Source organism: Acartia tonsa, chromosome 6 (genome assembly GCF_053477335.1).
Source record: "Acartia tonsa isolate MP-2025a chromosome 6, ASM5347733v1, whole genome shotgun sequence".
Taxonomy (NCBI): domain Eukaryota; kingdom Metazoa; phylum Arthropoda; class Copepoda; order Calanoida; family Acartiidae; genus Acartia; species Acartia tonsa.
The window spans coordinates 2,747,127-2,891,305 of NC_137265.1; the positions used below are offsets into that span (position 1 = coordinate 2,747,127).

The following is a 144,179-nucleotide window of genomic DNA, read 5'->3' on the forward strand; positions in this document are numbered from 1 at the left end:
TGAGAGGATAGATTATTAGGGATATAATCATTCTTATATGATTAATTTTCCCAAGTTTTAAGATTTTTTGGATAGGCCTAATAACCTATCCTCTCAGTCCAAAGATAAAGCCTATACTCACTGTTTACGCAAATGTGTCAAAACTCCCCCCCCCCCCCCTGATGAATGACTTTCTTTTCTTGTATTTTTATGTTTTACAATTAATTTTCAAATCAAATATGATGTTTAAGTCAAGGTGCTATTAATTACACTTCTATTCTAATGATCCAGAAGAATTTACAATAGTTATTCATCAAATTGTATTATAGACGGGTCCCTAACGAACTGCCCAATAAATGACTGGAGAAATAGCAATCTAAATTGACAATTTTGTCCCCTGTCATAATATCCACATATATTCTACATCCATTACCTAGTATTATTGATTGTCTGAATAGTGACGAGGTTGATGAGTTTGTGAAAAATATTATCTCCAAGGAAAGCATGTTTTATCCTCATAATCAAGTAACAGGATCTTTTTCTGTGTGTATGTCTATCTGTAATGAAGTTTCTCGCTAACCGCTGAACCGATAAGGTTCTCCTTTATAATTTACCTTCTTATAGGGTCTAAAAACTGATACCATTCTAACAAGGGAAATCGCTTCCAGAATAAAAAGCTCCCCCCCTCGAGAAAAAAAGCCCCCCCCCCCCCCCCCGTAAAAATATAGATTTAAAATGGGCTGGGTCAATTCAATATTTACATGTATCTGTTTAAAAAAAACTATGGTTTTCTGCAGCGTTTCGGAGCCGGAGCCGTATTTTTCGTTAAAAACGGCTCCGGCTCCAGATTAGCTAAAAATTATTTTTTAAACTAATTTAAAGTAATATTATAATTTGGCAACGGTCTATTTCTGTATAATAAACTGAAAAACTATTGTTACTTAACAAATATACACACATCCTTCTACTTTTATATAGCTTTAATCAAATAAAAGCAAAATATTTTATATTATTTATTTTATTTTATCAAATTCAATAATATATTAATTTTAAGGTAGGAGCCGAAGCCGTATTTCTAGATACGGCTCTGCGGAGCCGGAGCTGCATCAAATCATACGGCTTCGACACGCTGGTTTTCTGTCTTTTCTAAAGTAAAATATTTCGAGTTAGTTTTCTTGATCTTTTTTTTATTTTACTCAAGAACTTGAACCTTTTTAATAACATGTTTTTACCGCTATCCATTCTACAGTGTAGTACAGCTGACCAAACTCCGTCAAAGAAAATTAAATCCTCCAACGACTTCCCTGAAAAATCTTCCGAATCTGGTGGTGTAGTAACTGAACAGACTTCCACCTCTTCTAAAACTTGTACAAATAATAAGAGGAAGAAGTCAAATAGGTAAGTTTTTATTTTCTCGTATTCATTCGAATCCGGTGGATAGGAACCGGTTCATATCCATACGAAAAAAACTATGTCTAGCATCGTATTATATCCAGCTTTCTACCAATATAAAAATTTACAATCATAAGATTAAAACCAGTTTTTTTTAGCCCGCGCCTTCGGTACCTCGGGGCTAAAAAAAACTGGTTTTAATCTTAAAATTGTACATTCTATATCCGCGAAAAGCTGTTTATAATACGATGCGAGAAATAACTATTACTTCATTTCAATTTTTTTCGTGAGATATGTGACCCTTAGAAAAAAAACCCTTGACAATGTTTGTCTTGAATTTATTAAATGATATAATGGTTGAGGCGAAGCTTCTGGTTGATCTGTTTTTTTTTCAGTTCTCCCCATCCCAAGATACTGAAAGTGGTTGATTGTGGGGTAAGATCTGATGGTACTGTTTGCAGATGCTACAGGTAAAAAAAAATTTTACCATTTTCATGAAGCTTTTGAATTCCTGTATGAAATTAATAGGATTTCCATTTGTATTTCTGTAGCTGAAGATTTTCATCTAGATAAAAAATTAATATTTCCTTTTAAAACTAAAACAGGGGTATATATTCAACATGGGATCCCCGGCTCAGGGGGGGGGGGGGGTAAATAAAAAATAAGTGGTTGGAGGGGAAAAAATGCAAAAATTAAGAAAACTGAAAAAAATTATTTTCTATTCCCCCCCCCTTGGTGAAAAAAAACTAAAAAAAATGTGTGGTGGGAGGGATAAAATAAATAAAATATAGAGTTCTTTAAATATTTTTCCATTTTCCCCCCTACTTGGTTTTAAAAAACTAGGGGGGGGGGTAAAAAATTTTGTAGCCGGGGAAAAAAATAAATCTTGTACAAAATATACACCCCTGAACTAAAATTGAAAATAAGGTAGTGTCGACTGATCCTTCTTCCCTTACCTCCTCTAGAGGCCTTTTAAGGGGCGTAACTAGTAGGATAAGTCATTAAACTATGATTACGAGATGTCCACATTAATTATTAACCTCTAGAGATGTATCAAGTGGTGTATCAAGACCAGGAAGTTCGGAAGCAACAACACCTTCATCAACTAGATCTTTGCCAACCACAGGGACAAGAATTTTGATTTCTTTAATCCTGCTTATTACATACACATCTTTCATAGTTTGCTTGGGCAAATAAATTCCATTTGAGATAGCTGAAGTTTGGATATTTTGTGTCACGCCAGACGCAAAACTTGTTTTGTGATGCAACTAAAAAAGGTGGGTATGAAGTTGGTTGTGGGGAAATTTTCACTTAGAATTGTTTGTTGGAATCACTGATATTTTGTTTTAGTAATTTGATCTGCTCTGTCTACTTTTCATGCAAAGTTTTTCAAATATAATAATCTTATTCTTGTTACTTACTAGCATCACCCAGCTCGTCAAGACCTATGTCAGCAGGGAACTCTGCTGCAAGCTCTATACTCAGAGCTGCTTTATTGACCACAAGAAATAGGTAAATGTATTTATATGAAAATTAGTTTTAGTTTTTATTGAGTTATATGTATCCTGTATAGTTATGAGGTACTTAACCAAGCTTCGTGAGATAAAAATTAAATGATATTTTGGTATTTATGATATCTCATACTTGATTAATTCTTAATTAAAAGTAAAGGGTGTGTTATGTCCTGTCTGTAGCTGAACTAATATGATTCTCCTTTATAGTGAAGCTTCTTATAAGTCCAGAAAAGGATTAGATTTATTAGATGAAATTGCCCCTACAAAAAAATTGTCCGTATTAAAACCAAAGGGGTAGTTTCACGAAATGCATTTGAACTGAACTTATTGAACCGCATATTTTTTGCTAGTTAATGGGTTAAACTATACATATGTATATGGCATATATTTGAAAGAAATTTAATTTTCTACCACGTAGTCTTGATATTCTAAATACTATGTGGTAGAAAATTGTAATTTTTTCAAATAAATGCTATATTAATGTAGTTTAACCAATTAACCAGGAAAAAATATGCGGTTCACTAAATCAAGTTCAAATGCCTTTCGTGAAACTACCCCTTTTGAGTGAAGGGTTGTTATTGTCACCCCTCCCTCCCTTCTCTCAAGTGCACCTGAAGGCACTTAGAAGCGTAGGCGCTCAGGGAGTAAGGGAGGGGACAATGGGCAATTAATTCAATATAAGAGTTATCAAAGAAAGGGCATGAAATCCAGTTTAATCCAATAAATTTGTAGGAAATTATAAAGGGATTGTTAATTGAATAATAGATTTCAATAGCGTCATGTAAAGTGAAATCACAACTTGTTTTTGATGAAATATATTGGGGTTTTTTGGTGTGATTTTTATATTGAAAGATTATTGGACCCGGCCAGCTGCTAGCAAGAATATGACTGCCCCTTTTTATTCTGTTTATTTCCCTTGCCCCCACCTCCCTTCTCCCCCCCCCCGTGTGCTACATTCCAAACTAACACACCGAGTGTTTATTTCCCTTCCCCCCACTTCCCTTATCCTCGTCTGCAATATTCAAAACATATATAACGATTAGCGGCATTCTATGCGCAAGTCTCAAAACTCAGTCAGAAACTGCTAAATTCTTGCACATTCCCTATAAGCCAGTCCCCAAAGTGTGAGACTCCTAAAAATTGAATATTCGATCCATTGTCCCCTCCCTTACTCCCTGGTAGGCGCTAGTATTTTCTATAAAAGCTTTTGAAATTTACTTTATTCCAGGCCTAATTTACGTCGGATAGAAGCTGATCTGGATCTGGCTTTCTTGTCATCCGATACCATCGATGTTGAGTTCTCTTCAGGTGCGAGTTTATTTTATGCGTTTTAGATGTTTTTCAAAAAATAAAACAAGGATGGCAACATATATAAGTAGCGGTGACTACTCAAGTCCAAACACAAAGAAACATTGGCTATACACACTCTGGGTGTGTATCCACAAGTACATATATAATCAAAGAATTACTTAATTTAGATGATGATAGTGATATTGAAGAGAATAGTGATCCTGAATCTATGTATGATACAACTATTGAAGGTATTTATGATAGTGATATTGAAGAGAAAAGTGATCCTGAATCTATGTATGATACTACTATTGAAGGTATTTATGATAGTGATATTGAAGAGAATAGTGATCCTGAATCTATGTATGATACTACTATTGAAGGTATTTATGATAGTAATATTGAAGAGAATAGTAATCCTGAATCTATGTATGATACTACTATTGAAGGTATTTATGATAGTGATATTGAAGAGAATAGTAATCCTGAATCTATGTATGATACAACTATTGAAGGTATTTAAGATTGTGATATTGAAGAGAATAGTGATCCTGAATCTATGTATGATACAACTATTGAAGGTATTTATGATAGTGATATTGAAGAGAATAGTGATCCTGAATCTATGTATGATACTACTATTGAAGGTACTTATGATGGTAATATTGAAGAGAATAGTGATCCTGAATCTATGTATGATACTACTATTGAAGGTATTTATGATAGTGATATTGAAGAGAATAGTAATCCTGAATCTATGTATGATACAACTATTGAAGGTATTTAAGATTGTGATATTGAAGAGAATAGTGATCCTGAATCTATGTATGATACAACTATTGAAGGTATTTATGATAGTGATATTGAAGAGAATAGTGATCCTGAATCTATGTATGATACTACTATTGAAGGTATTTATGATTGTGATATTGAAGAGAATAGTGATCCTGAATCTATGTATGATACAACTATTGAAGGTATTTATGATAGGAATATTGAAGAGAATAGTGATCCTGAATCTATGTATGATACAACTATTGAAGGTATTTATGATAGGAATATTGAAGAGAATAGTGATCCTGAATCTATGTATGATACTACTATTGAAGGTATTGAAAACAATTTCATTAGTTTGTCAGTATCTCCGTTGGTTGCAAACTTAACTCTGATTCAAACGGGTAATAATAATGAAAAAGAGGGCCATTTTTTTGCTTATTTTTAATAAAGTTGTGTGTACGCGTTAAGTCAAATGCGCTTTAAAAGAACAGTTTGACTTAATAAACGCTAACACACATCATTACAGAAAATAAGCTAAAAAATCCTCTTTGTTATAAGAAGTGTTATGGCACCTTAACATATAGTGCAGTTATGAATTTAGGTATATACTTCATTAGCTATGTGAATTGCCCTCTTGGCATACAGCCATCATAAATGTCAAGATTTTCATTTTAGTCAAAATTATACTGATTTAATAGATTTAAAACCATCAATGGGCTATGAAACCAAAAAAAATTCCGAAAACTAATCCGGAGTAATTAGACCTTTAGTTGCTGAATTAAATAAATGGATAATAGGAGAAAAAAAAATAACTGCCTTGTGCACTAAAATGTTTAGAAGGTATATTTCTATCTTGAAATTAACATGGTCGGAGTTTTTGTTCATTTCGTTCTTATTGGTCCAAGGTTGAGTTAGCATCTATATATACTATATTTATTTAGATATTGATAGTGATCTGGCCCTGAATAGTTCCCCTGACAGCAGGCTTCACAGATGCCTAAGTTCTTGTCCCATTGGTTGCAGAGGTGGGTCAAATTTTTAATGGGGACTAGTTGCTTCGACCCTATATTCTAAGAAAGATCTGGGATGTCAGGAAAATAGTCTATAAACATGTATAAGACCACTATTTTCAGAGACCTTAAGCTTCAGATAAAAAGAAACCTCACTATTTTATATTATAAGATGTGAATTTTTTTAAAATTGCGCTGAAATTAGATAAAACTTTTGCATATGTTTGACCATAAACTTTTAAGCATTGGGGGGGGGGGGGGGGGCGGGGGCGTAATGACAGCTAAACTTTAACAGTGAGCAAAATGGTCTAAATGTTGCGCTAGATTCTTGAAACTTGGTACATAAGCCTAGTCCCATAGGTACTTCATCTAAAGGGCAAAAAATCAACAACAAAAATTTTTAGGTTTGGTTAGGCAAGACAATCCCTGCGGAAATGGGGGTTTTTAGGCTCTTTTGGTCTATTTCGATGTAGAAACTTACCTTAAACTGTTTTTTTCTTAGGTTTTTTTTCTTCAATACAACTTGTCTATTCACAAGGACATTATTTAAGATGATTCAGCAAGTCGGTGACCGACCTCAACGGGCTATGGGAGGTGCCCACAGGGGTTAAGTGCATTTTTTTCTAAAGTTTGTGTTATATATCAAAATATAGGTTTTTTGAGTTTCGGTCCCAAACTTTCTGAATCATCTTAAATAGTGTCCTTATGAATAGACGTAGTTTATTCAAGGAAAAAACTTAAGAAAAAAAACAATAAAAGTAAGTTTCTACATTAAAATAGTCCAAAATAGATTTTAAATGGCCTAAAAATCCCATTTCCGCAGGGTTTTCTTACCTAAGCTAAAAATAAAAAAAATAAACTGCGAACCAAAAAAATAGGCAAATCTGAATTTGCAGAATAGCAGCTTTAATATTCATTTAGGATTATTTTACTGTAAATATAAAATGTAGATGCATCTTTTCCACTTTTCTTCTGTTTTAAAGATTGATTCTGATAAAGGGGGAGGTCATTTTCTAGTAAATTCCGTAAAGGTGTGTAAAGGTGTGTGTGTTATAAGGCCTAAAAATAGTAGTAGAACGATAAGGTGCTCCCTATTGTTCTATTCAATAGGGAATACAAATATATAGAGCACCTTATCGTTCTACTACTATTTTTAGGCCTTATAACACACACACCTTTACGGAATTTACTAGAAAATGACCTCCCCCTTAACAATTTTTTAAGGTATTTATGCATTAATTGTTATGAAATGTGGTATAAGGTAGAAATTAAAGATTTTTTAAAATAAGAAATATTAGAAAAAAGAAATTCGACCCCTATCACTTTAGAGGACAGTTGCTGACCTCCAGTCTTATGGATGAAGCCAAATATATATTAAAAATAATAATTACTCACAAAAGTATACAAAAATGCTTTTTAATGTGTTAAAAAAATCCATTTTAAAATCTTGGTTTTGAGGATGATGGCCTTTAAGATGCTCCTATGGGTAGTGATGGTAAGCCAAATGTTATCAAAGTGCATGACCATGATGACAACTTATATATTGAACTATGGTCCAATTTTTGTATTCATAGCAGCCTCCAGCCAAGCAGTATTAACAAAGAAAAAAATTGCAATTTTAATTACTCCAATGCATAAGGTAAATACTGTCATTTAAGAAGATGTTTATATTTCTTGTCGGCTGGCTCCAGTGGAGATTGCTATGACTACAAAAAATGGTACATAGGTTGATAGACAAGTTGTTGTAATGGGCCTGTACTTAGATAACATTTGGTTCACCATCATCACCAATAGGAGCATCTGAAAGGACATCATCCTCAAAATCAGGATTTTAAAATGTTTTTTTTTAACACATTAATAAGCATTTTTGTATACTTTTCAGGGTAATTTTTATCTTTAACATGTATTAGGCTACATCCATTCAACTGGAGGTCAGCAGCTGACCTCTAAAGTGATAGGGGAATAAGGGATGAATTTCTTTTTTTCTAATATTTCTTTTTTAGAAAAATCATTATTTTCTACCTTATACTACATTTCATAATAGTTAATGCATAAAATTGTGAATTTATCAGAATCAATCTTTGAGATCTTGTGCTTCATTGGTGCTGATTAATAAAAAATCAACGGTGGAAACTTGTAACAAAAAGATGCATCTACATATTATATTTACAGTAAATTCGTCCCAAATGAATAATGAAGCTGCCATTTTGAAAATTCGGATTTGCCTATTTTTTTGGTTCGCAGTTTATGTACTAAGTTTCAAGAATCTACCTCATTATTTAGACCATTTTGCACACTGTTTTAGTTAAGATGTCATTACACCCCCCCCCCCAAACCACAGTTAGTTAATATTATTTTAAATTTATTTCGCTTGTTGGCTATACCTTATTCCTGGAAAAACGGATTTAATATAAAACCCACTTAGTTAAATGTTGTTTTCACCCTTACATCCAGGTTGGCGTAAAAAAGCCTAAAAAACAGGTTTTTAAAAAAATTGTAATTAAGGAACATTCCGTATTTTTCCACTATTTTAAAAAAAATATAAATGAGTAAAAAATTGGTTGGGAAATATACAACCCTAAAATAATAATAATTTCTTTATAGGCAACCTTCGTCCCAGTGAAATTACTATTTTTGAAAGTAAATGTACAAAGAGACTTCTCAAACCAGGTAAGAAAAGTTATCTATAATACAAAGTAGCTTGTTGTCTGTCCGTCTGTCTGTCCCTTAAGATCTCGGTAACCACTGAACCGATCGGATTCTACTCTTCAGGGTATATACCTACTGGTCCTGTGGTGGTTTTAGGCTATTTTCTTGGGTGGTGGGACACCCCCACCCCCCAAAAAAAGATTTTCATATTTTTTTTCTAATTTAAATGTTTTTTATGTTTTTATATATTTTTATATTTTCAATTATTTTTTCTTTGTAAATTTCTTTTCTTATTTAAACTTTGTTTTATCAAATTCAAAAAGATTGTGAAACCTTTCTTCTCCTGCAGATGCGAAGCCCCAAAAAGGCTAATGGCAAAGAAATTTTTAAAAACATTAAAAAAAAATTCGAAGTTTTTAAATAATATAAATAAATAATAAAAGATATAAAATACAGAAAATATCTATAAAAAAATGTAAACAAAATTTTTAAAGTTCCCCCTTAAACCTTCAGGAGAAAAGCCCATAGAGGCTAGAGGCGAAGCCGCTAGATTATCATATTGTATTTAAAGACCACTTTTAACTGATGTTAAAATGAAAATTATTTGCATAACACCAATTTTGTTATTAACAAAACCAGGTATTTTAGTATTTTCTTCTTAATACTTGTGGAAAATTGTCTAGATGCTCTATATTAAGTTTTAGAAATGGTTTAAATCCAGAGGACATTTATCGGTCTCGAAGCCATACTGGAATAGTTATTTCTCGCATCGTATTATAAACGGCTTTCCGCGGATATAGAATGTACAATTATAAGATTAAAACTAGTTTTTTTTAGCCCCGAGGTGCCGTAGGCACCGGCTAAAAAACTGGTTTTAATCTTATGATTGTACATTTCTGATTTCTATATTCATAGAAAACTGGATATAATACGATGCTAGACATAGTTTTTTTCGTATGGATGAGAACCGGTTCCTATCCACCGGTCTCGAAGCCATACTGGAAAATAATATTCTAAAGCACCGGGAAAAAAATAAAAAGTGAAAATAACAAGGCTATTATAAGTATTATAAAAATAAAATGATAATAAGGGGTATTTTTCGTTTGTTTGTTTATCATTTTTCAAAACAAACCTTTGTACAGTAAAAAATAATAGAAGGTTGACAAGGATTAGATGTGATTTAATCGAAATATATTCCTACAAATTGAGCTGTGTGTTTTTCCTTGGATAGTCTCTTTTCATCATCGCTGCCGTGTATTATTCCGTTTATTATTTTAGATTAGTTAGCATTGGTATTGGGTACTGGGTAAATTGTTAGACTGATTAGTATTTATTTTAAGTTATTAATGATTTGAGTTTTATTTTTTAGGTGTCAAAGTCAACATGGAAAATCCAATAAATATAGATTTCAAACCATCGAATTTCAAGTAAGTTTTCAACATAAAAAGATTTATTTTATCGCATTTGGACGGATGGACTGACAGACAACGTGAATTATAGAGTAGACTTGTTAGTACTATACTACTTGAAAAATGTTAACATCCTTTAAACTAGTTATTTTTGTGTAGGAAAATTGGAGGTCGTGGAATTGGAATGCGTAGAACAAACGGCCGTCACCACCACCAGGCAGGACTATCCTTCTTGTTGAAAAGCTGCATTTAAATTTTATGAATTATCACGCGGCCAAACGTCCTATACGGACAACCTATTCATGTTTTACACGACCAATTCCAGGAAGGGAGGAGAATTTTATTTGAAATGGAAATTTAATACAGAAAATCTCAATTGTATTTTACAAAATAGCAGTCCAAACTGTGGTCAAACTTCATAGACTATTCAAATCTACATAAAACTAAGGGTAACTTTGTTTATCAACCATCTTATTGTTTTATGTCCCAGAAAATTTTTTAAACAACGCTTAACTTAAAGGTTTCGGCAATATTAATTTGCTAAATATATGAGAAAGCCAACTTATTATTTTACTGTAAAATATTTAACTGTTCTTTTTATTCATAAAGCCCTAGTTATAGAAATGAGAAAGATAGAGGATTAAATGTTCTCAGGCTAACTGCCCGAATTCAAGTAACCAAAACAGTGGTATAGCTGCCCCAACAAGCATGCCTCAACGCATAGCTTTGCTCCTGGATACGCCACCAGTAAGTTGAAGTTGTAATGCTATTCAATGATTCTTAATGTCCGTCAGTCACTATTTTTGTCTTGGCTGCTATTTAATATGAACTTCTGAAATTTCGGTGGTGATTAAAATTCTACGTGAACGTCACTTGTGGTTGTTTCTTCTTCCTTAAATAAAGTGACTACTTTTGAAATGCAAGCACGTCCACACCTATTAAGTTTTCCGCCTTATTTCATTTTACAATTTAGACTTATTTGCTAATGTCCGTTTGTCCGACTGAATGGTTTATTGAGCTAAGCTTTTGTTAAATGCTGTTATTTTTTTTAGGTTTCACATCAAGAAGCTTTGAAACACACATGGAATCCCCAGGATAGAAGCTTTAACGTCAGGTTTTATATATTTTTCTTTAGGAAAACTAAAGGTACATTATATCTGTTTCAAAAACCCTTTTAGTAAAGTAACAGGAACTGTGTGTCTGTGCCGCTAGTTTTATTATTTCACGCAACTACATAAGCATAGCCATGTATTTCATTCTGCGAGTAAGGTCACTGGAAAAAGTTTTGAAACGATGAAGTCTCTTTGACCAAAAATATTTTTTTGTTTAGAATGAGTGAGCAATGCCCATTTACGATAAGACGTCAACCCGTGGCCCAGTCGACTGATAGTGCCAGAACTATTCTGGGTAAGTATACATTTCAAGTATTACTTACAAACCGATTTATATACGGTGGATAAGAACCGGTTCTCAGCCATACTGAAAAATCTTGTAAGGCATCGTATTATATCCAGTTTTCTACGAATATAAAATGCACAATCATAATACCTAGTAAAACCAGTTTTGTTAGCCCGTCAAATGTATTTATATGAAATGGTCATAAATATAAACAGTTTGACTTCGAAAGCGCATTTGACTAAACAATAACACATTAACTACGGAAAATACGCGAAAAAATTACCCCCTTTCTCGAACACCGTTTGATATTGAACTGCTAGTGTTTTCTTTCGTGGCATAGAATTCTTTTGGTGTAGGCTAAGTTTTGATATTTTTCAGGCTACAGTTCTGGACTTCACATATTTGAGGTGACCTGGCCTGTCAAACAGAGAGGAACACATTCCATGGTTGGCGTGGCTACTGATAGACAAATACTTCATAGTGTAGGTTAGTATTATTCCATGGTTGGTGTAGCTACTCATAGATAAATACTTCATAGTGTAGGTTAGTATTATTCCATGGTTGTGTAGCTACTGATAGACAAATACTTCATAGTGTAGGTTAGTATTATTCCATGGTTGTGTAGCTACTGATAGACAAATACTTCATAGTGTAGGTTAGTATTATTCCATGGTTGTGTAGCTACAGATAGACAAATACTTCATAGTGTAGGTTAGTATTATTCCATGGTTGTGTAGCTACTGAGAGATAAATACTTCATAGTGTAGGTTAGTATTATTCCATGGTTGTGTAGCTACTGATAGACAAATACTTCATAGTGTAGGTTAGTATTATTCCATGGTTGTGTAGCTACTCATATACAGATACTTCATAGTGTAGGTTAATATTATTCCATGGTTGTGTAGCTACAGATAGACAAATACTTCATAGTGTAGGTTAGTATTATTCCATGGTTGGTGTAGCTACAGATAGACAAATACTTCATAGTGTAGGTTAGTATTATTCCATGGTTGGTGTAGCTACTCATAGACAAATACTTCATAGTGTAGGTAAGTATTATTCCATGGTTGTGTAGCTACTGAGAGATAAATACTTCATAGTGTAGGTTAGTATTATTCCATGGTTGTTTTGCTACTCATAGACAAATACTTCATAGTGTAGGTTAGTATTATTCCATGGTTGTGTAGCTACTCATAGACAGATACTTTATAGTGTAGGTTAGTATTATTCCATGGTTGTGTAGCTACTCATAGACAAATACTTCATAGTGTAGGTTAGTATTATTCCATGGTTTGCGTAGCTACTGATAGACAAATACTTCATAGTGTAGGGTAGTATTATTCCATGGTTGTGTAGCTACTCATAGACAAATACTTCATAGTGTAGGTTAATATTATTCCATGGTTGTGTAGCTACTCATAGATAAATACTTCATAGTGTAGGGTAATATTATTCCATGGTTGTGTAGCTACTCATAGACAAATACTTCATAGTGTAGGGTAATATTATTCCATGGTTGTGTAGCTACTCATAGACAAATACTTCATAGTGTAGGTTAGTATTATTCCATGGTTGTGTAGCTACTCATAGACATATACTTCATAGTGTAGGTCAGTATTATTCCATGGTTGGTGTAGCTCTGATAGACAAATACTTCATAGTGTAGGTTAGTATTATTCCATGGTTGTGTTGCTACTCATAGACAGATACTTTATAGTGTAGGCTAGTATTATTCCATGGTTGTGTTGCTACTCATATACAGATACTTCATAGTGTAGGTTAGTATTATTCCATGGTTGTGTAGCTACTGATAGACAGATACTTCATAGTGTAGGTTAGTATTATTCCATGGTTGTGTAGCTACTGATAGACAAATACTTCATAGTGTAGGTTAGTATTATTCCATGGTTGTATAGCTACTGAGAGATAAATACTACATAGTGTAGGTTAGTATTATTCCATGGTTGTGTAGCTACAGATAGACAAATACTTCATAGTGTAGGTTAGTATTATTCCATGGTTGTGTAGCTACTGATAGACAAATACTTCATAGTGTAGGTTAGTATTATTCCATGGTTGTGTAGCTACAGATAGACAAATACTTCCTAGTGTAGGTTAGTATTATTCCATGGTTGTGTAGCTACTGAGAGATAAATACTTCATAGTGTAGGTTAGTATTATTCCATGGTTGTGTAGCTACTGATAGACAAATACTTCATAGTGTAGGTTAGTATTATTCCATGGTTGTGTAGCTACTCATATACAGATACTTCATAGTGTAGGTTAATATTATTCCATGGTTGTGTAGCTACAGATAGACAAATACTTCATAGTGTAGGTTAGTATTATTCCATGGTTGGTGTAGCTACTCATAGACAAATACTTCATAGTGTAGGTTAATATTATTCCATGGTGGTGTAGCTACTAATAGACAAATACTTCATAGTGTAGGTTAGTATTATTCCATGGTTGTGTAGCTACTAATAGACAAATAATTCATTGTGTAGGTTAGTATTATTCCATGGTTGTGTAGCTACTCATAGATAAATACATCATAGTGTAGGTTAATATTATTCCATGGTTGTGTAGCTACTCTTAGAAAAATACTTCATAGTGTAGGTTAATATTATTCCATGGTTGTGTAGCTACTCATAGATAAATACTTCATAGTGTAGGTTAGTATTATTCCATGGTTGTGTAGCTACTGATACAGATACTTCATAGTGTAGGTTAGTATTATTCCATGGTTGTGTAGCTACTGATAGACAAATACTTCATAGTGTAGGTTAGTATTATTCCATGGTTGTGTAGCTACAGATAGACAAATACTTCATAGTGTAGGTTAGTATTATTCCATGGTTGTGTAGCTACTGAGAGATAAATACTTCATAGTGTAGGTTAGTATTATTCCATGGTTGTGTAGCTACTGATAGACAAATACTTCATAGTGTAGGTTAGTATTATTCCATGGTTGTGTAGCTACTCATATACAGATACTTCATAGTGTAGGTTAATATTATTCCATGGTTGTGTAGCTACTCATAGACAAATACTTCATAGTGTAGGTTAGTATTATTCCATGGTTGTGTAGCTACTGAGAGATAAATACTTCATAGTGTAGGTTAGTATTATTCCATGGTTGGTGTAGCTACTCAGACAAATACTTCATAGTGTAGGTTAGTATTATTCCATGGTTGTGTAGCTACTGATAGACAGATACTTCATAGTGTAGGTTAGTATTATTCCATGGTTGTGTAGCTACTGAGAGATAAATACTTCATAGTGTAGGTTAGTATTATTCCATGGTTGGTGTAGCTACTCATAGACAAATACTTCATAGTGTAGGTTATTATTATTCCATGGTTGTGTAGCTACTCATAGACAAATACTTCATAGTGTAGGTTAGTATTATTCCATGGTTGTGTAGCTACTGAGAGACAAATACTTCATAGTGTAGGTTAGTATTATTCCATGGTCGTGTAGCTACTGATAGACAAATACTTCATAGTGTAGGTTAGTATTATTCCATGATTGTGTAGCTACTAATAGATAAATACTTCATAGTGTAGGTTAGTATTATTCCATGGTTGTGTAGCTACTCATAGACAAATACTTCATAGTGTAGGTTAGTATTATTCCATGGTTGTGTAGCTACTCATAGACAAATACTTCATAGTGTAGGTTAGTATTATTCCATGGTTGTGTTGCTACTCATAGACAAATACTTCATAGTGTAGGTTAGTATTATTCCATGGTTGTGTAGCTACTGAGAGATAAATACTTCATAGTGTAGGTTAGTATTATTCCATGGTTGTGTAGCTACTCATAGACATATACTTCATAGTGTAGGTTAGTATTATTCCATGGTTATGTAGCTACTGAGAGATAAATACTTCATAGTGTAGGTTAGTATTATTCCATGGTTGTGAAGCTACTGATAGACAAATACTTCATAGTGTAGGTTAGTATTATTCCATGGTTGTGTAGCTACTCATAGACAAATACTTCATAGTGTAGGTTAGTATTATTTCATGGTTGTGTTGCTACTCATAGACAAATACTTCATAGTGTAGGTTAGTATTATTCCATAGTTGTGTTGCTACTCATAGACAAATACTTCATAGTGTAGGTTAGTATTATTCCATGGTTGTGTAGCTACTCATAGACAGATACTTCATAGTGTAGGTTAGTATTATTACATGGTTGTGTAGCTACTCATAGACAAATACTTCATAGTGTAGGTTAGTATTATTCCATGGTTGGTGTAGCTACTCATAGACAAATACTTCATAGTGTAGGTTAGTATTATTCCATGGTTGTGTTGCTACTCATAGACAAATACTTCCTTTTAGTTTTGAATTATTCTACTAACGTTTCTTATTTAGGTTACAGCAGTTTGATAGGACTGTCAGACCAATCTTGGGGTTGGGATTTAATCAGGAAAATATTGCATGCAATAATTTTGATTAATAGGGTTGTTGTACTAAGCGTTCCAAAAAGAATACTTGCACTTTTTTAAAAATCTAAGGGGAGGTGCAGAGTGATTTTCAGTCAACCAAACCACAAATTAAGGACAGAGTCATAACTTAAGGGAGTTGTATATTTTTCTACAATCCCCCCCCCGCCCCCCCCGATTCGTTTGTAATAACCAACCCTGCATAAATTGCAATTTATTATTTGAAATTTACCTAATGCAATATTAAAATAGAATGAAAGCTTTCCACAACAGTGCTCAATTGGAGGGAAGAGATTATCCTGCTTTCAAGCCTAAAGGTATCATTTAATAACTTCTTATATTTTCATCTTAGAATTTTTTTTATTAAAAGCTTTGATTAAGTTAAAAGAACGTAAAACAAACTTTTAAATATTTTCCAATTTTCAAGCATGCAATTATGTTGGTAGAAAAAATTATTTTATTAAAACTGATTGTAGCAAATCTACAAAATTAAAGCTTTGTTTATTTTGATTAGGTACGGATTAACAAAGTTTTTCCTTTCCATGCTTGTATCTAGTGACTTTGTACAGTTTAGTATTCAGATATAAAATTATTTTAGATTTCAATGTGAAGAAAAGTTTTCAGCTTGTGTTGGATTGTGACGCTGGCACCCTGGGATTTATCCAGAATGGCGTCTGGTTGGGCGTGGCTCATTCTAATCTCAAGGTAACTTGTCTCAATCAAGGGAGGCGTTAGCTATTTGATTTTTTGCTTGAAATTAATATTGGCAAAATAAAACTTTAACATCAACCTGCTTCTATGAAGCAATAATTGGGTTTTTAGATATTTTGTTTTTTCTCTTTGCAATGGATGCTCTATTACGCAAATATAGGATTTTTTTTGTTTTTCCCTAAACTCTGAAGAAATAAATTGAATGACTACTTGTTTAAAGTATTACCGAATGTCGCCTTTTTTGATGGGCAGGCACCTATGTGAACAGAATCGATATTACTAGGATGTTGCACAAGATTTTCATCTTTTCTCTATCCACCCCCTTTACCCCATCCCCTCCTACTGAATGAACGAAGTCACCAATATATCCATGTATTCTATAACCATTATGGGCACAACAGCTATAGAGAAGACATAATGTTTTAATTTTAGAACAAGACGCTGTACCCGACAGTGAGCAGTGTGTGGGGACATTGTGAAGTGAAGCTGCGCTACCATGGAGGTATTGATGCTGGTGTTGTGCCCAGGCTCATGGATATCACCAAAGTCACCATTAAGGAATCTTCATTATCAATAAATGTTTATTGTGTTCAAAATTAAATTAAACAACATTTATAATTCGAAGTTTTTATAAGGCAAATTAAGTAAATATTTTATTTTTTAATTTCTGTTGCGCAAATACAATTTGAATAAAAAATGCCTGACTATTTTTAATTTGACGTCTTTGGTCGCAAAAGAATCTATTTACAAAGACTGAGGACGATAGTATTAGTTTAACATAATCAAAATTAACGGATTTTTGGATAGTATAAATGTAGAAATGCCATAAAATAGATTAAGTCTAGATACTGTAGTAGCCCTCGCCGCTGGCAGCTACTAGGGTCCGAACACGACAGCCGTGGAGAACTGTAGATCAATCATTACAATTAAACAATCAGAATAATTTGCCACAATTAACATGAATTTATCATTCGGAGGGACTTTACATGGCTTCGCCCCTTTATACAGGGATTTTCTGGGACAGGCCTAACTAGGAGCGAAGCGACTCTACAGCCAGGGAAAGTAGGGAGGGGATACCACAATACCATATATCGCATTATTCATTTCTTACGTTTAATTTAGTAACTTTGACTTAAAATGATGTTGCTATAATTGATCGGATCGAAAATTCTTTTAATTTGGACGTCTTATTAAGTCTGATTGGTTATCTTGAGTCAGAGATGTCCTAGCTTTTTTATTGGGTGGGGGGGGGGGGGTTAATCAACCCTTTACCCTCCCACCTTGGGCGTCCATGACTTGAGTAATAAGATATATTGACTTTGCTTTAATTGATAATGAACAACTTAAACTTCAGACCGCATTGACAACTGCCGCTAAATCATCTAGCGGCTCTACCACCACCGGCGGTTCTGTTGGCGGCTTACCCAACCATGAACTCATCAATTCAAATATACATAAACTACCTATTAGTGGACTTATGAAGACCTTTCTCATTGGATCTTCACCAAACGTTAAGTGCTAATTATTTTTTGTTTTGTTTTGTTTTTTCATTCTGTTTTATTTTTTGGCGTAAAAAAGTATTTTTATTACCTAATATTTCAGCCGTTCTAATTGAAATCATGAACTTTTTGTATTTAAATGTACATTATTTTTTTTCAAGTCTTCCTTTGTTACTTTTTTAAAGAAAGAAAATTCAAATATATTTTTAATGCAAATTTAGTTTTTGTGCATTATATAGTCGTGTTATATCCAGTTTGTAATTTTACCATTAGAGTTGTAAATAGAAATAAATCTAGTTCTGTTAACATTTTGTTAGTGCCTATACAATTAGCATTCAGGATCAGGTTGTACGTCCGTCAATTGAGAAGATCAGACATTTGTCGGACAATGGTGTAGTTGTGGAGTAACTACGCTAATGTTGGATTTATTACTTGGATCTTGTACCGGATTATCATGTATTCCATTGAAGTGAAACTTTAGGGGGGCTATAACGATGGTCTCCCCGTATATCCCATCTTCCACCTTTTTACTAATGGTCACACTGCTGAATTAATAATAGGAGGAATTGCAACCTTAATTGACGACAATGTTACCCCGGTCATAATATCAACGTAAATTCCTCATCTATTCAACTTGTATGCATATTGGTTTTAACTTAAATTCTTGAAGTTGCGTTTTTTAAATTGTGCATTGTGTTGAAACCACCTTACATCAATTTCATCCACAAGTTGGCTTTCCTTTTATTAGTAGCTAGTGAAGCTGTTCTAAAATTTACTGCTGTCCAAAATGCTAAGGGTGAAATGTTATTTATGAACAATGGTATTTCTCTAATCCAGGTGATGATTCATGTTTGATGGGGTTGAGAGGTATTCTCCCCCCCCCCCCCGGCCCCCCCTCGCCTCCATTGGATCTCCCAGGAATAAATCAATGCCATGTTATATACGGGCTAATTGACATATTTGTGGGCATTTTATGTACTTGGGTTGGTTTTTTAAGTTAGATGAGTGTTCAAACGTTTCAACCACTAGTTGTATTCTATAGAAGGGGTAATTTTGTGTATCATCATTAGGTATTTATGTGCCATTGTCTTATCTCCTTAGATCCCTGCATATTACATACGGGGCGAATAAAGAGAAAGTCTAAATAAAACTTTTGTCGAAGACGACATTTAAAACTTTGCCATTACAATAAAAATTGATCAAATAACGTAATTAACAAACAAGGGAATATATTCACCGGTATTATTATTTATTCTTTTATAGGAATTATTAGTATATCTTATTTTGTGTTTCTTAGACTAATATAGTTTTTTTAGTGTCAGTATGGTTTGGCGAAAGATTATTATAAGCGAAGTTTTTCTACATTTATGGCCTTTCCGTCCTTCCGTAACGGGGCCTATTATTTCCCAATCCTAGGGCAATCATTAACAATTGCATAAACTATCAAAAGCTACTGTAAAAACACGACGAAACCCGCTAATTCGTTTTCTTTCCATGATCCGATTATTGTTATGATATTCTTATTTTTAGAGAAGCTATTATAAGTGAGGGTATGTTAAGTGGAAATGTAACAAAATATGAAATATTGTGTCCTGCTTCGCTACATATTAATCTAATTATCTTTATTACCGCTTCGAAGCTGACAAATATCCGCTGGTTTAGAACCGGTTCTCAGCCATACTGAAAAAAATTATGTATAGCATCGTATTAAAGCCAATTTTCCACGAATATCAAAATCAATACCAGTTTTATTATATTTCCTTTAAATATCCGCGGAAAGCTGTCTATAATACGATGCGATAAATCAATGACTGTTCTTGTTTTTTCAGAGAAGCTTTAAAAATGGGGCCAAAGAAGAAGAAGGGGGAGGGAGAAGGTGGAAAGGGGAAGAGCAGTAAGCTCACAAAGATGAACGAGATGGACAGGCAATGGTCAAAACATAAATATCATTCTTATTCTATTATATAAAGTAGTAAGGTTTTTTTTTCTGAAGTTTAATATTTTGATGACGTTGAGTTCTCCATTTTAAGAAAGCTTTACATAGGCTCCAGAGTGGTTTTAGGCTATTTTTCAATCTTCAAATACAGAGCACCTAGATGCTTGTGGCGCAGCCACTAGATGAGTATAAAAAGTAGAGTTTTTGTCTGAAACTTAAGATAACTACTGAATCGATGAAGTTATTCATTTAAGGTAAGCTTGACATAGGTCCTGGGAAGGGTTAAGACTATTTCATTTTAAAATAACACTTCGAATATAGAGCCCCTAGATGCTAAGGGCACGGTCACTATTATTATCATACAGTATGTTATACCTTAATTTCCGATTTAAACATGTTCAAAAATTTAGGATTTTGTAATTTTGATTGGTTGGTTCCAAACTTAAATTTAAAATTTTAATCTACGGGAAGGGGATGAAACCAATTAAATCGTCTTATCCCTTAAGATCCCTGATGTTATCATAAAATAAAGGATTTTAAAATTTATGTTTTATTGTCACCCAGAGTGAAGTACCTAGAGAGACGGCTGGCCGAGGAAGAGGAGGGTAGGAGGCGCAAAGAGGACATGGTCTCTGGATATTTAAGGTAAAGAGAAGGGTAGAAGGTACAAAGAGGACATGGTCTCTGGATATTTAAGGTAAAGAGGAGGGGAGGAGGCGCAAAGAGGACATGGTCTCTGGATATTTAAGGTAAAGAGGAGGGAAGGAGGCACAAAGAGGACATATTCTCTGAATATTTAAGGTAAAGAGGAGGGGAGGAGGCGCAAAGAGGACTTGGTCTCTGGATATTTAAGGTAAAGAGGAGGGTAGAAGGTGCAAAGAGGACATGGTCTCTGGATATTTAAGGTAAAAAAGAGGAGGGGAGGAGGCGCAAAGAGGACATGGTCTCTGGATATTTAAGGTAAAGAGGAGGGTAGGAGGCGCAAAGAGGACATGGTCTCTGGATATTTAAGGTAAAGAGGAGGGTAGGAGGTGCAAAGAGGACATGGTCTCTGGATATTTAAGGTAAAGAGGAGGGTAGGAGGTGCAAAGAGGACATGGTCTCTGGATATTTAAGGTGAAGAGGAGGGTAGGAGGTGCAAAGAGGACATGGTCTCTGGATATTTAAGGTAAAGAGGAGGGAAGGAGGCGCAAAGAGGACATGGTCTCTGGATATTTAAGGTAAAGAGAAGGGTAGGAGGCGCAAAGAGGACATGGTCTCTGGATATTTAAGGTAAAGAGGAGGGAAGGAGGCGCAAAGAGGACATGGTCTCTGGATATTTAAGGTAAAGAGGAGGGAAGGAGGCGCAAAGAGGACATGGTCTCTGGATATTTAAGGTAAAGAGGAGGGTAGGAGGTGCAAAGAGGACATGGTCTCTGGATATTTAAGGTAAAGAGAAGGGTAGGAGGCGCAAAGAGGACATGGTCTCTGGATATTTAAGGTAAAGAGGAGGGAAGGAGGCGCAAAGAGGACATGGTCTCTGGATATTTAAGGTAAAGAGGAGGGAAGGAGGCGCAAAGAGGACATGGTCTCTGGATATTTAAGGTAAAGAGGAGGGAAGGAGGCGCAAAGAGGACATGGTCTCTGGATATTTAAGGTAAAGAGGAGGGAAGGAGGCGCAAAGAGGACATGGTCTCTGGATATTTAAGGTAAAGAGGAGGGTAGGAGGTGCAAAGAGGACATGGTCTCTGGATATTTAAGGTAAAGAGGAGGGTAGGAGGTGCAAAGAGGACATGGTCTCTGGATATTTAAGGTAAAGAGGAGGGAAGGAGGCGCAAAGAGGACATGGTCTCTGGATATTTAAGGTAAAGAGGAGGGAAGGAGGCGCAAAGAGGACATGGTCTCTGGATATTTAAGGTAAAGAGGAGGGAAGGAGGCGCAAAGAGGACATGGTCTCTGGATATTTAAGGTAAAGAGGAGGGCAGGAGGTGCAAAGAGGACATGGTCTCTGGATATTTAAGGTAAAGAGGAGGGCAGGAGGCGCAAAGAGGACATGGTCTCTGGATATTTAAGGTAAAGAGGAGGGAAGGAGGCGCAAAGAGGACATGGTCTCTGGATATTTAAGGTAAAGAGGAGGTAAGGAGGCGCAAAGAGGACATGGTCTCTGGATATTTAAGGTAAAGAGGAGGGAAGGAGGCGCAAAGAGGACATGGTCTCTGGATATTTAAGGTAAAGAGGAGGGTAGGAGGTGCAAAGAGGACATGGTCTCTGGATATTTAAGGTAAAGAGAAGGGTAGGAGGCGCAAAGAGGACATGGTCTCTGGATATTTAAGGTAAAGAGGAGGGAAGGAGGCGCAAAGAGGACATGGTCTCTGGATATTTAAGGTAAAGAGGAGGGAAGGAGGCGCAAAGAGGACATGGTCTCTGGATATTTAAGGTAAAGAGGAGGGAAGGAGGCGCAAAGAGGACATGGTCTCTGGATATTTAAGGTAAAGAGGAGGGAAGGAGGCGCAAAGAGGACATGGTCTCTGGATATTTAAGGTAAAGAGGAGGGTAGGAGGTGCAAAGAGGACATGGTCTCTGGATATTTAAGGTAAAGAGGAGGGTAGGAGGTGCAAAGAGGACATGGTCTCTGGATATTTAAGGTAAAGAGGAGGGAAGGAGGCGCAAAGAGGACATGGTCTCTGGATATTTAAGGTAAAGAGGAGGGAAGGAGGCGCAAAGAGGACATGGTCTCTGGATATTTAAGGTAAAGAGGAGGGAAGGAGGCGCAAAGAGGACATGGTCTCTGGATATTTAAGGTAAAGAGGAGGGCAGGAGGTGCAAAGAGGAAATGGTCTCTGGATATTTAAGGTAAAGAGGAGGGCAGGAGGCGCAAAGAGGACATGGTCTCTGGATATTTAAGGTAAAGAGGAGGGAAGGAGGCGCAAAGAGGACATGGTCTCTGGATATTTAAGGTAAAGAGGAGGGTAGGAGGTGCAAAGAGGACATGGTCTCTGGATATTTAAGGTAAAGAGGAGGGTAGGAGGTGCAAAGAGGACATGGTCTCTGGATATTTAAGGTAAAGAGGAGGGAAGGAGGCGCAAAGAGGACATGGTCTCTGGATATTTAAGGTAAAGAGGAGGGAAGGAGGCGCAAAGAGGACATGGTCTCTGGATATTTAAGGTAAAGAGGAGGGAAGGAGGCGCAAAGAGGACATGGTCTCTGGATATTTAAGGTAAAGAGGAGGGCAGGAGGTGCAAAGAGGACATGGTCTCTGGATATTTAAGGTAAAGAGGAGGGCAGGAGGCGCAAAGAGGACATGGTCTCTGGATATTTAAGGTAAAGAGGAGGGAAGGAGGCGCAAAGAGGACATGGCCAACAAAACTGCAACTAATCTTATTATTTTCTATCTGCAAAAATATGTCTATAATACAATAATATAAATAACTATTTCATTACTGCTTCAAATCTTATTCATTTCCGCTGGATCAAAACTGGCTCTGAACAATACTGAAAAATCATGTATCGTATGGTATTACAGACATTTCACAATGAATAATGAAATAAAGATCATAAAATTACTACTGAAATTTATGAAACTTTCATATACAGCAAGAGCAAATAAAAGAATATATTTTTTTCAAATACATTTTCTATCTTATCATTGCTGCGGTTATCGTTTTGGTAATTGTCAGGGTTGGGGGGGGGGGGGGAGGGGAGGGTACATTGGGCTGTTATTACTCTAGTCCCAAGCATTATAATAACGTTTTTTTATTCGTTGGCTCAACAATTTTGGGGACTTTTATCGAATTTTGATTGCTTGGAACATGAAGTTGATTATTCAAAAGTTTCAACCATTGATTTAAATCTACTGAAGGGGAAATTTTGTGTATCATCATAGGGGATGTACATTAATTTATTGGCCATTGTCTTATCCCTTTAAATCTCTCGAAAATTGTACTTGTTTAATTTAGGCTAAAGTTGGAGAATGAAGAAAGATCTGTTTTTATCAACAGTGCTAAGATTACTGAACAATGGAGAAGCATTTTAAGGTAGGAATATTAATCCCTATGATAAAGTAACAGGATGTCTGTCTGTTTGTACCTAAAGATCTCGCTAACTGCAGAACCTATAATATAGTTCTCCTTTTAAGGGTAGCTTCTCGTTGGTGCTGGGACAATTTATAATATTTTAGGGATGAGTTGATTATCCCAGGAGAAATCACACTAGAACAAAAATCCCCTCCCCCCAAAAATTTTTTTTTATAAAACTAAAATTGAAAGTGAAGTGGGGAGTCCCCCACTCAAGTGCCTCTTGGGGCGTAGCCGTAAATTCATATTTATGGTATTTTCCCTCAAAGTGCCTTGTTAAGCACATTCACAAGCCTCCCCCCCTCCCCCATTGAAAATAATCAGGGTGAAGGGCGGTTTTTCAGTTGTTTGTGTATTAGTTACTCAAAGTTAGGTTATATTTGGTACTGGGTAGCCACCAAAGGAAAGGGCACCGCAGTGATAGGCCCTTCAGGGTTAGGACACCATCAAGGTTTAATTTATTCTAAAACTGGAGATGGTGGGAGGGGGTTCCTTGCCCCACATACACCTGGAGAAGGAGCGATTGTGTTCAATAAAAATATGTTATCTACCATTGACAAAGAATTTATAAAAAAAAAAGATATTAAAATCTGTTTCAAAATTACTAAATATCGACTGATAATATCTGAATTTATTTCACAATTAGAACTTGCAGACAAAGGGTTTGTTGTGTGTAAATATAGTCCTGATTTTGTTATGAATAGGACGACTAATTTATCTTAGAAATTTATCAAATGCTTTGTTTACATTAAGATACTATTGCTCTTTTAAATGTTCTATTATTAAATTTTTATGTATCAACCTCAGCAAATTTTTATAAATAAAAGAGTACAAAAATATTTTTAACACATAAGTATACTTTTCTAAATAATATACTGATATGTTATAGAAAAGTACAATCATGTTCAAAACAAACGCAGCAATTGAATGTTGCAACGTTTTTTGAAATAAGATAACTTTATGGTATATACAGTAAGAATTAATACAGAAAGGCATGGCGAAATTAATATTAGACGTTAATAGTAAGTTACTTTGTCTAAAATATCACTACTTATAGGATATGTTTTAAGTTTAGAAAAAAAGCAGAGGTTTTATATAAAACTAAATTTAATCGACCGCATGGACATCACGCCCTAATTATATATATGTTTCTGCTACTTAAATTACACTTACTTCATTATTAGTGTTATATTAAGTTTCTTTTATATACAGAATAGTTATTTCTTTCATCGTATTATAAACCGCTTTCCGCGGATATAGAATGTACAATTATAAGATTAAAACTAGTTTTTTTAGCCCCGAGGTGCCGAAGGCACGGGCTAAAAAAACTGGTTTTAATCTTATGATTGTACATTTCTATATTCGTAGAAAGCTGGATATAATACGATACTAGACATAGTTTTTTCGTATGAATGAGAACCGGTTCCTATCCACCGGATTCGAATGAATACGAGAAATATTATTATATAATCTAGATAAGAAGGGATAGGGTTTTTTTAAAAAAAAAATAATAAAATAGGATGAAAACATGAAGCTTTACAAAGTGTCTAAAAAATCAGCCATGTGACGTCAAAAAAATGAGAGCAGAAGTGGGAAAAAATCCTAAAAAATATATAAATAATATCTCATCTTTATGACGTCCCATGGCTGATTTTTTAGACACTTTGTATAGCTTCTGATCACTAGAGGACAAGCGGACAAAGTAAATTGAAGAACAGATATTGAGTGGTCTTTAATCAAAGTTAAAAGTATATAAAATCACGAAACCTTTCATATGTGTTTTACTGTGTACTTATGTATATTTTGTTTTGACCGACAGTCAAACGTACCAAATTATCAATAACTAGCCCCTAGCCTCTAGGGGCTTTGCCCCAAGAGGTGATAAAAAATTTTTTTTGGCGAAATACGTAAAAAGACCAAGGAAATCTTCTAAAAATAGCCTAAAACCACCACAGGACCAGTAGGGATATTCCCTGAAGAGTAGAATCCGGTCGGTTCAGTGGTTACCGAGATCTTAAGGGACGGACGGACGGACGGACAGACAGACAGACGGACAGACAGACAGACAGACAGACAGACAGACATCATTCTACTTTGTATTATTGATAGACTTATAAACTTTTTTTTTGACCTAGGTCCCTTAGGTAATATATTTAGATTTGACCTTAAAATAGCGCTAAATGTAAATTTTAAAGCCAAATTTATGAATATGTTAAAAATTCGAAAAAAAATGCTATATTAAACTTTTTAATTAATGATTTTCAGTGTTTTCTAAAAAAAACAATACACTAAATTAAAGACATTGAAAAAATCAAGTTGAAATTTGTTTTATTCCATGACCTATAGACAAAATAAACTTTACAGCTTTTTCTTCAATTTACAGAAAAAGTTATTTTTAGAGGATCTTTGAGTCTTGAAAATACCTTCATGTGTTGAAAAGTTTTTAACATAATATTTATTCAATTTTACCATGAAAAAAAACATACAATGATAAAATGTTGATTATCAATTGTTACAGTTCTTTAACCAGAAAAAAAACTTAATTTTGCTTTATAGAACCCTCAAATAGTTTAAGTTTTTTTTGTTCATTTGCCCCACAGTGCATTGTATTTTATAAAACTATCCATAGCAAATACCATTTATGCGTGTCCGTCCATACAAACAGATTATTTAGTGTTTTACCAGTAAAGAAATTCTATATCTTAACATAATGAATACCAAGGAATTAAAAATCCAAAGCTCTTAAAATTTAAACAACATATAATTATGTTGTAGGATTTTTATTTACATTTTGACTAGTGTTAGTAATTCAAGCACTTCTAAAAATAATAGAATTTTTATTCGGGTCAGAACGGTCTGAAATTTGATGAATTTGTATTGCATTTAATGCTAGGGTCAACAAAAGTTAATGCGTTTTGTACCTAATGGTTGGTTTCTAGGAATCCATATTTAAATTGGTGATTTTATAATGTTTACCTACAATCACGAAGAACTTTTGCTAGAAGACGAGTACAACGGACGTACTGACCGATCCTAATTAAAGAAATGCTTCCCTTTTAATAATGAAACATAAAATAATATCTTTCATGTTTATTTTCTAAAAAAATGTTCAAAAATTAGTGTAGAATATAAGGAGCATAAGCATAGGCAGCTGTGGGGGGATGAACTGCGGCAGCTCCCAGGTAGGGATAAACTCCGGCGGCAGCTTTGGCGGCATAGTGCTGGGCAGTGGCAAGGGCGACGTTGGGGTCATAAGGGGCCACGGCGCCGTTGGGGTAGGTCACCAGCTGAGCTTCACGTTTCCTTAAAAGTAAAATAATTTTAATTAAGGGGGGGGGGGGGGTAGATTTAAAAAAAAAAAATATTAAAAACAATCATTACCAGAATTAATAGACATAATTCCCGAATGTTTGAAATATTTCTAGTTCAAGTATGCAGGGTGGGAGGTGACTTTAGGCTGTTTATAACTCCAAAGTTTTATAGCATCGTTTTCTAATTCGTTGGCTTTACAACTTTGGGGACTTTTATTGATTTTGATTGGTATGTGCATTAAATTGAGTGTCCTAGTACGTTTCAACTACAAATTGTAATAAAAAAGAAGGGACATTTTTCTATCGTCATTGGAAATAAACATCAATTTATCGGCCATTGTCTGATACCTTTAAATCCATGACAAGTATGATGTTTCATTTTCTATATCCTTAATAATATTTTGAATAAATACCAATTTTGTTATATAATCAACCTCTCAATTTTAAAAATATTCATAATAATGAAGAACAATAATAGTTATTTCTCGCAACGTATTATAAACGGCTTTCCGCGGATATAGAAAGTACAATTATAAGATTAAAACTAGTTTTTTTAGCCCCGAGGGTCGAGTGCCGAAGGCACCGGCTAAAAAACTGGTTTTAATCTTTTGATTGTACATTTTTATATTCGTAGAAAGCTGGATATAATACGATGCTAGACATAGTTTTTTCGTATGGATGAGAACCGGTTCCTATCCACCGGATTCGAATGAATACGAGAATAGATATTCCTGTAATCGCTTCGTAACCAATAATATCCGGTGGATTAGAGTTGGTTCTCAGCCATACAGCAAAATAATGTATAGCATTGTATTATATCCAGTTTTTTAGCCCGTGCTCAGGGACGTCCATTGTAAATTTTATATCCGCGGAAAGCTGTGTATGTATAATACGATACGATAAATAACTATCATATTTTGTATATTTATACCAAACTGCCGTAGCATTCTTTTATAGTATATACTTATATCTAGATTCTAGTATTTTAGTTTGTTTGCGACCATAAAAAAACAAGGATGACAACATCCATAAATAGCGAAACACCAAAAAAATCATAGATTAACATGCGACACAATGTAAGTTTACCAGTTTAAAAATATATATTCATAAAACTAATCTATATATATATATCTTTAGATATAAATTTTCTCTTGGGACAAAGCCCCTAGAGGCTAGGGGCAAAGCTGCTAGCACCCAAGAAATATACACATAAGCACTTTTTTATTTGTATGTAGTAACTATTCATTAACAAAAGGCACAAAATAGCATACAAATTATGACAATTTCGAACATTTGACAAAAGTTTCCCCCCATTACCTTTGATATAACAATCGGTTTTATTTTTAAACATAAAGTACAAAATAATATTTAAACATATTTTTTGTTATTTTATTCTAAATATTTGTTAAAATATTCATAAATTTTAATCAGCTGAACTTCTCTAAAACTAGAATATGTCCGTTCGTACGTCAAAATGAGTTTACAAAAGACCCTATTATGGGTTCAGTAACATTTGCTTTGAATTGTAGCGATGTATTATATTTGATAATTCATTTTGTGAAAAGAATTTCATAAGAATTTAAATATTATGATTGCGCTCTGCTCTACTGAAGATATTTATTCTTGTTATATTTGATTCTGTTTTAAAATATACAGTCTTATATAACAATCATTTTTTACATTGAATTTTATTTCTCCTTGTATTATACGTTCTTTTGGGGTTTAGGCTATTTTCTGCACCTTCATCCCTTTCAGTACCCTTAGTTGCTAGGGTAGTAGTAAAAAGCATTGAAAAGAAAATCATATACAACAATTAAATGGAATATTTATTTCTCGTATTCATTTAAATCCGGAGGATTGGAACCGGTTCTCATCCATACGAAAAAACTATGTCTAGCATCGTATTATATCCAGCTTTCTACGAATATAAAAATGTACAATCATAAAATTAAACCAGTTTTTTTAAAGCCCGTGCCTGCAGCACCTCGGGGCTCAAAAACTGGTTTTAATCTTATAATTGTACATTCTATATCCGCGGAAAGCTGTTTATAATACGATGCGAGAAATAACTATTATCAGTCAGTCACCCCTTTACATAAACTATGGATAAAAGATATAAGTGGAGATTATGACAGTAGACAAATTTTCGTCAATTGAGCTTGTTATTTATTGGTCAATTCATTTATCCAGTACGAGGGAGGGTATGGGAAAGATCGCTATTTTAGCCTGCTAAAAAGGTTCACTTTATTAGAGAACATGAAAATCTGGTGTAAGATCCAGGTAATAAATTTATAAATATAACTTACATTCTCCCTTGCGACCAACTGACTGACCTTTGCTTTTGTTTTAGCATAGCTAGGGTTAGAATAATCAAAGGAAGGGAAGTACAATGACAGTTAAATAATTCTCCCCCCCCCCACCTTCCTAGATCATCCTTATAATAAAGTAACTCCCCCCCCCCCACCTTCCTAGATCATCCTTATAATAAAGTAACAGGATGTTTGTGTGTTTGTACCGAAGGATCTCGCGCTAACCGCTGAACCGATATGGTATATTTTCTTTTCCCTTTCCCCTTGCAGTAGTGCACTTAGCTGCTAGGGGAGGAGCAGTAAACTTACTTTCTGCCGTAGACCAGGGCAGGGGCGTGGTGGGCATAGACAGTGGCGTGGACGGCGGGAATAACGGGAACGGCCACGCCGGTAGCGTGCACAGCGTAGGGGTTCACCAGCTTGCCAGCTTCCTTCAAGGCTTCCAAGTGCTCAGCAGTTGCCTAAATAAATTTTCCAGTATGGCTTTGAAACCGATTAATATCCGTTGGATTATATCCGGTCCTATCCCATACAGAAAAATCATGTATCGTATCGTATTATATCCAGTTTTCTACGAATATTTAAATGTACAATCATAATATCAAAACAAGTTTTGCCATTTCGGGGCTATCAAAACTAGTTTTAATCTTATAATTTTACATTTTAATATCCGCTGAAAGCTGTTTATAACACATGCGATAAATAACTATTATAATTCTTAACTAAAATGTGGACATGAATTATAGAGAAAATGTTCAGCTGATATAAAAAAGAAAATGTGCCAAAAAAAATCACGAAACCTCTATGAGAAATAAGTATATTATGTCTTTTGATTCATGACCGATTACCGACCGACTAAGTAAATTATATAATTATACTAGATGCTCATTGGTATAGAGAATCTCCACTCAAAAAATCTATCGTCTATCTTGAATGGAAGCAGAGGAAAACATGCATATTTTTCTATAGCATTCAGGACTGTCGGACGGACAGACAAAGTGAATTATACAGTTGCTTTGCTACTAAAAAAAGGCCATGAGCTTGCATTAAATAAGTCAACTTATAGCCTTTAGCCTAATGGGTTGCTTCAAAAAAAAAAATTTTAATTTTTCCATCCGTGGAAAGTTGTATGATTTCCTACCTACAAAAAAACATACGAGAATTAAATGTTTATTTTTTAAAAATTTTTATTTGTATTCATTTTTATATACATAAAGTATATTTAGAACTAACTAAATTAAAAGTTAAATAACATACTACTTATAACTTATGTAACAAGTTACGTAATTTTTAATCAAGTTAAAATATGTTTTTCTATTTTGATGCATCAGTGTGTCCAAAATAGGATAAAACACTTTTTATATACTAAATTATGAATCTTTGTAACCAGTTTTGTTAGTCCCATACATACTTTCATATTTGGGATTTGATTAAGAGATACCTCGCTTACAATATTGTTGTCCTAGGAATCATTATTACAAAAATCAGGTACATAGGATAATTATATCATACAAAAAATTAGAACCTACCCTAATTAAAGAAAAGCTTCACCTTTAAAAATTATTACCTTAGCGTTGTTTGGATCAAATGGGGCAACGGCTCCATTTGGGTAGGCAACAAACTGGGGAGCGGCTTGGGCCATGGCGGCTAAAGTAGCGGCTAACAGAACCTACAATCATAAAAAAAAAACAATTAAATGATTGGGAGCGGCTAAAGTTCCCGCAAAAAGAATATAAAAAAATCCCCTTCTTTTTATATTGCGCACCTGACATAGCAGCAATTGGAACCAATTTAACGTCTTTAGTCGACTGCGGTGTTGAGCAAAGACTCGAACCAATCGCCTATTCGAAAATTTGTGTTCCGTTTAAAGTAATTTTTATTGCTATATTCTCTTACTAGCGGCTACGCCCCTAGAGGCACCTAGCAGCAAAATAGTTATAACCCTTACCGGGACCTATGATATGCTATAATGATAAGGAAAACCCGATTGGTTCAGCGGTTAGCGAGATCCTTTGGCAATAACAGACAGACATCCTGTTACTTTTTATAAGGATTAATACGGCTAGAAATTAGAAGCTAGTATAATCTTTTATATAAAGACAGACAGACAAACCATTAAAGTAGAAAATTACTTTCTGTCAAGAGTATCCAATTGAATGAATTACAAATAGCAATTTATATCTTATTCATAATTATTTTGAATGAAAATGACAGGGCACGGTAGTTGCGTGTCAGTCGCGACTAATCCTCAAATTAAACCGCATTTGTGTGCTTTTAAAATAGCTTTTAAATAGATTGTCATATTCAGGTCAGGTTTAGACTTCCAGCTGATTTTTGAAATTGTGATTTTTCTTAGGCTTACGGGAGGCTGCCGATCCCTTCAAAATGATGATGAAGTCAGCTCATATAATTTAATCACAAAAAAAACTTTTTAAAAAGTTTCTTAGTTTTTATAGAGAATTTGAAATAAATATGAATAGATTAGAAAATTATTCAAATGAGTTGAAAACATTCTTTTAAATCATATTTTCAGATTTTTTTTTATTATAAAAAGAATCTAAATTATCAAAGTCTTTAAAAATAACTTTAATTGTAAACAAGGATGACAATATTAAAATGAAGCAAAGCAAATATGGCTTTTAGGAAATCCTAAAAGTTATTTCATATTACTGTGAATAAGCGATTTTCGCAGCTTAAAAGACCTGATTGACGGACGGTCAATGTTAACAGTCTGAAGCATATTTTATGCAGCAGCCAATAAAAATCCAAAGTTAAAAGTGTAGCTGCGCTTTTAATATAAAAAGTTGTAAAATTACATGCCTGAAACTGCATGGTGCTAATGCCTATCAGATACTGATTGGTATTTCAAAGAAAGACCTTCAAATTCAATTATGCTCTTCCCAGGGATAAAGGGATAGTACATTGATGATTGACTTAATCTAAAAACTTTCCCTTGCTAACAATAAGTAAAAGCTACCAAATACAAAATTCTTGAGGTTTTTTAATTATCATATAATGTTATATCTCTGTAGCCCTGGCTTTCTTCTTCATGCCGGATTTTGTTTTCACTTTGCCAACATGGCCACATTTTTTTACGTTTCAGCACAGCATGTTTTTTTCTTCTTCAAATTTTGCACTAGAATTTATCTGCATCTAGTAGCGCAAATTCTCTAAAACTAGAAAGTTTGTTTGTTGATTTATCTTAACAACAAATATAAAAACATTTATACACATTCAATTCACATATTTATAGTGAAGTTAATGGACACAACCCAATCTGTCCCGATTTTGTATCACTTTGAAAAGTGCGATTCCAGTTACGTCATATACGTTTTGGGAAAGAAAAAGGGAGGGGGGAAGAAAATCTCTTCAAAAGAGATGGGAGAAAAGGGAAGAGATTTTCTTCCCCCCTTCCCTTTTTATATGACGTCACAGGAATCGCACTTTTCAAAAGTGATACAAAATCGGGACAGATTGGGTTGTGTCAAGTTAATGCATAATTTAAAATATAAAAAATAATTTATGCAAAAGAATTGTTTTACATGTTGTTTCAAGAGTTTATTTACTTAATTTAAAACAATACTATTTTAATCGGCAAGTCATATTCTTGTTTTGTTATAAAATTAGTGCATACCCCCCTAGATTATTTAGCCTCTTTATGAAAGGGGTTGGAAGGATATAAAAGGAGCCTTAAACCATACCAAGATTTAAGTCTATTAAATAAATAGCCTTAAACCATAGAGGGTCCTAAACTTTACTACTTTATATGATAGTATTATCAGCTTACTGTTACTGCACTATTTCTATCTTTAAGAAATATGTATAATGGTTTTTCTCCGATGACATATCAGAAACTATATATCAAATAAAAATTTGTACTGGCTAAGGAATTTGTATTTTGACATTATCATCAGATAGAAAGAATTTGTATTATAATGTTCTCAAGAAATTTCATATTTACATTTTTAAATATTTGTAAACCGAAGTAAATAAAACTAGGACATTAAAATTTATAATAACTTTAACTTTTATTTAACTTTTTTAGAAAACTTTATGTATCTTCACTTACTGTACTTTTACATTGAATAATTTGTTTTGTTTTAGTGATTTGTAAATGTTAGTGTGCTAAGCCACATGTCTCTATACCTTATTTCAATATTTGTCCACTAGCAACTACGCCCCTAGAAGAATCTAGGTAGGAGGGGAAAAGTCGAACCCTTTTTAATTTGAGTTTTAAAAAGAAAAAAGGGACGGTCATTTTTTATTGGGAGGGTGGAGATACCCTCCCCCAGAATAGTTAAAACCTTCCCTGTACCTATAATAAGCTTCATTGTAAAGGAGAACCATTATCAAGATCCTTTGCTACAGACAGAAAAACTCTTTTGCCCTTTTGTTTGACAACTTTCAAAGGGCCAGAAATTAGTTGAATTTAAAGTTCCAAAAACCTAATTTTTTTTCAAGTCATTCACTTCTTTTTTCTTCTTCAGGCTATTGAGTAGGCTAACATAACATAGCGTAATCAATGCTCATCAGACAACCAACCCTGTGATTGCACTACCTTTGTCAGAAAAGTCCTAACTGTGCATAGTTATGAGTTGCGCTGTTTCGGACCAAGGCATTCCCCCTGCTCTAACTATTTATGTCGCACATCTGACATAGCAGCATTAGGAACCACTAGGTACGTCTTTAGTTATGAGGTGTTTTCATACTGAGATTTATACCTATCTCCTTCCCGGTGACTAACGGATGCACAATGTTTTGAGTCACAGTTGCAGGTTTATTATTAGGATACCATTGCCAAGTAGTTAAAAATTCAGGCGTTTTAACTCCAGGAATGGAAGAGGTGTTTTTTTAAAGCAGCTGATATTATATAGGATTATTATATAAGTGAAATAATATAGATAAGGCATTAAAGATAATTGTAGATTGGACTAATTGGACTAAAGGACTTGCAACATGTTAATTATGTTTGTTTTCAATATTTGATTCATCCTCTTCCTTTTTTGAGGTTGTAAGTTGAATGCATTTGTCTCAAAAGATCTCGTAAACAGCAGAACCAATCGATCCGTAATTTTCAGGAAAAGCTACTAGTTTTTAATTAAAAGAGAAGTATTGTACAGTAAATATGCAGACATAGTCTATAAATCACAAATTATATCATGTTTATTTCATACAGCTTATAAAGTTTATATTTCATATTTAAAGTTACCCTCAAGAAGGATTTAGTCTCTTTTTGCAACAAGTAAAGGGACATACACTAATTGCATAGCAGCTTGACATTAGCAAAAATCTACATTTTCAATTTTAATTTTGCAGTAATTTAAGAAACCAACGCTTAAAATTGAATATGGCACTTTTATGTTTAGAAATATATTATGAGGTGTTTTTTCATGTCCACAAAAACTAATTAAATTGTCACACGCTATTACAACTAAAAATATAATCAGCAAAACGTCAATCAATATATTGAGAACACAACGAACAAAAAGTCTATAAATTCTTGATAATAATCTTAGTAATGGTATATTTGCGAAATCATTATTTACACTTTATATATTACTAGAGGCTACGCCCCTATAGGCCTCTAGTGGCACTTTAAATGTTTTTTTAAATGATACGTTAACCATCTATGTTGCGTTCAAGTCTCTACATAAAAAAATTAGATTTTTTTTGTGATTTCTATTGGGAGGGTGGTGGTACCCCTCTCCCCCCCATAAATGGTTATAAACCTTCCCGGGACCTATGATAAGCTACCCTTTAAAGGAAAACCCGATCGGTTCAGCAGTTAGTGAGATCCTTCGATACAAACAAACAGACAGACATCGTTCTACTTTGTATTATAGATATACTAGCGGCTTCGCCCCTAGCCTCTAGGGGCTTTGCCCCTAGAGGTTTGATGAAACAAATTTTTCGTATTTAAGATTCAAAAGAAAAAGAAAAAAAATTTGGGGGGGGGGGGGTTTTAGGGGGGGGGTTAGTAGACCCAACTGTTTTAATTTTAGTTTTAATAAGAATTTTTTTTTTTTTTACGGGGGGGGATTTTTCCCACCCCCCAAAAAAATAGTTATAAACCTTCCCGGGACCTATGAGAAGCTACCCTGTAAAGGAAAACCCGATCGGTTCAGCGGTTAGTGAGATCCTTCGAAACAAACAAACAGACAGGCATCGTTCTACTTTATATACTAGGGGCTTTGCCCAAAAGAGGTGATAAAAAAAAATTGGGCGAAATACGTAAAAGGACCAAGGAAATCCCCTACAAAAAAAGGAACCAAGGAAATCCCCTACAAAAAAAAAAAAAAAAGGGCGGGGGATTTTTTGTTTTTTGGGGGGTTGGGGGTGTCCCACCCCTTAAGAAAAGAGCTTAAAACCACCACAGGACCAGTAGGTATATTCCCTGAAGAGTAGAATCCGATCGGTTCAGTGGTTACCGAGATCTTAAGGGACGGACGGACGGACGGACAGACAGACAGACGGAAAGACATCGTTCTACTTTGTATTATAGATTTTTATTATATTTAATAGTTTGGGAAAGTCCAAACTTAGGCATTAATTTATATAAATCTTTTATCCCCAATTTGTGACTAGCTATTCACTATGCCGAATGTTACACATTTATTTTGGGTGAAGATTAATCTATAGTCCACAAACCTATCCCTGTATCAATAACTTTTAAAGAGTCAAGTAGATTCTCCATGTTGCTTTGTTGTAAATAATCACAAGAAACTTCAGTCCCAACTGCAATGATCTCTACTGTGATATTGGCAGTTAAAATATCTCCGGAACCGCCCATATTCAAGACTGACCACACCCCTTTAAGTTTCAAAGTTGCCGTAATGCTTTGGATGGACGTTTTTAAAAGCGAAGCTTTTCTATAATTAGGGTTGGTCAGTCCGTCCGTCCGTTAGTCCGTAACGGATAGCTTTTTTCGTTAATTTAGGCATAATAGAATTGTCCTACCGATTTCAAACTTTGCATGATGATTCCTGTAGTAGTTAGGTAGGATTTAGAAAGCGGAGCATCTCTATAATCGTTACCAGAATGTCCGAATGTCCATATTGATTTTTAAAAATTTTTTAACAACAATTTTTATGTGATAAAATCATCCGATTGATTACTGATTCCTATTACAATGAGGTACAATATTTTGAGCGAAGCATGTCTATAATCAAGTCCTAAAAATCTCAGTATGTCCTTAAACAGAATTCTGTATAAGAAGTTTTGCAACAAATTTACGTATAATTGTATGAAGACTTGTATATTCATATTTTGTATATTCAGTTCTGACACTCTACAAGGGTTAATGTTTGTCTGTCATACTGTTTTAGAGATTTGCTTTTATGGATGTTGTCATCCTTGTTTAGTTGCGCATCTACAATATAATTCGTGTTATTTTTATGTTCATTAGAAAATAAGCCATTTAGCGAGTGTAAAATATAATCATTTTTCGATCACCAAAAAATTCCCCCTGCGGTGTTTTAACATTGCTACCCAGATCATAATATAACCTAACCTAAAGTATTAAGAAAATAAACTACTCATAAATAAGGGGGAAATTCTTTGCTCTATAAGGCAATTTTAATTTCGTCTTTTCTAAACTGTGGTTTGCTTACCATATATAGTACTGCTATAAATGCTTGTCCTTGTTTTTAGTTTAGTAATGTTTGAAAAAACTTTATTCATTCATTGCTGTTAAATAATTTTTAAAAAGAATTTTACAATAAATTTCTGCACGTTATTTGATCATGGAGGGTTAGCTGTTTTATACTTTTAGACATACTAGCGGCTACGCCTTAGAGGCCTCTAGGGACACGTAAAATTGTTTCTTTTCAATCTATTCTAAAATCAGCCATTTACCAAAAATATTTTTTTCGCCGATAGATGGTGTTAGTTATGTTTTTAGCTAATTGCAAAAATGTCCGCATGGCGGCGTTTTTTTATTTTTTTTTTATTTTTGTCGATTTCTCTGGGGAGGGTGGTGGTACCCTCCCCCAAAATAGTTATAAAACTTCCCAGGACCTATGAGAATCTACCCTGTAAAGGAGAACCCGATCGGTTCAGCGGTTAGTGAGATCCTTCGGTACAAACACACAGACAAACACACAGACATCCTGTTACTTTAGTATAAGGATATATAACGTAATTACGAAGCCTCTGAAGTAATTCTGCGGTATTTCCTCAAAAAAGTCAGCTTGCCTTTGATGTTTAAATTTTTTATTATTTCAAATATAAATTTTAAGCTTATTAGATAATACCTCTATCCATATAGCAAATAATAGTTCTTTGTTAAGAAGCCAAAAATATTATTACATTACAATACCATCGAGTAAATTTCAAGAGTAGAATTGATTTTAAAAAGTTTTACTAAAAAACAAGTATGTACAAATTACTTAGTCTGTCAGTCTGTTTTTCATGCTGCAAAAGAAGTTAATATTATGACATTTAAAGGTTTCGTCATTTTTAAAAGCGAAGCTTTTCTATAATTAGGGTCGGTCCGTCCGTCCGTAACGGATAGCTTTTTTTCGTTAGTTTAGGCATGTTAAAATTGTCCTATCGATTTCAAATTTTGCCTGGTGATTCCTTTAGTAGTTAGGTACGATTTAGAAAGCGAAGCAACTCTATAATCGATACCAGAATGTCCATTTTAAACATGTTGATTCTTTTACTTTTTTAACAACAAACTTTTATGCCATCTAATTATCCGTTTGATCTGATTTTTGGTATTTTGATTCCTGGGACATCAAAGTATAATGTTATAATCGACGAAGCAACTCTATAATCAAGTCCTAAAAATGTAAGTATGTCTATAAACATTATCCTGTATTAAGCAGTTTTTCAATAAATTTACTAACAATTTTGCTTCGACTTTTGTACATGTATATTCTGATTATTCAGTTCTGACACTATACAAGTGTTAATGTCCGTTTGTCCTACCGATTCAGTGCTTCGCTTTTATGGATGTTGTAATCCTTGTTTAGATTAATAGTATTGCATTATTGAATGACCGGCGGTTGGACGGATATAAAAACATACTAAGACATAAAATGGCTGCGCTTTTAAATTTTTATGTTTTCATACAGTATGCAAATCTGCATTAAAGAACTAATTTGCAATAATGCAAAAAAAAAAATTTGATAAAAATCAGTTACGTAGCATTTTAACTTTAAATTAAGGGAAAAGACAACGGATGATAAATAAATGTACTTTCCTAATTATAAGTAACAAAATTACCCCATCCCTAGATTAGAATAATTAGTTGAAAAGTTATGACACTGCTAATTTAAACCGCCCAATCAATGTTTTATAAAGATATCTTGGAGTGAATCTTCCTTGGACAAATAAGAATATTTACGGTATTAGAGGACCATATCGGTGTATCTACTACAAGGATCACCATGCAAAATTTGAAGTCGATAGGATAATTATAAATTAACTAAAAAAGCTATCCGTCACGGACGAAGGGACGGACCGACCATATTTATATGCTTCGCTTTTAACAAGGATGACAACAACAGCTAGTACGGTAAAGACAAAAAAATGCAGAAAATATTTTTTTTAAATCTAAGTAAAGTTGTATGCAAATTTGTTACAAAATTGCATAAATATATATATCTACATTTTTAGGACTTGATTAATAATTATACAGAGGCTTCGTTTTATAAAATTGTATTGCCCTAGGAATCATTATTCCAAAGATCAGATGAATAGGATAATTATAGAGTTGTCACGCTTTCTAAATTTTACCGCACTGTTACAGGAATCATCATGCAAAGTTTAAACCGATAGGACAATTTTAACTCTTTTTTCACGGATAGAACTGATTTAATTTTGACTTTAATTTCATGCACTTTGCATTTGTTTTATTATTCTTATTACAGAGAAAGAAAAGTTTTGATTCATTTTGTTAAAATTATATTTTCTCAAATGATTACATTAGTAGATACTTAAATCAGGGGCGTCCAAGCTTTTTTTTTGGGGGGGGGGTAAAAATTTTTGAAGGGGGGGGTAATTCGTTTTTGGGGGGGGTAAAATGGCGCGCAAAGCGCGCCGCAAATTTTTTTTACCCCCCCCAAAATTTTTACCCCAGGGGTAAAATTTGCTTGGGGGGGGTAATTACCCCCCCTGAAATCTGTTGGCAGGGGTAAATTTAGTTTACCCCCCCCAAAATTTACCCCCGGGGTAAAATTTTTTGGGGGGGTAATTTAAATTTTATAAAATATACAGTATTAAAAATGCGCGCGAAGCGCGCAAAATTTTTTTTTATTGGAAATTTTTTATTTTGGGGGGGGTATTTACCCCCCCAAAATTGTTTGGGGGGGTAAATACCCCCTCCTAAATGGTTGGGGGTGCCTACGGCACCCCCAGGGTAGGGGTAAATTTTAAATGGGGGGGTAAAATGAAAAAAATTTTGGGGGTGCCTACGGCACCCCCAAAATCGTTTGGGGGGGGGGTAATCGCCCCATTACCCCCCCCCTTGGACGTCTATGACTTAAATCTCTAGGTATTATTGTTTTCACGGAAAAGTTTTATCCTATTATATAAAGTAGTGAGAGTTTTTTGTCTGTCCCGAAGGATCTCGCTAACCGCTGAACCAATATTGGTCTCCTTTACAGTGAAGCTTCTTATAGGTCCTGGGAAGGTTTTAAACTATTTTTGGGGAGAGTGTCTTCACCCCCCTTCCCCACAAAAAAAATATTTTTTTAACATTTTTGGAACTCAAATTTGAAATGAGATAAGGTCGACTTTCACCCCTCCTACCCCTAGAGGCTTCTAGGGGGCGTATCCGCTAGTATTTCAATAAAATGCCAAGAAAAACAATTGTTGTTGAACCTTTAACCTTTCTTTTTAAAGGTGATGTAACAAGTAATTTGTAAAAGTATTTTGTTTTTCAACTTTGATGTTTTATCCTCCTTCATTGGAAAACTTTTATAATATAAAGCGGTTTCTAGGTTTCTAAGAGAATTTATTATAATAGATATATTATACATGGATTTATTGACAGGGGAAAATTTGTTGCCAATTTAGGTTGCTAATCAGGAACTCATTATTTGGTCAGTTCGTTCATCCAGCAGGAGGTGCTGGATGGGGCATCTTAATTTTAGCCAACTTTGAGTATCACTTTATTAGAGTACATAAAAATATGGTTCTTTTAGTCAAAGTAATTTTATATCGATTTTTAAAAGCGAAGCTTTTCTATATTTAGGGTCGGTCCGTCCGTCCGTAACGGTTAGCTTTTTTCGTTAATTTAGGCATGTTAGAATTGTCAAACTTTGCACGGTGATTCCTGTAGTAGGTAGGTACGATTTAGAAATCGTAGCAACTCTATAATCATTACCAAAATGTCCGAAACATGTTGATTTTTTATACTTTTTTTATCAACAAATTTTTATGTGATCTAATTTTCCGAGTGATCTGATTTTTTTGGCTACTGATTCCTTGGAAAAAAAAGTATAATGATATAAGCGAAGCAACTCTATAATTAAGACCTTAAAATGTAAGTATGTCCATCAACATTATTCTGTATCAAGCAATACATTTATATTCTGATTATTCAGTTCTGACACTATACAACTGTTAATTGTCCGTTTGTCCTACCGTTTCTGTGCTTCGCTTTTATGGATGTTGTCATCCTTGTTGCAATATCATCTAGGGACTCTGTATACGAGATGGGAAGTGATTAGCCTAAAACGATCCTAAGACGAAAATAAATAGCCTGAAACCGCCATGGGACCCTGTAAAATCTTAAAAGTGTCACAGTGGGATCTTTTGAAAAAAATCGGGACATCCAAAAAATTCAAAATCGACTTTTATCTATCCTAGGAATTAATAATGGCTGTAAGTAGACAGCTAGAAAAGAAATTTTTAAAAAATATTAATTTTTGGCGGATTTATGCCATTTTTAAAAAAGGTAGTGAAAATCTTCTCGTCAGTTTTCATGATTTTCCAAATTTTTTCACCCACTTTTTTCAAAGCAATAAAAAATACATTTATGTTCATCTTATAAAAATATTTTTTGGTTGAGGTACTTTTCAGATACCTGTACAAATGTCTAATTAAAGAAAAAATTAAAAAAAAAATAGTTTTTTGAGGGTGTAAATTGACATTTTGTGAGAAAATTTCACCAAAAATATAAAGATTTTTAACCCAAAAAAATCAGTTTTCTCCATTTTAACCAAAAACGGCCAGGAGGGGGCAGTTTTTACAATAATAATATTAATATGCAACATGTATTGTGTATAAAACAGTTTTCACTATGTGCGCCCTCCCGGCCGTTTTTGAGTAATTGAGCATTTTACATTGCATAATTTGAACAATTTCGTTCTTTTTAATTTCAAATTTTCCTTCGTTAGAGGGGGAAGGAGTCATTTTAGAGCCCAAAGTCATCTCTGCAATATTTTCAAACTTTTTCAGGCGGATCTTTCTTGACTTATGCATCATTTGTCTCTGGCGAACCGTTTCGCCGTTATTTGCCGCCGTTGGCGGGATTTTTAACGATTTTTGCCGTTCTCGCGGTTTTAATGGACATTTAAGGGATAAAGGAGTCGTTAAATAAAGATGACATATAAATACTTTTATTTTAGCAATTAAATTTACTAAATTTCATGTAATTCTAACTGGTTTTGGTCCAGCAGAAATTCAAATTTGGGGATTAATTATAATATTGCAAAAACATTATATATGCGTCAGAGAGAGAGAGAAATATACGTTTGAGACAGAATATAATATAAGTAATTATGTTTATATTCTTATACAAACTTTAAATGAAGATAGCTAGACTTAGAATAAAGGTATTAACACAAAATCAAAAGTTTTTTGAAAATTATGTTATTGTTGTTTAATTATATCTGTAAAAAAAACATTTAAAAACATGCCTTATAAGTGTCCTATTTTACTTATACTGGACCTACCTAAAAATGCCGGGACTCGAACTGGGTGCACCTGACGCTATATTCATGTTCACGAACATTGTTTGCATTGAAGAAATATTTACATAGACGTTTATTTTGTTAAAATATTTAAATCGTAACTAAAGTTATGAAGGTTTATAGATTTTAAAAAAAAAGGTTGCTTCGCTCCTCCAAAACCACCAGACGTACTTACCAAATGCACATTAGAAGTTAACAGAGGCAAAATTTAAGTCATTTCCTGGCTAAAGCAAAAAAAATTACATCATTTCTTCAAATACAAGCTTATTTATTGAAGTTTACTTTTGTCTACTCTTAATGTCCCGTTTTTTGGCAAAAGATCCCACTGTGTGTTAAAATCAATAGATCTAGTAGTGTATGAGATCTTAAGGGACTAACCACATATATACAGAAGGTTTATTTTTTTCAAAATCTTTTGATATGTATATCAATTTATTGTTCATTGTTTTATCCCTTGATATCCCTATAAACAAGGATGACAACTTCCATAAAAGCGAACAAACGGACATAAACACTTGTATAGTGTCAGAACTGAATAATCATAATATAAATAAATAAGAGTCAAAGCAAAATTGTGATTAAATTTGTTGTTGAAAAACTTCTTGATACAGGATAATGTTTACAGACATTCTTACATTTTTAGGACTTGATTATAGAGTTGCATTGCTTATAATATTTTACTTTTTTGTCCCAGGAATCAAAATCGGATAATTAGATCATTTAAAAATTTTTGTTTAAAAAGTACGGACATTCTGATAATGATTATAGAGTTGCTATGCTTTCTAAATCGTATCTAATTACCACAGAAATCACCATGCAAAGTTTGAAATCGATAGGACAATTCTAACATGCCTAATTAACGTGTCGGACGTACGGAACGACCCTAATTATAGAAAAGCTTCGCTTTAAAAAAACTTTAGGTTAACCTTAACTGTGCTTCATAAGCATTATAAGTCTAAAGAAATGTCTAATGGAAAACTTTTGTTCTATTTTTCTAAACTAATGTCTCGTGTTTTTTTTAGTAGCGAAGCTACTCTATAATTCGAAATGTCCGTCCGTCTGTCCGTCTGAGACAAAGTGGAGGAAACGTGATTTTCTCGACTCCTATAAAAGATAGAAAGCTGAAATTTTTAGTGAAGATTCTTATAACATATGCACATCTAATCTATACATTGTTTTGTCCATCTGTCTGTTATTTGGGGTGCTAGATCGGTTCCTAGATTTTCATGTTATTGTGATTTTCTCAACTTCTTTGCAAGATTGAGGGTTGAAATTTTCAGGGATAAATTTAATTTACATTCTACATGTTTTCACCAAGTTTTATTAAGATTTGTTTATTTATTGGATTGCTAGATAGATTCCTCGATTTTTAGGTTTTCGTTATTTTCTCTATTCCTTTTCAGGATTGACGGCTGAAATTATCAGGGATTGAATATGCTCATATTCTACATATTTCCATCATTTGTCTAATAATTACGGTGCTAGATCGATTCCTAGATTTTTAAGTTTTCGTGGTTTTAAGGGTTTCGTGATTTCCCTATTTTATCAAGTTTAATGTTATTGTATGACATTGCTTTAAAGTAAATTTTTCCCGATATCCATTTATAATTTTTTATCTTCGCTACTTATGAATGTTGTCATCCTTGTTATTGCCTAAGATTTGTCTAATAGTTGACTTTGCCTGTATTACTCCGACATTGTGTCTTACATTAATGAAGATAAGATGACATTTTGTATGTGAGTAAGAGAGGAGAAATTGTACTGTATATTACACTGGTTTTATAACCACGTCACCTAAATGTGACTTTGGGTACTTTTATCGAATTTTGATTTGTTGGTTCTAAACAAGCAATGTCCAATCTTTTCAACCAATAATTTGATCAACAGAAGGTCTATTTTATTATCATCATTGGGGATGTATATCATTTTATCGTCCATTGTATTTTCCCTTTATTTTGTACTCTGTATCAAAAACCCAGAAAGTTTTGAATTAGACAATATGTATGGAAGTAATGTATTATATTGTTCACTTGGCGGTTTCGCTCTAAGTGCCTGGTATAGCATACCCCCCCCCCCCCGCCCCCTTCCAGTTTAAAAAAGTGGGAGGCAGTTTTCATTTTTTTCTTCTTCAAAACTATAGGACAGGTTAGGTTACATTGTATTGTGTACTGGGTAGTCCCGCGTTTTTAAAATAAGAAGAGGTTTCAGCGCTCGACAGGAATTCTGAGGAAAAGCATCTTATACTTTTCTTATATTTAGGCGAGCAAAGACGCTTGATTTAAGAAGAGATGTTTCTACATTAAAGGTAAACATTTTTAGTTATTTTCTTTTTTAAAACCATTCCTACGACTGCATATTCTAAGAGTGCAAGGAAATGATTTGCGCCTGTTTGTAGACGATCTACCTATAAGATCATATAGTCATTGATACCCGTCTAATATAGCAGCAATAAGAAACATTGCATTTTTATGATTATTCCTTCAGCATAGTTGAAAACACAAACCATCTTTTTTATATCAAGTTATCTCCAAAAATTTATGAACTGTCTTTAATAGCTGCTCACTGCCAAACGGCTGCATGCATATGTTGTGTTCGTACATCGTTATAAGAAGCACAAAAAGGCATATAAATAAGCTGAAATATCCAAAATAAGATTATGCTCAGGGAAAGCTTAGCAGGATCTTTAAATCATTTTAGTGGTGAGCCAGATCGGAGTGAGCCGAATTTCAGCCAATCACAGCGCGGCATTGCATAAAATGCTGTGCTCTCATTGGTGGAAAGTTGGCTCACCCCGATCTGGCTCACCACTAAAATGATTTAAAGATCCAGCTCTGGACTCAAGAATATACGCGAGGACTTTTTTGAACATTTATGTTTGGTGCGGGATAACTTTATATCATTAAAGTAATGATTATTCCAGATCAATTGTAGGCCTTCTGTTTTTAGTTTTTTGGATGCTAGCAACCTTTAAAGTTTATAGTTTTTGAAGATCTTTAATCACAAGAACATTTAATCGTGAACTGTACCTTATCCAAATCCTTTTTTTCCCAGGAAGCATTTGAACGTGCACTTGAGAAGAAAACAACCTACATACAAAGTTTACTGGTGGAGCTGGAACAGGTAAAAGATGTACTTATTATTTGAACGTGCACTTGAGAAGAAAACCACCTACATACAAAGTTTACTGGTGGAGCTGGAACAGGTAAAACACGGCATTTTTCAGCCTAACTCAGTCATAAGAGACTAGCGTCTAACCCCCTAGAGGCCTCTGGAGGGAGCTTGTGCTAGACTAAAAAGCGAAATTTAAAAAAATTAAGGGGGGGGGGGGTACATTGTCTATAGTTGTAATTTCTTTTTTTTTTTGGGGGGGGGGGGGTAGGTGCCGATACCCTTTCAAAAATAGTTATAAACCTTCCTTGAACCCATGTTCAATTGTAAAGGAGAACCATATCGGTTCAGCTGATCATTTGGCGAGATCATTTGGACTTTTAATTCTGTGCTCCTTATAAACATAATTGTCCTTGTTTATTTTAGGCCGAAGAACAGTATGCTATGGCATTTAGGTAAACTTTTTATAACTCTTCAATATGAAAGGTAGGACGTCCTTCTGTGTGTTTGTTTGTATAAAGTTTTCATTATCATGGAAGCTTCTTATTTGTTGTGCGATTATATTGGGGAATTTAAAAAAAGGACAGGCCAACTTCTTCCAAAGGAAAATTAACTCCTAGAAACAGCATGTTTTTTTTTTAATTACAAGAGAGCCACACACCGATGACCTGTATAAAAGCTTTCCTAATTAAAATTTTGTTTGTATTGCCTAGATCTGAGATAGAAGCCATGAATAAGCTGATGAAAGTACAAGAAGACAGGCTTGTCTCACAACTCAATGTGTTCAGCATGTACAGAGACTCATTGGTCAACAGAGCCAAGGGGGATAGAGGTATATACATAATGATGTTGATTCATTCATAGCTCATTTATAGAACTATAGTAACATATCTCTAGCATAAGCTGATGAAAGTGTAAGAAGACAGGCTTGTCTCACAACTCAATGTGTTCAGCATGTACAGAGACTCATTGGTCAACAGAGCCAAGGGGGATAGAGGTATGTATATACTTATGTTTTTTCATATATAGCTCACGTATAAAACTAAAGTAATGTGGTATTCGGCAACCGTGAGCCATGTCTATGGCACCCCTGAGCTGGGGTTCGGTGGAGGGTCAATGGCCCTCCCCCGAGTCCTGGGGAAGGGGTCTAGTGACCCCCTCCCTACGCTTAGAATTAATGATTTGAATCTGTCATGTTTATTATGGTTAACTGTATTCTTAATTCTCCCCCACCCTTTCCAGGGATGGGGGAATCATTATTGCCCAAACTGACCATTGTATATGTATTATTTATGCTTTCATGTTATGATTATTTATTCCTATCCATGTAATTATTGTTTGTTGTATATAGCTTTAGTATTGCTTAACCCTTCAATAAAGTGACAACTGAAAATAGATGTTGATCATTATCTAGTGAAAGCTAGAGAAGCGTAGCTTCTCTATAGTAAGGTGTCCACTAAGGTATATAAGTTTTCCGGAATTTTAATGTTAGGGGGAGATTTGAAATCTGCATCAAATTTTAAGGATTTTTTATAAAATTCGTTTTTTGAATAATTCTTTATCTAAAAGCGTAAATGCATTTTAAGTTAATTAATTTTGACCAATAGGATAGATGGATTTTAAACTACCTGCGCTCTAATTGGTTAAATGATGTACGCCATCCAATCAGAGCGCAGATTTTTTAAATCCAACAATCACAGATGCCAAAATTAATTAACCTAAATTGCATTTCCGCTTTTAGATAAAGAATTATAGAAAAAACGAATTTTATAAAAAATCCTCAAAATTTGATGCAGATTTCAAATCTCCCCCTAACTTTAAAATTCCGGAAAACTTATATATCTTAGTGTCCACGTCTGTCACACTGCCGTAATCTAATTGAACTCCGGTGTCTGCCCTTTATCCTCGGCGGATACCACAGTAACTTGTCTGTAGCATAAGCTGATGAACGTATAAGAAGACAGGCTTGTCTCACAACTCAATGTGTTCAGCATGTACAGAGACTCATTGGTCAACAGAGCCAAGGATGATAGAGGTATTTACATAGTTATGTTGATTCATTCAAAGCTCACATATATAACTATAGTAACTTATCTGTAGCATAAGCTGATGAAAGTGTGAGAAGACAGGCTTGTCTCACAACTCAATGTGTTCAGCACGTACAGAGACTCATTGGTCAACAGAGCCAAGGGGGATAGAGGTATGTTTATTAGGGCGGGTTCATATCGGAATTAGACAAAGCGGGGATATGCAACAGATAAAATTAACCTTAAAAACATTTCTGACCGAAAAAGAATTTTAAAAAATTAAGTTTTAGAACACGACCACTTAAAAATATAATTCGTTACTTATTAGTATGCAAAGACGACATTCAAAAAAATTTTTTGAATCAGAACTATGCCTTCATGGTGCTCCCTGGAAAGGCCTTGAGGAGCTGAATCAGGAACTTTTGTCCGTTTCAAAATATCTCGTTCCTAGCCTTAGAAATCAATAAAAAACCACAATTTCTTAAGGTTTATTGAGAATTGTCCAATTTGTAGAGGTTTTTTAGATTTTCTCAGGCTAGTAACGAGATTTTTTGAAACGGACAAAAGTTCCTGACTCAGCTCCTCAAGGCCTTTCCAGGGAGCACCATGAAGCCATAGTTCTGATTCAATAAATATTTGACTCCCATTTACAAATAGCTTTACAATTGAATGTCTGGTCGTCAGCGGTTTTAAGACTTAGGATAAATTTTTAATCATCCAGAGGTGTATTATATCTATATAAATTGAGTGCAGATCCCCGCTTTGGCCTCAGAAAAAAAATGTCCAAAATCGACCCACCCTAATGTATATACTTATGTTTTTTCACATATAGCACATGTACAAAACTAGAGTAACTTATCTGTAGCAAAACCTGAATCAAGGGCAAGCGTTTCTAGCTCAATGTGTACAGCATGTACAAAGACTCATTGGTCAACAGAGCCAAGAGGGATAGAGGTATGCACATACTTATGTTGTTTCATTTATAGCTCATTTATAGAACATTGAGTAGCTTATCTGTAGCATAACCTGATGAAAGGGCAAGCATTTCTAGCTCAATGTGTACAGCATGTACAAAGACTCATTGGTCAACAGAGCCAAGGGGGATAGAGGTATGTATATACTTATGTTTTTTCATATATAGCTCACATATAAAACTAGAGTAACTTATCTGTAGCATAACCTGATGAAAGGGAAAGAGTTTTAGCTCAATGTGTTCAGAATGTACAGAGACTCATTGGTCAACAGAGCCAAGGGGGATAGAGGTATTTACATATTTATGTTTTTTCATATATAGCTCACGTATAAAACTAAAATAACTTATCTGTAGAATAACCTGATGAAAGGGCAAGAGTTTCTGGCTCAATGTACAGCATGTACAGAAACTCTTTGGTCAACAGAGCCAAGGGGGATAGAGGTTTATACATATTTATGTTTTTTCATATATAGCTCACGTATAAAACTAAAGTAACATATCTGTAGCATAACCTGATGAAAGGGCAAGAGTTTCTAGCTTAACCCATTAGTGCCGAGCGCCACTTTTATGGGCCGATCGAGCTGTAAGTTTCAGGGAAGCTTTATAATGGTCAAAACGGAATTCGTATTTTTTTGTTTTGCTCTAGTGGCGTGCACAGGAAAGTTGCAAAAAAACCCGGTTCGGCTTGGCCATAAATACCAACCAGGCATTAACACCCGTTTTTGGTGCTTTCCCCCAGTTTTAAAACCCGGTTGACCTGTATAAACCCGGTTATTTTGACCAAAAATCGAAAAATGTAATTTTTGAACGCCAAAAGTGAGATGAACACTTTTTAGAACTTTGATACGATCCGTAATTGAAAACTACACAACCTCATGTAATCTATAGAGCTACAAGTATAATACGAAGCGATTTATTTCAAATTTCGTGTTTAGCCGGCGATTTCGGGTAAAAAAAACCTGTTTTTTTGTTGTTGTCAAAAAAGATCTATTAGTGAAACCGGGTAATAAAAATTTCAGACTCAAAATGGAAATGCCGAACCGGGCCTATATAGGGCGTAAAAAAACGATAAAAAAATCATATAAAAAATAATAATTTAAATAAAACGAATTCACAAATAGATGTACTTGTCAATAAACTTTAGATTTAACGAAAAAAATCAGCGACTTTACTATAAAAACAAAAAAGTTAGATGGGGTATTTTGAATTTTAATGATTTTCAAACTTTGTTGATCTATACCGGCAAACGGAAGTAAGCAAAACTACCTGCTCCAGGGGGAAATGAATGCCAGGGTAGTAGAGGGGGGATTCATACTGAGAATGATGCAATTATGAAGCCGAAAACCGTTTTTTTTACATTTTCTGGCACCGGGTTTTAAAACCCGGTTCGGCACTAATGGGTTAATGTTATCAGCATGTACAGAGACTCATTGGTCAACAGAGCCAAGGGGGATAGAGGTATATAAATAATCATGTTGTATTAAACATTTTTACTCTGATTATTCAGTTTTGACACTCTACAAGTGTTAATGTTCGATTGTTCTACCATTTCAGGGCTTCGCTTTTAAGGATGTTGTCATCCTTGTTGATAATATTTATGTATTTAAGATGAGATGGTAGCCAGACAGAAAACTTCTGAGGAATATTTGAATGATGTTCAGATAGCCATTGAACAGAGACACAATGAGCTAGAATCTGTCCTAAGGTAAATTCAGAAAGTGGAAGAGCAATCTGGCCATAGAATTGGTTGAAATATGTACATTTTTTTCATTTCGTTCGCATAATGAGGGAGCTATAAAAATTTCTTCCCTCGTAAAATGAAGCGTATAATAAGTTAGCTATTGATTGTTGAATTCCTTAGGATAAAGTTAGCTTTCTATAAAATATATTGTAAAATTTTGAACCCCTTACAGTATTTCACTTTGAAATTTTAGGAAAAGAACGTGTCCTAACTGTTATTTTTTTAACCCATTCTTGGCGAGCTTCCAAAGTTCAAAGTTTTGAGTAAACACTAAACAGTACATTACTGTACCACGGGTATGAGGTGAAGGACCAAGAGTCTGGCCTTGAGTTGACAAGTTGACTGTTCAGTCCAGGTGCAACTCACCCACACGATATTAACATTAACAAACACTAAACAGGGTTCAACAAAATAGATTTTTTCAATAATTACTCAACAGAATTAAAAAAGTAAGCTGTCAAATTAAAGATTTTACTATTTTTGTTCATAATGCAAATTTTCTCTCTTTTTTTGTTGTGTTTTAGTACCTAAAAACGAACTTTATTATACTTACTAAAAAAACCGACTAGCTATTTAAAAAAATTCGTTACAACTTTTAAAATATTTATTCTTAGCTAAAAAATTGCTAGGTAGTTGATGTTAAAGTTCGAAACCTTTCAAAATATAGAAGTAAAATTAAATGATAACAAGGATGACAACATCCATAAAAGCGAAGCACTAAAGCGGTAAGACAAACGGACATTAACACTTGTATAGTGTCAGTACTGAATAATTAGAATATAAATGTATAAGAGTCGAAGCAAAATTGTGAGTAAATTTGTTGAAAAACTGCTTGATACAGGATAATGTTTATGGACAATTGACATCCTGACATTGTTAAGACTTGATTATAGATTTGCTTCGCTCTTAATATTGTACTTTGTTGTCCCAGAAATCAGTATATCAAAAAGCAGATCAATTGGATAAATAGATCACATAAAAATTAGCTGTTAAAAAATTTAAAAATCCACATGTTTAAAATTGACGTATGGACATTCTGGTTATGATTTTAGAGTTGCTACACTTTATAAATCGTACCTAACTACTACAGGAATCGCCATGCAAAGTTTGAAATCAATAGGTCAATTCTAACATGCCTAAATTAAAGAAAAAAGCTATCCTTTCATGACGTATGGACGAACGGACCGACCATAATTATAGAAAAGCTTCGCTTTTCAAAAAATATAAAGTACAAATATCAAGCCAATAACTTGATAACAATAACAAAAAGTATATCTTAGTAATACTATTATTATTCAGTTTTTAATGAATAAATTAGTTTATCAGAAAATATAAATGTCAATATAGCGTATCTATGTAGAACATGAGATATACATTACTCATTTACTTTTGACTGGGGGAAGCTTTTATATTCATGCGTTTTGTCCCAGGAATAAGGTATAACCAACAAGGGAATTAAATCTAAAATAATATTTGGGGGGCAAATGGAGAGGTCGTCAATTTTACGATGTGTTGCCCCCCAACGACAGCTGAAAAACACGTATAGGTTTCGTGATTTTTTCCCGAATTAATTTCTTTATTGGTATAAGCTGGTTTTGTCCTCCTCTGATACTTTTGGTTAAGTGAGTTTTAAAAAGTAGGATTAGATTAGATTTTTTATTTATTTTAAAAAACAACAATAATAAATAAATTAAATTAATATTATATACATTTATGTATACAGTCAAATTTTGTTTTATTGTTAATTTATATAAAACTAGCGGCTACGCCCCTAGAGGCCTCTAGGGGCACATGAGGCGAGGATAGTAGAATTTGATAACCCAATTTCTTATTTTAGATTTTAAAAGAAAGAGTTAAATTTTAGTTAAAAAATTAAAAAAAAAATTTGGAGGGGGGGATTTTTTTTTTTTTTTGTGGGGGGGTTTGGGGTGTCCCACCCCCAAAGAAAATAGTTATAAACCTTCCCGGGACCTATGAGAAGCTACCCTGTTAAGGAGAACCCGATCGGTTCAGTGGTTAGCGAGATCCTACAAGTACAAACAAACACACAGACACACAAACATCCTGTTACTTTAGTATAAGGATTTTTCTTCACAAATGGGAGTTCCCTAATAGAAAGGAAGTATGCAGTAATGTATATTCACACATTGTTTTCATACAGGCCATACAAGTAATACTTAATAATGAAATCTCCGTGTAAAGTAACAAAAAATATTTTGGGTATAGTCCCTTTCATGGCAACGCCTCTTAGGGGCGTTTTTTCAAAGTAGCTTTTGAGAGGTTATTTTAGGTTAGGTTAGGCGATTGCCCCGCAGGGTTAGAGCCCCCCCCCCCCCTAGGGGCTACAAATAGAAGAAAGGCTATTGTTAAAATACAACGAAACGCCCCTTAAGAGTCATTGCTACGAAAGGGACTATACCCAATATTTTCTACTGTAGGGGGGGGGGGGGGAGGAGTGTCCTATGCCAAACTGTATGGATATTGAGACATGGCGGAGTATGTGGGGGGGGGAGTGTCCTATGACAAACTGTATGGATATTGATTCATGGCTGAGAATGTGTGATATTCATATTACATGTCAGTTATCAGGTCTACCAACCACAGGGAATGCAGGGGTAGGGTAGGGCCATGGACGCAAAAAATTAACCATTCCCATATTCCTGTGTATAAGAATTCTTCCTTTGGTAGCTTGCTTGGTATGCACACTATTCCATTTATCTGCGGTGGATTCTTAAAAAACTTTTTGGCTCACTGCGTCACTAAAATTAGTAAAGCTCACTAAAAATCTTTGTGAAAAATCCTCCAAAATCGAATAAAAAATTCTACAAAAAGTTAAATAAAATCATAAAAGGGTTATTAACATGAGATTTTGATTGATTTTTGTAGATTTTTTATGCGATTTTGGAGGATTTTTCACAAAAAAATTTAGTGATCCAACTCACTGATTTTAGTGAGGCAATGAGCCAAAAAGTTTTTTTAAGAATCCACCTCTGCTTACCTCCCTGATTTTACCAAGCAGAATATAGTTATATTAAAAATTCAATATCCATTATTTTTTAGTAGCGAAGCTTTTCTATAATTAGGGTCGGTCCGTCCATACGACTGTCCGTCCGTACGTCGGAAACGGATAGCTTTTTTTCGTTAATTTAGGCATTTTAGAATTGTCCTATCGATTTCAAACTTTGCATGGAGATTCCTGTAGTAGTTAGGTACGATTTAAAAATCGTAGCAACTCTATGATCATTACCAGAATGTCTGTACTTCCATTTTAAACATGATGATTATTTTTTTTACTTTTTTAACAACAAATTTTTATGTGACCTAATTATCCGATTGATCTGATTTTTGGTATACTGATTCCTGGGACAACAAAGTACAATATTAAAAGCGAAGCAACTCTATAATCAAGTCCTAAAAATGTAAGTATATCCATAAACATTATCCTGTATCAATCATTTTTTCAACAAATTTACCTACAAATTTGCATCGACTCTTATACATTTACATTTTGATTATTCAGTTCTGAACTAAACAAGTGTTAATGTCCGTTTGTCCTACCGTTTTAGAGCTTTGCTTTTATGGATATTGTCATCCTTGTTTATTGTACATGTACAATATATTGTACTATGTTGTATGCATGTGATGAACTGAAATTAGTTTCCGAATGTGAACACATTTTCCTAGGTGTTTCCCAATCCTATCTCAATATTTGCTACTAGCTAAAAAACCTTCAAACTTCAAAAAAAAAAAAAAAAAATTTGAATGTATTAACGATTTATACATTATACATTCAAAGTTTTAATTTTTAAATTTAGATTTTTTTTTGGAAGTTTGAAGGTTTTTTAGCTAGTAGCAAATATTGAGATAGGATTGGGAAACACCTAGGAAAATGTGTTCACATTCGGAAACTAATTTCAGTTCACCATGCATGTGATATGAGGTGTTGGTACATTATCTCGTTTATCAATAAAGGTAAATAATAGAGAGGACAAAAGTTAAGCAGTTTGGAATGAAAAACCATCACTTTATGGAGGTTTGTGGGTTTTAGCAGGGAAAAGGGCATGTGATTCTGGCAAACAATTCTAAGTGAAAATTTTCTCCCCTTCTTACCCACTTCCCTTTCAGTTACACCAAAAAACAAGTTTTACTCCAACTTTACTCTAACAAAATATTTGATCTTCGGCAATTTCAAATGGAATATTAATTGGCTGAATAGAGGTTCGGAATTGTAGAGTTTTTTTTTGAGATTTTCATCGTGTAAAATTTAAAATAATTTTAGGTCTGATTTCCAGGGAAGGAAAGATGAAATAAGAAACAGAAATTTAGAGGAAATAACTTCATTAAAGGTAAGTATATCCAGGGAGTTAGGGGATAGGATATTAGATATGTGAAATTAATCTTCAACTCACTTGTTTTCTTTACAGGGGTTAAAAATTCCTCAAAATATCTGATTTCAATGACCTCCCAAATTATTTTTCAAATCGCGTGTTGGCAAAAACTAAATTAAATATGATATATTCCTAAAGCTATATATGACAGTTTTTTTCAGAAAGTATCAAAGCAATGATTGTTTAAAGAAACTGGTGTAAATAAACTTACTAAAATGGATATAAAATACGTGTATATTGTGATAGGCGAGTTTTTGTCTTCAATTTAGGTTGCTTATATAGTCCTCAGATATTGGTCAATACGTTCCTTTATGGGCTATTGTACCTAACTTGTATAGGAATCATCATGCAAAGTTTGAAATCGATGGGACAATTCTAACATGCCTAAATTAACGAAAAAAAGGACCCTAATTAGTAAAGCTTCGCTTTTTAGTTTTGTATCCTCTAAAAATATCTCAAAGAGAGACATTTTTTGGCGTATTTTCCGTAAAGTTTGGTTCAATCTTCCAGTCAAATGCGCTTATTAGGTCAAACTGTTCTTAATTATGGACCAGTTCATATATAAACATTTTGTCAAATTTAAGAAATATATGACTAAATAAGCGCATTTGACTGAACGCCTTACGGAAAATATGAGAAAATTACCATTTTTTTTTTAAATTTTAGAATAGCATGGAAGAGACCATTGAAGCGTTGTGGCTACAATTACATGATCATATTAAACAGTACAGGTACACTACATACATTATAATATTTAAGTCAGGATGTCAGTCTGTCTTTCTGTTGCAAAAGATCTCGAAACTCGCTTAATCGGTATGGTTTTATCACTATTTTAGGGGATGTTACCGCCACCCTGTCAATTTAAAGAGCCCCTAAAAAATATTTCCCCTTCCCACAAATAATTTTCAATTGTCTTTTTAAAAGTGAGATCCATCAAGTTTTCCTATAGATCTCTAGGGGCGTAGCTGCTAGCATTATATTTTTTGCTCACCCTTTATCTTATTGGCTACCAGAAGGGAAAAAAATTGTTGCCTAATTCCCCTAAAAATTTAATTTTTATTTTATTACAAGTTGAACAATTTTACAGCTTAAATTTTAACTTTGATTGTTTAAAAAGTATCTTAATAATGGATATTATGACAAGGAAAAAATTGTCGCCATTTTAGCTTGCTAATATCGAAATCTTTTATTGGTCAGTTCATTCATCCAGTTCGAGTGGAGGGGTTGGAGTAAATGGAGTGGATCGAGGATAACGATACTTTAGCCCAATGCAAGTTTTACTTTATTAGAGAGCATGAAACTGTGATGTAGGATCCATGTAATAATATATATCCACTATTTTAATGTTTAGAGATTCTACAGCTGACAAACGTCGTACCTACAAGGATCTCTTACACAAAGACAAGAAAGGTGTTATGGACCTGAAGGTAATATTTCAAAGGAAATTAGAAACAAAAGAAAGTATTTAAAAATTTGGCTAACTGCAATTTTTTGTCTATTCCCTTTAAGCAACTTACATGGATCTCTTACACAAAGACAAGAAAGGTGTAATGGATCTTAAGGTAAACTTTCTGTAATGACAGTCTAGAGGGAATCAGAAAAAAGAAATTTATAATTTTGTTGTCCATTACCTATAAGCCACTTTTAAGTACATAGGTTTATGTATATTACGCAAAGACAAGAAAGGAATCACAGACCCACTATTTTTTAAAATGAATAATTGTTAAGTAGATTACTTCTGAACAAATCATTTTGTTGCACATTCCCTTTGATTGATAAACTCCCATGGATGTGTTTGACAATAATAAGAAATTTGTTTAATGGCTCCAAAAATGACTATATTTTAGTGCACATTCCCTTTAAATATTGCAATTAAGTCTAAAGGTATACAGTTATGATTACAATGTTGTTTAAGGGAATAAGCATAATTATAGATAGTTATTTTTTTGTCAAAGAAAAAGACAATTAATTTATGACATTAATCTAATTTAAGTATATTTATTTTTTAGGTAAACAATTCCACCATCAGCAAGCTACAGGATGAAATTGGTGACCTGCGAAAGAGTGTCAGTGAGGGGGGAGAGGAGGGAGGGGATGAAACTTCACAGCTAAGGTAAGAAGGGATGGGGGCAGGGGACATGTCAGTGAGGGGGGAGAGAAGGGAGAGGATGAAACTTCTCAGCTAAGGTAAGGAGGATGGGGGTCAGGGTGACCTACGCAAGAGGGTTATTAATGGAGAGAGTATGGAGGGGATGAAACTTTACAGCTAAGGTAAGAAGGGGGGGGGGAGGTTGACCTCCGCGTAAGTGTCAGTGAGATGGAAAAGGATGAAACTTCACAGCTAAGGTAAGGAGAAGTGGGGCAGGGAACATGTCAGTGAAGAGTGGGAGAGGAGGGAGGGGTTGAAACTTCACATCTAAGGTAAGGGGGGGTGGCAGGGGACATGTCAGTAAAGGAGGAGAGGAGGGAAAGATGAAACTTCACAGCTAAGGTAAGGAAGGGGGAAGGGAGTGGACACATCAGTGAAAGGGGATAGGAGGGTGGGGATGAAACTTCACAGCTAAGGTATGGAACGGGCAAGGGAGTGGACATGACAGTAAAGGGGAAGAGGAGGGAGGGGATGAAACTTCACAGCTAAGGTATGGAAGAGGGAAGGGAGTGGACACATCAGTGAAAGGGGAGAGGAGGGTGGGGATGAAACTCCACAGCTAAGGTATGGAACGGGGAAGGGAGTGGACATGACAGTGAAGGGGAAGAGGAGGGAGAGGAATCCTATGTTTGCCGTGTCTACGTCGCGGATCCACCTTCTACTGCAACAGCAACAACATCAGCAGCTGCGGGGAAGCCAAGAGCAAACACGTACAATCTCCAAACCTCCCAATATGTATCATCATCATCAACATCAACACCAGAGGACTCCTTTTTTGTAACATCACCGACAATGAAGTCCAAGCTCCAGGCCAAGAACAATGTCTTGTTGGCATTGACAGGCTCAACCTGGGGTAAAGACAAGGAGACTATAACCACCACCTTCAAAGCCATAGGCCAATCGGTCATCAACTACTGTTGTCCTATTTGGACACCTGCCTTGGCTGACACTACCTGGGAAGTAATCCAGGTTGCCCAGAACGCTGCTTTGCGGGCAGCTACCGGCTGCCACATAATGTCCAAACCTGATCACCTCCACCAGGAGACCAAGATCATGAGGGTTAAAGAGCATTGTGAGATGCTTAGCAAGCAGTTTCTGCTATCAACACAGCTGCCGAATCACCCAAACAGAGTTGATTGGAACCAACCCCCTCCCCCCCCTGGACGCCAGATGAATGAAACCTTGGTGTCCAAGTTTGGTCGGGAAATCCAGCAAATGTCCTACCCTGACCTTCCCTCTGAGGTATATAAGCAGAGACTAAAGGCCATTCATACCAACTCTGTACGTGACCAGATTGCTACTTTAGAGCACAATAAAGTCCTAGGTGCTCCACCCCCCAAGATCTGTGACTCTGAAAAGGTCCTTCCCAGAGCCACCAGATCCACCCTTGCCCAGCTCAGATCTGGATATAGCATTATGCTTTTTAGCTATAAATCCAGAATCAACAAAAGAGATCCTGTTCCAGACATATGTCCTCTCTGTCTACATCCAGGACATACTACGAACCACCTGTTCAACTGTCCAGCCAATCCTACCACCCTCACCCCACGTGACCTTTGGCTGAGACCTCTGGAGTGTGCCAGATTCCTAAACCTGGCTACCCATGATGAAAATGATGATGATACTAACTGAGGAGGCGAGGCTACAAGAAGAAGAAGAAGAGGAGGGAGAGGTGAAACTTTACAGCTTAGGTAAGGAGGAGGGGACATTTCAGTGAGAGGGGTGAGGAGGGAAGGGATGAAACTTCACAGCTAAGAAAAAGAGGAGGGGGGGTAAGAGGATATGTCAGTGAGAGGGGAAAATATTCAAGGGAAGATATTTCATCATTCATATTTTGTTTAGGAAAGAGAAGGATACGATGACCCATAGCCTTCATCAAACAAGAAGGTCTGTTTCTGTAGTTATGAGGTAAGACAAAACAACCCGGGAGGGAGGGGGCATTTTACTAGTCCCTAAAGTCTTATTATAACATTTTTTTATTCGTTGGCTAAAAAACCTTGATTTTTGATTGGTTGTTTCATTTAGTTCAGTGTCCGAACGTGTCATCCACTAATTGTAATCTACAGAAGGGGTAATTTTATGTATTATCAGTTTAGATCCTTGCCACACAGTACACAAACTCAGCATCTAATTTAATAAGGGTCACAACATCCATAAATAGCGACAATCTATAATACAAAGTAGAATGATGTCTGTCTGTCCGTCTGTCTGTCTGTCCGTCTGTCTGTCTGTCCGTCTGTATGTCTGTCCGTCTGTCTGTCCGTCTGTCCCTTAAGATCTCGGTAACCACTGAACCGATCGGATTCTACTCTTCAGGGAATATACCTACTGGTCCTGTGGTGGTTTTAGGCTATTTTCTTGGTGGGTGGGACACCCCCAACCCCCCCAAAAATAAAAAATCCTCCCGTCATTTTTTTTTATTATTTAAAATAGTGGTGGAGTGGGGGATCTCCAGGTAATAAAAGATGTAATTATACCTCTTGGGGCAAAGCCCCTAGAGGCTAGGGGCAAAGCCGCTAGTGTAATTTATAAAGCAGTTAAGTTATTATAGAAAAAGAAAAAAATAGAGAGAATATAAATATCATCAAAGAAAAACACATTTCACATTTCGGACTGACTGACTTTAAGACAGACATACAAAGTGAATTGTAAGGTAGCTTCGCTGCAATAAAAGTATTTTTTTTTCAAAAAATTTTCACGATTTGGTGCTTTAAATTATACTTATAATTTGAACACCTAATTTCACTTTTGTTTAATAAAGGCGTGTTTATAGCACAGGCAGGCTCCACCATATCGTAGATCTACCTCTTAGGGGTACTAACTAGTAATTTGCGGGGTTCTCTCAACCCCTACTTAACCTAGCTTTACCAAAAAGCATAAATTAAAAAAAAAAAGATAATCTAAATTAAACATAATTATTATTGGTTTTGTGTACTACTACTTATACAGTTAAGTACCTTTCATAATCTATAATACAAAGTAGAACGATGTCTGTGTGTCTGTCTGTTTGTCTCTTTGTCTGTTTGTTTGTTTGTAGCAAAGGATCTCGCTAACCGCTGAACCGATCGGGTTCTCCTTAACAGGGTAGCTTCTCATAGGTCCCGGGAAGGTTTATAACTTTTTTCTTGGGGGTTGGGACACCCCAAACCCCCCCAAAAAATACCCCCCCACCCAAAAAAAAAAATTCTTTTTAAAACTAAAACTAAAATAGTGGGGTCTACTAACCTCCCCCCCCTAAAAAAAAAATTTCTCCCCCCCCCCAAAGTTTTTTTTTAAATTAAATTTTTCTTTAAAATCTAAAATACGAAAAATTGGTTTGATCAAATCTCTTGGGGCAAAGCCGCTAGTATAATTTAAGGTATAAGACAATGGGCGATAAATTGATGTACTTCCCATATGATCATACGCAAAGTTAACTCTTTTATAGATTACAATTAGTGGTTGAAACGTTTGGACACTCAACTTTATGAGCCATCAAACTAAAATTCAATTAAAGTCCCTACAGTTGCTGAGCCATCGAATAAGAAAGTGTTATTATAAAACTTTGGGGACTAATGTAATAAACATTCCAATGTGCCCTCCCTCCCTGATTTATAATAGTGTGTACTGTCTTTATTAATTTTGTAAAGGTTTCTAATTAATTAGGCATTAACATTTATTAAAATTAATGATCCACAAAAAACAAGGACAATAACGTTTATGTTAGGAGCAATCAAAAACTAATATTTTATTGGGAAACGAAAATAGTGAAGCAAAAAATTCATGGATTTATAAAGCAGATCTTCAGTGGTAATAAAAAAGAACATAATGTATACTGGATGTTAACAACAAATTAGTTACTATCTAAGATAGAAGCTGAGAGAATCACGTTTCACCCAAAATGTTACGGACAGACAAACATTCCGAATTTAGGAGCAGCTTCGCTACTAATAACAAAATATTACATGGCTTTTACGGTGTGTCTTATAGTGTTTTGACAGGCATTAACCCACACATGTTTTTAACAAGAATGACAACATCCATAAAAGCGAAGCACTGAAACAGTAGGACAAACGGACATTAACACTTGTATAGTGTCAGAACAGAATAACTATAATATAAAAGTATAAGAGTCAAAGCAAAATTGCAAGTAAATTTGTTGAAAAACTGCTTGATACAGGATAATGTTTATGGACATACTTACATTTTTAGGACTTGATTATAAATTTGCTTCGCTTATAATATTGTACTTTGTTGTTCCAGGAATCAGTATACCAAAAATCAGATCAATAGGATAATTAGACCACATAATTGTTTTTTGTTAAAAAGTAAAAAAAAATCAACATGTTTAAAATGGACGTACGGACATTCTGGTAATGATTATAGAGTTGCTACGCATTCTAAATCGTACCAAACTACTACAGGAATCACCATGCAAAGTTTGAAATCGATAGGACAATTCTAACATGCCTAAATTAACGCTACTAGTGGATCCGCCTCTGTCATATAGGTCACAAAAAGTAAAATCGTCCCATGCCACATATTATATTTGGGGAAATGTTGGAAATTTCCTTCAAGGTGCCTTGTCGAGACCTGGACTTTGAAATATATTGAATTAAGGAGGGAGGGTTAGTTATTATTTTATTTTCAATTTAGGCTAGATTAGGCTATGTCATATTAGGTACTGGAAAGCCCTGCAGATATAGGGCTTCCCGCATGGGCTATGTATACTGTATAGAAAATAAACTATTCCTCCATCCATGTAGTTCAATTAATTTTAGAAAATATGGGGGGGGGGGTGGTGGATTTGTAGAACTGGCTGGATATTGTTTTAGGCCAGGTTGTTTCAATCCCCCCCCCCAACCACCCCCCCTTGGAGAGTAGCCTAAAACTTTCTGGCCTGTATATTCTTAAGAAAAAGTATCTGATCTTTGGCTTCAGAAAGCGATCATTTTTCTATTTAGGATGTCCACAAAAAGAGCAGTTACTTTAAAGAAAGATGGAAAATCAATTATTAAAATCTCTTGTGATAATCACTAAATGACAGATCATAAGATTACAACGATGCTGTCTAAAATGGTGCAAAAAATGGGGACAAATTTCAAATTGTTTTGGCGTGTGACGTCTTACCCCCATCTCTTTTCTAGGGGGTTTCTTTCCTCCTTCCCTTTTCTTTCCCCTCACTTGTGACGTAAATGAACAGCCCCGTCAAATCAATTTGAAATTTGTCCCCATTTTTTGCACCATTTTAGACAGCATCGATTACAACAGCTTTAATTTTAGAAATCGAGAACATGGAAAATTGCGTTGTCTGGCGGTAGAATCTGACAGAACACTCACAGAGCTGAAGGTATGTTTATTAATCATGCTATAGATACTAACTTACTAGTTGTCTGGCGGTAGAATCTGACAGAACACTCACAGAGCTGAAGGTATGTTTATCAATCATGCTATAGATACTAACTTACTAGTTGTCTAGCTGTAGAATCTGACAGAACACTCACAGAGCTGAAGGTATGTTTATCAATCATGCTATAGATACTAACTTACTAGTTGTCTAGCTGTAGAATCTGACAGAACACTCACAGAGCTGAAGGTATGTTTATCAATCATGCTATAGATACTAACTTACTAGTTGTCTAGCTGTAGAATCTGACAGAACACTTACAGAGCTGAAGGTATTTTTATCAATCATGCTATAGATACTAACTTACTAGTTGTCTGGATGTAGAATCTGACAGAACACTCACAGAGCTGGAGGTATGTTTATTAATCATGCTATCACAAGGACTCTAGCTACTTATAAAAGCGGGAAGTTTGTAAATATTTTACTCAACACACTAAATCGTTACAATTTTCATGAGAAATACGCATTTTATAAGGCATACAAAACGCTCTAATTTTCGTTCTATTTAACGTAATTTTGTAATTTTTTTTGCTGGTTATTTCATTTTACATATACTTTTATCATTTTATCAAAAAAAAATTTATCTTTTTTCATCATTTTTTTGAGAAATTAATGATTAAACTAAGGGTATCTTTAAACGCAAAATTGACGCACTTAGAATTAAAAATGCGTATTGAGTACAAAGGGGGGATAATTTCAAGACATGCATGTTCCAAAGATATCTTTTTTTCCATAAAATTTTAATGTTTAGTCCACTGGAGATTACCCTGAAAATCATATATCAATTTAGGAAGATAATTTTTGTAGAATAGTTACTGAATTTACAACTTTATGTACTCTGAAAGTATAGTTAAGATCAAAGGCGTGCAAAAGGTTGGTGTAGGGGTTGTTTACACCACCCTTATAAAATTAAGGGGGATGGATACACCTCCCTAGGTGTCCACCCATGTCCACCCTCTTGACAAGAGCCTACACCCTCAGATACACCCCTCTATAAATTCCAAGGGGGTGTAAAGGAAATAAATTTACACCCCTTAAAATAAAGTGGGGATGGGGGTGTTTAAGGAGGGTGTATTTAAGCAAGTCACTGATTCAGATAATTCTATGCTATCTATTTTTAGGTAAATTAATTACCAGACTTTACTAAAAAAATCTTGCAATATTCTGTACAACTTTTAATTAGTAAATTGAGACATGAGGAAACTCTCATACATATGTAGGGGGGGGGGGGGGAAGTTAATGCAACCATCCCATAATCAATTAATCCAAATTTTGTTATGAAAATTGGCATGTGTAATCATTAGTAGGTCTGTTTTTCAAAATTTAACAAAAAGTTAAGCTTAGGGGGGGGGGGTTAAGGCAACCATCACGTAATCAATGCACAAATGGCACCTAGATTTCGAATTTCATTACAAAACTTGGCATGAGTAATCCTTGGTAGATCTTTTTTCCCAAAATGGAACAAAAAGTTGGAAAAGTAATGGCTAATGGCTGTTTAGCCATTTTTGGGCTATTTTCAGGGCAAATCCAGCAATAATTACGTAGGAATCATCCATTAGGGATAGGTTTTAATGGGTGTTGAGCTGAAAAATACTACCAAAAATAGTGGCAGCTGGGTAATGGCTTATAAGGATATAAAAAATTGAACATTTCCATGGAATTAAACTTTTCTTAATTAACATTATAACTTTATGTCATGGACATTAGGGTGGGTTCATATCGGAATTAGACAAAGCGGGGATATGCAACAGATAAAATTAACCTTAAAAACATTTCTGACCGAAAAAGAATTTTAAAAAATTGAGTTTTAGAACACGACCACTTAAAAATATAATTCATTACTTATTAGTATGCAAAGACGACATTCAAAAATTTTTTTGAATCAGAACTATGGCTTCATGGTGCTCCCTGGAAAGGCCTTGAAGAGCTGAATTAGGAACTTTTGTCCGTTTCAAAATATCTCGTTCCTAGCCTTAGAAATCACTAAAAAACCAAAAAATTTTAAGGTTTATTGAGAATTGTCCAATTTGTAGAGGTTTTTTAGATTTTCTCAGGCTAGGAACGAGATTTTTTGAAACGGACAAAAGTTCCTGACTCAGCTCCTCAAGGCATTTCCAGGGAGCACCATGAAGCCATAGTTCTGATTCAATAAATTTTTTACTCCCATTTACAAATAGCTATACAATTGAATGTCTGGTCGTCAGCGGTTTTAAGACTTAGGATAAATTTTAAATCATCCAGAGGTGTATTATATCTATATAAATTGAGTGCAGATCCCCGCTTTGGCCTCAGAAAAAAAATGTCCAAAATCGACCCACCCTAATGGACATATTACTAAAAACACTTTTTTAATTTCTAGATTTTGCTGTCATAACAGCTGAAAACTGCCAAAAATGGCTGAGAACAGCTGTCAACAGCCAAAAGTATATATTGTAGATTAAATCATCCCGCCATGGAAAAATTTTGAAAAATTTTTTGCCCCCAGTAAAAATGTGGTTGATTTAAGCAAAAAAATGACCCATGCTAAATATTTTTGTCTGTGATGCAATAATTGTGACCTCACGAGCACTTCAAAGTTTTTGAAATCTGCAAAAAGAATGTTTTTTTAGTTCTTTTGTGTGATCTCAATTTTAAAGATTTTTACAAAATTTCAATTCTAGTATGTAAATATAAACCTGAAATTTACCAAAACAATGGAGCAGTCTCAATTATAACATATGAAGGTGTAGCAAGAAATCTGCAAAGTCAAATTCCATTTTTGCAGTTTTTCTTACCTAACTTAAAAAAAATTTTAATTTTGTTTTTCTTTTAGATGTAGTAACTACTGGACCAGGCAGTTACAAAATTTTAGCTCAATATATATCAATTTTGCTCACCTTCCAGCACCAAACCCCACTTTGTTGATAGAAAGACCATTAATTTTATTTGGGGTTTCCCTCAAAGTTTTTACACAGATAGTGTTCATATTTATAGTAAATTATTGCCTCAAATATTGTATTATTTATGTATGCAATTTTAAATTTGGAAGATGTGACATGTCTAGGGTAGGTTTTTTCAAAAACCTTTATCATTAGATTTAGCTCAAACAAAGGAACAACTTATATGGACTTCAAAACGTTTCAAATCCATAAAACAATATCTGCAGTTCACGCCAAGCTACAATTGAATCAAGACAAAAGTAAGTGCCGAGCTCTGGGACCTATGTATGGTGAAATTAGAAAAAAAACCATGATGATTCCAGGTAAAACCAAAATATTTCAGCGGGATCTTTTTGAGAAAATTAGGTTTAAAAATTTCAAATTCAATTTTCGCCCCATAGGAGTTGCCGCATAATCATGACAAGAAAAGCCAAGATAATATATTTAAAATTCTGAACAACTTTGCTTTTATGAAGTTTTTCATAAAACCTCTCTACATATGATTTTTTAAGGCTGAATTTACGTGACCTTAGCAAAGCAACTGATAAAAATGGCAAATAATTAACTCCTTTCAGGAGTGATTTTATGAAAAACTTTATAAAAGCAAAATTGTTCAAAATTATAAATAAATAATCTTTGCTTTTCTTGTCATGGTAATGCGGCAACTCCTAGGGGGTGAAAATTAAACTTGAAATTTTTAAACCTAATTTTCTCAAAAAGATCCCGCTGAAATATTTTAGTTTTACCTGGAAGCATCATGGTTTTATGTCTAATTTTACATACATAGGTCCCAGAGCTCGGCACTTACTTTTGTCTTGATTCAATTGTAGCTTGGCGTGAACTGCAGATATTGTTTTATGGATTTGAAACGTTTTGAAGTCCATATAAGTTGTTCCTTTGTTTGAGCTAAATCTAATGATAAAGGTTCATGCTTGTCTTGAAGTTAAAGGTTTAAAGTTATCAAAATATCTGAAAATCTTCTAAATTATGTTTAGACCCTTTGTGACGAGCAAGAGCAGCTGCTAAAGCTTCACAAGCTGTCCCAGAAGCTGGCCACCAAGCAGGATATTGCCTTCTCTATGTTCAATCCTTCTGATGCTTTCCTAAGCCAGGTAGATGTAATAAGGAAATTTCCAGTATGACCTCAAAACCGATTAATATCCACTGGAATAGAACCGGTTCTACGCCATACTGAAAAATTATGTATCGTGTTTTCTAAATGAAATACTCCGATATACGTTGCTTCTAAATCAATTGATATTCATAGCCACAATATCTATTTTTATAGGGGGAAGGCAGATTGATGGTTATGGACTAATTTTAAATGGAATTTAAAAACTGTTTAGGAGGAGCAAATGGCAATGAAAGAGCTGGATGATGGTATGTGGAATCCAAACCTGGACATCCCAATATCCCTCAGGAACCTGGAGCCCCTCTGGAGAAAACTAAACAAGGTAATAAAGTCAGGGAGGGAGGAGACATTAGGTTGTTTAATACTTTTGTCCCCAAAGTTTTATAATAACGTTTTCTTATTCGTTGGCAGAACAACTTAAATTTTGATAGGTTAGTTCATTTAGTTAAGTGGTCAAACGTTTCAACCATTAATTGTTATCTACAGAAGGGATAATTTTGTTTATCATCATTGGGTATTTACGATTTGTCGGCCAATTAAACCCAGTTTTATAAGCCTCGATGGGCTGAAGGCCCGGGCTAACAAAACTGGTATTAATTTTATGATTTTAAAAAATATTTGTAGAAAATTTTCTGTAATACTATGCTGTAAGATTCTTTCTCGTATTCATTCGAATCCGGTGGATAGGAACCGGTTCTCATTCAAACGAAAAAACTATGTCTAGCATGGTATAATATCCAGCTTTCTACGAATATAAAAATGTACAATCATAAGATTAAAACCAGATTTAATCTCATAAGTGTAAATTCTAAATCCGCGGAAAGCCGTTTATAATACGATGCGAAAATAACTATTATAGTTAAGATAGTCTCTATGCAGTTGCTCTTACTAATAACCTTTTCTAAATCATTACTGTCCACTGTATAACAAATGTTTAAATAGATATATTATTGCAAATTGGTTTCTGTTCTTTTGTAGCGACTTGATTGTCTTGATATTTGCGAAGCTATTGGCTAATATTCAAAGGCCCAATTAAAAGTCGGCACAGGGTTCACGGGGTGGGGACATGCACTTATTTAACCCCTTCTTCCTCCTGTATTGTTTTACTTTAATCACTTTATTATTCTTCTAATAGTAATTTCTGTTTAGGCTGATTTAGATTTTGTAGCTCTGAAGAGGGAGAACAAGTCTTTGGATATAGAGAACAAAACTCTCCGTCTATACCTCAAACAATACATTGAACTCGCATCAACTCAGGTAAATTAGGGTTTTCAGTTTTCCCCCTTTAAATTTTTTTTTTAAAAATTAAAATCTAAATTAAGAAATTTGGGTTATCCAATTCAATTCCCCCTCCTCAAGTGCCCCTAGAGGCCTCTAGGGGCGTAGCCGCTAGTTCTCTTATAAAGTAAAACTCGTAGAGATACCAAGGATAGATAAACAAATAAGTTACATATGAAGCTATAACTTTCAGGAAGGGAAAGGAAATGACGAATTATTTAGTCTACAACCCTAACTACCTTAATAGTTGTTTATTGTATTGTATTACAGAAAGCTTTCCTCTTATATTAAAACGAAAAATTATAAGATTTACACCAGTTTTGTTAGCCTGGGCCTTCGGGGCTAAAAAACTGTAATAAATATTATAATTTTTATTTTGATATTCGTGGAAAATTGTCTGTAATACGATGCTATACAAGAGTTTTCAGTACTGCTGAGAACCGGATCTAATCCAGCCGATATTACTTAGTTTCGAAGCCATACTGGAAAAAGATTTCTTATATAGAAATTGGGAGGGGGGGTGATTGATTTATCGGCCACTGTCCTATCCTTTATCCTTGGTAACTTTACAAAAACAAATAGGGGGAAAATGGTGGGAAAAAAACTATCCTAATAATAAAGTAACAGGATGTCTCTTGTCTGTGTGTTTGTATGTTTGTACCGAAGGATCTTGCTAACCGCTGAACCGATCGGTTACTCCTTATCAGGGTAGCTTCTCATAGGTCCCGGTAAGGTTTATAACTATTTTTGGGGAGGGTTCCACCACCCTCCCAAGAGAAATCACAAAAAGTCGAGAGAAATACAAATCAAACATTTAAAGTGCCACTAGAGGCCTCTAGGGGTGTAACCGCTAGTAGAAAATTAAAGTAAACAACTGTTTGTTTATGAGGGCTTAGTGACAGGAATCTAAAGGGATAAGACAATGGCCTATAAATGGATGTACGTACATGTACTGATGATGCACAAAATTTTCCCCTTCTGTAGATTACAATTAATGGTTGAAACGTTTTAATACTCAACTAAATTAATCAACCAATCAAAATTCTTTAATAGGTCTAAAGTTGAAAAACCAACGAATAATAAAACACTGGACACTGAACTTAGTAGACCAACAAATTAATATCCAAGTCTCACAAGTTGTTAAGCCAACGAATAAGATAGTATTATTTAACAACTTCGGAGACTAGAGTATTAAATAGCCCAATGTCTCCTCCCTCCCTGCTAAATGAAACAGTAAATGTAATGTTTAAAAAGTACGTAACTAACAAAATTTGACAAACAATAAGCTAAAAATAATTAAATGTACCTTATTAATTGGTAGATAATTAACCTGACTAAAAATCTTATGCAACATGTTATTTTTGTCTTATACCAAAAAAAAACAAGGAGTAAGCCTTAATATTAACTGGGGTAAATATTGAATAAGATCTCTTGACTTACAGTAAACCTGAAAAAATATATTTTTGAAGGCCTCTAATGGGACGTATAATGTTTTCATTTCAAAAGGTCAGCCGTTTACCAAAATCATCCTTTATTTATTTTTTTTTTGTGATTTCTCTTGTGAGGGTGGTGGTACCATTTTCCCCCTAAATAGCTATTAACCTTCCTAGGAAATATGAGAAGCTACACTGTAAATGAGAATTAACGGTTTGTAAGATCCTTTGGTACAGACAAACATACAGATAAGATAAGATTACCCTCCTATTGATTAAATTGACGACGCGACGTTTTAAACATTGTAAAGATCCAAACTAACAGACTAACATTCAAAAAACTACTTATGTTATATATTTTAAAGAATAAATTTAATATAGTATATATGTATAGTAATATAGTATAGATGTTTAACCAAGACAAGTGCCTGGCCTCGGTCTTGTGGACCTTATTAGTCTGCTAGCAAATGCTTTCTGTTCTCTTGTTGTGGCGACTTGGCTGTGTTAATATTTACGATGCTATTGGCTGATATGTACAGAAGGGATAATTTTGTTTTTCATAATTGAGAGTGTACATCAATTATCATCCACTTTCTAGTCCCTTAAGATTGAAGCCGTTTAACATATGTACTAAGATAAGATGTAACAAAATGCTATTTTGATGGTTTATATCGACTAAATAACATTAAACAGAAGCTTTCTATAGTGCCTGTAAAATACTGGCCTACTGTTGGTCAATTAAAATGTATAATTGCCTGCAATTGATAATTTAGTCTGTGTATTAGCCTATCAATGGTCATTTGAATTGTAGGCGTTATTTTTTAAAGGCACTATAACCAGCCTCCAATGAATACCAATTGAAGAACTGACGTGATAATTGTGTGTGGGCTATGTATAGAGAAGCTTGACTCCTACTAATATTGAATAGGGTATACCTGTTATTAATAAAATAATATATTTATATTTGATCTATTGTCACTTGAGCCCACATACAGCCACTCTATAACTAGAATATATGTAAGTAAGTATCTCCTTTGGTGATTTATAGTAAGCTACTTACAGGTTTTAACCAGTGCAGTGGGGTGAAGAAAAACCGTATTTTTTATGCTGGTTTTAGGCTAGGTTTAGTAAGAGAAAGAGCTACAGCCCTCACCCCGTAAAAGATATTTATATTTTTTTTTCTTTAAAACTAATGAATAGAGGGTGGGATAGTAGGGTTGGGCCTGATATCTGTCCAACGTCCAATATATGTCAAATTACCGGATATCTAGCCTTAGGAATTTGCCGGATATCCGGTATCAGGATAGTTTCACTATTCGGTATCCGGCCGGATATTGAAAATGACCGGATATCAGGCCAAACCCTAGTATCCAGTCCTATATACAATACTTATGAATTTTATTGTTCTTGGTTGATCTATTGTTAATTGAACCCACACAATTTTGGAGTGCCTACACTTCCACTCAAGTATTTCATTGTTCACTTATTTAAACCGCATAATATTACAATTGCATAAACTGCCGAAGAGGGAGGGAACATTGGGCTGTTGTTTATTACACTATTTCCAAAAGTTTTGTTTTAACGTTTTCTTATTCGTTGGATGAACAACTTTGGGGACTTTTATTGAATTTTGATTGGTTGGTTCATTGAGTTGAGAGTAGAAACTTTTCAACCACTGATTGTAATCTACAGAAGAATATAATTTTGGGTATAATAATTGGGGATGTACATCTTTTTGTCAGCCAGTGTCTTATCCCTTTAGATTCCTGATAAACTTCGATTTTCCAGGGATAGAGGGGAGGGGGGATTGTGATGTAAATTAAATTACACAGGTACCCAAATTTTTATAACAGCGTGATCTTATTTGTTGACCTTTGAAGTTTGACTTTTAGTGAATTTTGATTGATTGGCCTTATTTCTTAATTATTTCTTATTTCTTTATGGCATTTCTCCTATCCTTCACAGATACATAATTAGACAATGGTCGATAAATTTATTTATGACCCCAATGATTGTAAACAAATTTTCCCCATTTGTAGAATATATTATTTGCTTGAACCAACTAATCAAGATTCATATAAAAAGTACCCAAAGTTTTTAACGTGTATGTAGAACTTTGGATAACATTTTATATTTACAGTCCAATGTCCTATGCCCCCTTGGTTGCTTCAACACCTCCTATTAATAATCATTTTATTGTTATGACTTTTTGCGAATATGTTCGGATTTTATAGTCTGCGTAAGTCAATGCACACCCATATTTTTTATAGTTTCTTCTTTTGTTTCCACCATCTCATTAGGGGATAATTCTATTATTTGATTCAAGATCAGTGGGCGGAGTTGAAAGGTGCTATTTAAAGCATAACCTTCAGGGTAGGAATGCAATTTTTCCTAGGTCAAATTGAAATGTTGATTTTTCATATCCAAGTTTATAATTGTGAGAGTATGATTTTGATTGTCTAATCAGATTTAGTCGAATAGAACAACTGTTGAAATTTTTCGTTAAGACCTTGCTAAACTATTACTTATGATTGAGTTTTCCATACAGTTTTGAAATGGTTTTAAGCTAGTTTTTGTTAAAAACTGGTTTAATTTTTTTGTTCCTTATTCCCAGATTTGTTTTTAAAATTGAAATTTTTCTATGATTTTCGTTCGTCCGTACGTCTTTTAATTTATTCAGGCATGTAAAAATTGCCCTATTGATATCACACTCTAAATGATGATTCCTATAACAGATAGGTACGATTTAGAAAGCGTATCAACTCAATAATCATTACAAGAAAGTATTTACGTCTAATTAAAACCTGCTGAATTTTGACAACACACTTTTTCTATCCTATTCATCAGATTTTTAAAAATTGATTCCTAGTACAACAAGTTACAATGTTTTTTTTTTTAAATTAAGTCCTAAAGTGTAAGTATGTCCTTAATTAACAGAATCCTATAGTTACGCAATTTTGCAGCAAATTTATTTAGAATTTTGTTTTACCTTTATTTGATACTCTGCTTATGAAGTTTTGACACTCCTTTTGATTTTACAGCTTCGCTTTTATGGATGTTGACATCCTTGTTGATTTAGGTATTAATTTTGTTTTATTTTGTCTAGTCTATATTTATTTTGTACTGGCTAAAAAGATAGCAAATTTTAATTGACACATCGTACAAAATTATCAATCTAAAGCAAATAAGTAAAAATTTAACAATAAACAATAGGCTTTAATTTATTAATTTTGTTTTATTTTGTCTGGTTTAAAATTAGCAAATTTTTAATGGACAGATTGTACAAAATTATAAATCTAAAGCAATTTTGAACAATAGTTAACATGCCTGGGAGGAAGGGGACATTTGGCTGTTTATTACGCTAGTCCCCAAAGTTTTATAATAACGATTTCTCATACGTTGGCTTAATAATTTTGGGGACTTCAATTGAATTTCGATTTCTTGGTGCATTAAGTTGAGTGTCCAACGTTTCAGCCACTTATTGTAATCTACAGAAGAGGTAATTTTGTGTATCATTTTTGAGGATGCATTGTACATCAAATTTATCGACAATTTAGAGCCCTGAATGTAACACAATTTATATTATTTTATAAAAAGAAAGGCATTGATAGTTTATTTTTCTTTTATCTATATTCTTAGAATTAGTCCTTGATTTATTAATTTTGTTTTATTTTGTCTAGTAAAAATAGGTTAAAATCAAACAATGAACAGTAGGTAACAAGCCACGGAGGGAGGGGACATTATGCTGTTAATTACACTGGTACCCAGAGTATTATTATCATTTAAACTTTGGGTACTTTTAATGAACTTTGGTTGGTTAGTTTAAAAAGAAGTTTTAAAACATTTAAACCCATTATTTTAATCTACAGAAGTGGTAATTGTGCTAACATCATTGACGATAAATATTAATTTATCGATCAATCGGGGTGGGATTCACCTTCGATTTTAATTGATCATCTAGAGAACGCAAAGGCATCATCCGCTTGTTACGCCCACAGGTGGATATTAGGTAGTAGACATCCAAAAGACAACCAACCCTTCGATTGCACGATCTTTGTCTGAGAAGTCCTAACTGTGCATGGTAATGAGTTTGGCTTGTTTATGGTCCAAGACATTCCCCCCTACTCTAACTATTTATGTCGCGTACTTGACATATCTGCAGTAGAAACCATTTTTAATGTCTTTAGTTATGACACGGTGTCGGGCCAGATTGGACGGAAGGTGACAGAGTTTAAAGATAAAATGTAAAATATAAACTTTAATGGGAGGTTGACTTTATCCTCACGGGATTTTTTATCTTTGAAGGGTATAACTACCCTCCCAAAACTACTTTCTGTGACTGCTTTAAGATGTTTTTAAAATCGTTCCTACGTTTAGCTTTACGTTTTTATGTGCTTTTCTATGTGCGTAATAGACTAGAGTGGCACTGTAGATTTTAAAAAATGTGATGATTTGTGGGCGGTTTTAAATTTTTAATTGTGTATTTTGTAATGAAAAACAATAAACAAATGAAAAAAATAATCTATTTTATATTTATTATTAGGTAGTTCAATAACCAATTTTTCAATTGCTAGAAAAATTATTTGTTTAATGAATAATGCATTTAAGAGCATTTTTCCTCTTTTTCTATCAATATAATTGGTTTTATTTCTTTAAAAGTCTTCTAAAACATTGGCCTCTAAAAAGTATCTGTTATTATCGCATCGTATTATGGATAGCTTCCCTAGGATAATAAATTGAAAAATTTTAAGATTAATTCCAGTTTTGTTTGCCCCTAGTAGCCGAAGGCCCAGCGAAGAAAAGTTGTATTAATATTATCATCTTTGTTTTATTTTTCATAGAAAATTGTCTGAAATACGATGAATGATTTTTTAGTATGGTCAATACTGGAAGAAAATGACGAAGACCAAACTGCATAACTTTTGCACCACTTTTGACGTCATATTCTCAATCTCTTTTTTATATAGGGGTTTTCTTTCCCACTTCTCCTCTCATCTTCCTCATAAAATAACGTAACAGGAATCAAAAGTGACAAAAAAGTTATGCAGTTTGGTCTTCGTCGAAAATAATTTCCAATCGTCGCACTACAGTATTTATACTTTACATGAAGGGACAGATAGCTTTTCCATTCAGGGATCTAAAGGGATAAGACAATAGCTGATATTTTATATACATCCACAATGATGACACTCTAAATTACCACTACTGTATATTAAAATTAGTGGTTGAAACGTTTGAACTATCAAATTAATATACCAACCAATCAAAATTCAGGAAAAGTTCCCAGAGTTGTTAAGCCAACGAACATGAAAACGTTGTTATAAAACTTTGTGAACTAGTGTAATAAACAGCCCATTGTTTCCTCTCTCTCTATTTTCATTTGAAAATGCAAATATAAGTTTTCATTGAAACTAATTTTATTTTGTTTTGTTTAGGGAGACAATATAGCAGAAGAAGGAATGAAGAAACGCTAAGAATATTGAGGAAACAATAGTTATTTATCTCGTAGTATTATAGACAGCTTTCCTTGGATATTAAAATGAAAATTTTTAAGATAAACTATTTTTCTTAGCCCCATGGGGCTAAAAATTTGGGCTAGCAAAACTGATAATAATTTTAGGATTTTTATTTTTATATTCAATTCATGGAAAAATTGCCTGTAATACGATGCTTTACATGATTTTTCAGTATGGTTGTAAACTATATCTAATCCAGCGGATATTAATCGGCTCCGAAGCCATACTTGTAAATGATTTCAAACGATAATAGCCCCCAATGGGTGTGTTGAATTGTCTGGCCTAACCTAACTTAAAATAGGACGACAACATCAATAAAGGCGAAACCATTAAATCAGATGGTAGGACAAACGAACATCAACGCTTGTAGAGTGTCAGGACTTATTTAGAAGAATGTTGATTTATGTTTTGTCAGATTAGTAGACAGATTTGTTTAAAAATTGCTTAAATACAGGATACTGCTAAGGGACATACTGTCATTTTTAGGATTTGATTAAAGAGATGCTTTCCTTAATTATGTACCTTGTTGTCCAAGGAATTATTGTTCTAAAAATCAAATGAAACAGGTCAGAAAAAAAATTTACCACAATGTTTTAAATGGACGCTCAAACTTTCTAGTAACTATTATAGAGTTGCTTCGCAATCTAGATCTATAACAGGAATCACCAGGCAAAGTTTGAAATTGATAGGACAATTCTATCATGCCTAAGTTAATAATGAGTGCAGACGTTACAGGCGGACGTTCTGTTGAACAATTATTATAGAAAAGTTATGCTTTATGTGATTTTAGTCTAGTCTATTACTTATTATTTCTATTGCAAAATATCAAATAATTCTGCAAAAAAAATGCTAATAGAATGTTAATACATATTTATTGATTATTGTATTCGAATTTTCTGTAGATTGTTTTAAAATATTTCGATAATAATATTTCTATATAGGTATCTATATCAATTAATTCGTTGTATAGATTAGTAAAGAACGTGTCCTTACTTTTGTGATTTAAAAAAAATACTAGTAAGTAATTAAATTTTTTTTTTATTTTAAATTAAGTTGGTTTTAAGGTACTAAAACGCAACACAAAAAGAAGAAAATTGCCATTATGAACAAAAATAGTAAAATCTTTAATTTGACACCTTACTTTTTGAATTTCGTTGAGTAGTTATTGAATAATTTATTTTGTTGAACCCTATTGAATCAAAACTTTGAACATTGGAAGCTCGTCACGAATGGGTTAAAACAAAGTCACAAAAGTTAGGACACGTTCTTTAACATATTTCACTATTTGTAATTTATTGTATTTCTACAATTTATAAATTTCTAAAATAAATATTTATGTGTTCTTTATTGTTTTGATATACCAATGGTCATAATAGGTAAATATTCAGGGAGTAAGGGAGGGGACAATGAATCGAATAATCAATTTTTAGGAGTCTCAGACTTTGGGTACTGGCTTAAAGGGAATGTGCAAGAATTTACCAGGTTCTGACTGACTTTGGGTACTAGCGCATCAAATGCCGCTAACTCGCTTGTTAGTTTTGAATATAGCAGAAGAGTATCAATATACTTAATTTGTTATGAGATGGCTGGTTTTAACAATTTTTTTTCTCCAGAAAATATCATTTCATAGATAAAAACTTTATTGTGATATTTTTGGAATAAAAAATCTAAGAACCATAATCTAACAACCTAAATTATGGGTTGTACAGGTTCCAAGGATATTTTTCTAGTAATTATTTACAGAATGGTTACATCAATCTGATGTGCTGGTAATCTAATTTTCAAATGAATGCTTTTTTTCCTGGAACTTTTTTCTTATTTTATAGCTTTCTAAATTTTAAATAACACACCTTTAAAATTTCCTCAACATTTTCTGGATAAATCTGGATTTCATGGTCTTTCAGCGAAAACTCTTAAATTGAATTGATTACCCATTGTCCCCTCCCTTACTGCCTGTAATTATTACAAAATATATTTCTTTAAATATAACTAATTGCCTCGTCTCTAACCCCTAGGGGAGGGTGGGGAGTTCAGGAAAATAGCCTAAAACCACCCGAAGATATTTATAAAACACTCCTGAATAGTATGACCCATTCAGACCAGCATTATCGAGATCTTTAGCTTCAGAAAAAAATTATTTACTACTTCAAAAGTAGATAGGGACTTAGCAGCCTCAGCATTTCAACCTCCGGACTTACATAGGCGTTATTACTAAAGACCAACTCTACAAAAGACCAACACTATGTACAAAAGACCAGCCTACAAAAGACCAACTCTACAAAAGACATACCCCTACAAAAGACCAACACTACAAAAGACCAACCTACAAAAGACAAACTGCAAAAGACAAACGCTACTAAAAAAGACCAACACTACAAAAGACCAACTTTGCAAAAGACCAACACTACAAAAGACCAACTCTACAAAAGACCAACACTACAAAAGACCTACCCCTACAAAAGACCAACACTACAAAAGACCAACCTACAAAAGACCAACTCTACAAAAGACCTACCCCTACAAAAGACCAATTCTACAAAAGACCTACCCCTACAAAAGACCAACATTCAAAAAATCGTAATGCTAGAAGGTCTAAAGGTATTTATCAAATTTATAACATTAATGCTTTAAATAGATTATAAACGACACAATTACGTGAATATGCAGAAATTTATTTTTTGTATCAAGAGAGGAGAGGTTTCTGGTAGAATCCTTAGAGGTGTGTGTTTTAAGGCCTAAAAATAGTAGTAGAACGATAATATTCACTAAATATGTGTATTTCTTATTGAAAAGAACTATAGCCAAAAAAAATTTTTAAGTTAACATAAATGTTCATCGTTCTACTACTGTTTTTAACTTCTAACACATTATAACCTTTACGGATTTTACCAGAAACCTAACCCTCTCTTTGTAATGAAATAATTGCATGAAAATCTTCCAATTTTAGATGGTAAAATTCCGTCCGACAGTTTGTCTAAAGTCTGTGTTGGCTACATAACGAAGTGGTTTCGAACCCGATACATCCTTGCTTTTTGAAAATCGACCCTTTTGTAGGTGTTGGTCTTATGTAGGTGTTGGTCTTTTGTAGAGTTGGTCTTTAGTAGGGGTTGGTCTTTTGTAGCAGCGCCCTTACATAAGCCATCCTTTAATAAGCCTCAGTCTCAGCTGACTCATCCCATGCAACTCACAACCGAACCAAACAAATTTTAATATTCAGCTGAACTCGGTCAAAAGGGACCTTCAGCTGAGCTGCTTTTTAGAAGCCACAGTTAACCTCACCCGCGCTTTTTTTGTACGAAGTCAAGCAGAAATAAATTTCAGTATGCCCAGAGATCTAAAGGGATAAGACAATGACGAATTCGGCATACTTAAATTCTGTAAAAGTAGGAAGGTGAGAAGAACGGCAAAGCAATTAAAAATCTAACACTTTTAAAATAAGTCAAATTGAAAAAAAAGTTTTTAATGAACACCAAAAACTTACATAAAATAACCTATCACAAGCTACTGTGAAAATACGACGAAATCCGCTACTTCGTTTCCTTTCCATGATTGCAAGATTCTAAGCACTAGAGTCATTCAGTGAGGGAAGGGGACACACATAAAAATAAAAACTTTATTATCATTTATTCAACATTAATAAACAAATATAAAAAAAACTACATTATTTTATTGGAAACATGGCTGAAATTTTTAATTTATAATAAAATTTGTGATGTAAATTTTTTTTATATTACTATATAAAATAATTTCAGAATATATTTATTATAAAAATTTGAATATATATATATTAAGAAAAGGAAAGATTAGATTATTTTTAATATACTGGACGATACATGGTTTTGCTGTATGTTTTTGATTATAATATGTTTTTTTTGATTATTTATTTGTATGAATAAAAATATATAATTTTGAAACATTTTGAATCAAATGTTGCTTGCAGGCCGACATTTTTGAAGCACTGGAAAGTGTCATGCGTGACGTCATAGAAATACGTCCGAAAAGGAGGGATGAGCAGAGAAGTGGGAAAGGAAACCCCTAAAAAAGAGATTGATTTAGACGTTTAACTTTATGACGTTACACAAGACACTTTCTAGCGCTTCACAATTTGACTGGAAGAGTAGTTTTTATACAAAAAAATTAAATATCTGACAAAATGTTGAAAATATTTATCACATATTCTATAAAATACAATATTTTTATAGGATTTAAAGGGAATTATGGTCGATAAATTAATCTTCTCTTAATGTAAATGAATAGCTATTTATCGCATCGTATTATAGTTTTGTTTGACCCGAGGGGGCGAAGCCCTGGGCTAACAAAAATGTTACAAAACTGGTATTGATTTTATTATTTTTTTTAATATTCATGGAAAATTTGCTGTAAAACGATGAGATACAAATTTTTTAAGCATAGCTGAGAACCGTGGATTTAACTGAGGTGGATTCTTTTAAAAAATTTGCCCCACTAATCGCTTAGTGGGGCAAAATTGTTTTCGTGAAAAATTAAACAAAATCACATTAAAAATCTACAAAAATTAAACAAAATCATAGAAGGGTTATTAACATAAGATTTTATCTAATTTTTCTAGATTTTTATGTGATTTTGGAGGATTTTTTACGAAAACAATTTTGCCCCACTAAGCGATTAGTGTGGCAAATTTTTTAAAGAATCCACCTCTGGTATCTTTTTTCTTGAGTTTTAACAGAATCGAGAGAATAAAATATTTAATGTTAGTTTGAACTAAGCAAAGCATTTGACACACTTTTTAAGAGGTTTTTTCTAATGGGGTATTCATATATCGGTCCATCATTTATTCCCTCGGGTAAAAAATATTTATTCCTAAACAAAAACTGGATAGGAATATCATTCTCATTTAAACAAAAACTCATTTTTATGCTAAAATGTGGTTTAATTTTGGTTTTTAAATTTCATTTATTTCCCTGGTATAATTTTTCTTTCTTTTAGTAATTAATAAAAATTCTATAATCTTCCAAAAAAAATTTAAAATCTTCTAAAAATGATACCAGGGATATAAATGATGATACCGGGGAAATAAATGAATATTTACATCCACTATTTAAGGGGTCATTTATATGGGAATGCTCTTTCAAACCTCAAAAATTACTTTAGTTACCACGTTCGATTTATTGATTTTCTTTTTGGTAAAGAATTGGTAATGTTGTTTGGTAATGGTAATGTAATGTTGGTAATGTTGAATTTTAGACATCGTCCACTGTTGAGTTCTTATTTCTGAAACAAACAAAAAATTATTAATTTATATTAGTTAGAGCTTTTTGTCTCTTTTAAAGTGGCTTTGGGCTGTTTATTAAACTTGTCTCCAAAGTCTTATAATACCATTTTCTTATAGGTATGCTTTAACAAATTTAAGGACTTTAATCAAATTTTAATTGGTTTGTTGATTTTTATGACTGGTTCAACCTCTAAATTTTAATAGACAGAAGGGGTAATTTTGTGCAACATCATTAGGAATGTACATAAATTTATCGGCCATTGTCTTATACTTTTAGATCCTTGACTATCTCTAATCAATTCAAGTTTTTTGGGAAAATCAAATTTAAACTCAAAATTGAATTATCAAAGGTTTTTTAAAATTGTTACAAATGGTTTAATTCGATTTATAACCAAACATTGATAACAACATTAATGAAGTTTCACGACTCTCAGACAATTTTAACTTTTTTTCACTTTGAAACGTACTGATATACATCACTTTAATACATATGTCATAAATTTATATGCCCTTTCTAAGAAATATTTTTATTCTTACATGTATTTTCGTCCATTCTTATGATACTTAATCTTCTATATATTTTTCTAACCCGTAGCTTCTCTATAATGTGTAAGTGTTTATTTTAAGCGAAGCTTTTCTATAATTAGAGTCGGTCCGTCCGTCCGTAACGGATAGCTTTTTTTGTTAATTTAGGCACGTTAGAATTGTCCTATCGACTCTAAATTATGCATGGTGATCCCTGTAGTATTTAGGTACAATTTTAAAAGTGTAGCAACTCTATAATCGTTACCAGAATGTCCGTACGTCCATTTTCAACATGTTGATTTTTTCACTTTTTCAACAACAAATTTTTATATGGTCTAATTATCCGATTGATCTGATTTTTGGTATGTTGATTCCCGGGACAACAAAGTACAGTATTATAAGCGAAGCAACTTAATAATCAAGTCCTAATGTAAGTATGTCCTTAAACATTATCCTGCATCAAGCTAAATTTCAACAAATGTACTTACAATTTTGCTTCGACTCTTATACATTTTTATTATGATTATTCAGTTCTGATACTATACAAGTGTTAATGTCCGTTTGTTCTACTGTTTCAGTGCTTCGCTCTTATGGATGTTGTCATCCTTGTCAACTTTAATGATGATATTTTTTAAAAAATTTTCTTGGATATGTTTTTGCCATAATGGATGTAAAATGTATGCGGATAATATGAAAGGAGAAAAATTGTCGTCAATTGTAATTCCCTTCTAATATATCCCATAGGGGGGGGGGGGGTAAAGAAGGAAAAAGGATCGTTGCAAAGGCACGCTACAAGTTTCACTTTTTTTAGAGAACATGAAAATCTGTTGTAAAATCCAAGTATTAATAAATCTCTATGGATGTTGTCATCCTTGTTTTACATAAGAATGTGCAAAACAAAAAGTACTTTATATAATGGTATAGTACTATTGGGACATATTTTGACAATAATTAAAGGAGAGATAAACTTTTATAGACCATCTGTTGCTATTTTCATAATATGACAAGAATAAGTTTATCCATAAGTAGCACAGTAATAACAAGCTATTCATAATTACAATCTAATAGTCTATCTATTTTATTTTTAGAAGCGTATTTCATCACATTATAGACAACTTTCCACAGATATCAAAATGAAAAGTTATAAGATTTAAAACCAGTTTTGTTAGTCCCGAGAGGCCAGAATCCCAGTCTAACAAAACTTTCATTTTATGATTTTTATTTTAATATTTGTGAAAATTTATCTGTTATACGTGATTTTTCAGTATGGCTGAGAACTGGTTCTAGTCTAGCGGATATTAATCGGTTTCGATGCCATAGTTGTAAAGGCTTCAAAATGGTGACTAGAACTGTGACTTGAGAAGTAGCTTCGCTTCATAAGTATTATAAAAGTTTTCATCCAGAAGTAGTACGTTATGATGTCTTATTATGTTTGCACAACACATGTACCTTATGACAGGTAGGGTGCAGTGGACATTGGGCTGATTATTACACTAGTCCCCAATTTTTTTAAATAACGTTTTCTTATTCGTTGTCTTAAAAACTTTAGAGACTTTTATTGAATATGATTAGTTAGATAATTAAGTTGGGTGTTCAAACGTTCCAACCACAAAGTGTAATATACATATGGGGTACTTTAGTGTATTATCATTAGGGATGTACATCAATCTATCAGCCATTGTCTTATCCCTTTATATCCCAAACAATAAGTTGGTTTATTATGTTTGCACCAATGCACATGTACCTTATGAAGCAAATAATATAATATAAAAAAATATCTTTATTTTCTAGCTACTAGAGATATCTAGTTTTAGTAGGTAGAAAAGCTACTCTACAACTACAGATTAATCGTTCGTTTGTCCACCAAACAATTATAATAAATTTAAAAAATAAAATTTCAAGATCAAATTTGATTTGTTTTTTTATCAAATATTAGAGGCTACGCTTCTAAAGGCCTCTATGGGGCTTGAGTGAACGAAGACGACACTACGATAAATTTTTAGTTTCTTCTAGGGACGATTTATCTTGGGATGGTGGTGTTACCCTCCCAAAAATTGGTTATAATACTTCTCTGGACATATGAGAAGCTTCACTGTAAGGGAGAATCATATAGGTTTAGCGGTTAGCGTGAATTTAAACTACACACGCATAGACATACTATTACTTTAATATATGGATATTCAAATACAACTGAATTTTGTTAGAAATAATATTATTGTTGTACTACTTTAGAAAAAAAAAAAATTTTGGGGGGGGGAGTCTATTTGGGGGGGATATTTTTCATTTTTTGCAGGGGGGGGGGAGGCGCACCCCCCCCCCCCCTCCAGAAAATAGTTATGAACCTTCCCGGGACCTATGCGAAGCTATACCCTGTAAAGGAGAACCAGGTCGGTTCAGCGGTTAGCGAGATCCTTCGCTACAAACAAACAGACAGACAGACAAACAAACATCGTTCTACTTTGTATTATAGATTGTCCTTGTTGTTCTCGTTGCACTCCATACTTTGGGAGTCGTGCGACCGTAAAATTTGATTATATCATTAATGAGCTTAAATTATATCAATAAACGTAGAAGAATAACACAGATTTTCATAACCTACGTTGTAGCTTACTCTGTTTGTTTGACTTTTCTTGATTATTTATTTGTATATGTATTCTGCTAATTAAGTGCTAATTCTTTAATATTCGTTTGTTCTACTGTTTCAAATGTTTGCTTTTATGGATGTTGTCATTCTTGTTTTATCTTCATTGATTTCTCCCTGGCCTTACTTCCTCTAGTAAGACTTAGTTGAAGTAAAGAAAAGCAAACATAATCAGAGACCAATTATTGGACAAGGGCTTTAGCAAACAATAAGAATCAGACACAATCATAATAAATCTCTTTTTGTATGACAGCAAGATTTAGAAAACTTTATATATTTTCTTTAAAATCTTATGGATTCCTGTTTCTAATTTCAAAATAGAATTGGCAAAAAGTATAAATACCAAGAATAACTAGTTAAAAAAGGAAATATCTATCTGAAATTTGATCAAACCTTCTTTCTTTGTTTTAATGATGTCAATGCATTTTGTCAAAATTTGAATTTTTATTACAGTATTCTATTATATAAAGTTGTAAGGTTTTTTGTTTGTTTGTAGCCTGAGATTTCAACAATTACTGAATAAGTTTTCTATTTTAGGGAAACTTCACATAGAGCCCCGGATGGTTTTAATCTATTTTATTATTAGATTCAAAACTTGGGATGGTTTTAAGCTATTTTTCTAAGACTAGCTATTTATATTTTTTGCTGCTTACCTTCTATTTGAAGCAAATGAGTTGAAAGAGACCATTTCTCCCCAGGAGCCTTCTCTGTGCGAAAATAACTTTCTCTTCATCTCGTGTTGAAACTAAGCAAAGACGATATTAATCTCAGAAAAGAATTAGCGCGGCATTTGAGTAAATCATGCGCTCCCATTGCATTGGTGGATTTTTCAAGTATTGTGAATTAAGAATTATTAAATTTAAAAATTAGATAAGATTGTTATGATATAGAAATAGGCGGTTTCCCTAGTAGTAGTTTTTCTATTGTTTTCTATTACTTTAGGTTAGGTCATATTGAGTACTGGGTAGCCCTCCAGGTATTGGCCCTTCAAAGGAATAAGACACAGGAAAAGAACTACAGTCAGTGACCTCTTATTTTGAAGATGATTCAGGTCCCTCAACAGATTATGACGTCATACGATATAATAACCAATGAGAGGCTAGCATACATTTTACCATTGGTCAATTACAGTGTATACTGGCCTCTCATTGGCTATTCTTTAGTATGATGTCATAATCTGTTGAGGAACTTTAATCATCTTCCTTATTTTCAAATTTTGTAAGACAAAATGAAAAAATAAATATTTTCTTACCTGCGGATTAAAACCAAAGTAAATCAAAGGATCTACACAAACGTTCGCCTGAAAATAATTTTGTCACATTAATATGCGCAGTGGCCGAGCTCTGACTTTTATCAATTTTATACTTTTTGCATAGAGACGAAATAATTGATTTATTTCATGTTCTTGACTTATTTCAATAAATTTTCTTTTTTCTTTGTCTTAAAAAATATCATGTAAAAATCAGGGATCTAAAGGGATAAAACAATGGTCGATAAATTGATGTACATCACCAATGATGATACACAAAATTACCCCTTCAGTAAAGTACAATTAGTGGTTGAAACGTTTGGACACCCAACTTAATGAACTAACCAATTAAAAGTGATTAAAGTCCCCAAAGTTGTTAACCAAAGAATAAGAAAAGAAAAGAATTATAAAATATTGGGGACTAGTGAAATAAATAGTCCAATGTCCCCTCCCTCCCTCCCCTGGTAAAAATGTAGATAATGCTAAAATAGAATTCCACCCACCTACATATTTTCTTAAATACATAAGAAAAATTGTGTAATACACTTTTTGGAAGCAAATCTTTTCAACATTTTGAGTGTGGTCATAATCGTTAGTATCACATGGCTCTAGTAGAAAGGTGCTTTTACCTCTTATTTTGAAATGAATTGAAAGAACAGTAGAGTATATAATTAAGCTTTATATAGTTCCTATAAAAAAAATGACGTTATACTGGCCTACCGTTGGTAAATTAAAATGTATACTGGCATGCCAATAGTAATTTAGTCTATGTACTGGCCTATCATTGGTTATTTGTATTGAATTACGTCATTTTTTATTGGCACTGGGCTCACATATATAAAAAAATATAAAATTGTGAAATTTTTAAAACACATCTTCCATATTTAAAAAGTTTGTAAAAATGTGTACAGTAAAGCTTTTAAGTTATTAAAGTAAAATAAAACAAAATGTTTTTTTTCTCGGTTATAAAATGCAGTTTTTTTTGTATTCGTATGTATGAAAATTTAGTAAATGGCAGGAAGGGAGGGGACATTGGGATATTTATTACACTAGTCCTCAAAGTTTTATAGTAACGTTTTCTAATTCGTTGGCTTGACATCTTTGGGGACTTTAATTGAATTTGATGAGATGGTTCATTTAGTTGAGTGTTTAAACGTTTCGACAACTAATTGAAATCTACAGAAGGGGTATTTTTGTGCAAAATCATTGGGAATGTACATAAATTTATCGGCCATTGTCTTATCCCTTTAGATCCCTGGGTAAATGGTAAAGGGCAAATGTTTTCAAATGTAAATTGCATTTTAAATAATTTAAGAATTTACATTCTACATTTTTAAAGGCGAAGCTTTTCTATAATTAGGGTCGGTCCGTCCGTACGTCTGAGATGGATAGCTTTTTTCATTAATTTAGGCATGTTAGAATTGTCCTATCGATTTCAAACTTTGCACGGTTATTCCTGTAGTAGTTAGGTACATTTTAAAAAGCGTAGCAACTCTATAATCATTACCAGAATGTCCTTACGTCCATTTTAAACATGTTGATTTTTTACATTTTTTACAACAAATTTTTATGTGATTTAATTATCCAATTGTTTTGATTTTTAGCATACTGATTCCTAGGACAACAAAGTACAATATTATAAGCAAAGCAACTCTATAATCACATTACCAGAATGTCTGTACGTTCATTTTAAACATGTTGATTTTTTACATTTTTAACAACTAATTTTTATGTGATCTAATAATCCGATTGTTCTGATTTTTGGTATATTGATTCCTGGGACTAAAAGTACAATATTATAAGCAAAGCAACTCTATAATCAAGTCCTAAAAATGTAAGTATGTCCATGAACATTATCCTGTATCAAGAAGTTTTTCAACAAATTTACTCACAATTTTGCTTTGACTCTTAAACATTTATGTTCTGATTATTCAGTTCTGACACTATACAAGTGTTAATGTCCGTTTGTCTAACCGTTTCAGTGCTTCACTTTTATGGATGTTGTCATCCTTGTTTATTAATTTTATATAAAAATGTAGCAACAATCAATTAATTGACTACATTAATTGGCTTTTTTGTTCAGCTTCGCTTTATAGATGTTTTGTTCCTAGGACAAACGCAGAAGTTACAAACGTCAGAGTGGATACTTAGCTTAACCTAACCTCTTTTAAATCATCATATAGGTTATTTTGTATATTCAAATCTTAACCTAACCTAACCTAACCTGTATAGAAATGCTTTATTAACTTAATATGTTAGACTCTCCTGCGAATGTCCACTCCGACGTTTGTCACTCCTGCGTTTGTGCTGGAATTTTTGTATTAAAGGGAATAGTAACTTTCGCAATATTGCGTAAAGTTGTGAGTAAGATTACAATCAAATGCGCTTATTAGGTCAAACTGTTTTTAAATATGCGTTTTTATAATACTATGCGTTTGGTCAACATGAAGAAAAGTTAGACTTAATAAGCGCATTTGACTGGAAGCTTTATTTTTACCTTTGTTAGCATTGTGGGGAGAGCATATAGATAGTACTCCCCTTCAGAATTTGGGGTATACCTGTAAAAATATATAAAATTAGTTATCTACATGTTTCATAATAAGTCGTGATTTTTTATGCGAAAATAACTGGATGTCTGTAGCGAAGGATCTCGCTAAGCCAAAATGGTTCCCACGTTACATCGAAGTTTCTTATAAACCAATGCAATCCAAGAAAAAATGTGAAGAGATTTTCTTCCCCCCCTCCCTTTTTCGGGAAAGAAAAATATGACGTAATTGGAACTTGTTCCGCAAAAGTTATACAAAATTGGGACAGTTTCGGTGACGTCAAAAATGTCCTTAGAAAAAAAACCTCAAAAAAATATTTTTGATTTTAAAACTGTATGTTGACTCTAAGCTGTTGTCCTCACTACAAAACTAACGAAGACCAAACTGCATAACTTTTGTGGCATTTTTTATTCCTGTGACGTCATAAAATGAGGAAGATGAGAGGAGAAGTGGGAAAGAAAACCCCTAAAAAAGAGATGGAAAATATGACGTCAAAAGTGGTGCAAAAGTTATGCAGTTTGGTCTTCGTCTACAAACTCACTGGTCTAGTGGCGCAGCAGTTAGTACAAAGACTTTCATGTATAATATTTTGACCTCATATAAAAACGTACTCTAAATCGTTGGCTTAGAAACTTTGGAGACTTAAAAAAATCTTCATTTGGTTGTGCAAACTAGTCGTGGCCACACTTTAATAATTTTAATCTATTGTAGGGATAATTTTTTTTAAAGCGAAGCTTTTCTATAATTATGGTCGGTCCGTCCGTCCGTAACGGAGAGCTTTTTTCGTTAATTTAGACATGTTAGAATTGACCTATCGATTCCAAATTTTAAATGGTGATTCCTATTAGTTAGGTACGATTTAGAAAGCGTAGCAACTCTATAATCATTACCAGTGGCGTGCGAAGCACTTTGTCTAGGGGGGGGGGGGGCATTTTGAAGATTTTGTAAAATTTTGCCCCCCCCCTAAATCAAAGTGCCCCGGGGGGGCACTTTGCTTTAGGGGGGGGCATTTTGATTATATACTAATTTTAAATAAGGGCGTTTTAAGGGGTGGGATTATTTGATTATGGGCCTCCTAGTCCTTATCCCTTCTTCCCCATCCTTTCCCCCATCCCTATTTCCCATTTATATCCCCCACCTCTTCCCCCCCATCTCTTACCCCCCCCCCCATCTCTTCTCCCCCATCCCTTCTCCCCACCCTGCAATGACCAAAGGGAAGGGAGCTAGAAAGCATCTTCGAAAAAATAGTACAGAAGATAAATTAACCTTTCCCTCCCCCCCCTCCACCACAAAACATTTTTAATGGGTGGAAGGGTATGTTATAAAATCTCAGCAGGAAGGATGAATAACCCCATTAAAAAAAATTGGGGGGGGGGAGAGATAAAAACACTCATTTTGGAAATAATTTACCAAAAATTAACATAATATGAAAAAATGATATTAAATATTTCTTTATTGTATGACAACAAGGATGACAACATCTTTAAGTAGCAAAGCACAAAAAATCATTAGTAAGAATACAGACAAGTAGATTTAAAGAGCATCTGTTGAAATAGATATATATTTTAGGTAGAAAAAGTCACAAATCCTTTTTCCTGTATGTTGTGTGATGACAGTCAAAGTAAATTACATACTGGATGCTCGAAACAGCAAGAAATTTTATTTTTTTTAATATTATAATCCACAAAAAAATTTATCGTACCATAAAAACCAAAGATATAATGAACTATGTAAAAAATAAAAAAAAATTGCTTGTCCTTTCATTGTTTTAAAAAGCAGAAACCATTTGGAAGGGCGCGAAGCGCAAATTTTTTTCTTCAAATATGCAGGGAGGGAGGGGTTTTGCGCTATTTATTAGACTAGTCCCCAATATTTCATAGCAGAAACCATTTGGAAGGGCGCGAAGCGCAAATTTTTTTCTTCAAATATGCAGGGAGGGAGGGGTTTTTGCGCTATTTATTACACTAGTCCCCAATATTTCATAGCAGAAACCATTTGGAAGGGCGCGAAGCGCAAATTTTTTTCTTCAAATATGCAGGGAGGGAGGGGTTTTTGGGCTATTTATTACACTAGTCCCCAATATTTTATATAAAATTTTCTTCATCCACTAATTGTAATCTATATAAGGGGAAATTTTGTGTATCATCATTGGGGATGTACAAAATTTCTTTGGTAAAAAGTTTATATTATACAAAATAAAATACTTCCTATTACCTGGTTTGTTATGTTCAGTGAAAAAAGATTATAACCTAATTTCTACACTAATTTAAAAATTTGGTAAAGGTTAAATGAATAGTAACTGTCTGTTTGGCGCGAAGCGCCAAATTTTTTTTTTTTGAGTATTTCTGATCTTTTTTTTGGAAACTGGGATAGTTTTGCTTTTTGTAGGGTAGGGGGCAAAAAGGGGCATTTTTGTTGACCAGGGGGGGGGGCAAAATGGGGCGTTTTGGTCGCTAGGGGGGGGGGCGATTGCCCCAAATGCCCCCTTCGGTTCGCACGCCACTGATCATTACCAAATTTTCCGTACGTCCATTTTAAACATGTTGATTTTTTTACTTTTTTAACAACAAATTTTTATGTGATCTAATCATCCGATTGATCTGATTTTTGGTATATTGATTCCTGGGACAACAAAGTATATTGTTATAAGCGAAGCAATTCTACAATCAAGTCCTAAATATGTAAGTATGTCCATTAACATTTTCCTGTATAAAGCAGTTTTTCAACAAATTTACTTACAATTTTGCTTCGACTCTTATACATTTATATTCTGAATATTCAATTCTGACACTATATAAGTGTTCATGTCCGTTTGTCCTACCGTTTCAGTGATTCGCTTTTATGGATGTTGTCATCCTTGTTTATCTTAATTGAGTGTTTTTATAAATTCCTCGTCCAATGTCTTATTCCTTAATATCCCTGGCTATGAACAGGTGCAACTTACACAATTATAATATATTAACAGTAGCCCAGCTACTCTTTAAACAAGAATAGTTAATTGTATTATAGACAGCTTTCCGTGGATATTAAAATTAAAATATATGAGACTAATACCAGTTCGCTAAGAGAGGGCGAAGTCCCGAGCTAACAAAGCTGGTATAAATTTCATGATTTTTATTTTAATATTCGTGGAAAATTGCCTTCATGTATATATTCAATTCACACTGCTTTCAAAAAAAAATGATGAGGTATATCTGCATAATACTCTAATGTTATTTTTCTATAAGAATTGTGTTAGCTTGTTGTCGCTGTGCAACACATGGATATTGTTATCCCTTTATAATTTTGTTAGTAAGAAACACACAGGTGCAACTTTTAGTAATTTGCAAGAAAACAAGGATGACAACATCCATAAAAGCGAAGCTCTAAAATGGAAGGACATTAACACTTGTTGAGTGTCAGAACTGAATTAACTGAATATTAATGCACATGTCTATACAAAATTATAAGTAAATTTATTGCAAAACTGATTAAATACATGTTACTGTTTAAGGACATACTTACATTTTTAGGATTTGATTATAGAGTTGCTTCGCTTATAATAGTGTACTTTGTAGTCTTGAAAATCAGTATACCAAAAATCAGATCAATCGGACAATTAGATCACATATAAATTTGTTGTTAAATTAGTAAAAAACAAAACACATTTAAAATGGACGTACGGACATTATGGTAACGATTATAGAGGTGCTACGATTACTAACCTCTACAGGAATCACCATGCAAAGTTTGAAATCGTTAGGACATATCTAACATGCCTAAATTAACAAAAAAAAGCTATCCGTTCCGGACGGACGGACGGATTGGCCTTAACTATAGAAAAAGCTTCGCTTTTAAAAAACAAATGCAACCGGAAATAAGTGCAACTTTTAATATAAAACAGGTAAACACTTGTGCAACTTTATGGAGAAAGAAAACAACAACAATTAGATACAGTCATCTATAATACAAAGTAGAATGATGTCTATCTGTCCGTCCGTCCGTCTGTCCCTTAAGATCTCGGTAACCACTCAACCGATTAGATTCTACTATTTAGGGAATATACCTACTGGTCCTGAGTTGGTCTAAGGCTATTTTGTTGGGGGGTGGGACACCCCAACCACCTCCAAAAAAAAACAGAAAAATCCCCCTCAATTTTTTTAAAAATAGAAAGTAGTGGGGGCACGGCACCTCCAGGTACATATTTTTTTAAAATTAACTTTTGGAACAAAGCCCCTAGAGGCTAGGGGCAAAGCCGTTAGTAAATACTAAAGTAACAGGATGTCTTTCTCAGTGTATTTATGTTATTCTGCTGAGCCATGTAAAGGATGGGACCGTTATCTGGAAAGTTTTGCATTGCTTAAAGAAAGGTTTTAGGCTAGTTGGCGGCTATTATCGAAACCCCCCATCCCCCAAGAAAATAAACAGTGAAAAATGTATTGGCAAATTAATAACCCTCAGGGATAAGGGATGGGAAACCTGACTGAAAATTAGGTCTCAGCCTCCTTTAGTGATGGGGCAACTTTTCTTTTTTGCCTATAAAATCAACTCATTTCCCCCAGTTCCTCATTGGCTGTAGGCCAATATCCAATAGCCTGAAACTTGCTTTTAGCATTAACCAATTAATTAATAACAAATGCGTCCCCCAGTTCATTATTGGCTAAATTAATTCAACCAAACATAAATTTCTGCTATTAGAAAGACAACAATGGAAACTTTCTGCTACAGAATGACAACAATATATATGACGTTCAATCACATCAACTTATTATTAAATTTACACATTAATAAATGTCCATATAGCAAAACATAAATTGAGAGATCGTTTTTTGAAGACTGAGTAGGATTCAACATTTTATACTTTAGAACAATGTGAAAAACTCATGTCTTTAGACAATTTAAAAGTTACATTTCATGTGGAATTGATAACCCATCTAAATGATCACAAATACAAAACTAGTTCAATATGTAAATAAAAGTGTACTGTGTTTTGTTAAAAAAAAATTTCATTAATTTTGGTAAAAATTATTGCACACTTAATTGAACTTTTCTGTTAATATTTAACGTAAAATAATTTTTTTTTAAATTCTTAATTTATATGTTTGCTATGGAACAATTAGTTGATAGAATGTTACCCATGTCCTTATTCAATTCTACTTTATTTATTTATTAAAGCTGGGGAGCTAAAGCGGTGTTTATTTCTATATACAAATTTTGGGGTGAAGTAGATCCCCCCTTAAAATGTTTGAAAATAAATCAGATTTAACCATCTCAAAAAAAACTTTTTTTTAAATAGGGGGGGGGGGGGGTTGGCGAAGTAATAACGGGATTCTACTTAAAGCCACTAACATATTGGTTCTTTGAAAAGTTTTTATTATATTTTATGATAGGTGAAATCAACTACCTGAATTCTATTCTATACTTTTTTTCTTTGCATTCATATAATAACTATTTCATCATTGTTCATAGTTTTCAAATCTAACTACTGCGTCATCCCGAAACTAGTTTTTTAGGCCTAGTTGGAAAATAGGCCTGGAATAATATTTTCTTACGTTTCCCATCCCTTATCCCTGATAACCCTCGACTGAGGCTCAATAAGTATCGCGTCCACTCATCATCGAACATGTTAAAATCTTTTTAACAACATTTTTTATGTGTTATAATTACCCTACTAGTGTTAATGTTCGTTTATGCTACCGTTCCAAAGCTTCGCTTTTATTAATGTTGTCATCATTGTTTAAACTCTTACTTACCCAGCTGCCTCTGCAATGCTTGTACAGGCGTACGGGAACCAAATTATCAGATAAGAACCAAGCTTAATAAAAAAAATTTAATTAAAAACAAGATTATAAATGTACATATGCAGAGCAGCAAAAATAAGCTAATAATAGTATTTTCGTTATACTTATTATCGCAGAGAGAGGTGACATTGGGCTGTTTATTAGAACCTAGTAATAGTGTCTGACTGATTATGACGTGAAAAAAAAATTAGCCAATGAGAGGCCATCATTGACCAATGGTAAAATTTATAGTGGCCTCTCATTGGCTAATCATTTTTTTTACGTCATAATTAGTCCGACACTTTTACTATGTTCTGTTTATTACACTAGTCCCCAAAGTTTTATTATGCTGTTTTCTTATTCGTTCACTTAGCAACTTTGGGGACTTTTATTAAATTGAGTGTCCAAACGTTTCAACATCTAGGTCCAATCTACTAGTAACCATGATTGCTACCATCCTTGTTATTCTTCTATCCCTCTCCAACTTTCCTCTGTCTGTCTGTCTGTCTGTCTGTGTGTGTGTGTGTGTGTGTGTGTGTCTGTATTATAATAGAAAGACTACTAACCATGATTGCTACCATCCTTGTTATTCTTCTATCCCTCTCCAACTTTCCTCTGTCTGTCTGTGTGTGTGTGTCTGTCTGTCTGTATTATAATAGAAAGACTACTAACCATGATTGCTACCATCCTTGTTATTCTTCTATCCCTCTCCAACTTTCCTCTGTCTGTCTGTGTGTGTGTGTCTGTCTGTCTGTATTATAATAGAAAGACTACTAACCATGATTGCTACCATCCTTGTTATTCTTCTATCCCTCTCCAACTTTCCTCTGTCTGTCTGTGTGTGTGTGTCTGTCTGTCTGTATTATAATAGAAAGACTACTAACCATGATTGCTACCATCCTTGTTATTCTTCTGTCCCTCTCCAACTTTCCTCTGTCTGTCTGTCTGTGTGTCTGTCTGTCTGTGTTATAATAGAAAGACTACTAACCATGATTGCTACCATCCTTGTTATTCTTCTGTCCTTCTCTAACTTTCCTCTGTCTGTGTGTGTGTGTGTGTGTGTGTGTGTGTGTGTCTGTCTGTATTATAATAGAAAGACTACTAACCATGATTGCTACCATCCTTGTTATTCTTCTGTCCCTCTCCAACTTTCCTCTGTCTGTCTGTCTGTGTGTCTGTCTGTCTGTGTTATAATAGAAAGACTACTAACCATGATTGCTACCATCCTTGTTATTCTTCTGTCCTTCTCTAACTTTCCTCTGTCTGTGTGTGTGTGTGTGTGTGTGTGTGTGTGTGTCTGTATGTCTGTCTATCTGTCTGTATTATAATAGAAAGACTACTAACCATGATTGCTACCATCCTTGTTATTCTTCTGTCCCTCTCCAACTTTCCTCTCCTCACAGATTGGCTCATAGACAAGGGGAAGTTTCTACCCGACTAAAAAAATAATATTTTTGTTAGTAGCACTGCTTCTCTATATAACTAGTATGTCTGTTCATACGTTTGTCTCACTATTAGGACTCTGCAGCATGGAGGAAACATTGGGCTGTTTATTACACTAGTCCCTAAAGTTTTATAATAAAGTTATCTTATTCGTTGAATTAACAACTTTGGGGACTTTTATTGAATTTTAGTTAATTAAGTTAAGTGCCCTAACGTTTCAACTACTTTTGTAATATTCTACAGACGGGTAATTTTGTGTTTAAACATTGGGGATGTACATCAATTTATCGGGCATTGTCTTATCCCTTTAGATCCCTGATGATTTGCCCATTCTCACTGGTCAAGTCTCGTAAAATGATAGTTACTATCTTTAACGTCTTCAGTTATTATACGGTTAATTGGCCAAGATTCGAACCAGTTAATCAGTGGATACGAAGCGGTTTAAAGTGCCTATAAAAAAAGGATGCCATACAATACAAATAACCAATAATATGCCGATACACAGAATAAATTACCAATGGCAGGCCAGTATACATTTAATCAACCAACGGTAGGCCAGTATGATGTCATTTTTTAACGGCACTTTAGTGGATACTGTTGCAACTTACATTTTTGATGGTCTTGATGATCTTGATGTAGGAGGTGAATATGATGATGATGGGAATGATGAAGCCAAGACAGTAGATGAACGCAATGTAGCTCATCTGAAACAAATAACAAGATTGTGTCAAAAATGATCCATGTGACGTCATAAAAAATGGGGGAGATGAGAGGAGAAGTGGGAAAGAAAACCCCTAAGAAAGAGATGGATATTCCCTTATTTTTATGACGTCACATGGATCATTCTTGACACAATTTGGTCTTTGTCTAATATTCATATAATTATATGTTGGCTTTAAAACTTTGGGTACTTTAGTACTACAACTTTTCCTAACTTTCCTCCCAAAAAATTTACTTTTCTCAATATCATAATCATCGTTCCCTTCCTCTAAGCATATCATGCTCTCATTGACGGTCGGTTAATACTCGGTAAACCATGCAATGATTATAGAGTAGCTGCGCTACTATACAAATTATCAAATTATTTAATCCAGGTCTAGCTATTCTAACAATCAATTCTACAAAAATCACGAAAGTAAGGTGGGGGTGGTATATTTTTTTTTTCTTATGTAACTGAAGAGGGGTGGGCAAGAAGGGGAAGAAAAGGGGAAGGTGGTTGTGGGGAAACTTTCCTTTAGAATTGTTTGTCAGAATCACATTCCCTTTCGCTGAGTATGTCATTCTTTATTGCCCTTGACGGTTGGTTGATACTCAGTAAACCATGCCATGATTATAGAGTAGCTGCGCTACTTTTATCAAATGAATTAATCTAATTGTTTCATAAGTAGATTGTAAGTAGTGTCTATAAATAGGATCCATGGACCTTAAGGGATAAGACAATGGACGATAAATTGATGCACATCCCTAATTATTATAAACAAAATTACCCCTCATGTATGAGACTTATTGATGGAAGAGTTTTGACACTTTATCAAGCAATTAAGTTTGATAATAGTAACAAAAGTTTTGAGATAGTGAGATTACGTGATTATTTAAAGCAGTATAATTTACAATCCAAAGTCCCCTCTCTTCCCTGGGTTTAATCACACTTTTGCATGTTGATAACAATCAAAGAAATGCATGGAAAAAGGGAATAGGAAGAAAATTCAATAATATTTCCAAAACATTTATAAAAAATTAGAGTAAAACACTATAGGGAGAAATGGTTAAATAACTGTAACCGCCTTGTGCAACCATTTTATTGGGTCATTGAAAATCAACCAATGGTGTCGCTTATATTAACCCAGCCAAGTAGCAGAAAATAATTTAGAAGCAGACGAAAGAGGTCTTTGAAAAAGGAAGGGAGGTAGTTGTCTGTTTATACGTCTATACTATAGATCTGTTTTCAAAAATATTCTTTCAACAAGAAATTCATTTGTCGACCATGAATCAACCAATCAAATTTCAATTAAGATCCCCAAAGACATAAATCCAACGAATAAGAAAACGTTATTATAAAATTTTTGGGACTAGTGTAATAAAAAGCCCATTGTCGCCTTTCTTTTACTCTCTAACTCTCTTTCCTAATAACTACTGCGCTTGTTTATAAAGTGCATTGCTCTCTTTGCAATGCCTAACACTTAAACTTTGAAAATTACATATAGAGACCAGTGCAAACAAAAACAAACTCAAACTTTTTGTCTTTTTCTGTATCAGAGTTTATCATCCTTTTTTCTTCAAGTCAGGTGACTTTTGCTCATTGATCTAAAGGGGTAAAACAATAGTCGATAAATTGATGTTCATCCCCAACGATAATACACAAAATTACCCCTTCTGTAGATTAAAATTAGTGATTGAAACGTCAAATTAATTAACTAACCAAAAAACCCCAAAGATGTTTAGCCAACGTATAAAAAACATTATTATAAAACTTTGGGGACTAGTGTATTAAACAACCCATTGTCCCCTCTAACTCTCTATCTGTACAAGCCTGAGACAATTGTATAAAAAAAGTCTCTAAACAATCTCAATTTAGGTTCATTAGATAATAATCTCGAGGGGTTATATTAGAAATCTCTAGGGGAGGCTGAATGGGAAAAGGTGACAAGATACATTATACATATTCTCCTAATGAAACTGAAAAAAATAGGTATTCATGGAAATTTGTTGCAATGGTTCGAATCTTATCTATCAGAGCGCAAACAGTTTGTTAAGTTAGGAAATGCTGAATCCTCTAAATTGGATATAACCTGGGGCGTCCCCCAGGGATCAGTACTTGGTCCGATTTTATTTTTGATATTTTTCAACGATCTTCCAAACTGTACTTTACTTAAAAGTTTGCTGTTTTGTGATGACACCACATTACTAGCTTCAGGGTCTAATTTAAATCAACTTGCTAATTTTGTAAATGATGAATTGCAAAAAATCTCTACATGGTTTCGATCCAATCAGCTCTCTCTCTACATCCTGATAAAACTAAATTTACAGTGTTCCATTCTAACTTAGGATCAATACAATGGGATGATATTCATTTATATATCAATGAGAATAACTCTAGTGCAAGTAATCCTAATCCTGACCTTATTAAACCTATTGAATATGTCAACAATGCATCTGAAATTCCAGCCATAAAATTTCTAGGTGTTTACTTTGACCCTAACCTTAATTTTAAGTATCATATACAGAAATTAAATGAAAAGCTCTCAAGAGCTCTCTTTATATTGAGACAATGTAAAAAAATTCTAACTAGGAGCGCACTTAAAACCTTATACTATTCTATATTTCATTGTCATTTAATCTATGGAATTTTGATTTATTCAAGCTCGTATGAAAGTAACTTAAAATCTATTGAAATCAAGCAAAAAATGGCAATCAGAGCAATTACAGACTCTCATTATATAGCCCATACTGGTCCTCTATTTAAAACAATGAAAATTCTACCATTTGAATTGTTAGTGCAATACTTTAGAGTTAAATTCATGTATGAATTTAAACTTAACATAGCCCCTCGCTCATTTTTTAACATGTGGAAAACACGAGGACATATGTCCCAGGGTAATATTAGGCTTAGAAACCAAGAAGATTATAGCATCCCATTTGCCAGATTAAACTTGGTTAACAATCTTCCACTTTGTACTCTTCCAGCCACCTGGAATGCGTTTTTCATTAACAATAGCTTTACAGTGGAACAGGCAACTTCTAGATTTAAATTTTATAAAAAATTGAAAAGAAAGCTTTTAGACAGTATTGTAGTTGCCTGTGAAAGGCTATTGTGTCCCTCCTGTGACCTTAACATTAATCAATGATTGTTCAAGTCAACCTGTAGCTTACCTTTTGATTGCTTAAAATATATACATTTTTTATAATCGCACAGAGACCCCATTTTTTCTCCACTTTCCTATTCCCCCCCCCCCCCCCCCCCTACTTTTCCTAAACATCCTTCCTTGCATATTGCTGTATATAGTGTACATATATTACTTATATAAAAGACCGCTTAAAAAACATTTAAATCGAAGTCTAAAATTTAAAGGCTGTCAACACCGCCCTCAGGCGTTTTTCAGTCCTTGGATACTTGTATTATATTGTGTTAATCCTATATTATTCATTGTTTATATAAAAAATAGTTTATTAATAAATTCTTAATGCAATGTAATTACCATTTATGAATGTTGAATATTAAATGTATATGTTGTTTTGTCCCAATAAATATTTGAATTTGAATTTGAATTTGACAAGGACAAAGAAAAGACCAAGAAAGTTGCTTAATGTGACGTCATAAAAATGAGAGATTATCCATCTCGTTTTTAGAGGTTTTCTTCCCACTCCTCCTCTCCTCATTCCTTATTTTTATGACGTCAGAATTTTTTTGAGCGACTTTCTGTGTCTTCGGACAAAGAGGTTAATTTTTCCCGCGTATTTTCTGTAAAGTTGTAAGTTAGCGTTTAGTCAAATGCGCTTATTAAGTCAAACTGTTCTTATATGTAATCATATATATACATTTGGTCATAATTAAGAACAGTTTAACTTAATCAGCACATGAGACTAAAAATAACACACGAAAAAATTGACCATTTTTGTTTAAAGGTGCAAAACTTACATTGTAGTTAGTTTTAGGTTTCTAGTAGTAATCATTAAAGGGCTTGGGTTGGGTCAAGATATGATGAATATGTTTACTAATAAAAAATGCCCTTCAGAACGTATGAAGTTCTACATTCATTTTTTTGCTTGGGCAATTACATATACTATCATAAATATTATATAAATGTCGGAAAAAAGTAAAAAGCATCACAGGAATATTACACTTTTAGAGACTTAACGTATAAGAGAAGAATAAAAATGCACTTATTGAACTTATAACAAGGGATATGATGTAAAATGTAATCATTTGATTCTAACAAAAATAGAAATCATTAATTTTGATATTTTATTTTCAATGTTATATTTAAATTGAATTTATATGGAAGAAATTAAAGAAAAGGTATAAATCAACCATTTAAAGTTTATCACTAAGAATAAAATTTTTTTTAGAGATTTGTGTTATTATGAGAATAGCATTAGATATATGTACCAGTACCATTATTGGTTGAAGCGTTTGGACACTCTATTTAAGGAACCAACCAATCAAAATTCGATAAAAGTCACCAAAGTTGTTGAGCTAAAAATAAGAAAACTTCATTTAAAAACTTTGAGGACTAGTGTGATAAACATTCCAATGTCCCATCCCTCCCTGATTTTACCTGTAAAGCTGGAGGGTGTGCTCCAGGAATATGTTACCTGTAAAGCTGGAGACTGGGCTCCAGGAATATGTTACCTGTAAAGCTGGAGACTGGGCTCCAGGAATATGTTACCTGTAAAGCTGGAGATTGTGCTCCAGGAATATGTTACCTGTAAAGCTGGAGACTGGGCTCCAGGAATATTTTACCTGTAAAGCTGGAGACAGGGCTCAGGAATATTTTACCTGTAAAGCTGGAGTCTGTGCTCCAGGAATATGTTACCTGTAAGGCTGTAGACTGGGCTCCAGAAATATGTTACCTGTAAATCTGGAGTCTGTGCTCCAGGAATATGTTACCTGTAAGGCTGTAGACTGGGCTCCAGAAATATGTTACCTGTAAATCTGGAGACTGGGCTCCAGGAATATGTTACCTGTAAAGCTGGTGACTGGGCTCCAGGAATATGTTTCCTGTAAAGCTGGAGACTGGGCTCCAGAAATATGTCACCTGTAAAGCTGGAGACTGGGCTCCAGGCTTCCATTTCACCCCACAGGACACCTTCAAAGTATTCACACTGAAAAAAGTCATAATCTTTAGTTTTTGTAATTTTTTTTGTTTTATTTTAGGTCTGGTTAAGTTAGATTATATTGGGTATTAGCCAGCCCTGCATCAAAAGTTATAGGCCCCGCAGGTAAGGGATATAAAAAAAACTATCCCTCCCCCTTATTATCAATATATCTAAAAAATAAAGGAGGGTTTCATACTCGAAAGACACTTTGGGGGAAAGCATATATTTTCTCGTATTCGTTCGGAACTGGTGGATTAGAACCGGTTCTCAGCAATACGAAAAAACTATGTCTAGCATCGTATTATATTCAGTTTTCTACGAATATAAAACTGTACAACCATAAGATTAAAACCAGTTTTACTTTAGAAATAACTATCCTATAATAGAATAATTTGTACTTCTCCAAGAAAGAGTGAAATACCAGGTATAAAGGTAATTAATGTTTCTTTACAGCAGCTTAAGTTTTTTTACACTTCTTAATAATTAAACTTTTCATTATAAATAGAGTATGTGAGCAAATGCAATAGTCATTTTCAGTTACTTACTGACATTACTGGCAAAATTTATCTTTTGTTTAATAATATTTCATTCTTATTAAAGAAAAATAATAGAGGGGATATGAACCATATGTAACTTTGTCCACAGGGAAGGGACCCTGTCCCAATTTTGTATAGGGTCTTTGAAATCAGCTAATAGCGTCGGAAATATAAACACAGTTAAGTCGCTTCTAAAGAACAGAAAGAAATTTGTAAGGAGACGAATATGGTCTCCACCATTTGGGCCAGATAGTTGTCTGGATTATACATTTGTTCTTTTGATATATTTACTCACTTCATTTGAAAAATATTTTGGTAGTAATGTATTGTATAAATACTGATAATCTATGTTAATAAATATCAAATAACATACTTTTTTCAGAGATTTTAGGACAATAGAGATCTACAACCCTTGGCTCCCTCATTATCTACCACAAGCATTGTATTACAAACTAACTAGCGCCACTAGAGGCTTCTAGGGACACGTAACATTGTTTCTTTTCAATCAATTTTAAAATCAGCTATTTACCAAAAATATTATTTTCGCCGCTAGATTGTGTTAGTTATGTTTTTAGCTAATTGCAAAAATGTCCGCACGGCGGTGTTATTTTTTATTTTTGTTGATTTCTCTGGTTAGGGTGGTGGTAACCTCCCCCAAAATAGTTATAAACCTTCCTAGGACATATGAGAAGCCCTTTGGTACAAACAAACAGACAGACACAGAGACAAGCAGACATCCTGTTACTTTATTATAAAGATAAGAATTGGGGGTTATTAAAATCTATAATCCTATTGTTCTATTCCTAAATCCCTGTTATTTTTACTACGTGGTTTGTACTCGTGGGTTTATGTAAATAAAATGGATGTAGGATATACGTGGATATTATGACAGGGGATTTTTTGTCGTCAATTTAGGTTGCTAATATTGTTCTCAGCTATTGTCTCTATTGGCAGGGAGAGGATGGGGAAAAGTCATTCGGGTGAGATGAGGGAGGGGGGGGGGGGGTTTGTTATATTAGCTAGCTGGGAAAAATATTTTATCAGGGTATGCGAGAATTTCACACAATATCCACATATCCTATATCCATTTTTGTACTCGTGGTTTTATGTAAATAGAATGTGTTACGCCTCGTGTTGTAAATAAGGGCATGTTTTCAAGGGATGCGGCATTAAAAAAAAAGAAAAAAATGTCTGAAAAAAACTGAAGTTGGAAAAGGGAATTCAATGCCAAAAAAATGATTTAAAAGCATCCACAATCAGGAAACCACCACTTTGATTGCACGCTATTTATTGAATATTTAAGTATTTTATCAACTGTTAACTATTCAAAAAATTACAAGAACATCTTTGCTTTGAACCTGGAAAACCCAGAAGGTTTGCTGGCATCCTATGGGCTATGCCTGCCAGTATTATGGTCTATTCAAAAAACAATTCTATCCACTTTTGACTAATTACTAAATGTAATAAGTCAACCAATTATAGCCTTCTGTCTTTTACACATAAACAAGGATGACAACATTCTTAAAAGCGAAGCTCTGAAACGGTAGGACAAACGAATATTAACACTTATAAACTTTCAGAACTGAATAATCAGTATATAAATGTAAGTAAATCTTCTGAAAAACTGCTTAAATACAGGATATTGTTTAAGGACATACTTACATTTTTAGGACTTGATTATAGAGATGCTTTTCTTATAACGATGTACTTTGTTGTCCTAGGAATCAATATTCCAAAAATCAAACAGATCAGAAGATCAGATAATTTTATCATATGAAAATTTGATGATAAGAAAGTTAAAAAGCAACATGTTTAAAATGGACGTACAGACTTTCTGGTAACGATTATAGATTTGCTTCGCTCGTACCTAAATCCTGTAGGAATCATCATGCAAAGTTTGAAATCGATAGTACAATTTTAACATGCCAAAATTAACGAAAAGAGCTATCCGTCACGTACGGACGGACGGACGTACGGACTGACCCTAATTATAGAAAAGCTTTGCTTTTAAAATGAGATAAAAAAAATCTAATAGATAATCCCTTTTATTCTTTAAAAACAAAGTAACTGGATATTTCTATTATTAAGAATTTATTTATACTCAGAATAGACTTTTTTATTTTATTTTTTGAGTACATTTATCTAAGAAAAGAAATTCAATGCTAAAGCTACTTAGTACTTTTTTAGAAGCTGAAGCTTTGCTTTTTTTATTACAAAGACTTAATAAATCAAAATAGATAAGTATAGAAAGTTTAGTCGCAAATTCCCAATTAAGAATTTCTTTATAAAGGAGCAGTAATATTTGGTTTTAGAATTCTCTTTGTTTGAAAAGAACGTTTCTTGACTTTTGTGCTTTTAGTGAGTCTTTTGTTATGACGCGGTGTCGGTACGAGATTTATATCTATCACCTCCCCGGCGAAGAGCAGATGCGCTAAATGTTTAGCCACGATTGCGGGGTAGAGGCCCCGACTTGCCTAAAAGTGCCCCAGCCAAGGAGGGGTGGAAGAGCGCACGCCAAAGTGTAGAGCTATACGAAAATTTAGATAACACGGCACGCGGCATTTTTAGTATGGCCTGCGCATAAATTTCCTTTTGTGAACCTTTTCAACAAGATATTTTTGGAGCCCAATGACTTACCTAAAAGTGCCCCAGCCAAAGAGAGGGGTGGTAGAGCGCACGCTAAAGTGTAGAGCCATATGAATATTAAAATAACATGGCACGCGGCATTTTTAGTAAGGCATGCGCATAAATTTTCATTTTTGTTACTTTTGTTTTGGGGACCTGACTTACCTAAAAGATGCCTCAGCCAAGGAGGGGTGGAATAGCGCACGCCAAAGTGTAGAGCCATATGAATATTAAAATAACATGGCATGTGGCATTTTTAGTATGGCATGCGCATTAATTTGCTTTTGCGCTACTTTTACGCAACGTCTGTTTCAGGCTTTGACTTACCTAAAAGTGCCCCAGCCAAAGCAAAACGCATGCCAAAGTGTAGAGCCATATGAAGATAAAGATAACATAGCACGCGGCATTTTTAGTAAGGCATGCGCATCAATTTTCATTTTTGTTACTAGTACCCAAGATCCTTTTTGGGACCTGACTTACCTAAAAGTGCCCCAGCCAAGGAGGGGAGGAAGAGCGCACGCCAAAGTGTAGAGCCATATGAATATGAGGGTAACTGTGCTTGATATCGGTGTGGACAGTGGAAATTGTCGATCCTAAAATAATTTAAAACTTATTTTCAGTATGGCTTCGAAACCAAACAATATCCGCTGCATGGGAACCGGTTCTCAGCTATACTGAAAAATCATGTATATCATCGTATTACAGAAATTTTCCACGAATATTAAAATTAAAATTATATATATTATTTTACCAGTCTTATGAGGCAACCAAAACTTAAATTAATCTTTACTATCCGCGAAAAGCTGTTTGTAATACGATGCGGTAAATAACTATTCTGATGTTGGGACATTTTAAGATTATCAGTTTTGATGCATTTTTTTCTTTTTCTATAGTATTGTATAACAACAATTTATTGTTTTCTTGTTTGAAAAACAATTAAGAATTTTTCATTTTGATTACGTTAAACCCTTCTTTAAAATAAAAAATCAAATAAAGCTCTCAAATTTCAAATTTAAAGTCAACCAATTCATAACAGGACAGTTTTCTTGAAGTTCTTAATCTGTACAGTAAGATTTGCTTTCTTTTAGATATAGGTACATAATTCAATTTTGTTTTTTTTTCTTGATTTGGTTGGCGCCAAAGCTCGATCTTATTACTTCTCTGATAATTAGCAGATGCGTTTACACTCGGGCGGGGGGGGGGGGGGCAGGGGGAGGGGATATTGGGCTGTTTATTACACTAAGTTTTAAAAGTTTTAAATAACGTTGTCCTAAAGCTTAACAACTTCATTTGAATTTTGATAGATTTGCTCATTAAGTTCCGTATCTGATTTTATTTAACCTCTTATTGTATTCTACAGAAGGGGTAATTTTGAGTATCATCAACAGGGATCTACATTAATTTGTCATTAGATCACCAGTTTACACTACAGGCGAGAAGGTTTAAATGGGATAAACAGGATGCTGCAAAATCCAGGTGAATTATTGGAAGATAATTGCTTTTAGTTTTTGAAAACCAATAACAAGGATGAATTTATTCAAGGTATATGTCTGCTTTTCTGACAAAATATTTTGGTTTTAGTTCTAATTTTCAAAGAAGCTTCATTTTGGTCCTTTATAGTTAAAATCCTTCATCCTTATTATAAAGTAAGAGGATGTTTGTCTGTGTGTTTGTAAGTCTGTACTGGAGAATATCGATAATCGGTGAACTAATATAGTTCCCCTTTTGCAGGGAAGCTTCTTATAGGTCCTGGTATGGTTTACAGCTATTTTGGCTTCAACCACCTTCCCTAGAGAAATCGAAAAAAATATAACTAGCCCCATTTAGCGGCTGAAAAAAATATTTTTCGATAAACAGCTAAATTTAAAATAGATTGGAAAAAATAATTTACGTGCCCCCAGAGGACTCTAGAGGCGTATCCGCTAATAGATAATAAAGTACCCTGTAAGGTTTAAGAAACCCTAAATCCCTTAATAGCTTAAGAAATTTGCCAATACGAACATAATTTCAAGGCTAATTGGACTGAAACAATGAGATCTGCTTTTTTAAAAAGTCATAGAACTGCTAACATTAAAACAACAAATTCATGAAATTTGTAGAAAAAAATAAACCAGACGTTATTGAAAATTTTTTATTAATTCCAAAGAAAAATACCACGAAACTTCATTTTTTTAAAACTCATTGTCTTTACTTTTTAATGTACTGTAAAAAATGATAAAAGGGATATCCATATATTTTTAGATTCTTTTCTTATGAATATAATATATAAATAAATATCTTGGTCGATAAATTGATGTTTATTCCCAATTTTAATAAAGAACATTACCCCTTCTCTAGCATAAAAGTCTGCTAGTTTCAACCAACCAATCAAGATTTGGTAAAAGTACCCAAATATTTCAAGTCAACGAATAAGAGACCGTGATTAATAAACTTTGGAGTATTATCCCTCCCCAACTATAGGTATTGACCTCGTTTGCTTATTAATGTGATCAGTAAAAATTATACAAGGATGATAACGACTGAAAGCGGCGAAGATTTACTTATTTATTTTTACCTGGGTAACCATCATGAACCGTTGAAGAGCCAAAACAGCCAATGTTATTATTGATTGAATACCTAATAATTCAAATAAACACATTAATTATGAAATTCTAGAAAAAAAAACTCAATAAATAACTAGATACGATATTACCTACTTATTTTTTTTTGTTTTAAATTAATTCTTGTGCGGACCAGAATGTTTACTTTTTTGGGGGGAGGGGGGGGGGGGTTGTCCTAACACTCAAGAAAATAGTTTAAAACCACCGTAGGACCAGCATATATATTTGCTAAAGAGTAAGCCTATTCAGTTTAGCAGTTACCGAGATCTTAAGCTTTAAAAAAATCATAAAATTAATTCCTGTTTTGTTAGCCTGGGCGTTCGGCCCCTCGGTGCAAAAAAAAATAGTTTTAATCTTATAATTTTTAATTTTAATATCTGCGGAAAGCTGTCTTAATAAATAAATAACTGTTAAACATACCGAGATAAGTCATTCCAAAAGCATTGGCTTGACACGCTGTATATGAAAACATCCATTGTCTATAAAAAAAGATTTTTAGAAATATAACATAAAATTATTTTTTTTAAGGCGAAGGTTTTTAAAATTAGGGTCGGTCAGTCCGTCCGTCCATTCTGGATAGCTTTTATCCTTAATTTAGGCATGTTAGAATTGTCCTATCGATTTCAAACTTTGTATGATGATTTCTTTAGTAGTTAGGTACGATTTAGAAAGCGTAGCAACTTTTTAGTTTAGCTGTTAGCAAGATTTTAACAGACAAAATGTTTTGGTTTACATCATCACGTTTCCAATAAAATTTCTACTTTACGTTCCTAGAACAAACACAGGAGTCCCAAACGTTGGAGTGGAAAAACGCAGGAGTGGACACCTAACCTAATCTTTTTAAAACCAAAGTTTAGGTTTTTTAAATGCCCAACGCCTTCGCGGGCTTATTTGTATGTTCATATCTTAACCTAACCTAGCCTGTATAGAAATACTTCTTTAAATTAATATTTAATTTAAACACTCCTGAGATGGGTTTTTAATAAATGCCGCGTTTTTTCGACAATTTTTTAGACATTGATTGATTGAACGAAGACGATGGGAGAGTATACAACTTAAGAGTTCAAAATTTTAAAATTATTATTTTAGCCATTTGGATAATGTCTAATACAACCTAAATACATTTTCGCTGCATATTTAATAATGCATCTTTTTAGAGCTGTATTAGATATTTTACAAATGGCTAAAATGATAACTTTAAAATTTTGATTTCTTAATTTGCATACTCTGTTAAAATCGTACGGGGCATTGATCTTCAAGATGAAATAAGGTTTAAAACAGAGTAAACAACTTGAGGATTCAAAATTTTAAAATTATTATTTTGGCCATTTGTATAATGTCTAATACAGATCTAAAAAGATGCATTAATAAATATGCAGCGAAAATGGATTCAAGTTGTATTAGACATTATTTAAATGGCTAAAATAATAATTTTAAAATTTTGAATTCTTAAGTTGTATACTCTCCCATCGTCTTCGTTCAATCAATCAATGTCTAAAAAATTGTCGAAAAAACGCGGCATTTATTAAAAACCCATCTCTGTGTTGTCCAATCGACAGTTTGAGACTCCTGCGTTGCCACTGGAACCTACTATACCTGTTGAATGAATTGATGGCCACATTGGTATTTCCTGTACAGCTGATTATTAGTTCAGTCACGTGACTAAGAGCTACAGTACCTGTTGAATGAATTGATGGCCAGATTGGTATTTCCTGTACAGCTGATTATTAGTTTAGTCACGTGACTAAGAGCTACAGTACCTGTTGAATGAATTGATGGCCAGAATACTATTTCCTGTACAGCTGATTATTAGCTCAGTCACGTGACTAAGAGCTACAGTACCTGTTGAATGAATTGATGGCCAGAATGGTATTTCCTGTACAGCTGATTATTAGTTCAGTCACGTGACTAAGAGCTACGGTACCTGTTGAATGAATTGATGGCCAGAATGGTATTTCCTGTACAGCTGATAATTAGTTCAGTCACGTGACTAAGAGCTACAGTACCTGTTGAATGAATTGATGGCCAGAATGGTATTTCCTGTACAGCTGATAATTAGTTCAGTCACGTGACTAAGAGCTACAGTACCTGTTGAATGAATTGATGGCCAGAATTGTATTTCCTGTACAGCTGATTATTAGTTCAGTCACGTGACTAAGAGCTGCTAGTACCTGTTGAATGAATTGATGGCCAGAATTGTATTTCCTGTACAGCTGATTATTAGCTCAGTCACGTGACTAAGAGCTACAGTACCTGTTGAATGAATTGATGGCCAGAATAGTATTTCCTGTACAGCTGATTATTAGTTCAGTCACGTGACTAAGAGCTACAGTACCTGTTGAATGAATTGATGGCCAGAATAGTATTTCCTGTACAGCTGATTATTAGCTCAGTCACGGACAGGTTCAGCAGCAGGTAGTTGAACGGACTTCGCAACTGAAACATGATAAAATTATTTTTGTTTTAAAGTAAGTGAGATTTTTTCTGTGTGAGGGGGTATTTATTTTGTGTGTTTGTTAAGCCAAAGTTGCTAGTTTTTAGACCTTAGTAGTCAATGAGAAGGATGAGACACTTTTATATGCTAGTAGCTACTATCGTTCCACCTCGACTAAAATTTCAAGCTTATTACGAATTTACAAAATGTATCATAGGAGCTGCTCTTCAATTCCAACTCACTCTCGCCAAGTATAGGCAATAGAATATGCTCTACCTCTAAGGAGCTTAAGGTTAGGGTTGTATAGATATTATCCACGTGAATATTGATCATCCAAACTACTTAAGTATCTCCTTTCTTGCACATTCACAACCTGGGAGAAATTGCGTTACTGATAAATTTGAGTTGCAACATTAGGACATGAACACAAAAAATCACCACTGTAACTATTAAACAACTACGCCCCCCCCCCCCCCCTTTGATATTTCAATTTCGTATGGTCATATCTTTTGCAGAAAGTTAAACTTCACTCCACCAAAGTACCTGAAACTTGCTTAGGTTACAAAAGATACAAATTAAATATTTTTTTAGTAGCGAAGCTACTTTTTAATTCACTTTGACTGTTCGTCGGTCAGTCAGTTCGTAACGCTATGGAGGGAAATGTTATTTTCTCGGTTGCTATTGAAAATAGACAACTGAAATGTTTAGTCCTGTGACATCCTGTGACATCTGCGCATCTACTAGATGCTTTGTTTTGTCCTTTTGTCTGTCGACCATTCTTCTAAAGACATACACTTTTTTTATGAAAGGTTTCGTAATTTTCTTTCATATTTTCTTTGTTATTACAACTGAACATCTGCTTTATAACCTACTTTGTCTGTTGTACCATTCCAAGATTTTTTTGTGCTTCGCTACTTATGGCTGTTGTCATTCCCAAGTTAAAGTATAAATATACTAATATGCATAAATGGTCCCAGGATTCTAAAAAGGGACAAGACAATTGCTGGTAAACTGATGTACATCCACAATGATGATACATAAAATTACCCCTTAATTAGATTACAATTAGTGGTTGAAACTTTTGGACACTCAACCAAATGAACCAATCAATAAAAAGTCTCCAATGAAGTTAAGCCAATGAATAAGAAAACATTATTATAAGACTTTGGGGACTAGTGTAATAAACCCAATGTCACCTCCCTGCCTGCCTCAAACCACTTCCTTCCCAGACATTTTCTTTTTTCTTCAGAAAAAAATATGTTTTTCTTGGATAAGTTTTATGTGAATCTTTTACCCCTTTTAATAAAGGATAATCTCTAGATAATTCTAAGTGGTAATTATTAAAAGCATGGGTTTTGACGTCATTATTAGAAATGCGTTGATCCTCTACAGATTTATCTATCAATATTTCACTTTTAACAGCATTAAACCTGCCCAGAAAATTTGAAACTATTCGTGATAATATAAAAAAAAAATACTAATTGCTAAATTTAGACTTCCCCAGAGAAAGAGGGGACAATGGGCTGTTTATTACACTAGTCCCCAAAGTTTTATAACAACGTTTTCTTATTCGTTGAGTTAACAACTTTGGGGACTTTTGCGAAACCTGATTAGTTGGTTTTTTTAAGTTGAGTGTTCAAACGTTTCAACCACTAATTTTAATCTACAGAATGGGTAATTTTATGTAACATCATTGGGACAGTCCATCAATTTATTAGCCATTGTGTTATCCCTTTAGATTCCTTAGTTAAATATGTAAATTTTGATAAATGTATAAGATAAAATATAATCTATTAATAATTTATAAAATAAATAACAAATATTTGAAAATATTCAATAAATCTGTAAATAAAATTCTTTTCTAGGACAATTATGTAAATGTAACAAAAGGTACAAAAACGTGAAGGATTCAAGTTAAATTTTAAGATAAACAATTGGATTATAAAAGTATAAATCCTTTGGTTATAATATCAACTTAAAAATGTAGTCATAGAAATATTGGAATAAATGGATATGTTATTACTTGGATGTTACACCAGATTTTCATGTTTTCTAATAAAGTAAAACTCACAGTGGGCTAACACAACAATCCTCTCCCCCCCCCCCTTCCATCCTTCCAAATAAATGAATTGAACAATAAATAAGTTCCATGTTAGCAACCTAAATTGATGCCAAATTTCCCCTGTCATAATATCCACGTATATTCTATATCATTATCCATTTTGGGATAATAAAATAGTAATAAATATGTATATTAACAAGGATGACAACATCCATAAAAGTGAAGCGCTGAAACGATAGGACAAACGGACATTAACACTTGTATAGTGTCTGAACTGAATAATCAGAATATAAAATATAAGAGTCGAAGCAAAGTTGTAAGTAAATTTGTTGAAAAACTGCTTGATACAGGATAATGTTTATGGACATACTTACATTTTTAGGACTTGATTATAGAGTTGCTTCGCTTGTAATATTGTTCTTTGTTGTCCCAGGAAACAATAAACCAAAAATCAGATCAAACGGATAATTAGATCAAATAAAAATTTGTTCTTAAAAAAGTAGAAAAATCAACATGTTTTAAATGGACGTACGGTTATTCTGGTAATGATCATAGAGTTGCTACTCTTACTAAATCGTACCTAACTACTACAGAATTCATCAAGTTTGAAATCAATAGGACAATTCTAACATTCCTAAATTAACGAATAAAAGCTATCTATCTCGGACGGACGTACGGACGGACCGACCCTAATTAGAGAAAAGCTTCGCTTTTAAAAATACTTTTGTTATGGTACTGATAACAGTATTAGTACTTAACATCAAGGAGAATGTTCTACTAAGATAGAGTAACTTATGTAAACTCTATAATCGTTACTAGAATGTCCGTACGTCCATTTTAAACATGTTGATTTTTAACTTTTTTTAACAACATTTTTTATGTGATATAATCATCCGATTGATCTGATTTTTGGAGTACTGATTCCTATTACAATAAGATAAAATATTATAAGCGAAGCAACTCTATATTCAAGTCCTAAAAATGTCAGTATGTCCTTAAACAGTATTGTGTATTTAAGAGGTTTTGCAACAAATTTACGTATAGTTTTGACAAACTTATCTATTTATATTTTGTATATTCAGTTCTGACACTCTACAAGAGATAATGTTTGTCTGTCATACCGTTTCAGAGCTTCGCTTTTATGTGTCATCCTTGTGTTTTATGGATAGAGTTATGCAATAAATTATCCAATGTTTTGCTATTACTTGTTTTATTACACTCATAAAGTAAATAAAAAAGAGTCTAGAAAAAAAAGGAGGGGACATTGGACTAGAAATTATACTGGCTGGTACCCAAAGTTTTTGAAATTCTTTATTGGTTGTGTACAAGTGTCCAAACTTTTCTATCAATGATTTTTTTGAAAAGGGGTAATTTTATTTTATTATCATTGGGGATGTACCTAAACCTATCGTTTATTGTCTTATCCCTTAAGATCCCTGAGTTTTACAATATAATTGTCTGTTATAGGAATACGGTTATAATTACCCTTATACTAAAGTAACAGGATGTCTATTTGTTTGTGTGTTTGTACCGGAGGATCTCGCTAACCGCTGAACCGATCGGGTTCTCCTTAACAGGGTAGCTTCTCATAGGTCCTGGGAAGGTTTATAACTATTTTGGGGGAGGGTACCACCACCCTCCCAAGAGAAATCACAATAAAATCGAAAAAAATTCAAATATTTCCGCCGCATAGTGTCGCTAGCGTAGTCGCGCTGCGTAGAGACATGAATTTAACAGCTGATAACAAATTATTTCTCAAATTAGATATTTAAATAAAAAAAAATATTTAAATGCCACCAGAGGCCTCTAGGAGCGTAGCCGCTAGTATTAGATAACCTATTTAACTTTACTAAAAAGCAGAGATTTTAAGGGAAAATATAATGAACGATAAATTGATGTTCATTTCCAATGATGGTAAACAAAATTAACCCTTGTAAATATAACAATTATTGGTTTATAATAAACTAGTGGCTTCGCCCCTAGCCTCTAGGGGCTTTGCCCCAAGAGGTGATAAAAAAAATTAAGGCGAAATTCGTTACAGGACCAAGGAAATCTTCTACAAAACATAAAGGACCAAGGAAATCTTCAGCAAAAAAAAAAAAAAAAAAAAAAAAAAAAAAAAAAAAAAGAAGAAAAAAAAAGAACAAAAAGGATAAAAAAAAGAAAAAAAAGGAAAATAAAACAAAAAAAAAGAAAAAAAGGAAAATAAAAGAAAAAAATAAAAAAAAGAAAATAAAAAGGGGGGAGATTTTTTTGTTTTGGGGGGGGGGGGGGTTGGGGGTGTCCCACCCCCCAAGAAAATAGCTTAAAACCACCACAGGACCAATAGGTATATACCCTGAAGAGTAGAATCCGATCGGTTCAGTGGTTACCGAGATCTTAAGCTTCAGACGGACGGACAGACAGACGGACGGACGGACGGACAGACATCAAGCTACTTTGTATTATAGATGGCCACTACTAGTTTTGAACAAACCAATCAAAATTTAATTAAAGTACCCAAAGTCAACAAATAAGACAACGATGTTATAATACTTTGTGTAATTTAGAGTCTAAAGGGATAAGACAATGGTCGATAAATTGATGTACATCCCCATTGATTACACACAAATTTTACCCTACTATAGGTTTAAAACGTTTGGACACTCAACATAATAAACTAACCAATTAAAAATTAAATAAAAGTTCCCAAAGTTGTTGAGCCAACGAGTAAGTTATTGTTAGAATAAAACTTTGGGGACTAGTGTGGCCAATGTTCCCTGCCTCCCTGGTATGAAGTAGGTCTGATATAACTATACTTTTATTTATTATTATACATAGTTCCCTTCCTCCCTGGTATGAAGTATGTCTGATATAACTATAAATTTTATTTATTATTATACATAGTTTCCTTCCTCCCTGGTATGAAGTATGTCTGATATAACTATACTTTTATTTATTATTATACATAGTTCCCTTCCTCCCTGGTATGAAGTATGTCTGATATAACTGTTCCCTCCCTCCCTGGTATGAAGTATATCTGATATAACTATAATTTTATTTATTATTATACATAGTTCCCTTCCTCCCTGGTATGAAGTATGTCTGATATAACTATAATTTTATTTATTATTATACATAGTTCCCTTCCTCCCTGGTGTGAAGTATGTCTGATATAACTATACTTTTATTTATTATTATACATAGTTCCCTTCCTCCCTGGTGTGAAGTAGGTCTGATATAACTATACTTTTATTTATTATTATACATAGTTCCCTTCCTCCCTGGTATGAAGTATGTCTGATATAACTATACTTTTATTTATTATTATACATAGTTCCCTTCCTCCCTGGTATGAAGTATGTCTGATATAACTATACTTTTATTTATTATTATACATAGTTCCCTTCCTCCCTGGTGTGAAGTAGGTCTGATATAACTATACTTTTATTTATTATTATACATAGTTCCCTTCCTCCCTGGTATGAAGTAGGTCTGATATAACTATACTTTTATTTATTATTATACATAGTTCCCTTCCTCCCTGGTATGAAGTAGGTCTGATATAACTATACTTTTATTTATTATTATACATAGTTCCCTTCCTCCCTGGTGTGAAGTATGTCTGATATAACTATAATTTTATTTATTATTATACATAGTTCCCTTCCTCCCTGGTATGAAGTAGGTCTGATATAACTATACTTTTATTTATTATTATACATAGTTCCCTTCCTCCCTGGTATGAAGTATGTCTGATATAACTATACTTTTATTTATTATTATACATAGTTCCCTTCCTCCCTGGTGTGAAGTATGTCTGATATAACTATACTTTTATTTATTATTATACATAGTTCCCTTCCTCCCTGGTATGAAGTATGTCTGATATAACTATACTTTTATTTATTATTATACATAGTCCCAGACAAATAAAGTTTCTAGCAAATATTTTCAGACAATAGCCCTGAGGTGGATTCTTAAAAAACTTTTTTGGCTCACTGCCTCACTAAAATTAGTGAGGCTAGCTAAACATTTTTGTGAAAAATCCTCCAAAATCGTATAAAAATCTACAAAAATTCAAGAAAATCTCATGTTAATAAGAATAACCCTTTTATGATTTCATTTCATTTTTGTGATTTTTTATGCGATTATGGAGGATTTTTCACAAAAATTTTTAGCGAGCCTCAGTAATTTTAGTGAGGCAGTGAGCCAAAAAAGTTTTTTAAGAATTCACCTCTGGTATTTTATAATTAGGCTTTACAACAAAATTCTTTTAATCAAAATAATTAATTTATGTTATTAGGTCTTACTAAGAAAAATTTAAAGTTACAGGGATCTAAAGGGATAAGCCTATGGCCAATAAATGTACATCCCTAATAATGATAAACAAAATTACCCCTTCTGTAGATTACAATTAGTGATTGAAACGTTTGGACACTAAACTATGGTAAAGGATTTGCTGTTCTAAGGCATGTTTTAGGCTATTTTCTAACTTTTTTCAAAGGTTATATATATATTGCAATAATGACAACATTATCGTAATCCAGTTCCATAACTTTATATTTTCAGGTAAGTGTTTTGTTTCTTTAGCAGGTTTAAGGCTGTTTTTTTTACCTTTTTTGAAGTAGTAAATAGTGCAATAGCGATAATTATCGGATATTTCATTCAAAAAAACCTTTATATTTACAGGAAAGCTTTTGTGGTTATTGGCAGGTTTCATGCTATCTTCTTACCTTTTCCGAAGTAGTAAATAGTGCAATGGCGACACAATTGGCTAAGATACCGGTCATTCCCGTTACACAACTCCATATTCCCATCACATAGAACAGGAGGACTGGCGGCTGCGCCATGCCCTGCCATCCAACTGAAAACTGCATGTCCTGGTGGCCGCCGCCAGCGGCTGCCGCGGCTGGATCCAGACTTTGGCTGAAGACTGAGGCCGCCGAATGGTTGACGCCTACCATCTAAATGATAAAGGAAAGTAAAAATGTTTTTCTCCTCAGCTGGCTAATTTAACGATAAAGCCCATTCCTCCCCCCCCCCCCCTTATGACTACACCTCACCACCTCCACTGACCATGAAGAAACATATTGACCAATATATGAGGACTATATTAGCAACCTAATTTGACGACAAAAATTTCCCTTTATAATATCCAAGTATTCTTTATAAAAACTTATAAAAGCTATTGGCTCTAAATATTTAAGTATACTTTTTTTTGTTATTTTCCTAAGGTTTAAAAATATCAGAAAACCTTTAATTACAGTCTAGCATTGTACTTTAAATAAAAGTTTAGAAGGGAATATAAAAAATTCTAGAGATAAATTATTTATTTTTATTGTTGATAACAATAACGTCACAAGATTGTAAACTAATATGTAGAATGTATGAGACAATTTTTTTACAAGTAAAATATCCTTCCCCTATTAAAAAAAAAATCTATAATATAAAATCTTTTTTGTTATTTGCCTATTTTTTCAGAATCAATAAAAAAATTTAAGGTGAATTGTTTGTAAACAATATCAATGTTGTCGATTTATTTAAACAATAAATTACTTTTTGCTAACAAAAATAAAAGAAAAGGAAATGCAAGCGTTTCATATTTTTTTTTAGAAAACTTTAGTCTTGACCAATTACAGGTTTTAGGCTATATGGTGGGCGTTACAAGAGAAGCATCTTTTTCTATATTTTTTAGCATTTTAATTTATTAAGATCTTAATTTCAAAATATATGGGTTTTTTCTTCTTTTATTTTCTTTTAATTCAAAGACATTTCTTAAATATTTTGAAATAAAATCGCACCTTTAGTGAATGGTCCATGGAGGCTGTGATAACAATAGTTATATGTCCAATTATTTTTCCCGTATTTTTAACCTGAGAGTTCTAATAACTGTTATAAACTAAAGTTATAGCTCCGCACAGATTTTGGTTTAGGAGAAAATACCCTGCGAGAGACAGAGAGAGAGAGAGAGTGAGTAAGAGAGAGAGAGAGAGGAGAGAGAGAGAGAGAGAGAGAGAGAGAGAGAGAGAGAAATTGGGGATCTCCCAGCGGAGTCAATATCTCGTTTTGTGCAAGGCTCTCTAATTTTCTGAGATGGTTTTTGATTGGTCGCACGTTTTGGAAAATCAAAATTTCCGTGCCAAGTGTACTGGTAAAAGCGAAGCTTTTTTAGTAGCGAAGCTACTCTATAATTCACTTTGTTAGTAGCGAAGCTACTCTATAATTCACTTTGTCCGTCCGTCCGTCCGTCAGTCAGTCCGTCCGTAACGCTATGGGGGAAATGGGATTTACTCAGCTCCTATAAAAGATAGAATGCTGAAATTTTTGACAACATTCCCATCATTAAGGAGCACAATTGACTATAAAACATCATTGGCGTTCGGACCGATTTTAGCAGGTTTTAGGCTATTTTTATATTTTTTTACATTTTTCTCCATATCTTCAGTGTTTATGGTCCGATTTTCAAAATTTTTTCAGTTACAGATATCAAAATTAAACTTCCCGTCGTTTAAAGGAACAACCATGAAGGCCAGACTGCCTTTTTAGCAGGTTTTAGGCTATTTTTACTTTTTTTCACATTTTTCTCCATATCTTCAGTGTTTATGGTCCGATTTTCAAAAAATTTTCAGTTATAGATATCAAAATTAAATTTCCCGTCTTTTAAAGAAAACAATCATGACGGCCAGACTGCCTTTTTAGCAGGTTTTAGGCTGTTTTTTTTTATATATTTAACATTTTTCTCCATATCTTCAGTGTTTATAGTCCGATTTTCAAAAATTTTCAGTTATAGATATCAAAATTAAATTTCCCGTCTTTTAAACAAAATAACCATGACGGCCAGACTGCCTTTTTGGCAGGTTTTAGGCTATTTTTATATATTTAGCACTTTTTTCCATATCTTCAGTGTATATGGTCCGATTTTCCAAATTTTTAAGTTAAGGATTTAAAAATTAAATTTTTTGTCGTTTTAATAAAACAACCATGACGGCCAGACTGCCTTTTATCAGGTTTTTGGCTATTTTTATATGTTTTACATATTTCCCCATATCTTTGTTTATTTTGTTGCAATTTTCAAACTTTTATGGGATATCAGTATCAAAATATTTTTTCCCATTGTTATGAGCATCTTTAATATAATTTACTTTGACCATCGTCATCATGCAAAATAAAACAAGGTTTCATGTCTATTTTATCCAATAAATGTATTCTTGATTTTAGTAAAAACCTTTTAAATCTACCTGTACGTATTCCCATCGACGATTTTTTGTGCTTCGCTACTTATGGATGTTGTCATCCTTGTTTATTTAGAGTCTGTCCGCTAGTCTGTAATCATCGTATTGTTTTCAAACTTTGGCATGGCAAGGGGGGGGGGTAATGGGGGATTACCCCCCCCCCCAAACGAATTTGGGGGTACCGTAGGCACCCCCAACATATTTTTCATTTTACCCCTCCCATTTAAAATTTACCCCTACCTTGGGGGTGCCCTAGGCACCCCCAACCATTTAGGAGGGGGTATTTACCCACTCGGAACAATTTTAGGGGGGGAAATACACCCCCCAAAATAAAAAATCACTAACAAAAAAAAATTTTGGCGCGCTTCGCGCGCATTTTTACTAAGAAATATTAATACATTATCAAATTACCCCCCCCAAAAAATTTTACCCCGGGGGTAAATTTTGGGGGGGGGGGGTAAACAAAATTTACCCCTGCCAACAGATTTCACGGGGGGTAATTACCCCCCCCCAAAGCAAATTTTACCCCCGGGGTAAAAAATTTTTTTTTTTTTGGGGGGGGGGGGAACATTTTACCCCCCCCCCCAAAGGAAATTACCCCCCCTTAAAAAATTTTACCCCCCCCAAATAAAAAAGCTTGGACGTCTATGGATGACGATTCCTATTACAGACAACATTACATAAAAGTAACGATCTTTGCATTTCTAACACAAATTTGTACGTGAAAAAGATATAATTTTTAATTGGTTGTTAGAAAAACGATTCCCTGGACAATCAAACATAATAATCCTTGTTTAAGTTAGAGCCGCTCTTGAAGATTTAGAAGTAAAAGATTTTCTTCTATTAGGGTTATTTCCAAATGGATAGCTCAGATCGTTATACATGATGTTGTTGTCCTTTTACCATATTTTTTTACATGCTGATTCCTATAACAATCATTAAATAATAGTAAGCGATTCTAAAAGCGATAATATTAAGTTTCTTTAAAATGTAAAATAAATCAACCCAACGTTTTGTTAATGTTTGTATGTCCGTTTGTTCGGTAAATTTTTGTTGTTATAGATGTTGTCATCCTTGTTTTTCCTGTATTGTTTACTTATTTGAATTGTTTTTGTCTAATCTAGTCTAGTTATAGTGGGTGTAAATTTTAATTAACAAAAATTATATTCGTAGTCCGGCTACTCTACATACAACTATAGTATTTGTATTTTCGACCAACAGCCTATAGAGACGTCTAAAGGGAGGGGGGGGGATAAAAGGGGTGATATTAAAACACTTAAATGTCAGTTTTTACCCCCACCCATACAAATTTAGAGGAAGGGGAAGGTGTAATTATCTCCAAATGTGTTTTATTCCAGTGTTTTTTTAGTGTTTAGTTAAAGAAAAAAGAATTTGAAGCGCGCTTCGCGCTCCTTATCAACCCTCTCCCCAAATCAAAAGCTAAGACGACCTTGCAACGGCCAGTCGCTCAAAATCTGTAAAGAATATATCCAACGTCTATACAGTTTTTCCCAAAAGAGTTCAAGCAAAATCCAGGCAGATGCCATAGTCAGAAAAAGACAATAACTCATTCGCCAAAAAAAACACGTGTTCATCTCTTAACTTGGTGTTGCTCATTTTCTTACTTGTTTATTTACAATTGTGATTTTTCTTAAGTAAACAATTGTGTTAGACAAAAAGTTTAAAGAATTACACCCACCCGTATTTTTCCTGGCATGGATGGAATATTTGACTGTAAATTACACAGTAATAGTGTCTGACTGATTATGGCGTAACAAAAAAAAATAGCCAATGAGAGGCCGTTATTGACCAATGGTAAAATTTATAGTGGCCTCTCATTGGCTAATTTATTTTGTTACGTCATAATCAGTCAGACACTATTACTGTGTTCTAAATTAAACTATTTTAACTTACCGTATAGATAATTTGGTTTATCTTCAGTTTTCGGACATTGTCTTATCCCTTTAGATCCCTGTATTTTACTCACTGTTCAAAACAGCTTATGTATTCACAGTGCGTTTGAAGGTGCTTTGACTTTTGTGTCAGAACCTAAATTGGGATATAGTGCATTTCATTACCCTAGGTTAGGCAACTTCATTTTACTTTTCAATAAAATCTAAAATGCAGCCGTTTTTGAGAAAATTAGATTTGAAAATTTTTAGTTCAAATTTCATCCGCTAGGAGTTACCGCAGAATCATGACAAGAAAAGCAAATTGGATAGGGGTGCCCATTCAAAGTTTAATAAGTTTGGGTCCACGAAGAAACTGTCACAATTGTTGGCATCTTATCAATATATGCAATTTCAAGGGTTTATGTCGACTTTATGGATCAGAGATGGGTTTTTGAAAGATGAATGCCGCGTTTTTTTAATTCGCAAAATTTAAACAGATTATACAACTATTTATTTAATTATTTCGTTTTTGTTGGTACGGCCTTCGTAGAAGAAAAACAAATTCTCTTCAATCCATTTTTGCTGCATATTAATTAATGCATCTTTTTAGAGCTGTATTAGACATTATACAAATGGCTAAACTAATAATTTTAAGATTTTGAATTCTTAAGTTGTTTACTCTGTTTAAATCCTATCGTCTTCGTTCAATCATTCAATGTCGAAAAAATGTCGAAAAAACGTGGCATTCATCTTTCAAAAAACCATCTCAGATAAAAATTGGTTAGGGTTTTTGAGGATTTATATTATAATTTTGGAAGATTTTTTACATAAATGATTTTGTTTTTCCTGCTTCTCTATATCTTGCATATGTAGGGTTTTTTTCTTTAATTTACCTAGATGATTTTGTAAGTATATACAAAAAAAACATTTATAGGGTTTTAAAACCTTTTTTAAAAATATTTTTTCCTTCCAGGTTCCAAATTCAACTCTTTTAAGACTGTTCTAAAGAACGTGTCCTAACTTTTGTGATTTAAAAAAAAAATGCTAGTCCGTGTTTTTAGTAAATAGTAGATGTAAAATGATTCATAGGATTTAGATATGCAATCGTTTTGTTTTGGTAGACCTCTTATTTTTTAAGTAATTTAAGTTTTTTTTTTAAATTTGGTGATTTTAAGGTAATAAAAGGCAACAAAAAAAAGAAGAAAATTGGCATTATGAACAAAAATAGTAAATAAATTATGTTGAGTTATTATTGAAAAAATCTATTTTGTTGAAGCCCGGTGAATCAAAACTTTGAACTTTTGGAGCTCGTCATGAATAAGTTGAATAAAAATCACAAAAGTTAGGACACGTTCTTTTATGTTTTTAATAGATATGGACGCTAAATTGATGATAAACAAAATTACCATTTCTGTGGATTATGATCATTGATTGTAATGCTTGGAAGCTGCTAGTTCAATTAACGAGTTGAGATTTAATAAAACAAGGATGACAACATCCATAAAAGCGAAGCTCTGAAACGGTAAGACAAACGAACATTTATACTTGTAGTGTGTCAGAACTGAAAAATCAGAATATAAATGTATAAGAGAGTAAAACCAAAATTATAAGTAAATTTGGTGAAAAACTGCTGGATACAGGATAATGTTTATGGACATACTTATACTTTTAGGACTTGATTATAGAGTTGCTTCGCTTATAACATTATACTTTGTTGTCCCAGGAATTAATATACCAAAAATCAGATCAATCGGATGATTAGATCACATGAAAATTTGTTGTTAAAAAAGTAAAAAAATCGACATGTTTAAAATTAACGTACGGACATTCTGGTAATGATTATAGAGTTGCCACGCTTTCTAAATCGTACATAACTACTATATGAATCAACATGCAAAGTTTGAAATCGATAGAACAATTATAACATGTCTAAATGAACGAAAAGAGCCATACGTTACGTACGGACGTACGGACCGACCCTAATTATAGAAAAGCTTCGCTTTAAAAAACCTAAAGCTAACGAATGAGAGAGCATATCAATAAAACCTTTAGTTACAGCATAATTAACATTCCAATGTCTCCTCCCTCTCCGATTTTACAGTTGAAATAAAAGAATAAAGGGGGCACGAGCTATATGTTACTCTACTGAAGGGTTGGGGGGGAGCCTGTGCCGACCAAGTATTGGGTCTTTGAAGTAAGCTAATTGCGTCGGAAAAATAAACACTGCCAAGTCCCTACAAAAGAACAGAAAGCAATTTTCTAGCAGACGAAAAGGTTCTCCGCCACTTGGGCCATGCAGTTGTCTGAATTACACATCTATACCTATACATTTATTATTCCTCGTGATATGTGTTAATTTAAAAAAAACAGTCCTTATAATAAAGAACATGATGTGTGTTTGTTTGTACCGAAGGATATCTCTAACCGCTTAACCGATCGGGTTCTCCTTAACAGGGTAGCTTCTCATAGGTCCCGGGAAGGTTTATAACTATTTTGGGGGAGGGTACCACCACCCTCCCAAGAGAAATCACAAAAAAAATATTTTTTTTTACGTTTAGAGACTTGAACGCAACATAGAAAGGTAACGTATTATTTTCTTTAAAAAACAAACATTCAAAGTGCCACTAGAGGCCTCTAGGGGCGTAGTTGCTAGTGCATATATAAAAACACATTCTTAAAAGATTAAGTTAATTATAATTCTAATTTCTATTTTGTTTCACACCTTGGCTGATTTTCTAGACATTTAGTTAATTAATATCACAGTAAGCATTAAGTTCTAGACAACAAATGATTGTACTGTGATTATTTAAGTAATTGTTGACCATAGGAATAGCCAAATGTTTAATAACATTAATCCGTTAAGCCTGAACTTATTTGATATGGTTTTAATATCAAGTACTTATGGTAAGGGTTGCTACAAAACTGTGAATTAATAAAATTGAATTATTTCATATGTCCTTTTTAAAAGCGAAGCTTTTCTATAATAGAGTCGGTCCGTCCGTCCGTCCGTCCGTAACGGATAGCTTTTTTCGTTAATTTAGGCATGTAAAGATTGTCCTATCGATTTCAAACTTTGCATGGTGATTCCTGTAGTAGTTAGGTACGATTTAGAAAGCGTAGCAACTCTATAATTATAACTAGAATGTCCGTACGTACATTTTAAACAAGTTGTTTTTTTAACTTTTTTTAATAACAAATTTTTATGTGACCTAATTATCCGATTGATTTGATTTTTGGTATACTGATTCCTGGGACAACAAAGAACAATATTATAAGCGAAGCAACTCTATAATAAAGTCCTAAAAATGTAAGTATGTCCATAAACATTATCCTGTATCAAGCAGTTTTTCAACAAATACATTTATATTCTTATTATTCAGTCCTGGCACTATTAAAGTGTTAATGTCCGTTTGTCCTACCGTTTCAGTGCTTCGCTTTTATGGATGTTGTCATCCTTTTTTCTTATGTCATTTTAACTTTGATTTAATACTAATATTTTTGCTGCATATTTGATTGCGTATTTGTTTATTTTCATACATAACATCCCTGTGTTGTTTGATTGGGCCTTTGGTTATTCGGGGCGAATAAAACTTGAATTAGTCTTACAATTCTTAATTTTACTATATCATAAAGTTTACATAAAACGGTAACCATAAACTAAAGAATAAATGTATAAGTATAGATGTATAACCCAAACAACTACCTGGTCCAAGTGGTGGGGACCTTTTTTTGTGGACTGGCAATTTACTTTCTGCTCTTTTGTAGCGACTTAGCTGTGTTAATATTTCGAACGCTACTGGCTGATGTTTAAAGTCCAAATTAAAAGTCAGCACTGGGTCTTGGACATACAGTTATTTATCCCCTGCCTCCTCTATCATTTTACTTTAATATACATATAAATATAATATAATATAATATAATATATATCATATATAATATAATATATAAAGTTTACATAAAACGATAATCATCAATTAAAAAAAGATTAAATAGCTAAATATGACAACAGAAAAATTTTCGTCAATTTAGCTTGCAAACATGGAACTCGTTTTTTGGTCAGTTCCTATATCCAGAAGGAGGGGAGGGGGTGAGGTAAAGGTGGTGGAAGGGGGAATTGTTATTTTAGCCCGCTGCAAGTTTCACTTTATTAGAGAACATGAAAATCTGGTGTAAGATCAAAGTAATAATAAAGTACTTTGTTATTACTTTATGTCAATTTAGGTTAGGTTAAGTTTTAATGGATAATGGGTGGCGTTGCAGTTATAGAAAACATCCATAAAAGCGAAGCACTGAAACGGTAGGACAAACGGACATTAACACTTGTGTCAGAACGGAAAAATCAGAACATAAATGTATAAATGTCAAATATATTTTAAATAAATTTGTTAAAGAACTGCTAAATATAGGATAATGTTTCAGGACATACTTACGTGTTAGGACTTGATTATAGAGATGCTTTGCTTTTTACATTGTACTTTGATGTTCTAGGAATCAGTATTCAAAAAATCTATTTATCGGATAATCTTATTATATACAAATTTGTTGTTAGAAAAGTTAAAAATCTACATGTTTAAAATAGACGTGCGGACAATGATTATAGAGTTGCTACGCTTTCTAAATCGTACCTTACTACTACAGGAATCACCATGCAAGGTTTGAAATCGAAAGAACATGTCTAAATTAACGAAGAAAGCTATCCGTTCAAGACGTAAGGACGGACTGACCGACCCTAATTATAGAAAAGCTTCGCTTTTATAAAGTACTTTTCTCCTCATTTTAGAAACGGAACAACTCTATACTTTGTTTTGTCGGTCCGTCCGTCAGTTGTCCGTAAAGCTACAGGGAATAAGCGATTTTTTCAATTGCTATATGATATAGACAGTTGAAATATGTATTTTGTGAAGTTTCATATACCAAAGAACATCTAGTGAAGAAACTGACAGTAAGAGGGCTGGAAATGAAGATTTAACACTAGCGGCTTCGCCCCTAGCCTCTAGGGGCTTGTCCCAAGAGGTAATTGAAAAAAATTAGGTACCTCTGGTGCTGCAACCACAACATTTTAAATTAACTGTCTAAAAAATGTTAGGGGGGGAATATTTTTAAGGAGGTTATGGGTGTTCCACCCCCAAGAAAATAGCCTAAAACCACCACAGGACCAGTAGGTATATTCCCTGAAGAGTAGAATCCGATCGGTTTAGTGGTTACCGAGATCTTAAGCTTCAGACGGACGGACAGACAGGCAGACATCAAGCTACTTACTTTGTGTGTTTAAAATTAGATTACAGTATAAAAAGGAATGTTTGGACAGTACATTATTGTTCAGACACTTCTCTCGCAAATGAAATTCTAACAGTGGATGTAGAATATACGTGGATTTGATGACAGCGGAAAAATTGTCGTTTATTTTCAGTTCGCTCATCCAGAAGGAGGGGAGGAACTGGGATAAGAGAATAATGTTATTTTAGCCCGCTACAAGCTTCATTTCATTAGAAAACATAAAAATTTGGTGTAAGATCCAAGTAATAATATATCCAATATTATAACATTGTTGATGTATATAACAAGATACATAACAGCGGAGCTAATAAACTATCAGTTTATAAGAGGCACTCCTTTTTAAATTCCATATTAACAATAAAAAATATCTTTAGGCCAAAACACAGTTAAATTTTTATTAGTAGGGAAACTACAAAGTAATTCTAATTTACCATTTGTAAGAAACGTAGCAGGATCTGTGTATGTGCTTTTGCCTGTCTGTCCCGAAGGATCTCGCTAACCGCTGAACCAATATTGTTCTCATCTACACTGTAGCTTCCAATAGGTCCTGGGTAGTTTTTTTAAATATTTGAGGGGAGGATACCACCATCCCCCTCGAGATATATCACCCCCAGAAACTCCCTTAAAATCTTTTTTTAAAAATTATCCTTTTTATAATCTAAAATTGAAAGTAAGGGGGGGGGAACAACTTCCCTACCCCTTCCCATAAGGTCTCTAGGGGCGTAGTTCAATATATAGTGAACCCGTAAATTTATTAATTTTATATTCTCTTAAAGATGTATTGTTTACTTTTTTACAGAGAAATACAGACATACTAACATACAGATCTTAATTATAGAGAAGCATTTGATAAAAATACAGTACACAAGCTTAAAAGAGAAAATGGATAAAGAATACTGGATATAATATAGCCTGCTAATATGGCCCTCATTTATTGGTCATTTCGTTCATCCATTAGGAGGAAAGTGGGGTAGATGAGGGGTTTCTTTGTTTAAGCCAGCTGCAAGTATTACTTTATCAACAGATCTATAATATAGATGTATATACAGACAACTACCTCCCTTCTTTTTTCAAAGACCTCTTACGTCTGCTTCTAAATTATTTTCTGCTTCTTGGCTGTGTTAATATATCGACACCATTGGTTGATTTTCAATTACCTAATAGAAAGGTTGCTCAAGGTTGATACGATGTGGAGATACAGTTATTTAACCCTTTCTCCTCTAGTGTTTTACTCTAAAGTTCATTCAGTAGATGAGGGGTATCTTTGTTTAAGCCAGCTGCGAGTATTACTTTACAAAAGTACATGGAAATCTGGTGCAACATCCAAGTAATAATATATCGCTTTAAAAGAACAAATTTGATTACTTTATCAAGAGGAATAGTTCTAGTTGGGAATGTTAATCAGACAGCTCCCTCATAGGAATATTAACATATATGAACAATAAACAAGGATGACAACATATATAAAAGTAAATCCTAACAAAAAGATATGTTTTTAAACAAACATGATAATTAAATGGATCACATCGTATTATCGGGAAAAGGGAATGTGATTCTGACAAACAATTCTAAGAAAAATTTCCCTTTCAACAAGTTTTAAGCCACCAAATATTTAATTTTCGACAATTTATATACAGTAGGTTATATATAAGTTGAAAGGAATTTTAATGTTAGGGGGAGATTTAAAAACTGCATCAAATTTGAAGGATTTTTTATAAAATGAATTTTGACATCTGTGAATGGTGGATTGAAAACTATCTGCGCTCTGATTGAAGAAGCTTAAGTGTCGTACATCATTTACCCAATTAGAGCGCAGGTAGTTTCTAATCCACCTATCACAGATGTCAAAATTAATTAACTTAAATTGTATTTCCGCTTTAAGATAAAGAATTATACAAAAAACGAACTTTATAAAAAAAATCCTTAAAATTTGATGCAGATTTCAAATCCCCCCTAACATTAAAATTCCTTCCAACTTATATATTCTAATATACAGCCTTATATGTATTTAGCAAAATGTAAATTTATAACTGGTATTGATATTATGATTTTTATTTTATTATTCCAGAAAATTGTCTTAAATATGAAACGATAAATGATTTTTCAGTATGACTTAGAACTTGTACTAATCAAGCCATATTGGAAAAGATATCTATAATACAAAGTAGCTTGATGTATGTCCGTTTGTCCCTTAAGATCTCGGTAACCACTGAACCGATCGGATTCTACTCTTCAGGGTATATACCTATTGATCCTGTGGTGGTTTTAAGCTATTTTCTTGGGGGGGGGGGGACACCCCCCCCCCAAAAAAAAAAAATGAAATTCCCCCCCCCTCAAAAAAAAAAAATTGGGGGAGAGTATGGTTCAGAGCACCAGAAATTACTACCTCATGGGGCAAAGCCCCTAGAGGCTAGGGGCGAAGCCACTAGTGCTTATAAAATTGTTTTTAATCGTCCTGAGAATCAACAGTTTATAAAAGGATAACATACAGACTGACTATGTCTATATAGTTATAGAGTGGCTACACTACATATAAAAATAGTACGAGGACCAGACAAAAACTTTCTTAGAAATATATTTCTTTTTTTATTTATGTATTCCGTTACTATATAATTAAGCTACGTCTGTATGTCCGTTTTTCCAACCTGTTATTTATGATAAGTGTTATAAGGGTGGTAAGACCCCCTTGTTTTCTTTGATAAATTGAAAATAAATGTTGGGGGGGGGGGGTGCTAACCCTGCGGGGTTCCAAATATCACCTAAACTAACCAAAAAACTAACAAGGATGAGAAAACCCATACAAAGCGAAGCACTGAAACGGGAGGACAAACGAACATTAACTCTTGCAGAGTGTAAGAACTAAATAAGCAGAATATTAATGCATAAGTCTAATTAAATTGTATGTAAATTTGTTGCAAAACTGCTAAATAAAGAATAATGTTTAAGGACATACTTTCATTTTTAGGACTTGATTATATAAAATTGTACTATGTTGTCCTAGGAATCTGTATTCCAAAAATCAAATAAATAGGATAATTATTTCATATAAAAAGTTGTTTTAAAAGAGCTAAAATCAGCTTGTTTTACAATGGGCGTTCTTCAGACTTTCTGGTAAAGATTATAGAGTTGCTACGGTTCCTAAATTGTACCTAACTGTTATAGGAATCATCATACAACGTTTAAAATCAATAGGATAACTCTAAAATATCTAAATTAACGTAAATTGCTAACCGATCTAATTATAGAAAGCTTCGCTTTTAAAAATGATTCAAATAAATATTTTTTTTGTTTATATCTTTATTCTCATATAATAAATAGAGGTAATTTTATTTTTCATAAATATAATAATCTAATTTACATATTATTTGGTAATATAAATATACTTATAATGATACATATTATTTACATACATACATAAAAAATTAAAAAAATAATAAAATCTTTCAATTTAAAATAAGTAATAAAATATTTTTGTATCTTAAAAATACTCTTATTCAATTTCATCTAAATCTAATCTAAAATTATCGAGTATAAATTTCGCACGTGCAAGTGCCGCTGCCTGCGAAGATGACTGAGCATTCGCATTTTGACCACTTGCTTGTGCCGCTGAATTAGAAGAAGCGCTTGCTTGACCGCCGCCAGCTTGAGCAGCTGAGTTGGATGCTGCGCTAGCTTGACCGCCGCTAGCTTGAGCAGCTGAATTAGAAGCTGCGCTTGCTTGACCGTTATTTACAGAAGCAGCTGACTGACTATTGGAAGCTGCACTAGCTTGACCATTATTTGCAAAAGTAGCTGATTGACCAGTGGCACTTGCCTGTCCATTTTCTACTCCAGTAGTTGATCCCAAACCAGAATTTGATCCTTGAGCAAAGGCATTATTTGAGGCTCCATTTGATAAAGAAGCACCAACTAAACCTCCAGATCCAATAACACCTCCATTTGTTGATGATGATCCAAATAGACCTCCAGAACCAATCAAACCTCCATTTGTTGATGACGATCCGATAAGACCTCCAGCTGTTGATGTAGATCCAGTTACACCTCCATTTATAGAAGATCCAATCAGTCCTCCAGATCCTATTATACCTCCATTCGTTGATGGCGAACCAATAAAACCTCCAGCTGTTAATGTAGATCCAGTCAAACCTCCATTTGTAGAAGATCCAATCAAACCACCAGATCCAATAACACCTCCATTTGTCGTTGATAATCCAAATTGATTTCCAATCGATGAAGAAGAGCCAAATTGATCTCCATTTGTTGATGACGATCCAATTAGACCTCCAGCTGTTAATGTAGATCCAGTTAAACCTACATTCGAAGAAGATCCAACTAAACCTCCAGATCCAAAAACACCTCCATTTGTTGATGACGATCCAATAAGTCCTCCATCTGTTAATGCAGATCCAGATAGACCTCCACTTGTAGAAGATCCAATCAAGCCTCCAGATCCTGTCAGACCTCCATTTGTTGAAACAGATCCAAATTGACCTCCATTTGTTGATGTAGAGCCTGTCAGACCACCAGTTGTAAATGTAGATCCAACTAGACCTCCATTTGAAACAATTGATCCAAGATTGAATGATCCCTGGTTTGATAAACCAGTGCCACCTCCATTTGCTATGATTGATCCAGCTAAACCTCCAGTCAATGACCCAGTTAAGGTTGTAGATCCTCCTGTAACAGCAGAACCCTGACCAAGATTGCCACTTGATAATTGAGCTCCAATAAGATTTCCATCTGAAATAGTTGATCCTAAAGTGGCTCCTCCATTTAATTGTGCAGAGGCTTGATGAGATGAACTAGCTTGTGCATTGTTGCCAGATACCTGCGCGCTTGTCTGACCGGAGGCACTTACATGACCAGCGTTGCCATTTGTATGTGCATTTGCTTGGCCCGAAGCACTGGCTTGAGCACCATTTCCACCGGAGCTAGCACTTGACTGGCTGTTGGAACTAGCAAATGCATTCTGTCCATTTACTTGATTGTTGTTTCCTTCATTGTTAACACCCGCTGCTCCCTGAATGGCACTATCAATATTGTTGATACCCATGACACCGGACATTCCTTGAGAGAACGAGCTAGATGATCCTGGGACACCAGAAGTAGTTCCAGCCCCAACAGTTCCTCCAGCCGAGGCTGAAATTGCACCCAAAGATGATCCAACATTGATAGATGCCACTCCACCCGTTCCAGAACTTGCACTTGCAGATGATTGGGAACTTGTAGAACCGGCGACAGCATTTGTATTTGTAACACTGTTAGCTCCGTGGGCTTCAGCAGTGGCTGTGGCACTTGAACCCTGGGATACTACTGGACGGGAAGGCTGTGGTTGAACTGGGGAGAATGTTGATGGCTTTGAAGTGGTAGGTGATGTAACGGGAGTAAATGATGACAGCGGTGGTTGTCCAGGAAACAAAGTTGATGGCTGAGGAGGTGGTGTAATTGGAGTAAATGAAGATGCTGGAGGCTGTCCTGGGAAAAATGTGGATGGCTGTTGCTGGGGAGGTAGTGTTACTGGTATGAACCCAGGGGTGGCTGGATTGCTAGGGAAAAAAGTGGGTGAAGGTTTTTGTATAGGTGGTTGAGTTACGGGTTTTAGAGTAGGTGGTTGGGTTGTAGGTGTTTGAGTAGGTGGTTGAGTTGTGGATTTTTGAGTTGGAGGTTGGGTTTTAGGTTTAGGAGTGGTTGGTTTTTGAGTAGGTGATTGCGTTGTAGGTCTTTGAGTAGGTGGTTGTGCTGTAGATGTTTGAGTAGGTGGTTTGGTTGTAGGTTTTTGAGTAGTTGTTTGTGTTGTAGGTTTTTGGGTAGGTGGTTGTGTTGTAGGTGGTTGAGTTGTAGGTTTTTGAGTAGGTGGCTGAGTTGTAGGTGTTTGAGTAGGTGGTTGAGTTGTAGGTTTTTGAGTTGTTTGTTGTGTTGTAGGTGTTTGAGTAGGTGGTAAGGTTGTAGGTGTTTGAGTAGGTGGTTGTGTTGTAGGTTTTTGAGTAGAAGGTTGAGTTGTGGGTTTTTGAGTGGGTGGTTGTGTTGTAGGTTTTTGAGTAGGTTGTTGAGTTGTAGGTTTTTGAGTTGTTGGTTGTGTTGCAGGTTTTTGAGTTGGTGGTTCGGTTGTAGGTCTAGTTGTAGGTTCTTGAGTTGTTGGGGATGGCGTTACAGGATTTGGTGTGGTTTGTGGCGTTGTAGGTTGTTGTGTAGTTATTGTTGTAGGCGTTGTTTGTGGACAATTACAAACTTGCGGTTGGCCACCCTGGTTATTATTAATATGAATTTGGCCACCCTGTTGAGAGTGATGCATTGTACTTGTCAAAGTTGGGGAGAAGCCATTTATTACTGTGTTGAAGTATTGAGTCAAGTGGGACAAGTTTCCAGGTAATCCCATAATCTTTGCCAGCCTCTCCTGGAATTCTAAAACTATGAGGAGTTGAAGTTTGTAATTATCTGGAGACACGAAGGACTCATCTAGCAATATTTCCATCACACCTAAAAATAAGGAAAAGTTTTATTTTAGAATAAGGAATATCTGCGTTTTATTTCAGGAAGAAAGAGGACAAAGGCTGTTTATTACACTAGTCCCCATAGTTTTTATGAAAACGTTTTTCTTATTCGTTACCTCAACAACTTTGGAGACTATTATTGAATTTTAATTGGTTGGTGCATTAAGTTGAGTGTCCAAACTTTTCAACCACTAATTGTAATTGTAAAGGATAATTTATCGGTCATTGTCTTATCTCTTTAGATCCCTGGTTTTATTTATGACCCAAAAACAAATTCATGGACAAATAAGAAAATTATGGATGGACGATGGACTAAATATATTTGTTGAAGCTTTTTTAAAATTTAAAACTAAAATATAAGATAACTAGCGGATACGCCCGTGGAGGCCTCTAGGGACACGTAACATTGATTCTTTTTAATCTATTTTAAAGTCTGCTAATTACGAAAAGTATTTTTTTTCTCCGAACAATGGTGTTAGTTATGTTTTTAGCCAACTGCAAAAAATGTCCGCAGGGCGGCGTTTTTTTTTATTTTTGTCGATTTCTCTGGGGAGAGTGGTGGTGCACTCCCCTAAAATAGTTATAAACCTTCCCGGGACCTATGAGAAGCTACCATGTTAAGAAGAACCCGATTGGTTCAGCGGTTAGCGAGATCCTTCGTTACAAACAAACAGACAGACAGACATTGTTCTACTCTATAGATGGGTTGTTTTTGACAGGAAAACTTTAAGAAAGAAATGATTTACAAAATAAATGTAAAAACTTTTTGTTTTTTTGCCAACCAATTAAATTTCCTATTCTAAAGATTTATTTGCGTAAATCTCGACAGAGAAATTGGGAAGAATCTTTATAATGCCATTTGACCCCTCCCTAGGATTTTCTATAATTAGGGTCGGTCTGTCCGTCCGTACGTCTGGCTGGAACGGATAGCTTTTTTCGTCAATTTAGACATGTAAGAATTGTCCTATTGATTTCAAACTTTGTATGAGGGTTCCTTTAGTAGTTGGGTACTATTTAGAAAGCGTAGCAGCTCTATAATCAGTACCAGAATGTCCGTACGTCCATTTTAAACATGTTGATTTTTTACTTTTTTTATATCAAATTTTTGTATGTTAGAATTATCCGATTCATCTGATTTTTTTGAATACTGATCCCTATTACAACAAGGAACAATGTCCATTAAGTCCTAATAATGTAAGTATGTCCTTAAATAGTATCATGTATTTATGCAGTTTTGCAACAAATTGCTGGGTATCCAGCATTGTAAATCAGCCGGATATCTGGTATCCGGCCAAAAAAGTATCCGACCCAACCATAAAGAAAAAAGTTTTTAAATTTTGAGGGGGGGGGGGCTAGAGTTTACACTATTGCTACTGCAAGACCCTGAAATATTGAGTATTCTTAAATAACTAGATTACAAAATATTTTTGGATCTCACTGAATTGTAAACATAGAAATGTCATTTTTATTTTCAATTACAGAAATTATATAAGATTACTCTTTTACAGAGAGAGAGAGGGGACAATGTTTTTTAAACTAGTCCCCAAAGTTTCATAATAACGGATTCTTATTCTGAATTTTACTGAATTTTGATTGGATGGTTTATTGAGTTGTGTGTTAAAACGGTTCAATTTCAATTTTAGATGGGGTAATTCAGTGTGTTATTATTGGGAATGTACATCTATTTATCGGCCATTGTCTTATCCCTTTAGATCCCTGACTTTTTTACCATCGTTTGTCAGATAAAATTAACATAGGTTTAATTTAAAATTTAAATTATTTATATTAGAAATATTTATTACCTTTCATTTTTTCAACTTGCTTGTTAGAGAAAATACATGTCTGCTCCGGCACTTCATTTGTATTTGCTGATGGCTCTGGTGCTTCTGTTGATAAGATATTTGATGATGTAGTAGGCAATTTAGTTGATGTTACTAAGTTAGGTGAAGATGTTACAGGTTCAAGTCCCGGCACTACAGGTTCACCTGGAACTGTAATATGCGTCTCAGAACCGGTTATAACCGGTTCACCTTGAACAGAACTTGTCAAAACTGGTCCATGAACAGTTTCTGTACCTGGAACGGCAGGATTAACTTGCACATGACTCTGGTGAGTGATAATAGTGTACAGCTCTAAAACCTGACTGATCATCTGGTGAGAAATAGTGTACACTTCCCAGCCAGCATTCTTGTTCACCATCATCTGTGCAACTGTCATCTGGAGCAGCGGATTCGAGCTGACGTACTGCAACAGCTGTTCTAGCTCGGTGATGGTTATGGACCAGTAGACTGGCACCGGCGGAGTTTCTATTTCTATGGAGAGAGAGCCACCGGTCATGTAGTTTAGTAGTTCTTTCTGCAGATACTGCTTTTTCTCATCGGATTCTGCTCGAATTTGAGCCTCTAGGAACCTAATTAAAAAAAAAGAATTGTTTTGATTCAGGGAGTAAGGGAGGGGACAATGGATCGAATATTCAATTTTTAGGAGTCTCAGACTTTGGGTACTGGCTTAAAGGGAATGTGCAAGAATTTAGCAGTTTCTGACTGAGTTTGGGGACTTGCGCATGAAATGCCGCTACTCGTTGTGTATGTTTTGAATATTGCAGACGGGGAGAAGGGATAAGGGAAGTGGGGGCAAGGGAAATAACTACTCGTTGTTGTGTTAGTTTGGAATGTAGCAGACGGGGAGAAGGGAGAAGGGAGGTGGGGGCAAGGGAAATAAACAGAATAAAAAGGGGCAGTCATATTCTTGCTAGCAGCTGGCCGGGTCCAATAATCTTGTAATATAAAAATCACACCATAAAACCTCAATATATTTCATCAAAAACAAGTTGTGATTTCATTACATGACACGCTATGGAAATCTATTATTCAATTAACAATCCCTTTATAATTTCCTACAAATTTATTGGATTAAACTGGATTTCATGCCCTTTCTTTGATAACTCTTATATTTAATTAATTGCCCATTGTCCCCTCCCTTACTCCCTGGGTTTTGATTACTTAAATAACTGCAAAGAAAAAGAAAAAATTATCAGAAACATTAAGTTTAAGTAGGTAAGTCAATAAAATAAAACAATGAAACCTAATTAATTCAAGCATTTAGTAAAAAAAAGGTTTTCAAAATTTTAATGGATTTTTTTACAAAATATTTTATACCTCATAACAATATCAACCTCCCAAGGAAGAACACCTGCCATAGACATTGGGCCGCCTCTTGTCTCTAAAACCTGTTTCAGCAGACCACTCACCACCACCTCTTCCTGCTCTGTGATTGGGTAGACTACAAAGCCGGCATGTACGTTTCCCGCCATTTTCTGTAGGATCAGCTGTTCTGTAGCGCCGGCAGTCAACAGCTGAGCGTTTACTAACTCCTCCACTGTTTTAAAAATTGACTTTAATATTTTTTTTCGCTACAAAATCTTTGAAAAAGCCACAGGTCAATGGACATTATATTAATCTTAACTGTGGCTTATAATCAATATTTGGGGTAAGGGGATGGGGAGGAGACAAAGTGACTCAAAAAATCAGCCATGTGACGTCATAAAAATGAGGGATTATCCATCTCTTTTTAAGGGTTTCCTTTCCCACTTCTCATCTCCTCATCCCTCATTCTTATGACGTCATATTTTTATTCGAGTCACTTAAGGAGGGTTAGGAATTGATGTAGATTAATTTCACTATTATTTATTTTTTTCATAAAATCTGTACTTGCTACCAAAAACAAACAAAAAAATACAGATGTTTTTAAAACTTACAAGAAAGATTTTATCTTGTATTTACAATGTAACTTTTCTAATGATAGATCATGACAGGGAGGGAGGGGACATTGGGCTGTTTATTACACTAGTCCCCAAAGTTTTGTAATAACCATTTCTAATTCGTTGGCCTAACACCTTTGTTGACTGTTATTGAATTTGATTAGTTGGTTCAATAAGTAGAATGTCAAAAAGTTTTAATCACTAATTGTAATCTAGAGAAGGGGTAATTTTGTGTGTTATCATTGGGAATGTACATCAAATTATCAGCCATTGTCTTATCCCTTTAGATCCCTGACATAATGTACGTTGTACAGTACAACTGCCATAACAAAGGATATTTATCAAAAGAAATTTATTATAACATTTCTTCAGAATTTTAATGCTTAAAAATGACCTAAATCATCAAAGGACTTTTTTTAGTATTAAATTCATTTGCATTATTCATTAATTTGTTTGCAGAGTTTGCTTAAATCGCCCCCCCCCCCCCCTCCCAACCCCGAAATTATTTTGTAAATTTTGATCATGTTCAGCAAGGTTTTCCTAACCCCTAGAGGGATACAGCCTCCCCCCCCCCCACATAGGAGCTGGAAGACAAGTTAAAAAAAATAAAATTGGGGAGGGGGAATCTCCACAATTAATTTCAAGAACAGCGTAAAAATTCTTGATCTATAGATGATGCAAGTTGTGTTGATACGAAGAAAAGAATAATCTCAAATTAAATCTTTAATAGAAAATAATACTTCATAGAATAACAAGAATAACTACGTTTATAACTAACGAAGCCTTAATTAAGTATTTTAGGACTTTAAAGAATTCTTAAAATGACAATAAAATTAGGTATTTGGAGATATTTTATATGAAATTGTCAATAAAACTGTACGTTATAGTACCTATTTAAATTACTTTTTCGTAATCATTCTAATCCGGTGGATAGAAACGGGTTCTCATCCATACGAAAAAACTATGTCTAGCATCGTATTATATCCAGTTTTCTATAAATATAAAAATGTACACTCATAAGATCTAAACCATTTTTTTTGCCCGTACATTCGGCACCTCGGGGCTAAAAAAACTGGTTTTAATCTTATAATTGTACATTCTATATCCGCGGAAAGCTGTTTATAATATGATGCGGAAAATAAGTATTATTTTTTTTCTAAATGCATCACAGTGCCTTTGAAGGTGCTTTGACTTTAGTGTCAGAACCTAAATTGGGACATAGTGCATTTCATTACCCTAGGTTTGGTAACTTCATTTCACTTTTCAATAAAATCTAAAATGCAGCGGTTTTTGAGAAAACTAGATTTAAAAATTTCAAGTTCAATTTTCACCCACTAGGAGTTACCGCATAATCATGACAAGAAAAGCAAAGATTATTTATCTAAAATTTTGAACAACTTTGCTTTTATAAAGTCAGTCATAAAACCTCTCTATATATGATTTATTTAAGGCTGAATTTCCCTGACCTTAGCAAAGCAATTGATAAAAAAGGCCATTAATTAACTCACTTCAGGAGTGGTTTTCTGAAGAACTTTATAAAGGAAAGTTGTTCAAAATTTTAAATAAATAATCTTTGCTTTTCTTGTCATGATTATGCGGTAACTCTTAGTGGGTGAAAATTGAACTTGAAATTTTCAAATCTAATTTTCTCAAAAACCGCTGCATTTTAGATTTTATTGAAAAGTGAAATGAAGTTACCAAACCTAGGGTAATGAAATGCACTATGTCCCAATTTAGGTTCTGACACTAAAGTCAAAGCACCTTCGAAGGCACTGTGGCATAGACAGACCAACAGACCTTAAAACATTGAGAGTCACACTGTAAATTAGATTATAAACTACTGTCATCTGATATACATAAAATCAATTATTAAATTCTTAACGATTCCAGAAGAATAATTATTAAAACTCAGAACCATTATGTAAAGAAAATAATTAAATATTTTCATTTTTATTGAAAAGAGGAATTCCACCTTGAGAAAAACAATGATGCCTTTATCTTTGTAAAATCATATATCCTATTATATAAAGAACTAAGATTTTTTGTCTAAAGCTTAAGATTTCAATAACTGATTAAGTTCTTCTTTAAAGGGAGGCATCACATAGGTCCCGGGATGGTTTTAGTCCATTTTAATTAAAGATTTAATCCTTGGGATGGAATATAGGCTATTTTTGTACTCCAAGAAGCTAGGGGCACATCTACATTTCAACAAAAATTGGTCCACTTTATATCTTTCTGATTTTTTACAAAGAAAAAGAAGCTAAAAAATGAAAGTCAATGATTCCTGTGAAGTTCCAGTAGGACTGGACAGGTTGCTCCAGGTCCGGTAGGGTGTACTGGCCGCCAGTAACATATTCCAGAAGTTGGATCTGCAGCTCCTGTTTTCTCAGGTCACTTCCAGCCTCCTGCATGGCTGTCAAAAATCTAAGAAAAATAATAATTAGAAAAGTTAGCTAGGAGCATTTAGCAAAACAATTTTTCTCTATTAGCGGCTTTGCTCCTATCATTTAGGGGCTCTGTATTCAAAGGGGCAAAGTGGTGTTAGAAAAGTAGCTTAAGCATTCCAAGACTTAAATTTGAAAATCAAATAGCCTAAAACTAGCACAGAACCTATGTTAAGCTTGCCAATAATAGAGAAACCTTTCTACTCAGTAGTTATCGAGATCTTAAGCTTTAGACAAAAAAAAACCTATACTACTTTATATAAAAGGATATGCAAAAAACGCTTTACTCATAGTGAAATTATCTTACATTGACAATGATTTGCATAAAAATATCTAAGAATGCCACCTAACAAAAATCTACGTGTTTCTGAAAATCATCGAATGCTACTTTAAAGTCAAACTGCGTGAAATATAAGTCAAACTGTAGTGTGTTAATGGATCTAGAATATACGTGGATACTATGCCAGGGGAAAATTTTCCGTCTTTTAAGGTTGCTATTTCCCCTATCATTTATTATTCAGTTACTTCGTCCATTAGGAGGGAGGGTATGAGGTAAAGGGGGGGGGTGATCTTTATTTTAGCCCGCTACAAGTTTCACTTTATTAGAGTACATGATAATCTGGTGTAAGACTTAAGTTATAATAAATCCAATAGAGTGTTGAAATTATTAAAACTGATTATGCATATTCCGTGTCGTCCTTCAAATTTGAATAACATTTAGGTATACCGGGATTGTAAAATCAATGATATTTTAATCTTCCTCCTTATTTTTGAGTGCAAAGATTTTTAGAGCGGTCCTAATTTTAATAATTTTGACAATTTTAATAAAAAAAAGGTTCACCTATGAACAATGGGATCAGGCATCATCATCATTCCAATAACAGTCGCAGGTTTAGTCTTAATAACTGGATCTGATGATTCTATTGGCTGGAATTCAGATGATTGTGCTGTTACTATTGGCTGATGTATTGATTGAGATGATACAATTGGATGGTGTACTGATTGAGATGATTCTATTGGCTGAAATTCTGGTGATTGTGCTGATTCTATTGGCTGAAACGTGGATTGTAAATGTGCTAAGTGTTGGTTTGTTTGATCCAATGGTTGGATTGCTGCATGTGTAACAGAATTTTGTACCACAGATTGTACAGGTTCAAAAGTTTTATTGAAAGCATAGGTTATTTTTTTGATTGAGTGTTGGGTTTGAATCTCTTGATTCCCGGTTGCGGCAGGTTGCTGGGCACCATTTTGAAAGAAATGAAAATATGAACCGCCACTTTGGATTGGTTGCAATTGCTGGCCGCCATTTTGGATTGAGTGAATTTGCTGGGCGCCATTTTGAATTTGGTTAAACTGTGGGCCGCCATTTTGAATTGGTTGAAAATGTGGGACATCTTTGGCAATGGTTTTGAATAAATTAGATAATGCGGGGTTGGAACCATCTGTGGATACTAACTTCTCATATTCAACTATCTAAATATACAATAGAAATATGTTAATTGGAAATTTAAATTCTTAATCAAATTAATTTTTTAAGATTCTTTATCAATATAGATAAGCGATAAATAATAAACAAACACTTAAGCTATTTTTTTGTACTTTTAAAGCCAATTAAAGAGTAAAATATATATATAGGAAGTACTGTACATAGGTATTATTTTCTCTAAACTTAGAGGAGTGTATATATTTTTTTCATTTTCTTTTAGACATGGTTTGACCAAAGATTAAATATTAAGGTCAATCTATATTTTGTATTTTTATTTAGTAGTACAGCTATACTATAATTTTAACTGACAAGAAGCCTAATTCTCATGAATGGTTTGATGTTATTTAGGGATATGAAAGGATAAGACAATGGCCGATAAATTTATGTACATCCATAATGATTTGTGATACACAAGAATTAATGAACCAGCCAATTAAAAGGCAACAAATAAAACAATGTTATTTTAAAACTTAAGGGACTAGTGTAATAAACAGTCCAATATCTCCCCCCCCCCCTTTCCTAGATGTAGATTACTATCCTTTTTTTTCATATGGTAATGGTAATGAAAAAACTGTCTGGTCCCCAAATTCTTACGTTTTCTTATTCGTTGGCTTACCAACTTTGGGGACTTATGATTGGTGAGCTCATTAATTTGAGTGTCAAAACGTTTCAACAACTAATTTTGGTTTACAGAAGGGGTAATTCCTTTGGGATGTACATCAATTTATCGGCCATTATCTTATCCCTGTAAATTTGAGCATAATTGTTCTTATTATGACTAGATATTGCTACTCTCTAATGGGAGGGGGGGGGGGGGGGGGGGTCAATGTAATGAAAATAAATATTGGTGTAAATTCAATTACAGATAGGAAACAAAGAGGTTAATCTTCATTTTTCCATTCCCCCGTATTTTCCAGAGCTACAGGGATTGAACAATGTGTGTTAAAAAAGGATATACGACAACATATTAGTGGAAAAAGCAATAAATTGTATAAGTAAATTTTAAGCAATGTCGTGCCCAGAATTTTACAGAAGCGGGGTGGGGGGAGGGGGGGGTTGTACATTGAAAAGCTGTTAAAAAGGGGAAGGCGTATACTAAATTTCAATATTAAGGGGGTCGTTGACACCCCAAAACGCTTATGATTTTAAGTAGATACATAGATAGGCGGCTAGATTCAGTTTTTTTATTTTTATCTCCAATTACTGATAAATTTTTTCATCCCTTGCACACACACAGAAATCATACACACACACAAACACACATAAATCATACACACACACACAAACACACAGAAATCATACACACACACACACACACACACAAATCATATATACATACAGGAATCATATACACACACAAACACAGAAATTATTAATATACTCACAAACACAGAAATCATTAATACACACACACACAGAAATCACACACACACACATACACAGAAATCATCATAAATACACAGAAATACTCCTCTAATGAAATATAATTATTATTTATCACGTGAAAACGCCCAATTATCTGAGAAAATAGAAATATTACTCTTTTTAGTAGCAAAGCTACTCTATAATTCTTTTTGTTTGTCTGTCCGTTCGTCCACTAACGCTAAGTAGGAAATTTGATTGTCTAGGCGTCTATGATTTACTTGGTCCGTCCGTCTGTCAGTCATCTACAAAATATCAATCTATAATACAAAGTTGAACTATGTCTGTCCTTCCGTCTGTCCCTTAAGATCTCGGTAACCACTGAACCGATCGGATTCTACTCTTCAGGGAATGTACCTACTGGTTCTGTGGTGGTTTTATGCTATTTTTTGGGGGGGTGGGACACCCTAAACCCCCCAAAAAACAAAAAATCCCACACCCCAATTTTTTTTAACGAATATTGCGAATTCGAAGAGGCTTGGGGCGAAGCCGCTAGTATTAATTATTTAAAAATACATGTGAAAGGTTTTGTGATTCCCTCCTCCCCCCTTTCCCAATAACTTTAATTTTATTTTTGAGTATTGAACATATTTTTATTCTTCGCTACTTATGGATGTTGCCATCCTTGTTATGATATTATTTGTCGCGCAACTGGTCTCTAAATATGAAACGTCCGTACGTCACTACATAGCTTTAAAAGTTTTAAATTCTAATCAAATTTACTATCTATAATACAAAGTAGCTTGATGTCTGTCCGTCTGAAGCTTAAGACCTCAGTAACCGCTGAACCGATTGGGCTCTACTCTTTAGGGAATATACCTACCGGTCCTGTAATTGGGGTGGGGGAACCCTACTGCACTATGGGGCGAAGCCCCCATGAACCCCCCTCCCCCAAAAAATAAATTTTAAATATTTTTTTACAAATTTTAAATGCGAACAACCTGGGTTTAATTTTTACGAATTGAAATTTTTGTGTATACAGCAAGCAACCTGGGTTTAATTTTTCCGAATTGAAATTTTTGTGCATAGAGCGCACAACCTGGGTTTAATTTTACCACAGAGTAATTAAGCAAAGAATGACTATTTTTGAATATTTCTATTTAGGAGGGTTGACTTTCCATTACTTCATAGTGTGAAGCCCCTAGAGGCTAGGGGCGAAGCTGCTAGTTTGCAATAAAGAAATACTCTATATCACATCTATTATACTTAACAAAAATTATTTAACTATAAAGCTGCGCTACTTATGGATATAATAGTCTTTGTATGATACATTATACGTCAATATATTATTTTTAATGAAAAAAATACTTATTTCTTTTATCATTATTATTATAAAAAATATCCTAATGTGTATTCATGTAGATTTAGAAGCTTTTTTTAGTGCCTATAAAAAAGACATCATACAATACAAACGACCAAAGATAGGCCGATACACAGATTAAATTACCAGTGGCTGGCCAGTATTTATTTTAATTGGCCATTGGTAAGCCAGTATGACGTCATTTCTTGTAGGTACGCAGGTTTAGCATCATTTTTATTCCAAATAAGTTGTATGTAAAAACAAGGATGACAACATTCATAAGTAGCGAAGCACAAAATCTATTATGAAATGGACAAACGTACAAAAGTGAGTTATAGAGCAGATTAACTGTTATTATAACAAAGAAAAGAAAGAGAGATATATGCAAATAAATATGCAAAAACTTAAAATCACGAAACCTTAAAAAATTAGGTTTATTACTGAAAGTTTTTAAAAGAAAAGCAGCTAAAAAGCTGCTTAAAAGTAGTCAGACTGCCATAGATTTCTCACACCTAATTATGGAGCATAAAAAAGGGAATATTGGCAAGAAGTTTCAGCCGTTTTGGAGCCGAGAAAATCTGTTGTTAAAAGTAAAAGCGGCTAAAAAGCTACTTAAAAGCAGTCCGACTGCTATTGATGTTCTATTCTTAATTATGCTCCATATTGATGGGAATGTTGACAAGAAGTTTTAACCTTATATTTTTTACAGGAGCCGAGAAAATCAGTTTTGAAAAATAAAAGCGGCTTAAAACGAACACTTCAAATTAAAGAGTATCCTCGCTACTTAAAAATGACTACACATAATCAGTAAATTTTAAAACTCTACAATTAACAGTTTGTTCGCGGCTCTTGTAAAAGCGCAAAAAAAACTTTGTGGAAGTATTCTTTAGCCATACAGTTCCTTAGCATAACTAGGTCTACAGGTAAAAGGGGTAAAGTTGTTTATCGTGATTACCTGTCTAGAAACTGCTGGTTCTAAGAAGAAACACAGTGTACAATATAACAGTAGCTTTTCCATCATGGCTCCTAAATTAATATTTAACTATCAGCTTATTTGTTACAGCACAGACATTAAGACTAGTTATTTCTCGCATCGTATTATAAACAGCTTTCCGCGAATAAAAAATAAGTACAATTATAAGATTAAAACCAGTTTTTTAGCAGCCCCGAGGGGACGAAGGCACCGGCCAAAAAAACTGTTTTAATCTTATGATCGTACATTTTTATATTCGTAGAAAACTGGATATAATACGATGTTAGACATAGTTTTTTCGTATGGATGAGAACCGGTTTGTATCGAAGGATCTCGCTAACCGCTGAACCGATCGGGTTCTCCTCAACAGGATATCTTCTCATATGTCCCGGGAATGTTTATAAATATTTTGGGTGAGGGTACCACCACCCTCCCAAGATAAATCGCCCCTGGAAAAAAAATTACCAGAGGTACTTAATTTTTTTTTAATTACCTCTTGGGGAAAAAGCCCCTAGAGGCTAGGGGCGAAGTACATTAGTACATTATAATCTTACTTTTTCCTTATGTTTATTAAGAGAATAAGATAAACAACAACTAATCTTCTTATAAAACAAAATCTTTTTTTATTTATATCCAGAGAGAGTGGGGACAGTGGGCTGTTTATTACACTAGTCCCCAAAGTTTTGTAATATCATTTTCTCATTTTTTTTATTTATATCTAGAGAGAGTGGGGACAGTGGGCTGTTTATTGCACTAGTCCCCAAAGTTTTGTAATAGTATTTTCTCATTTGTTGGCTTAACAACTTTGGGTACTTTAAATGAATTTTTATTGGATGTTTCCTTCAGCTGAGTGTTCAAACGTTTCAAACACTATTTTTAATTTACAGAAGGGGTAATTTTGTGAATCACCATTGGGGATGAACATCAATTCATCGGCCACTGTCTTATCCCTTTAGATCACTGTTTTTTATATTTTCATATCTATATCACCATAGATTTTTTTAAAGAAAGTTTTTATTTGTCTTTTTAATTGGTAGATAAATAAATAAATAATGTTTAATAACTATACGTTTTAATAGTACAAAAAATGTAAATTCTTTTAATATGAGGCAAAAAGGTCTTTTTTTTAATTTGAAACCAAATGTAGCGAAGTAGCAGGTGTCGTCGTATTTTCACAGTAACTTTTCTCCAAATTCTAGCCCCTGCTGAAAGCTCTAACCATGCAAAGCCAATTTTCTAACCCTTTATGGCAATTATTAACATTTACCTAACCTAACCTAAAATAACTTATCAGATTGTACTGTGAAAACACGACGAAGCCCTCTACTTCGTTTTCTTTCCATGATCCAAAACTAAACTTAGTCCCAACTAAAAAGTAACTTTCAGATATAATATTTACATTAATAAGCAAAATTGTTTTTCTTCAAATAAAATATGTCAAGTCTGGCTTACCTCTTGTAGTCACGGAGCAACGATCTTATCACAACTGAGAGAGGTTGACCGCTCACATTCACCTAGAAAACCATTGGGTTGCGCGCGCGTACTGAACAGGGTGTTCCTACAAAACGGCTGAAGATTTAAAATGAAAATACTTCTCGCTTGAAAGAAAAACTTAATGAATCTTAAAATTGTTTATTATTCTTTTTTCCACATTTTTAAAACTACTAAAGGCAGAAATAAAACCATGAGAATAACTTTGTCAAACATAAAGTCAATGTAGATATTAAGCAAATTAGTGACTTTATTTTCTTAAAACGTCTTTCATAAA

The 144,179-nt window shown here is 33.9% G+C and overlaps 6 protein-coding genes across 8 annotated transcripts; 2 read left to right on the forward strand and 4 right to left on the reverse strand.

Moving 5' to 3' along the window:
* The first annotated feature begins 2,774 nt into the window (after positions 1–2,774).
* On the forward strand, positions 2,775–18,390 carry LOC145321575 (uncharacterized). 2 transcript variants are annotated; one of them, XM_080163015.1, is made up of 16 exons: positions 2,775–2,883; positions 4,114–4,193; positions 4,364–4,426; positions 5,894–5,977; positions 8,567–8,632; positions 9,981–10,038; positions 10,180–10,237; positions 10,675–10,767; positions 11,073–11,134; positions 11,351–11,427; positions 11,797–11,904; positions 15,804–15,856; positions 16,125–16,191; positions 16,473–16,579; positions 17,018–17,141; positions 17,938–18,390. In XM_080163015.1, the coding sequence occupies exons 1-16, from the start codon at positions 2,819–2,821 to the stop codon at positions 18,105–18,107; spliced, it is 1,335 nt and encodes a 444-aa protein (XP_080019141.1). In that variant the 5' UTR covers positions 2,775–2,818; the 3' UTR covers positions 18,108–18,390. The 2 variants fall into 2 exon arrangements, with proteins under 2 accessions (XP_080019141.1, XP_080019142.1); XM_080163016.1 differs by lacking the exon at positions 4,364–4,426 and adding an exon at positions 4,763–4,822.
* A 1,527-nt stretch (positions 18,391–19,917) lies between these two features.
* Positions 19,918–74,723, forward strand: LOC145321577 (dynein regulatory complex subunit 2-like). Of its 2 annotated transcripts, XM_080163017.1 has the most exons (18): positions 19,918–20,009; positions 20,585–20,665; positions 23,956–24,033; positions 44,875–44,920; positions 45,667–45,735; positions 46,150–46,178; positions 46,437–46,555; positions 50,332–50,428; positions 54,744–54,810; positions 55,519–55,583; positions 56,204–56,279; positions 56,862–56,965; positions 58,844–58,909; positions 62,264–62,330; positions 66,301–66,417; positions 66,652–66,759; positions 67,587–67,694; positions 74,584–74,723. In XM_080163017.1, the coding sequence occupies exons 1-18, from the start codon at positions 19,927–19,929 to the stop codon at positions 74,620–74,622; spliced, it is 1,419 nt and encodes a 472-aa protein (XP_080019143.1). In that variant the 5' UTR covers positions 19,918–19,926; the 3' UTR covers positions 74,623–74,723. The 2 variants fall into 2 exon arrangements, with proteins under 2 accessions (XP_080019143.1, XP_080019144.1); XM_080163018.1 differs by lacking the exons at positions 19,918–20,009; positions 20,585–20,665 and adding an exon at positions 23,282–23,320 and having other exon boundaries at positions 74,584–74,722.
* Positions 27,148–32,565, reverse strand: LOC145321569 (uncharacterized). Its single transcript, XM_080163004.1, has 4 exons — positions 32,513–32,565; positions 31,260–31,361; positions 30,002–30,153; positions 27,148–27,375 (listed from the first exon to the last, which is right to left on the reverse strand). Exons 1-4 carry the CDS (start codon positions 32,522–32,524, stop codon positions 27,189–27,191), a joined length of 453 nt encoding a protein of 150 aa, XP_080019130.1. The 5' UTR covers positions 32,525–32,565; the 3' UTR covers positions 27,148–27,188.
* Positions 74,724–79,883: 5,160 nt separating the features above from the next.
* LOC145321578 (rhodopsin-like) lies at positions 79,884–116,028 on the reverse strand. Its single transcript, XM_080163019.1, has 14 exons — positions 115,936–116,028; positions 114,868–115,098; positions 107,992–108,092; positions 106,077–106,135; positions 105,611–105,672; positions 103,537–103,649; positions 99,835–99,901; positions 94,687–94,782; positions 93,980–94,072; positions 92,609–92,670; positions 86,828–86,888; positions 84,334–84,381; positions 83,735–83,826; positions 79,884–79,914 (listed from the first exon to the last, which is right to left on the reverse strand). The coding sequence occupies exons 1-14, from the start codon at positions 115,951–115,953 to the stop codon at positions 79,884–79,886; spliced, it is 1,134 nt and encodes a 377-aa protein (XP_080019145.1). The 5' UTR covers positions 115,954–116,028.
* An 11,997-nt stretch (positions 116,029–128,025) lies between these two features.
* Positions 128,026–134,434, reverse strand: LOC145321474 (uncharacterized). The gene is made up of 3 exons (XM_080162895.1): positions 134,185–134,434; positions 132,829–133,436; positions 128,026–131,012 (listed from the first exon to the last, which is right to left on the reverse strand). The coding sequence occupies exons 1-3, from the start codon at positions 134,337–134,339 to the stop codon at positions 128,026–128,028; spliced, it is 3,750 nt and encodes a 1,249-aa protein (XP_080019021.1). The 5' UTR covers positions 134,340–134,434.
* Positions 134,435–136,818: 2,384 nt separating this feature from the next.
* Positions 136,819–144,103, reverse strand: LOC145321579 (uncharacterized). The gene is made up of 4 exons (XM_080163020.1): positions 143,864–144,103; positions 142,394–142,464; positions 138,072–138,703; positions 136,819–137,210 (listed from the first exon to the last, which is right to left on the reverse strand). The coding sequence occupies exons 2-4, from the start codon at positions 142,457–142,459 to the stop codon at positions 137,030–137,032; spliced, it is 879 nt and encodes a 292-aa protein (XP_080019146.1). The 5' UTR covers positions 142,460–142,464; positions 143,864–144,103; the 3' UTR covers positions 136,819–137,029.
* Positions 144,104–144,179: the final 76 nt, after the last annotated feature.

Coding starts and splice junctions, on each gene's coding strand:
- LOC145321579 (XM_080163020.1), bottom strand. CDS start 142,459: ATGATGGAAAAGCTACTGTTATATTGTACACTGTGTTTCTTCTTAGAA. Junction 138,704..142,393: donor AACCAGCAGTTTCTAGACAG/GTAATCACGATA, acceptor TTGTATATTTAG/ATAGTTGAATATGAGAAGTT. Junction 137,211..138,071: donor CCTGATCCCATTGTTCATAG/GTGAACCTTTTT, acceptor TATTTTTCTTAG/ATTTTTGACAGCCATGCAGG.
- LOC145321474 (XM_080162895.1), bottom strand. CDS start 134,339: ATGGCGGGAAACGTACATGCCGGCTTTGTAGTCTACCCAATCACAGAG. Junction 133,437..134,184: donor GAGGTTGATATTGTTATGAG/GTATAAAATATT, acceptor TTTTTTAATTAG/GTTCCTAGAGGCTCAAATTC. Junction 131,013..132,828: donor GCAAGTTGAAAAAATGAAAG/GTAATAAATATT, acceptor CCTTATTTTTAG/GTGTGATGGAAATATTGCTA.
- LOC145321577 (XM_080163017.1), top strand. CDS start 19,927: ATGGGGCCAAAGAAGAAGAAGGGGGAGGGAGAAGGTGGAAAGGGGAAG. Junction 20,010..20,584: donor AAGATGAACGAGATGGACAG/GCAATGGTCAAA, acceptor ATTGTCACCCAG/AGTGAAGTACCTAGAGAGAC. Junction 56,966..58,843: donor GATGAAACTTCACAGCTAAG/GTAAGAAGGGAT, acceptor TATTTTGTTTAG/GAAAGAGAAGGATACGATGA.
- LOC145321575 (XM_080163015.1), top strand. CDS start 2,819: ATGTCAGCAGGGAACTCTGCTGCAAGCTCTATACTCAGAGCTGCTTTA. Junction 4,427..5,893: donor GTATGATACAACTATTGAAG/GTATTTATGATA, acceptor ATATTTATTTAG/ATATTGATAGTGATCTGGCC. Junction 15,857..16,124: donor CTTGGGGTTGGGATTTAATC/AGGAAAATATTG, acceptor CAATATTAAAAT/AGAATGAAAGCTTTCCACAA.
- LOC145321569 (XM_080163004.1), bottom strand. Junction 30,154..31,259: donor TTGATCCAAACAACGCTAAG/GTAATAATTTTT, acceptor AAATTTATTTAG/GCAACTGCTGAGCACTTGGA. Junction 27,376..30,001: donor GCCCTGGTCTACGGCAGAAA/GTAAGTTTACTG, acceptor TTTACTTTTAAG/GAAACGTGAAGCTCAGCTGG.
- LOC145321578 (XM_080163019.1), bottom strand. Junction 108,093..114,867: donor TATTTACTACTTCGGAAAAG/GTAAGAAGATAG, acceptor ATCATGTTTCAG/TTGCGAAGTCCGTTCAACTA. Junction 84,382..86,827: donor TCCCCACAATGCTAACAAAG/GTAAAAATAAAG, acceptor AATTATTTTCAG/GCGAACGTTTGTGTAGATCC.